Source organism: Pristiophorus japonicus, chromosome 8 (assembly GCF_044704955.1).
Source record: "Pristiophorus japonicus isolate sPriJap1 chromosome 8, sPriJap1.hap1, whole genome shotgun sequence".
Taxonomy (NCBI): Eukaryota; Metazoa; Chordata; class Chondrichthyes; family Pristiophoridae; genus Pristiophorus; species Pristiophorus japonicus.
Window position 1 is genome coordinate 37,052,757 of NC_091984.1, and position 144,179 is coordinate 37,196,935.

The following is a 144,179-nucleotide window of genomic DNA, read 5'->3' on the forward strand; positions in this document are numbered from 1 at the left end:
TGGATTAGCTCGGTGTGGGGACGGAGAGAGAGGGCGGGATTGGATTAGCTCGGTGTGGGGACGGAGAGAGAGGGCGGGACCGGATTAGCTCGGTGTGGGGACGGAGAGAGACGGCGGGATTGGATTAGCTCGGTGTGGGGACAGAGAGAGGGCGGGACCGGATTAGCTTGGTGTGGGGACGGAGAGAGAGCGGGATTGGATTAGCTCGGTGTGGGGACAGAGAGAGGGCGGGATTGGATTAGCTCGGTGTGGGGACGGAGAGAGGGTGGGATTGGATTAGCTCGGTGTGGGGACGGAGAGAGGGCAGGATTGGATTAGCTCGGTGTGGGGACAGAGAGAGGGCGGGATTGGATTAGCTCGGTGTGGGGATGGAGAGAGGGCGGGACCGGATTAGCTCGGTGTGGGGACAGAGAGAGGGCGGGATTGGATTAGCTTGGTGTGGGGACGGAGAGAGAGTGGGATTGGATTAGCTCGGTGTGGGGACAGAGAGAGGGCGGGATTGGATTAGCTCGGTGTGGGGACGGAGAGAGGGCGGGATTGGATTAGCTCAGTGTGGGGACAGAGAGAGGGCGGGATTGGATTAGCTCGGTGTGGGGACAGAGAGAGGGCGGGATTGGATTAGCTCGGTGTGGGGACGGAGAGAGGGCGGGATTGGATTAGCTCAGTGTGGGGACAGAGAGAGGGCGGGATTGGATTAGCTCGGTGTGGGGACAGAGAGAGGGCGGGATTGGATTAGCTCGGTGTGGGGACGGAGAGAGGGCGGGACCGGATTAGCTCGGTGTGGGGATGGAGAGAGGGCGGGACCGGATTAGCTCGGTGTGGGGACAGAGAGAGGGCGGGATTGGATTAGCTCGGTGTTGGGACAGAGAGAGGGCGGGATTGGATTAGCTCGGTGTGGGGACGGAGAGAGGGCGGGATTGGATTAGCTCAGTGTGGGGACGGAGAGAGGGCGGGATTGGATTAGCTCGGTGTGGGGACAGAGAGAGGGCGGGATTGGATTAGCTCGGTGTGGGGACGGAGAGAGGGCGGGATTGGATTAGCTCGGTGTGGGTACGTAGAGAGGGCGGGATTGGATTAGCTCGGTGTGGGGACGGAGAGAGGGCGGGATTGGATTAGCTCGGTGTGGGGACAGAGAGAGGGCGGGATTGGATTAGCTCGGTGTGGGGACGGAGAGAGGGCGGGACCGGATTCGCTCGGTGTGGGGACGGAGAGAGAGTGGGATTGGATTAGCTCGGTGTGGGGACGGAGAGAGGGCGGGATTGGATTAGCTCGGTGTGGGGATGGAGAGAGGGCGGGATTGGATTAGCTCGGTGTGGGGACGGAGAGAGGGCGGGACCGGATTCGCTCGGTGTGGGGACGGAGAGAGAGAGCGGGATTGGATTAGCTCGGTGTGGGGACGGAGAGAGGGCGGGACCGGATTCGCTCGGTGTGGGGACGGAGAGAGAGTGGGATTGGATTAGCTCGGTGTGGGGACGGAGAGAGGGCGGGATTGGATTAGCTCGGTGTGGGGATGGAGAGAGGGCGGGATTGGATTAGCTCGGTGTGGGGACGGAGAGAGGGCGGGACCGGATTCGCTCGGTGTGGGGACGGAGAGAGAGAGCGGGATTGGATTAGCTCAGTGTGGGGACAGAGAGAGGGCGGGATTGGATTAGCTCAGTGTGGGGACAGAGAGAGGGCGGGATTGGATTAGCTCGGTGTGGGGACGGAGAGAGGGCGGGATTGGATTAGCTCGGTGTGGGGACGGAGAGAGGGCGGGACCAGATTCGCTCGGTGTGGGGACGGAGAGAGGGCGGGATTGGATTAGCTCGGTGTGGGGACGGAGAGAGGGCGGGATTGGATTAGCTCGGTGTGGGGACGGAGAGAGGGCGGGACCGGATTCGCTCGGTGTGGGGACGGAGAGAGAGAGCGGGATTGGATTAGCTCGGTGTGGGGACGGAGAGAGAGGATAGAGTCCAAACCCCAGAGTTGATCGGAAGCTTCCCGGACGTCGAAAAGTGTCTGAAAATGATAGCTGAGTCAGTCATACCCAGTGGGTAAGTGAAGTCTTGGCGGCAGAATGGTCCGGTAAGTTGGAAGATAGGTTTGAGTGGAGATCCAGTGCTCACTGATGGTTGGGGATGGGCGGTGTGCTCAGGTAGCTGACCTTGCAGCATGGGATTGCACTTAGGGGTAAAAAGTAAAGAAATGCACCCACTTTTAGGTCCAGAGGAACTTAAACAGTGGAAGGGCGGAGATTTGGGGTGAAAGAGTGTAGGATGGAACGGATGGCCAGGGATAAAGTTGTTCAGCAGAGGAGCTCCCGAGGGAGCTGCCATCCCGGGAGCCATCTTGGATGAGGATACTGCCAGCAAGAGCAGTCATTGACGACGAGGTCCAACACCGCCTTCAGTGCGCCAGCGCAGCCTTCGGTCGCCTGAGGAAAAGAGTGTTTGAAGACCAGGACTTCAAATCTGGCACCAAGCTTATGGTCTACAGGGCAATAGTGATACCCATCCTCCTATATGGCTCAGAGAGTTGGAGTATATACAACAGACACCTCAAAACACTGGAGAAGTACGACCAGTGCTGCCTCCGCAAGATCCTGCAAATCCACTGGGAGGATAGACGCACTAACGTTAGTGTTCTCGCTCAGGCCAGCATCGAAGCATTGACCACACTTGATCAGCTCTGTTGGGCGAGCCACATCGTCCGCATGCCCGACATGAGACTCCCAAAGCAAACGCTCTATTCGGAACTTCGAGCAAGCAAACCCCAGGTGGGTGGGCAGAGGAAACGCTTCAAGAACACCCTCAAAGACTCCTTGATAAAGTGCAACATTCCCACCGACACCTGGGAATCCCTGGCCCACGACCGCCCAAAGTGGAGGAAGAGCATCCGGGACGGCGCTGAGCACCTCGAGTCGCATCGCCGAGAGCAAGTGGAAACCAAACGTAGACAGCGGAAGGAGCGTGCATCAACCCAGGCTCCCCACCCACCCTTTCCTTCAATCACTGGCTGCCCCACCTCTGACAGAGACTGTAGGTCCCACATTGGACTCTTTAGTCACCTGAGAACTCGCTTACAGAGTGGAAGCAAGTCATTCTCGACTTCGAGGGACTGCTTATGATGATGATGGGAATAGCAAGGCCACGAGAGATGACAAGGTCAAGAGGATGTCAATGAACTTGTGTTGGGGAGTTCACATGGAGGGATAGATTAAAGGAGGATAGGAGGGTAGTGAATTCGGAGGAGAGAGAGCATGATGAATTGAGATGGAGGTTGAAATCACCGAGGATGAGAAGTCGTTCGGTGCAAAGGCTGAGCGAAAAAAGCAGTGAAGATATCTCGGTAATAACATTTTTGATCATACTTGGGTAACAGCAATATAACTCATAAAACCAGTTTCACAGTACAGGAGACCATTCAGCCCATCGTATCTGTACCAGTTCTTGTTCGAGCAATCCAAAACGAATCCCTTTACCCTGCTCTCTCTCCCAGTTGCCCTATATCTTCCACTGCCTGAAATATTTATTGATTTTTCTCTTAAAAGATGCAGTGGTCTCTACCTCAACCATTCCCTGGGCAGAGCATTGCATATTCCAGCAATTCACTCCTCTCTCTAAATTCATAGCCCCTCATGCTGACTCCATAATCAGAGGAAATAGTCTTTCCCAAGTCACCCTATCAGAACTCTTCATAACTTTAAAAAACTCTTAAATCTCCTCGTAGCCTTCTCTGCTCTAGTGAAAACAGTACCAGTGTCTCTAGTTTCTTATACCAATAGTTTGCCATTCCTGGTGAATCTGCACTGAACACAGTCTCGAATAAGGAGGTGCCCAAAGCTGCACACGGTACTCAAACTGTGCCATAACCAATGTTTATACAATTGATTTTTTTTGAACTTGTACTCTATGTCCCTATTTATAGAATCCAAAATGCTATTGGCATTTCTTTATGACACTTGCATTTTCATGGAATTAGTTATTTGAACCCTTGAATCCCTCTTCATCCACACTCATCAGCATCTTTCCATTGAGCGTAGACTCCCAGTCCTTTTTCCTCCTAAAATTGTTACACACAATTAATTACACACACATCTACATTAAATTGTCACCTGTCTGTCCATTCTGTAGGTGTCTTCCTGAAGTATTTTACAGTCCTCCTCACTGTTTGCCAAACTCCTTGCTTTTGTGTCATGAGCAAATTTCAAAATTGTGTTTCCTAAACCTGTCCAGATCATCTATCTATATATACACCAAGCGGCAACTCCTGGAGTACAGCACTTCCAACCTTTCTCCAATCTAAGCGACACCCATTAACCCTAACTCTTTGTTTCTTGTCCATCAACCACCTTTCTGTCCATGCTGCTACATTTCCTCTTGTACCATACGTCAGCATCTCCAGGAATAGGTGGGAGACAAATTCTCTTTTAAAATACTGAGTCTGATTACAGGACCATTTTTATGGTTTTCAATGCACAATGTTTCATCTGAACCTTTCAGCATATTGGTCTCGGATTATTTTAACAATGTGGAGGTTGTTGATTGGCACAACCTCCGTTGCTGCATTGATTAGGCGGTGTTTGGATCAAAGCATTTTGCAGGCTTGGCCTTTTCTCATCCTATTGATGGATGTTTCCCAAGCAGGGAGTGCGCATTTGTAGGATAAATCTAATTGAAACGTTTAGATAGGTTTTGTCAGGTCAGGCTTGATTAATCGATCACAAGTGAAGCACGAGCAGGTGGTATCGCCTTAACATTATTCGTCTCCAAAAAAAAGTTATTTTCTGAATGTTCCTATAATAAACTAAGAATTTGGAGGATTAGTCCAACTTTTAAAATATATATAACCCTAATTTGTTCTGTGCATCATTGGGTGACCACAGTGCTCATATTTATGTCTTGTACATTCCTGTATTCCTATCATATAGTTACGGTGACATTCACCTTTATTGTGAAAGAGGGGGGGCTGTGGCCATCTTCAGCCTGACTGTAATTCTGTGATGTAACTTTCTTCACAGGCGGTGTTGAATCAGAAGTTTATCGACTGTTTTGTTCTCATCTTTCTTGATTCACAGTCTGCAAAGACGGTAAGATGTCAAAAGAGCCTCAAAAGAGAATCTCAAAATGTGAGAGAGATCCATGTGCGATATAGATAGGATGATATGTCGCTTGTATAAGACTGCGTCTCACCGGAGCGGACTTATGTAACTAATGCCATAAGAGTATTTTTCCTCTATACATAGGGGAAGGTGAGTGACAACAATATATAAAGAGAAGTAGGAAATGAGTGTGTGGCAGTGCACCAACGCAAAATGTTGGTGTTACAATGAACAGTGCCATCTATTGGTGGCATGTAACTTTGACCCAGTAATCACAGAGTAAGTGATCTTAATGATGCTGTTGGGGAGGGGCGAACAGAGCAGGAGCACTTTCATACAGAAGATCTGGAGGAAAGAGTCAATATTTCCCTGAACTATTCTTGCATTTCTGTTTGTGACATTGCCAGTTGATGAAAGGAGGCATGGATCAACGGCCATGTCACCAAATCAGAGGCCGGATCATCCTGAAGCCACACTTATCCTAGTGGCAGCTAAGAGCAACATGGGTGGAAGTATCTGAGAAGGATGCCCTTTTGCATCATTGTGCATTATGGAGACCGAGGGAACTGGCAAGAAAAAAAAGTGCATTTTATAAAGCAGATACACCGTTTTGAGTACTGTTGAGGGGGATGACTCATCAGGGGAGGGCAGCAGCAGCCAAGTTCATGGCACCGTGGCTGGCTCTGCTGCACAGGAGGGCAGGAAAAAGAGTGGGAGAGCAATAGTGATAGGGGATTCGATTGTAAGGGGAATAGATAGGCGTTTCTGCGGCCGCAACCGAGACTCCAGGATGGTATGTTGTCTCCCTGGTGCAAGGGTCAAGGATGTCTCGGAGCGGGTGCAGGACATTCTGAAAAGGGAGGGTGAACAGCCAGTTGTCGTGGTGCACATTGGTACCAACGATATAGGTTTAAAAAAAAAGGGATGAGGACTTACGAGACGAATTAAAGGAGCTAGGAGCTAAATTAAAACATAGGACCTCAAAAGTAGTAATCTCAGGATTGCGACCAGTGCCACGTCCTAGTCAGAGTAGGAATCGCAGGATAGCTCAGATGAATACGTGGCTTGAGCAGTGGTGCAGCAGGGAGGGATTCAAATTCCTGGGGCATTGGAACCGGTTCTGGGGGAGGTGGGACCAGTACAAACCGGACAGTCTGCACCGAGACAGAGGGAAACAAAAAGGAGACAAAACCAAAAGACAGAAAGGAGATGAGTAAAAGTGGAGGGCAGAGAAACCCAAGGCAAAAAACAAAAAGGGCCACTGAATGTAACGGAGCTGCAGGAGGGGTCAAAACGAGAAATCATGGTTTAAAAACTAGCATTAAAACACTCTACCTAAACGCATGCAACATTCGAAATAAAGTAAATGAGTTGATGGCACAAATCATTACAAATGGGTATGATTTGGTGGCCATTACAGAAACGTGGTTGCAGGGTGGCCAAGACTGGGAATTAAACATACAGGGGTATCTGACGATTCGGAAAGATAGACAAGAAGGGAAAGGAGGTGGGGTAGCTCTGTTAATAAAGGATGATATCAGGGCAGTTGTGAGAGACGATATTGACTCTAATGAACAAAATGTTGAATCATTGTGGGTGGAGATTAGAGATAGTAAGGGGAAAAAGTCACTGATGGGCCTAGTTTATAGGCCCCCAAATAATAACTTCACGGTGGGGCGGGCAATAATCAAGAGAATAATGGAGGCATGTGAAAAAGGAATGGCAGTAATCATGGGGGATTTTAACCTACATATCGATTGGTCAAATCAAATCGCACGGGGTAGCCTGGAGGAGGAATTCATAGAATGCATACGGGATTGTTTCTTAGAACAGTATGTTACAGAACCTACAAGGGAGCAAACTATCTTAAATCTGGTCCTGTGTAATGACAGGAATAATAAACGATCTCCGAGTAAAAGATCCTCTCGGAATGAGTGATCACAGTATGGTTGAATTTGTAATACAGATTGAGGATGAGGAAGTAGTGTCTCAAACGAGCGTACTATGCTTAAACAAAGGGGACTACAGTGGGATGAGGGCAGAGTTGGCTAAAGTAGACTGGAAACACAGACTAAACGGTGGTACAATTGAGGACAGTGGAGGACTTTTAAGGAGCTCTTTCATAATGCTCAACAAAAATATATTCCAGTGAAAAAGAAGGGCGGTAACAGAAGGGATAACCAGCCGTGGATAACCAAGGAAATAAAGGAGAGTATCAAATTAAAAACCAATGCGTATAAAGTGGCCAAGGTTAGTGGGAAACTAGAAGATTGGGAAAATTTTAAACGACAGCAAAGAATGACTAAGAAACCAATAAAGAAAGGAAAGATAGATTACGAAGGTAAACTTGCGCAAAACATACAAACGGATAGTAAAAGCTTTTACAGATATATAAAACAGAAAAGAGTGACTAAAGTAAATATTGGTCCCTTAGAAGATGAGAAGGGGGATTTAATAATGAGAAATGTGGAAATGGCTGAGACCTTAAACAATTATTTTGCTTCGGTCTTCACAGTGGAAGACACAAAAACCATGCCAAAAATTGCTGGTCACAGGAATGTGCGAAGGGAGGACCTTGAGATAATCACTATCACTAGGGGGGTAGTGCTGGACAGGCTAATGGGACTCAAGGTAGACAAGTCCCCTGGTCCTGATGAAATGCATCCCAGGGTATTAAAAGAGATGGTGGAAGTTATAGCAGATGCATTCGTTATAATCTACCAAAATTCTCTGGACTCTGGGGAGGTACCAGCGGATTGGAAAGCAGCTAATGTAACGCCTCTGTTTAAAAAAGGGGGCAGACAAAAGGCAGGTAACTATAGGCCGGTTAGTTTAACATCTGGAGTGGGGAAATTGCTTGAAACTATCATTAAGGAAGAAATAGCGGGACATCTCGATAGGAATAGTGCAATCAAGCAGACGTAGCATGGATTCATGAAGGGGAAATCATGTTTAACTAATTTACTGGAATTCTTTGAGGATATAATGAGCATGGTGGATAGAGGTGTACCGATGGATGTGGTGTATTTAGATTTCCAAAAGGCATTCGATAAGGTGCCACACAAAAGGTTACTGCAGAAGATAGAGGTACGCGGAGTCAGTGGAAATGTATTAGCATGAATAGAGAATTGGCTGGCTAACAGAAATCAGAGAGTCGGGATAAATGGGTCCTTTTCAGGTTGGAAATCGGTGGTTAGTGATGTGCCACAGGGATCGGTGCTGGGACAACTGTGTACAATATACATAGATGACCTGGAAGAGGGGACAGAGTGTAGTATAACAAAATTTGCAGATGACACAAAGATTAGTGGGAAAGCGGGTTGTGTAGAGGACACAGAGAGGCTGCAAAGAGATTTAGATAGGTTAAGCGAATGGGCTAAGGTTTGGCAGATGGAATACAATGTCGGAAAGTGTGAGGTCATCCACCTTGGGGGAAAAAAACAGTAAAAGGGAATATTATTTGAATGGGGAGAAATTACAACATGCTGTGGTGCAGAGGGACCTGGGGGTCCTTGTGCATGAATCCCAAAAAGTTAGTTTTCAGGTGCAGCAGGTAATCAGGAAGGCGAATGGAATGTTGGCCTTCATTGCGAGAGGGATGGAGTACAAAAACAGGGAGGTCCTTCTGCAACTGTATAGGGTATTGGTGAGGCCGCACCTGGAGTACTGCGTGCAGTTTTGGTCACCTTACTTAAGGAAGGATATATTAGCTTTGGAGGGGGTACAGAGACGATTCACTAGGTTGATTCCGGAGATGAGGGGCTTACCTTATGATGATAGATTGAGTAGACAGGTCTTTACTCATTGGAGTTCAGAAGGATGAGGGGTGATCTTATAGAAACATTTAAAATAATGAAAGGGATAGACAAGATAGAGGCAGAGAGATTGTTTCCACTGGTCGGGGAGACTAGAACTAGGGGGCACAGCCTCAAAATACGGGGGAGCCAATTTAAAACCGAGTTGAGAAGGAATTTCTTCTCCCAGAGGGTTGTGAATCTGTGGAATTCTCTGCCCAAGGAAGCAGTTGAAGCTAGCTCCTTGAATGTATTCAAGTCACAGATAGATAGATTTTTAGCCAATAAGGGAATTAAGGATTATGGGGAGCAGGCGGGTAAGTGGAGCTGAGTCCACGGCCAGATCAGCCATGATCTTGTTGAATGGCGGAGCAGGCTCTAGGGGCTAGATGGCCTACTCCTGTTCCTAATTCTTATGTTCTTATGTTAACTAAAAATGTACACTTTACTTATAATGTGACTATGCATTTCCGCCAATCTATTACAATGTTAGAAGCTGCTTTTTCTTTTTCAGAATCTAAAGGTTGTATTCCGAGAACCACTTCCTGCACAGCCACAGAATAGTGACAGCCCCTTACCTCAGCTTGTATCCATGTACTATCACCTGGAGTCTGTCATCAACACTGCATGCTTCAACCTGTGGACTGGTATGCTACAGTGACAGGCATCAAACCCACCTGCATTGATTTTTGGATTAATCTACGTTATTATACAGTGCTGACTTTTACATTCACATTGTTACTCCTCAATTGTTCGAGGCAAGAAACTGTGGTGCAGTATGTTCCACATGGTGAGAAGTATTGACTTTAATATGATTCATTCTTTTCATCCCTGTACATTCACTCAGTTTGAACGCAGAAGATGGTGGGACATCCTTCAAGGGTTCTACAGGCGCCTTCCAAAAGTCAGACAGTGCGTCTTTATTAGATGTTTCGGTTTATTAATTTATTTTTTATTTACTGAATTTACAGCTTATTATACTAATTAATATATGTCGTCACATTTTTTTCTGGATTTCTTTTAAACCTTTTTTTTTACCCCCTTCCTTTCTTCATCGTGGTTATTTCATCCATGTATGATGCCAACCCAGGAAGGTGGAACAACTGTCTACAGACTTAACAGAAGTGTTGCTCAGCTTGTAACCTAACAGCCCTGTGGCTATAGGGCAAGATACGTGAAAGCTCTTTCCGTCCCCTCTTTTCTTCCCTCCCTCATCAGTGTTGAACTGACAAAACTTATCACGGTGTTGTGGATAGATTTGAGTAACTAGGCCCAGCAGGAATGGGAATCTGAGACTGTCAGGTTGTAAAGCAAGTGTCTCGGTTGTTAAATCTGAAACTGCTAATGATTTAGTTTTGTTAGGTGTCTGCATTATCTCAAAACTTACATGCCGTGTGGAAAACAATTGAATATAATTTTCTGTGAGATTCACAGGTATCATAATCTTCAAAATTCAGGTTTGTTCTCACCTTAAAAAAAATAAAATAAAAAACAGAATCCTAATTTCTGCATTGCATTCACTTTGTGTGTTCCTGCACTAGTGACACATTTCCATACATGGCCTGGTAGAGGTGTTGCTTTGAGCATGGCTTCCTGACCACTCCTACAGTGAAATAAAAGTGGTCGTGCACTTAGGACCGAATGCTCGGAATTCATAAGAAGTACCTTTTGGTTTTAAAGCACATTCCTTCGTAGAATGTCAACAGTCGACCACAGACTTAGTTGCAGTTGCACAATATCTCTTTGCTTAGGGATGATTAATTGTGAATGAGTGAATATATTTGATGTATATTATGTACATAGTGAAAATGGCTGGATTATCATTGTAAAATAATAAAGTTCTATTAATCATTTTCTGTGCAAACCAAGTGTTTCTCTGCACCATCTGAACATTTTCTGGTCCACAGACCAGTGAGTTTTTATTCAATTTCATTTTTAATTCTTCTATCAATATTTTCATCTTTTCTTCCTCATCTTCGTGACTCGAAGTTTTTGGATGGTTCAGAAAAATAGGCAGAATTGCAGAATATAATCCCCCCCCCCCCCCCAAAATCCAGGAAAATCTTTTTAATAAAAACAGAATTTGACTTATTTACCGATGGTTTTAATTCTGAAAACATGGAATCGCAGAATATGATTCCAAAACACTGGTAAAAATCATGGAATCAGTGTAGTAGAATTTGATTGATTCAGTCGATGTTCAACACTGGCCCTGGTGATATTTGTAAATGTTGATGGTTAATCTGGGAAAGTTGTAACATTTAATGTCTCATACTATCAAAGGTCAGTTGAAGCTGCAAAATAGGATACAAACTCTATCATTTTTCGGCAGCTATTCGATTCTCCATCCTCCCATTCTTGTCATTGGAGCTTTACTAGAGTCACTAATAAAAAACAGAATGAAGTAGTAACAATAGGAGCAGGAGTAGGCCATTTGGTCCCTCGAGCCTGCTCCGCCATTTAATAAGATCATGGCTGATCTAAACTTGGGCTCAGCTCCACTTCCTTGCCTGCTATCCATAATCCTTAACTCCCATATTGTTCAAAAATCTGTCTATCTCCACCTTAAATATGTTCAATCACCCAGCCTCCACAGCGCTCTGGGGCAGAGAATCCCACAGATTTATGACCCTCTAAGAAATTTCTCCTCATCTTAGTTCGAAATGGGTGACCCTTTGTTCTTAAACTATATCCCCTAGTTTTAGTTTTCCCTATGAGTGGAAACATCCTCTCTGCATCTACCTTGTCGAGCCCCCTCAGTATCTTATATGTTTCAATAAGATCACCTCTCATTCTTCTAAACTCCAATGAGTATAGGCCCAACCTGCTTAACCTTTCTTCATAAGTCAATCTCCTCATCTCCAGAATCAACCGAGTGAACCTTCTCTGAACTGCCTCCAATTCAAGTAAATCCCTCCTTAAATATGGAGACCAAAACTGTATGCAGTACTCTCGGTGTGGCCTCACCAATACGCTGTGCAGTTGTAGCAGGACTTTTCTGCTTTTATACTCCATCCCCCTTGCAATAAAGGCCAACATTCCATTTGCCTTCCTGATTACTTGCTGTACCTGAATACTAACTTTTTGTGTTTCATGCACAAGATCCCCCAGGTCGCTCTGTACTGCAGAATTTTGTAATCTCCATTTAAATAATTTGTTTTTTTTATTTTTCTTGCCAAAGTGTATAACCTCACACTTTCCAACATTATACTCCATTTGCCACATGTTTGCCCACTCATTTAGCCTGTCTATATCCCTTTGCAGATTCTTTGCATCCTCCACAGAACTTGCTTTCCCACCTATCTTTGTATCATCAGCAAACTTGGCTACATAAGATATAAGAAATAGGAGTAGGAGTAGGCTACCTGATCCCTCGAGCCTGCTCTGCCATTTAATTGATCTGATCATGGACCCAGTTCCACTTTCCTGCCCGCTTCCCATAACACTTTATTCCCTTATCGCTCAAAATTCTGGCCATCTCCGCCTTAAATATATTCAATGACCCAGCCTCCACAGCTCTCTGGGGCAGAGAATTCCACAAATTTACAACCGTTTGAGAGAAGAAATTCCTCCTCATCTCAGTTTTAAATGGGCGGTCCCCTTTTTCTGAGACTATGTCCCTTAGTTTTAGTTTCCCCTATGAGTCGAAATATCCTCTCTGCATCCACCTTGTCGAGACCCCACATTATCTTATATGTTTCGATAAGATCGCCTCTCATTCTTCTGAACTCCAATGTGTATCGACCCAACCTACTCAACCTATCTTCATAAGTCTCAACCCCCTCATCTCCGAGATCAACCTAGTAAACCTTCTCTCTACAGCCTCTAATGCAAGTATATCCTTCCTTAAATATGGAGACCAAAACTGTACGGAGAACTCTAGGTGTGGCCTCACCAATATCCTGTACAGTTGTAGCAGGACTTCTCTGCTTCTATAATCTATCCCTCTTGCAATAAAGGACAACATTCTATTTGTCTTCCTGATAACTTGCTGTACCTGCATACTAACTTTTTGTGTTTCATACACAAGGATCCCCAGGTCCCTCTGTACTTAGAATACTTTGCAATTTTTCGCCATTTAAATTATAATTTGCTTTTCTATTTTTTCTGCCAAAGTGGATAACCTCACATTTTCCCACATTATACTCCATCTGCCAAATTTTTGCCCACTCACTTAGCCTGTCTATATCTCTGCAGATTTTTTGTGTCCTCCTCATAATTTGCTTTCCCACCCATCTTTGTATCAACAACAAACTTGGCTACATTACACTCGGTCCCTTCATCCAAGTCATTAATATAGATTGTAAATAGTTGAAGACCCAGCACCGATCCCTGTGACACCCCAGTAGTCACTGTTTGCCAACCGTAAAATGACCCATTTATCCCAACTCTGTTTTCAGTTAGTTAGCCAATCCTCTATCCATGCTAATAAATTACCCCCAACCCCGTGAACTTTTATCTTGTGCAGTAACCTTTTATGTGGCATCTTATCGAATGCCTTCTGGAAATCCAAATACACCACATCCACTGGTTCCCCCTTATCCACCCTGGTTGTTACATCCTCAAAGAATTCCAGCAAATTTGTCAAACATGATTTCCCTTTCATGAAACCATGCTGACTCTGCTTGATTGAATTATGCTTTTCCAAATGTCCCACTACTGCTTCCTTAATAATGGACTCCAGCATTTTCCCAACGACAAATGTTAGGCTAACTGGTTTATAGTTTCATGCTTTTTGTCTGCCTCCTTTTTAAAATAGGGACATTACATTTGCGATTTTCCAATCCACTGGGACCGCCCCAGAATCTAGGGAATTTTGGTAATTACAACCAATGCATCCACTATCTCTGCAGCCACTTCTTCTCAAACCTGAGGATGCAAGCCATCAGGTTCAGGGGACTTGTCTGCCTTTAGTTCCATTATTTTACTGAGTACTACTTCATTAGTGATTGTATTAAATTCCTCCCTCCCGAAAGCCCTTGATTATCCATTATTGGGATGTTTTTAGTGTCTTCTACCATGAAGACCAATACAAAATATGTGTTCAAAGCCTCTGCCATTTCCCGGTTCCCCATTATTAATTCCCCAGTCTAATCCTCTAAGGGACCAAAGTTTACTTTAGCTAATCTCTTCCTTTTTATATACCTGTAGAAGCTCTTACTATCTGTTTTTATATATTTCTTACGAGTTTACTCTCATAATCCAATTTCTCTCTCTCATTTTTTCAGTCGCCCTTTGCTGGTTTTTAAAATTGTACCAATCCTCTGACCTCCCACTAATCCTGGCAGCATTGTATGCCATTGTTTTCAATTTAAAATACCATCCTTTACTTTCTTAGTTAGCCACGGATGGTTCTCCCTTCTCTTAAAGTCTTTCCTTCTCACTGGAATATATTTTTGTTGACAGTTATGAAATATCTCCTTAAATGTCTGCCACTGCCAATCAACCGTCTTACACTTTAATCTATTTGCCGACTCCACTTTAGCCAACTCTGCATTCATACCTTTGTAATCGCCTTGATTTAAGATCAGGACACTGGTTTGAGACCCAACTTTCTCACCCTCCAACTGAATTTATAATTCAACCATGCTATGATCACTCTTTCCTACACTCTATGAACTCTTCCTCAAGGCTACCTTGGCCAATTTAATTTATCCAATCAATATGAAGATTAGAATCGCCCATGATTATTGCCATACCTTTCTTACAAGCCTCCATTATTTCTTGATTTATACTCTGTCCTAGTGTAGCTACTGTTAGGGGACCAATAGACTATGCCCACCAGTGACTTCTTTCCCTTATTATTTCTTATCTCCACCCAAACTGATTCTACATCTTGATTTTCTGAGCCAATATAATTTCTCACTACTGCACTGATCTCATCCTTTATTAACAGAGCTACCCTGCCTCCTTTTCCTTTCTGTCTATCTTTCTGAATTGTCAAATACCCCGGATATTCAGTTCCCAGCCTTGGTCACCTTGCAACCATGTCTCTATAATGGCTATCAGATCATACTCATTTATATTTATTTGTGCTGCCAATTCACCTATCTTGTTACGAATGCTGTGTGCATTCAGATGAAGAGCTTTTAATTTTGTCTTTTTACCACTTTTCCCTGCTTTGACCCTACTTTCTGATAAACTCTTATTTTTATACATTCTGTCCCTTCCTGTCACAACCTGATTATCATTTCCCCCATCGCTATCCTGCTCTATTGACTTCTCCTTTCTCTTTGACTTTTTAAATTTCCACTTACCTGAACCCTCTGTACAGCCCTAATTATTTGATTCGCCAGGACACTAGTCCCAGCAGGGTTCAAGTGAAGCCCGTCCCAACAGAACAGCTCCCTCTTACCCCAGTACTGGTGCCAGTGCACCAGGAATCAAAACCCATTTCTCCCACACCAGTCTTCGAGCCACGCATTCATCGCTCTGATCTTATTTACCCTATGCAAATTTGCTCGTGGCTCAGGCAGTAATCTAGAGATTATTACCTTTGTGGTTCTGCTTTTTAACCTAGCTGCTCATACTCCCTCAGCAGAACCTCTTTCTTCTACCTGTGTCATTGATACCGATGTGAATCACGACAACTGGATCTTCCCCCTCCCATTCCAGGTTCCTCTTCAGCCCTGAGGCGATGTTGTTAACCCTAGCACGGGCAGGCAACACGGCCTTCGGGACTCACGCTCTCGGCTGCAGAGAACAGTATCCCCCTAACTATACTGTCCCCTACCACTACTACATTTATTTTTTTTTTTTACTCCCCCCCCACTTGAATGGCCCCCTGTACCACAGTGCTGTAGGCAGCTTGCTCATCCTCCTTGCAGTCCTTGCTCTCGTCCACACAGGGAGCAAGAACCTCATATAAAACAATCGACAAAACATCACAATCTGCAGTGGTTAATGCAATACATCAGAATAGTGGCAGGAGTGGGCCCTACTGCCCCTCGAGCCTGCTCTGCCATTCAATAAGATCATGGTTGATCTTCGATCTCAACTCCACTTTCCTGCCCAATCGCCATATCCCTTTATTCCCCTAAAGTCCAAAAATCTATCAATCTCAGCCTAGTATGTACTCAATGATTCAGCATCCATAGCCCTTTGGGGTAGAGAAGTCCAGAGATTCACAACCCTCTGAGTGAAGAAATTCCTCTACTCTCCGTCTTAAATGGCCCATCCCTTATCCTGAGACCATAGGCTAGAACCTCCACTTTGGGCAATATTTCCAGTGTGGGCGGTAACAAAGGGTTTTCAGATCGCCGGCTTCTCGCCCATTCTCAAAGCACCTGGTCTCCATTTTTGAAAATGGCATTGCCGCGAGCGATATGAAATGGGCGTTGGCGTTAAATTTTTTTGACCTTCTGCCATAAAGTGTCACCGCCCTTAGCCACGGCATGGCAACACTCGATTCTCGCGATTTGGGAAGTCAAGGGTCATCATGACATGCGCAGAAGAAGAGACAGAGAGCGAGGGAGCTCAGAGGCACTGGAAACGTATGTGTGCTTGTCTGGCTGTTTGGGGGACATGAGGGAGATTCACCAGTAGCAAGAACATAGTTGGCACTGAGTTTTTGTCCAACAAATAAGATATAACATGGAAGGGATGGAGGAGGCCCTGGAACTGGTAGCCAGGAACACTGGTGGCAGAGGGCTCCCAGTGGTCCCAGAGCGCGGCACTGCACCCCAAGGTGCCGCATCCCCACTGCTAACCACACAAGAGTCAGCAGCAACATCTTGCTTCTGGCTCTGAGCTCGTTCCCACCTCGGGATTGTCCTCTTCCGTATCCGTCCAAGCAGCGTTTCGGCCGTCACCTCCCACCTTCCCCCCCCCCCAATGAAGCATCGCCTGAGGAGCTCCTCGGCCAAGTGACTTGGAGTCAGGAGGAAAGGGATAGAGGTGGGGAGAAAAATCGGGGTGGAGGGGGAAGGGTTGATTTGTACAGAAATAATGATGATTTCAGACTAATGTTTGGTTTAAATGTTTTTTATTTAACAAAACCTTGTAGCTCATTGGCTCAGATAGCTGCACCGTTACACGTTGGTAATTCCTTAACATGAAAGGGTATAATTACACTTAACTTCAATCAACTTAAATTTTAACTGTCATCAAGGGGATACCCACCATTGATGTATGACCTGCACAGCCAACAGTGTGTTAGCCTTGTAAATAACACTAATGTTCTTTCAGGCAAAGTGATCATTGATGAGCTCCTGATGTAAGGCTCTTGCAGCTATCATGCCACTACGGGCCCTTTCATGCAGACTACAGGGGGCGGGGCATGCCTCAGTGTCAGCCTGATTGTCTGGGCCGATGTCAGTGTCCGCCTCCTCGCCCTCCTCTTCCTCTCTCTGGTGAGGTGGACTGTCAGACTCATCAGGCAATTCTTGTCCCCTCCTGATAGCCAAGTTGTGCAACATGGAGCACACCACCACGAATTGAGCTACCTGCTCGGGGTGATATTGGAGCTTACCTCCTGAGTGGTTGGGGCATCTAAAGCGCTGCTTCAGCACTCCAATGGTTTTCTCCACGATATTGCGAGTTACTCTGTGGCTCTCATTGTATCGCCTCTCGGCTTCGGTGTGGGTGTCTCACAGGGGGGGCGGGTGGGGGGGTCATCAAGCAGGTGGCGAGGCCATATCCTTTGTCACCAAGCATCCAGCATTGACCTTGTGTCAGATTGTTAAAACAAGTCAGATACAGTGCTCTCACGCAGGATGTGAGCATCATGGATGCTGCCTGGAAATTGAGCATTCACTGCCAGTATAATTTGCTGGTGGTCGACAACCAGTTGGACATTCAGGGAGTGGAATACCTTGCAATGCCTGAAAACCTCTGCATCCTGAAAAAGTGCCCGCATTGGGATGTGTGTACAGTCTATTGCTCCCTGCACCTTGGGGAAGTTTGCAATTCTGGAGAATCCTAGAGCCCTCTCACTCTGTGCCTCCCTGGTCATAGGGAAGCTGATCCAAGTCCCTCCTATGTGCGTACAGGGCTTCAGTGACTTGTCTAATGCAGTGATATGTGGCATGCTGAGAAAGTCTGCAAATGCCTCCAGCTGTGCCCTGAACCTGAGGCATAGAACGACAGTGCCGTGGTGACGTTGACCTCGACGGACAGTGCAGTACTGATGGTGCTGACAGGCTGCAGATCTGCCCTTATCAGCTGGTATACCTCAGTGATAACCTCTTTGTGGAAGCGCAGTCTCTGAAGGCAGGTGGTGTCCGGCAAGTCGAGGTAAGACTGCTTCTCCTTGTACTTGCGGGGAGTGTAACGCCTGGTCCTCCTCATCAGCCTGTCACGTCTTACATTGGGCACATAATGCAGTGGAGCGTACCTTTGGCAATCTCGAGTCTGCTGCGTGTAATTGGTCACCAAGAGAGGGTGAGAAAGGACAGGTCCCATTGCAGTAGCTCTCTGTTTTCCACCGATCGGTCACAAACAATGAATGTCCCAACGAAGACACCTATTCAATTCCAATCGGTCACAGTATGATCAAGATGTTTGTACAGATGTTCACATTAACTCCAGCAACCTTCAGAGTACATCCGAACTCCCGAGGTTGAAGCACAGCAGCCTTTTAAAGGCATGTGATGTAGAACATGGCGTCTAAAACGCTGTGATTAGTTCCGGTTAGTTTCACTTTTTCTGGGCGGTGTTTTGAGCGAGCAATATTGTGGCCGATATGTGTGCGAGGTGGTGAAAGTGACGCTGGGCGATATGGCCACTAGTTTTGGTAAATATGCTCTTTACGACAAAAGAATTGATCTCGCCCATTCTAATGATTCCGCTCCAAAAAATTGGGCGGGTGGTATTTTTTCCCGGCGTTAAGCACATGGGGAAAGTAATGCTTGGCGATAGGTTTCCTAACGATACATGTCAATTTCCATTTTGTGCCAAAATGGGCGTTATATGTCATTTCAGCAGTAAAATGGGCGTTAAGTGGGTGTTAAGCATGCAATAAAGTGGAGGTTCTAGCCCCATGTCCTTTGGTTCTAGACTCTCCAACCCAGGGAAACAAACTCTCAGCATTTACCCTTTCAATCCCCCTCAGAATCTTATGTTTCAATGAGATCACCTCTCATTCTTCTGAACTCCAGAGTGTATATGCCCTTTCTACTCCATTTCTCATCATAGGACAACCCTCTCATCCCAGGAATCAATCAAGTGAAGTTTTGTTGCACCGCCTCCAAGGCAAGTATATCCTTCCGCAGATAGAGACCAAAACTGTGCACAGTACTCCAGGCGTCGTCACGCCAAAGCCCTGTATAATTTAGCAAGACGTCCTTACTTTACTGGGCCATAATGTTATATTGACTATCTTCTGCAATTCCCCACTTGGTGAGACGTTACTTCAGGGGACCAGGTAAGGTAAACCAAATCTACACTGCGCCTCCTAACAGCTGGTTTAAGAGCAAGATTGGCAGAGGAGTGGTCCAAATTCATCGACCCACCTTCAACAATGATATATGTATGCAAGGGTTAACTTCAATGAAGAGAAAAACAAATTGTAAAATAACAGTTGGGATGATAATTTTCATGAAGAATTAGCCTCTACTTGTAACCATTCATGATGAGTGGTTTTCCCTGTGTGGTCTTGTGCTGAGGGATTTGTTTGGAGAAATTAATTTAAGAACAGTTTTGTCTATAGATGCAGGAAGCTAACTTCCTCCCAGAAGGACCTACACAGGATGAATACCCTATTCATTTTAAAGCAGAGCTTTCCTCAGTTAATAGAGAACAGCTCAACATAGATGAAGGAATTGAGTGTAATATCTCCAAGTTTGCAAATAACACTAAACTGGGTGGCGGCGTGAGCTGTGAGGAGGACGCTAAGAGGCTGCACGGTGACTTGGACATGTTAGGTGAGCGGGCAAACGCATGGCAGATGCAGTATTATGTGGATAAATGTGAGGTTATCCACTTTGATGGCAAAAACACGAAGGCAGAATATTATCTGAATGGCAGCAGATTAGGAAAGAGGGAGGTGCAACGAGACCTGGGTGTCATGGTTCATCAGTCATTGAAAGTTGGCATGCAGGTACAGCAAGCAGTGAAGAAGGCAAATGGTATGTTGGCCTTCATAGCTAGGGAATTTGAGTATAGGAACAGGGAGGTCTTACTGCAGTTGTACATGGTGAGGCCTCACCTGGAATATTGTGTTCAGTTTTGGTCTCCTAATCTGAGGAAGGACGTTCTTGCTATTGAGGGAGTGCAGCGAAGGTTCACCAGACTGATTCCCGGGATGGCGGGACTGACATATGAGGAGAGACTGGATCAACTGGGCCTTTATACACTGGAGTTTAGAAGGATGAGAGGGGATCTCATAGAAACTTATAAGATTCTGATGGGACTGTACAGATTAGATGCAGGAAGAATGTTCCCGATGATGGGGAAGTCCAGAACCAGGGGACACAGTCTTGGGATAAAGGGTAGGCCATTTAGGACTGAGATGAGGAGAAACTTCTTCACTCAGAGAGTTGTTAACCAGTGGAATTCCCTACCGCAGAGAGTTGTTGATGCCAGTTCATTGGATATATTCAAGAGTGAGTTAGATATGACCCTTATGGCTAAAGGGATCAAGGGGTATGGAGAGAAAGCAGGAAAGGGGTACTGAGGGAATGATCAGCCATGATATTATTGAATGGTGATGCAAGCTCGAAGGGCTGAATGGCCTACTCCTGCATCTATTTTTTATGTTTCTATCTTTCTACCTAAGCAGCAGTTTCCTCCACTTACGGAAGAGGCTTTTAATAACAAAGAAATTCTACACAGGTATGCTTTGGGACTGATCAATGATATGAAAAGATTGATAGCCATTTTCCATTTTTTTTCTTTTGTTCGAATGAAGTCAATATTCTAGTCGTATGGCTGGAACTCAAGGAAGCCTCTCGGTTATATGAGCCGTCAGATTGAGCGTTATCAACTAATGACACATTGCCAACCAGAGCCACTGTAAATGAAGCAGTCACTGAAATTTATCTCAAACTCAATAGCTTATCCAACCATGTACTATGAGATTACCATATACTCATTTCAAAGAAAAAACTCCAGAGCAGGCAGCAGGGTCAATATTCAAAGAGTGCGCAAAGAACATTTACTGTTTGCAAAACTGATATGAAACAGAAGTAGTTTGAAACTTCATGTTAATGGTCAAGGGAACTCGAAGGTGCACCCAGTTATACTGTGCACTTTATGTACATCGCACCAGATAAGTGATAGAATCTGTGAACTAAAGTCCCATTCTGTTAATGAATCTCAAATGAAAACTTTTTTCAACTTTTCTGATTCTCGCAGGCCAAATGTAATGTCCCCACGACCATGCTAGCTAACATAAGTTAGCTCAAATGCACAAACCCGAGACCCTCCTTGTCTATACAATAATTAGTCTGGTACAATTCTTCTACGGGCTATCTACATAGTTCAATCTTTGAGAAGAATCGACTCTTAATAGGTGTTGAACACATTCTTTAGCATTTAAGAAATATAGAATGGTTGCAGCACATATTCCACTCCTGAGGCATATACTAGGTAGTAAAAGATTTATTTTATGGCTTCATGGCGATTGTAGCCATAATTTTATCAGTTATCTAATGCTACATACATACTTTACAGTACAACTTGATGCACATTCTTGTTCCCTTGTTTTATTTGCATTACATGTTTGATAGGAGACACAAGCCTAGTTAGTTCCTTTAGGATGCATAGTATCATTCTGTCCTGTGTTAAATGGGAATATTGACAGCAGAATAGCTAGTGTGTTAGGGTTCATAAAAGGTTGGAATGTTAGGCATCTCACTTGAAGTTGTAGGATCATAATCTTATTCTCTGATCTTAACCTGGTTATCCATTTGAACTTATGCCATTTTATGATCTTCAGTTTCTTGTGCTTAAAACAATCATACTCCTGGCCTTAGTTTTAAAACATGGTGTTAAGTATGGAAGAACTCCACAAGACTGAGTATTGTGAGCTAAAACTGATGTGACCTTAGTCTCTTTAATACAACTCCAGAGTGCCTAAGCAGCATGGCAGACAATCTTCTATATTCCCTTGCATGAATGCGCAAATCGAAACGGAAGCTTTGGCATTAATTTTTGGGGTGAAGAAGTTCCACAAATACTTGTACAGTCGTAAGTTTACCATTGTTATGGACCGTAAGCCCCTGACAGCAATCCTCCATCCAAAGTCCCCAGTTTCAACCTTAGCTGCAGCCCAAATGCAGAGATGGGCTTTTGTCAGCATATACGTAGAGAATTGAGTACAGATGATCAGCTGATCACAGTAATGCTGATGCTATGTCCAGGTTGTCATCCCCATCACAAGTTACACCCAATAGGGAAGAAGTGTTCTATTTTTCATACATTGATGGGCCCGCGACCACCGCTCCCCACCCCCACACTGGACCCGCGGAGACATTCGGCCCTGGATTGCAGCGGGTCCTTTTGGCCTGGAAATCTTCTTCCCTTGCTCCAAAAAGAGTTCCCTGTGGAAAAAAAAAGAGATATTTTATTGTGTATTTAATTGCCTTGCTCCTGTCCACTTGTGCACTGTGCTGATTCCTTAAGTTAACGTCTGATTTTTTTTTTGTGGGGCTTTTGGGCAGTGTGCGCTGCACTGAAAAAAATCCTGGATGGCCAAAATCGGTTAAGTCCACAACAACAGCACCGGATCCCATTTTGACTCGGGTTGGCACCAAAAATTTTTAAACTGCCGCACACGGTCGGCGCTGGCGTCGAAACGTTGGCAAAAGTTGGAAAGTGAATTTTGGATGCCAAAAAAATGGCGCACAATCATGGTGAAAATAGGGGCCATAGAGTAAATCATTAGTCAATGTAAAACATGTCAATTGGTACGCAAGAAACCACCACTAGTACCATTGCAGCCATGGAAATGGCCTACCAGGGTGTGGCAAAGGTTACATATCGATTTTGCTGAGCTAGAAGGATAGCAATTGTTCATTGTGATTGATAGCCAGTCGAAGTGGGTAGAGGTGTTTCCAATGCGGAAAGTAACAACAAGTAAAACACTAGACAATTTATGAAGATTATTTTCTTCATATGACCTCCAAGAAGAAATTGTGTCTGATAATGGACTGCAATTTTGTTCAGAAGAATTTGCACAATTCATGAGCAGAAATGTTGTGGAACATACCAAGGCTCCATCATATGGTGCAGCAGAGCATAAAGTACAAATTGTAAAACATGCTCTCATTAAACAAATGATGGATCCAAATTCAAAGAAACGACAGTTGTCATTGGATCATAAATTAGCTAATTTTCTAATTACTTATCGTAATACTCCTCATAAAACTACTGGTAGAACACCCGCAGAGTTGTTTCTCAAATGACAGCCATGAACCAGATTATCTTTGTTAAAGCCAAACTTGACAGTCAGTGGAAGAGAAACAATTAAGACAAAGAGAATCATGATAGAGGTAGAGTAAGAGATAGAAGTGTGAAATTTAATCAGAAGGTGAGAGTGAAGAACCATCACCATAAATGGTTAAAAGAAAGAGTGGTGGAGATATGTGGTCTTTGCACATATTTGGTCAAGATGTTTGATCATGAACAGGTTAGGTTTGTTCAGTTTGATCAAATTTTACCTACAGATGTGGAAGGAGTTGAAAATTGGAATGATTCGATTATTTCTGACTCATCAGATAGTTTTGTTACAAGTAGAGTACCAGTAGCAAATCCTACATCAGATGTATAAGAAACAAGTCCAAGAGAAAGTCAGAATTTAAGTTTGAGTCCGAGTCAGGCAGACAAACAGTCTGAAGTTGTAGAGAGTCAAAATGTAAATCAAGGGTTGCCCTTGGAGGAAAGCTCTCCTCAGGCTCAGCCTAGAATGAATCTAATTTCAACACCATGTTTGGAAAGTTCTGTTCGAGAGCAAAGATATCCTCTTCGAAACAGAAAAACCAGTGGTTAAGTTTGATTTGTAAATATTGCAAAATAAGTCCATATCTTTTGTTATGTATAACCATGCAAGTTATGTCTGATAATTATTTTGTTATAATTATTTCTTCATTAGGAGGGAGAAGTGTAATATATAGCTTCATCTAGTGGACTACTGTGGTAATGCAGCCATTGCTGTAAATACAATAAAAGCATCAGGTGATAGGTCACCTGGCAAGTTCCTGAGTTGAAGCCATCTTGTAAGTGTGTGTTGTGATGTCATAGAGAATATATCACTAAGTCACATGGCCGATTTAACTGCCCACCCGCCCAGTTTGCACTGGTTCAAATTGCCCCTCAAGCTGAACTGGACATTCTTGAAAAAAGGATATTGCAAAAAAATTGTTAAGAAATGTGAACAGCAGGAGTGCTATCAAAAACTATCAGGAACTCTACCAGTCACAGCAACCCAATTACTAGCTGAAAGTCTTACTATCTATAATGACTATGTTTCCCATTATCTAACCAATTAATAATTTAATTTGCAACTTCCTCCTGGATCCCCAACACTTTCATTTTAGCTATAAATCCCCAGTGAGAAACATTATTAAATTCTTTCTGATATTCAAGTATTAATGTATTGCACCACCACACTCATTACTTACAGTTGTATCATCAGTGAAATCCAAGAGGTTTGATAGATATTATGTCTTTAGATGCTCTAATAATGACTCCACGAGGCAATGTGTTGTTCTTGAACTGTAGTGACCTTAGTCCATTTAATATAACTCCAGAGTGAGGATCACACCTGGTGGCCTGCCTTTTATACTAGGCCAGGCACACCTGTGCAGGTAACCTACAAGTCTCCCACTGCAGTGCTCTCTGGTGGCACACCTTAGTGACCATACAGCTGGTGTACAAGTTTCCCATAGTAGTGCCCTCTGGTGGCGCATTATATGTAATAGTACAAGCAGTAAACATGTAGGATACATGACAGATAGGACCTGTCTTTCGTAAACTAGTGTTGTGGATTACCCATCTTTTTTTGTGCTTGATGTTCAGCATTTTTAAAAAACGTTAGAAATGTCAGGCATATGTTTATGTTTTAAAGTTATATTTTTTGCTCAAAAGTGGGGGTATTGATAGTGGGGACTGGCACAATTGTCACCCTGAGCAGCCTTAAGAACTACCACGGTCAGATATAGAATAACTAAGATGTAGAATAAAACTCCCTCTACACAGCCCTAATAATGTGCTTTGACCAATTATATGTTGTGGTATTGTGCTGACTTGGAACTGCTTGTGACTACCCAAACATAATTCTTGTCGAACCCAAAGAGTTAGCAGATCAAGAACATTTTGAATCCTGTTGCTCCAGGTTGGATTTAAATGCAAGTTTGGAAGTTAATGGATAGTCTTCTCATTCACAGCCCCCATCCAGGTCTGTCTGATTTGTTTTAAATTGGAATCACATTAAACTGCCTTCTACTGTTCCAATACAAACTCTATTCAAAATGTTTTGCAAAATTTCAGTGGTCATTGTCTCCTTCCTCCCAGTTTCTACCTAATACATAACTTAGTTGAATTTCTTCTGCACCTGGTATTTTCTGAGTGTCTAAGTCCCCAGTTTTTGGTGACAGTTTTATGGATGACCACTATTCCTATCTCCCTTACCCATAAGGGAACAATCTTTTATTTGTTACTTCAAATGAAACTTTTCCCTAAATTCCACTATACTTTCCATGTCGAGTTGTCTCCATTATATCGGGATTACAATTCTAGCGTCTCGTATTTTTGTTGTACAATATCTCATTTTTTAATTTTCCCTGTTACCGGCAATTATTTTAAAACATTTTCCCATACTTATTCTTACCTCTATGTACCAACTTAGCTCTATATTGTGCTAGTATCTCTCACCACCTCGCAACTCTCTCCAGTTTCTCTCTGATCTCCCCTTTTGACCTCTCCATGCCCATCTTGTCCATGACACCCACTTCCTGCTCCCTTGACCCTATTCCCTTCTTCTTAGGCAGTTCCCCAGAGTCGAGGATGACTTGATTCCACACTAATATGAGTTCTAAGGTGACTGATGAGACCAATGCGGGATCTACAGACTCTGTCACAGATGGGGCAGATGGTGGTTGGAGGGACGGGTGGGTGGGTTGCTTGATTTGTTGTACGCTCCTTCCGCTGTCTGTACTTGGCTTCCACGTGCTCTTGGTGAAGAGACTCGAAGAGTTCGGCGCCTTCTCGGATGCTTCTCCTCCACTTTGAGCGGCCTTGAGCCAAGGATTCCCAAGAGTCGGTGGGGATACTGCAATTTTTCAAGGAGGCTTTGAGGATGTCCTTGAAGCATTTTCTCTGCCCTCCTGGGGCTCGCCTGTCGTGACGTAGCTCGGAGTAGAGTGCTTAATTCGGGAGACTATTATCGGGCATGCGGACTACGTGGCCCGCCCATCGAAGCTGATCGAGCGTGGTCAATGCTTCGATGCTGGGGATGTTGGCCTGAGAGAGAACACTGACGTTGGTGTGCCTATCCAGCCAATGAATTTGCAGGATTTTGCGGAGGCAGTGTTGGTGGTACTACACAGTGCTTTGAGGTGCCTACTGTACATAATCCATGTCTCTGAAGCATATAGCAGGGCGGGTATCACTACTGCTCTGTAGACCATGAGCTTGGTGCTGGGTATGAGATCCTGGTCTTCGAACACTCTTTTCCTCAGGTGGCTGAAGGCGGTGTTGGACTTTGTCATCAATGTCTGTCCTTGCTGATAGTAGGCTCCCAAGGTGTGGGGTCCACATTGTCCAAGGTCTCATCATGGAATTTTGATAATCGGGGAGCAGTACTGTGTGGCGGGGGCAGGTTGATAGAGAACCTTTGTCTTACTGATGTTTAATGTAAGGCCCAGACTCTCGTACGCTTCAGGTGTCAATGATAGTTTGGAGTTTGGACTCCGAGTGTGCACAAACGTAAGTGTCATCTGCATATTGTAATTCAATGGCAGAGGTTGGAACAACCTCAGATCCGGACTGTAGGCGTCGGAGGTTGAACAATTTCCCGCTGATCCTGTAGATTAACTCCACTCCAGCGGGGAGCTTGTTAAAGGTGAGATGAAGCATTACAGCTTCGAAGATTGAGAAGCGCGTTGTTGCAATGGCACAGCCTTGCTTGACCCCGCTCTGCACTTGTATTGGATCTGTGGTGGGTCCGTTGGTGAGAATCACTGTTCACATGTCGTCGTGAAACAGGCGGAGGATGGTGACAAATTTTTGAGGATAGCCAAATTTGAGAAGGACACTCGATAATCCCTCATGGTTGAGAGTCGAAGGCCTTTGTGAGGTCAAAGAAGGCCATGTACAGTGGTTAATGCTGCTCCCTACACGTTTCTTGGATTTGTCACGCAGTGGAGATCATGTCCGTTGTGCCCCTTAGTGGGCGGAATCTGCATTGCGACTCTGGGAGGAGCTCTTCAGCCACTGGGAGAAGACGATTGAGGAGGATTCTTGTAATGATTTTCCCTGCGGCAGACCTTATTCCCACTGCTGGCCACCCAACTTCCTTTTCCAGCTCCCAAGTTAGCTGACATTGTTAACGGTTCTCTCTTCACAGGTACTGTCCCCCTCTCCTTCAAATTTCCGTCAACATCCCTCTCCTCAAAAAACCAACCCTTGAACCTGCTTGCAAGCTACCAATCTCCGCCCTCCCTTTCCTCTCCAAAATCCTTGAACGGGTTGTCGCCTCCCAAATCTGTGCCCATCTTTCCCAGAACTCCATATTTAATCCCGTCAATCTGGTTTCTGTCCCTGCCATAGTAACAAAACAGCTCTCATCAAAGTCACAAATTACATCCTTTGAGACTCTGACTGTCATGTATTCAACTATCATTGTAACCCATGTATAAGCTGACCTAAGTTGTACACCTTGAGAACATTGACCACAAGGAGTAAACTTGTGGGAGACACTCCTAACCTGGTATAAAAGGGGAAGCTCCACCCACCTTCATCACTTGAGGTCTTGGCAATAAAGGTAACTGGTCACAGAGTGACCTTCTCTCAAGTATGGGCCTCGTGTGCATTTATACTGTATAGCAAGGACATATTGGCGACGAGAAACTGGGACTTAAACCAAGCAAGCATGGCCACTAGCAGCACAGAAGAGAGGTACTGTGTTGATGTTGATTGGGATGACTTTATTGAGAGACTACAGCAAAGTTTTGTCACTAAGGAATGGTTGGGACAGGATTCGGCCGACAAACGCAGGGCTCATCTCTTGACGGTTTGTGGTTCCAGAACGTACTCCCTGATGAAGGACCTTCTAGCGCCAGAGAAGCCAGCGGACAAGATGTTCGAAGAGCTCAGCAAGTTGATCGGGGAACACCTTAAACCGGCGAGCAGCATGCACATGACGAGACACCGGTTTTACACACACCGGCGGCGAGAAGGGCAAAGCGTTCCAGACTTCGTGGCAGGTCTCCGGCGACTGGCGAGCCTATGTAAGTTCCCAGATGCATGCAGAGTGGAGATGCTGCGAGCCTTTTTTATTGAGGGCATCAGGCAATCTGGGGTTTTCAGGAAACTGATTGAGACCAAAGACTTGACCTTGGAAGCGGCGGCTCTGATAGCCCAGACATTTATCTCAGGGGAGGAAGAGACCAGAATGATATATGACAAAAATCTTGGCTCAAATGCGGCAAACGACCTGGGAGTCAACATTGTTAACGCGGCACACAGTTCTCTAGGCAGACAAGGGCAATCGGACATGCTCCAGCATGTAGTCGAACCCAAAGGGGGAATTCAACAGAGACGATGGCTAGCTGAACGGCGTTTCATGCCATCGCAATGGACAATGCGGCCAGTAATGGGGCCATCAACACCTGTTAATGGTGTGCTTAAGGACAGTAACAGAGACAGTCAGATTCGATCGACTGGTAATGGACCTTTTGTTTCCAACAATGGGGCCTCCAGTTCATGCTGGAGGTGTGGAGGCAAACACCCAGCCAGAGCTTGCAGGTATCAGCAATATACCTGCAGAAACAGCAATGTCAGCAGTCACTTGGTGCATATGTGCAGGAAGCCTGCAGCCAGATTGATGTACGAGGAGGACGGGCCCGATGTAAGCCCTACAAGGCCAAATGAATACTGGGGGAAATCGCTGGAAGCTGAAGTTCAGCGAGTTCATGTGGAGTACATATACAGTTCATATACCAGGACGCCACCGATAATGATGAAAATGCTCCTCAATGGCATCCCAGTATTAATGGATCTAGACACAGGGGGCCAGCCAGTCCCTGATGAGTATCAAACAGTTCGAAAGGTTGTGGGTGTCCAAGGCCAGGAGGCCAAAATTATTGCCGATTGACGCACAGCTACGGACATATACAAAGGAGATAATTACGGTGCTAGGCAGTGCCACGGTAGTCGTGACCCACAAAGATTCGGAGAACAGGTTGTCACTCTGGATTGTCCCAGGGGACGGTCCCGCATTACTGGGGAGGAGTTGGCTTGCTGTCCTGAACTGGAAATGGGCAGTTGTCAATGCAATTTCTTCTGTAGAGTGAGTATCATGCTCACAGATCCTGGACAAATTTGACTCATTATTTCAACCCAGTATCGGCACTTTCATGGGGGCCAAGGTAGTGATTCACATAAACCCGGACGCCAGGCCAGTACACCACAAGGCCAGAGCGGTGCCGTACGTGATGCGGGAAAAGATAGAATGCGAATTGGACTGCCTGCTGAGGGAAGGCATCATCTCGCCAGTCGAATTCAGTGACTGGGTGAGCCTGATCATGCTGGTGCTCAAGGCGGATGGGTCGGTCAGGATATGTGGCGATTACAAGGCCACCATCAATCAGGTGTCACTCCAAGACCAGTACCCGCTACCGAGAGTGGAGAACCTCTTTGCGACGCTATCCGGTGGCAAACTTTTTTCAAAATTGGACCTAACCTCAGCTTACATGACCCAGGAGCTGGCGAGTGAATCGAAGAAGCTGACCACCATCACGACACACAAGGGGTTGTTTGAGTATAACAGATGTCCGTTCGGGATTTGTTCATCTGCCACGATCTTCCAGCGAAATATGGAAAGCCTCCTCAAGTCGATTCCAAGGACGGTGGTTTTTCAAGACGACATCCTCATCACGGGTCGCAATTGGATCTGGGGGGGTGGGGGACAGCCAGGAAAAGGCTTTTGATAGAGCACACAATTTGTTATGCTCTAACAAAGTGTTAAGTTTCTTACACGGGTCATATAACGTTGTTTTAGTGTGCGATGCATCGTCCCATGGGGTTGGTTGTGTGTTGCAGCATGTGAATGCCAATGGTCAGTTACAGCCGTTAGCTTATGCCTCCAGAAGTCTGTCCCAGGCAGAAAGGGGCTATGGGATAGTAGAAAAGGAAGCGCTAGCATGTGTATATGCAGTAAAAAAAATGCTCCAGTATCTGGAAACAGATCACAAACCCCTAACGTACATTTTGGCCGACAACAAGGCCATAAATGCGAATGCGTGGGCCCGCATACAGAGGTAGGCACTCATGTTAGCCGCCAATGACTGTGCAATTCGGCACAGACCGGGCACTGAAAGCTGCACCGATGCACTCAGCAGGCTCCCACTAGCCACCACTGAGGGGGCAACTGAGCATGCTGCTGAGATGGTCATGGCTGTTGAAGCTTTCGAAAGTGAAGGCTCACCTGTGACAGCCTGTCAGATTAAAGTCTGGACAAATAAAGATCCGCTGCTGTCTTTTTAGTTAAGAAATGTGTCCTGAATGGGGACTGGGCAGCCATATACGGGGCATGCCCTGAGGAATTTAAACCGTTTTATAGGCGCTAGGATGAACTCTCGATTGAGGCCGATTGCCTACTGTGGGGAAACCGAGTAGTCATGCCCCAGATGGGCAGAGAGGTGTTTATCAGAGAACTTCACAATGAGCACCCGGGCATTGTCATGATGAAGCCAATTGCCAGGTCACACGTTTGGTGGCCAGGGATAGATGCAGACCTGGAACTTTGTGTTTGCAGGTGCAACACGTGTGCCCAGCTGGGCAACACACCCAGGGAAGCCTCCCTTAGCCCTTGGTCCTGGCCTGCCAAGCCATGGTCAGGCATCCATGTGGACTACACAAGTCCTTTCATGGGAAAAATATTTTTGGTTGTAGTAAACTCCTACTCCAAATGGATTGAGTGTGCCATTTTAAATTCAAGCACATCCTCTGCCACGGTAGAAAGTCTACGGGCAATGTCCGCCGCCATGGTCTACCGGATGTCTTGGTCAGCAACAATGGCCCGTGTTTCACAAGCACTGAATTCCAGGACTTCATGGCAGGCAATGGAATTAACCATGTCAGAACGGCACCGTTCAAGCCGGCCTCAAACGGCCAGGCGGAACGAGCAGTGCAGATAATCAAACAGGGGATGCTCAGATTCTAAGGGGGTTCCCTGCAAAGCCGCTTATCATGCCTCCTGTTGGCCAAGAGATCCCGACCACACTCGCTCACAGGGGACCCACCCGCAGAGCTGCTAATGAAAAGGACGCTCAAGACCAGGTTATCCCTTATACACCCTACTATGAAAGAAATTGTTGAGAGCAGGCGTCAGTCACAATGTGACTACCATGACAGGAATGCGAGGGCGCGATGTATTGATGTCAATTACCCTGTTTTTGTCCTTAATTACGCTGCAGGGCCCAAATGGCTTGCAGGCACTGTGACTGCCAAAGAGGGAAATAGGGTTTTGGTAGTTAAACTTACCAATGGACGAATCTGCCACAAACACCTGGATCAAACAAAAAAGAGGTTCAGCAACCCCATAGAGGAAGCAGAGGAAGAACACGACGTAGAGTTTACTCCACCATAGGTGACCGAACACCGGAACCAAATGGAGGAGAGCCCAGTCACTGTGGGCAGTCCGGACAGGCCTGAGGCACCGCAAACAGCAGACACTCAGGCCAGCGCCCAACAACCGGAGCCCCAACTCAGGCGCTCTACAAGGGAGCGTAAACCATCAGAGAGACTTAACCTGTGATCCCAATAAGACTTTGGGGGGGAGGTGATGTCATGTATTCAACTATCATTGTAACCCGTGTATAAGCTGACCTAAGTTGTACACCTTGAGAACATTGTCCACAAGGGGTGAACTTGTGGGAGACACTCCTAACCTGAACTTTCAGGTATAAAAGGAGAAGCTCCACCCACCTTCATCACTTGAGGTCTGGGTAATAAAGGTAACTGGTCACAGAGTGACCACCTCTCAAGTATGGGCCTCGTGTTCATTTATACTGTATAGCAAGGACATATCACTGACAAAGGTAAATTATCCCTCCTCGTCCTTCTCGACCTGTCTGCTGCCTTTGACACAGTTGACCACTCCAACCTCCTCCAACGCCTCTCCACCACCATCCAACCGGGTGGACTGCACTCGTCTGGTTCCATTCTTTTCTATCTAATCATAGCCAGAAAATCACCTGCAGTGGCTTCTCTTCCCGCCCCCACATCATTACCTCTGGTGTCCCCCAAGCATATATCCTTGACCCCCTCCTATTTCTCATCTATATGCTGCCCCTTGGCGACATCATCCGAAAACACAGCATCAATTTCCATATGTACACTGACAACACCCAGCTCTACCTCACCACCATTTCTCTCGACCCCTCCATGGTCTCTAAATTGTCAGACTGCTTGTCTGACATCCAATACTGGATGAGCAGAAATTTTCACCAATTAAATATTGGGAAGACTGAAGTCATTGTCTTTGGTCCCTGCCACAAGCTGCCAACTCCATCCCTCTCCCTAGCAGCTATCTGAGGCTGAACCAGACTGTTCACAACCTAGGTATCATATTTGAACCTGAAATGAGCTTCCAGCCACATATCCATGGCATAACGTAAACCGCCTATTTCCACCTCCGTAATGTTGCCCGTCTCCGCCCCTGCCTCAGCTCATCTGCTGCTGAAACCCTCATCCATACCTTTGTTACGTCTGGACTTGACTACTCCAACACACTCCTGGATGACCTCCCACATTCTACCCTACATAAACTTGAGGTCATCCAAAACTCGGCAGTCCGTGTCCTAACTCGCACCAAGTCCCGCTCACCCATCACCCCTGTGCTCGCTGACCTACATTGGCTCCCGGTTAAGCAACGCCTCGATTTCAAAATTCTCATCCTTGTTTACAAATCTCTCCAGGGCCTCGTCCCTCCCTTTCTCCGTAACCTCCTTCAGCCTCACAACCCCACGAGTTGTCTGCGCTCCTCAAATTCTGCCCTCTTGAACATCTCTGATTATAACTGCTCAGCCATCGGTGGTCGTGCCTTCAGCTGCCTGAGCCCTAAGCTCTGGGACTCCCTCCCTAAACCTCTCTGCCTCTCTACCTCTCTTTCCTCCTTTAAGACGCTCCTTAATACCTACCTCTTTGACCAAGCTTTTGGTCATCTGCCATAATTTCTTCTTGTGTGGCTCGGTGTCAAATTTGGTTTTTTGTCTTGAAGTGCCTTGGGACATTTAACTACGTTAAAGGCGCTATATATATATAAAAGTTGTTGTTGTTGATTTCAGCCTCTGGTGCATCCTACCCTCCATTCGCCTCATCACTGGTGGCCATGCCTTCAGCCATCTAGGTCCCATGCTCTGGAATTCCCTCACTAAAGACCCTCCTTAGAACCCACCTCTTTTACCCCTTATACCTAGGCATCTGTGAAGCACTGCAAGATTTTTTTTTGACATATATGCAAGATGATGTTGTTCCTGGCATATAAAGATAACAGTCAAGACTCAAGGTATGACCTTTAATACAAAGTAGAAGTGGTGGAGAGGAATGATTGCCTGACTAAAATGGCAGTGCAAGTGATATTTCTTGAAGGGACATCAATCTAATTATTGTTTTAAATGCAAGTTGTTGTTGTATCCTATTCCAATTTTATCATTTACAACTTCTCAGCGTATCCTTCAAATATCTAATTTTTCCCTGCCCGATTTCCGCCCTCCCAATATTTTTATTTCCAAGTGTTTCTGCCCACGTTCTCTTCTGATTTCCTTAAAATCAGATCACTAGAAACCTGCTACTTTCATTTTATGCCCCTTGCTACAGGCTCCACTGTTGGCCCAGAAATCCCGGGCTCCCGGGTCTGTATGGAGTGTGTACGGACCTGGGAAGGCATTGCAAAAGCCGGTTTGCAGCGCACAATGCGCATGCGCTGAAATCCGGCTTTTCCGATCTGTCAAGCTCCAAGCTCCAAGCTTGACAGATCCTCCGCATCTCGGGAGCCAGGACATTTGCAAGGGCAAGATTGCGGTATTTACCCATATCTTGCCCAGCAAATATCCTTAAAACTCTTGCACCTGATAAAAGCAGGCGCATAGCCTACTTTTACAGGTGTAAGAGTTTTAAAACACACTAAAATATAATAAACTAAAATTTTAAAAACACATTTTATCGCTAAAAACCCTGTCCACTCCGGTAAGTTTATTTTAAACCATAATTTTAAAATCTTTTTTTTAAATTGGAATTATTTTTTTCTGACATTTATTAATTTTAATTATGTGTTTTTTATTTTTTATTATGGTGTTTAGTGTGTTTTTTTTTTCTCATTAATAGCAATGAGAACTCAGATACGGAGTTCCCATTGCTATTAATGAGAATGCTGTGGAATACTGTACCTGATTGGTTGTACAGTCACACGTGACTGCACCTTCTGCACGGGAACCTCGAGGACGGGAGCACGATTCGCAGTGTGGGAAGAGAAGGCCTGCTCACCGCAATCGCTGGCACCTCCGGGACCACCAGGTACTTTCGCAAAATTTCTCCGGTCGGAGACGCTCGTCTGAAAGAAGCCTCCGACCGAAATTTGAGGGACAAAATAACTGTCATTGATACTCAAGTGTGACCCAAAACTCAAAAATCACTGTCTCGCACTCTTCAATAAATACCAGTTAAAAGATGGCCTTATTCTCCCCAAAGTCTTTACATTGCGCAGTGTGCTGCACTATCTCCCTGAATTTACTTCTCCCTGTTCAAAAGACTTGCATCATTATACCGCTTAATTACTGGATGATTAAAATCAGGCATAATCAGTACTCTTCCTTTCTCCGATACTCTTTTTAAACTTGAATAATTCCATCGCAATTTCCCCTCCTTGCCCTGCTGATCCATAATGATTGATTACAAATTATTAACTTCTTTCCCTTGATATCACACGTTTCCACCCAAATTGACAAGTCAGCTTCCCCTCATGTGTTGCTGAATTGTCCCTTTTGATTAGTGTCAGGTCCTGTTAGTAACATTACCTTTCCTAATGTATTTTTTCTGTCTCTTATGAACCCCACTGTATAAAACTCATTCATCCTCAGGCTTTAACTATATTTTTGATAAGCCAATTATAGTTACTTTCTTTAATGTACAACCTTCAATCATATCTTCATTAGGACCTTGCACAAGGGTGAAAGGTAATAGCAGGATCAGGGAGAGAGATGGCAGAGAGCAGCAGGATCACACATCTAGTTTTACCAAATCCTATTATTAGTGTGTTCTGTATGTTATCTGAGTTTACCTGCCACCGGAGGGCGTGACTGTCGGAGTCCTAATGGTCACTGGCGGATACGTGCAAGCCGTGTATATAATGTTGGCAACTATGTTGAATCCTCACTTTGACAATAAATAAACTGGAGTAAGGTCATGCCTGAACAAGCTCACCGTACTTAGTCTCATGGAGTTATTCGATACTTAACAATTGGCGACGAGTTAAAAATATGAACTTTCACGCAACCATGTCAGTTGGAATTTTGGAGAGATTTGTGGAAGGGGAAGACTGAATGCCTCGACCAGTACTTCGTAGCTAACGGATTGGAAGGAACCGACAACGCAATTAAGCGCAAGGCGGTTCTCCTCACCGTTTGTGGGTCAAAAAATTATGGCCTTATCAAGAATCTACTCTCACCGACTCGACCAACGGGTAAGACTTACGATGAATTGTGTATTGCTGGTTTGGAACCACTTTAAACCGAAGGAAAGCATCATCATGGCGAGGTATCATTTCTATACACACAATCGCTCCGAGGGCCAGAACGTGGCGGAATTTGTCGTTGACCTAAGACGTCTCGCTGGGCCGTGCGGGACTGTTCCATGCTTGGCATTGGCCACGAGGTCATCCTTTGAAAGCTACTGGCTGCTGAATCTCTAGACCTGAGCAGGGCCATCACGATCGCCCAGGCATGCATGTCCATGGACGAAAACTCGAAACAGATATCTTCCCAGCATCGAAATTCACCGGCAAATACTGTGCATAAAATAATATCATCGGCAGGCAGAGCTGCACAAGGCTGGGCCTATCGTCTGCGTTTGTATGACCTGTAACTGCTCAAAGTCCACCATTGGGAGTGAATCAAATCTCGCCTTAGCATTGCGGGGGCTATCATCGGGCCCATCAATGCTGATTCAAGCAATACGTGTGCAAAGGCTGTGCAACAATGGGGCAAATGTGTCCACAGCCGAGCAAGCGTGCTGCGACACACCACGTGGCTGAGGATGATCGATCCAGCGTGGATTAAGCAGCACAGGCAACTCAACCCAAGGTACAGGATGAAGAAGTGTATGGGGTACATTCTTTTACCCAAAGTCCTCCGATAATGCTGGAAGTTAAATTAAATAGGGTTCCAGTATCCATGGAATTGGACACGGGTGCGAGTCCGTCAATAATGAGCCAGAGGGCTTTCGAAAAGCTGTGGGACACTAAGGCAAAAAAGACCCAAACTGAGCCCAATCAATGTGAAGCTGCGTACCTGGACCAAAGAGCTCATACCAGTCATTGGCAGTGCGGCAGTAAAGGTATTGTATGATGGAGCTGTGCATGATTTATCGTTGTGGATCATTCCAGGCAATAGTCCAATGCTATTCAGCAGGAGTTGGCTTGAGAAAATTAAATGAAACTGGAAAGATATTAAAGCCTTATCATCAGTGGATGACGCTTCGTGTGCTCAAGTGCTGAGCAAGTTTCCCTCGTTGTTCGAACCAGGCATCGGCAGCTTCACGGGAATCAAGGTGCAGATCCACCTAGGCCCGGATGCAAGACCCGTCCATCACAAGGCTCGGCGGTTCCGTACATGATGAGGGAGAAGGTCGAGATCGAACTGGACAGACTTCAACGAGAAGAAATCATATCACCAGTCGAGTTCAGTGAATGGGCCAGTCCAATTGTCCCAGTGTTGAAAAGTGATGGCACAGTCAGGATCTGCGACGACTACACGGTAATGATCAACCTGTGATGTATTTGCAGCCATGCTCCGTACCATGCATTGTACCATGTAATTACATGTAATAGCCAACAGATGGGGAAAGCCCGGGAGGCACACATTACTGCACCTCGTGCTGCCTCCCTATATAATGCAGGCTGCCCCTGCAGTGCTCACTTTTGGAGTTTACATTAAACCTAAAGGTCACAAGGTGATCAGTTTCAGCATGGGCCACGTGTGATTTATTATAGTGATAAGCATACGTATCACAACCGAGTCTCAATACAGGATCAGTACCCGTTACCCAAGGCTGACGACCTGTTTGCAACGCTAGCTGGGGGAAGTCGTTCACCAAATTGGACCTGACCTCCGCTTACATGACACAGGAGCTGGTTGAATCTAAAAAAACTGACGTGCATCAACACGCACAAAGGACTGTTTATATACCACAGATGCCCTTTCGGAATTTTCTCGGTGGCAGCCATATTTCAGAGAAACATGGAGAGTTTGCTGAAGTCCGTCCCGAGAACCGTGGTGTTCCAAGATGACATCCTGATCACCGGTCGTCACAACCCTGAACACCTGCACAACCTGGAAGAGGTTCTATGTCGTCTGGACAGAGTGGGACTCAAGCTAAAATGCTCCAAGTGCTTTTTCATGGCACCAGAAGTCGAATTCCTGGGGAGAAAGATTGCAGCAGATAGCATCAGGCCTACGGACTCGAAGACAGAGGCCATCAAGAATGCATCCAGACCTTAGAGTGTGACGGAGCTGCATTCGTTCCTGGGTCTTCTCAACTATTTCGGTAACTTTCTACCTAGTTTGAGCACATTGCTAGAGCCCCTTGCACATATTGCTTAGAAAGGATAACAACTGGGTTTGGGGCAAATCTCAAGACAGCCTTTGAAAAGACCAGGAAACTGCTATGTTCCAATAAATTACTGGTACACTCTGACCAATGTAAGCGGTTAGTGCTTGCCTGTGATGTCTAATCATATATGTGCTCCAGCAAGCCAATGTATCAGGCAAACTCTAACTAGTTGCATATGCGTCCAGAAGTCTGTCTAAGACTGAAGGAGCCTATAGTATGGTAGAGAAAGAGGCTTTAGCATGCGTACATGGGGTTAGGAAAATGCAGCAATACCTGTTTGGGTATCGGTTTGAGTTTGAAACAGACCACAAGCCGCTCATTTAATTGTTTTCTGAGAGCAAAGGTATAAACACTAATGCCTCGTCCCGCATCCAAAGATGGGCACTGACATTATCCGCTTATGATTATGTCATCCGCCATAGACCAGGTACTGAAAACTGTGCTGTTGCGCTTAGCCGGCTACCATTGCTCACAACCGGGGTGGAAATGTCGCAGCCCGCAGACTTGCTGCTGGTCATGGATGCCTTCGAGAGCGAGGGGTCACCCATCACGGTTCGCCAAATTAGGACCTGGACCAGCCAGGATCCTGTACTGTCAAGCGTAAAAAGGTGTCCCCTAAATAGAAATTGGTCTGCCATTCCCAGGGAAATGCAGGATGAAATTAAACCTTATAGCTGCCGCAAAGATGTCTGTTTGGGGTAATCATGTTGTTATGCCAAAAAAAGGCAGGGAAACTTTTGTGCAAGATTTACACAGTATATCCACCCAGGCATTGGCATGATGAAGGCCATTGCCAGGTCTAACGTTTGGTGGCCCGGCATTGACTCGGACTTGGAGTCACGCGTGCATCAGTGCAACACTTGCATGTGGGTGGGGTGGTTTGACCCATCCACCTCCATGGCACGAACCTGGTATTGCAGTACTTCCAGGAACGGTGCAGTGGCTCTAGGCCTTTTGGCTAAGAGCATTGGCGCAGAGTGATCCTTGATGTGTGCAAGGTGACCTCTGGCGTTTGTGATCTGACAAAGAATTGGAAAGATTGGCTACGAAAAATTAAAAGGAAAAAAAAAAATCAGTGCAACACTTGCATGCAACTGAGTAACGTGTGGAGGCTCCGCTGAGTCTGTGGTCATGGCCATCCAAACCGTGGTCAAGGATCCACATAGACTTTGCCGGCCTCTTTCTCGGCAAAATGTTTTTAGTGGTAGTGGACGCTTACTCCAAATGGATTGAATGCGTAATCATGTCATCCATCACATCCACATCCACTATTGAAAGCTTCCGGACCATGTTCACCACCCATGGCCTGCCCGACGTCTTTGTCAGCGACAACGGAACTTGTTTCACCAGTTTGGAGTTCCACAAGTTTATGACCCGTAATGGCATCAAGCATGTCAGATCTGCCCCTTTCAAACCCTCGTCTAACCTTCAAGTGGAGCGGGCTGTCCAAACCATTAAGCAGGGCCTAAAACGCGTGACTCACGGCTCCCTACAGACTAACTTATCCCACATTCTGCTTAGTTACCGGACGAGACCCCACTCCTCACTGGGGTCCCTCCTGCCGAGCTGTTAATGAAGAGAGGCCTCAAAACCAGGCTCTCCCTTGTACACCTGGATCTCAATGATCACGCCGAAACCAGAAGGCAACGGCAGCAATGGTACCATGATTGTGCGGCCGTATCACGTGACATCGCTGTTCATGACCCTGTGTTTGTCCTGAATTATGGTCATGATCCAAAGTGGGTTGCTGGCACGGTTTTGGCCAAGGAGAGAGAACAGGGTGTTTGTAGTCAAACTGTTAAATGGCCAAACAGGCAAGAGGCACATCGACCAAACCAAACTGTGATTCACAGACAACCCAGAACAAATTGAAGATGACATCATCATCGACCAACCAACACACATCCAACATCCAACCATCAGTTGACCCTTGTGTCATTCACGAAGACGAACCTACTATCCCCGACAGTCCTATCAGACCGTCTGCTCCGCAATGCAGCAATGGTCCTACTAATGCAGATCAACCAGGGAGCGGAAGGCCCCGGACTGTCTCAACTTGTAAATACAACCTGTACCAAGGACTTTGGGAGGAATAATGTTATGTATGTTAACTGGGTTTTACCTGCCACCGGAGGGCGCGACTGTCGGAGTCCTAATGGTCACTGGCAGACACGTGCAAGCTGTGTATATAATGTTGGCAGCCATGTTGAATCCTCACTTTGAGAATAAATAAACTGGAGTAAAGTCATGCCTGAACTAGCTCACTGTACTTAGCCTCGTGGAGTTAGTCGATACTTAACATAGAGGTACTGATTTTTATTTGATTCTACATTCTGACGCAACTGCTACTTACACATTTTAATAAAGATTTAGTTTTGCAGGACATGGCAAGTGAGATGAGAGACTTCAGCCCCAATACTGATCTGTGATGTTCCTAGCACAGGTACAAGCCAGCGGAAGCCATGAAAATGTGGCAGCAAGGCCATTACATGGCTTCCACCTGGCATAGCTGTAAGAACAATAGGCTCCAAAGCAGAGGCACCAAAGGAAGTTGGCAGTAGGCCTTGTGCCTGGCCCCTCTTGCCTCTCCCTCAGATCAGGGGAATCCGAGAGAGGCAGGTAACCAGGTCAAGAAAGCTCAAAGGCAACTTATCTCTTTTCCTCCCCAGTAATGGGTACAGCTACTTGCCAAAGGGAGGAGGGTAGACTTGCGGTTTGGGGGACGAACTTACAGGGTAGGGGTACACCTAAAGGGGACCGACCTATGCCCTATGCCTGGGGGATGTCGAGCTAATGCAGATGACCCTGAAGCCAGGTGGGTCAAGTTCATATCAGACAGACCACACTTCGGATGAGCTCTGCTTAAACTGGGTCCGAGTAGTGGTGGGGGGAGTGCTCCTTTATATTCTTCTTTCGTAGAGGCACTTTTACATGAAAGTGCTGCTGAGGGTAAATGCACAATACTCCTACAACCACTCTTTCACATAAAGGACCGGACGTATCAACTGACAGCATTGGAAACCCAGAGTGTTCTGGGTTTTGTGAGCTGCCGTTGAATTAGATGCCCCCTGTGCTCAGTTGCCAGTCTCGTGGATTTAGTTCTGTGCATCCGTGTGCCTGACAGCAACCTATCAATTCCTACACCTGCTCTTTGTGGGTTTCACGGATTTTTTTTCCCACTAAATTGTTGTGAAATTAATAAGAATGTCTCTCTTTGTGTTTTTCCTGTTACTTGCACTTGGTTCTTGCCATGATATTCCTGCATCAGGATGCAGATGTGCAATCATGGACATTGCAGACACATTTCTCTCCCAGCACTACAATTAAATAAAAAAACAACTTTAAGATCTGTAGTTCCGGCAGCAATGTCATGATCGGATCAAAAGGAAGGATAAAAATAGTCAATTTGAGGTTGGACCCACCTGATATATTTAAATTGCCCTTGCCTGGTGTGCTATATGAGTGTGGAGCATTCCTGAGTGTGTTGTTGATAAACTGTCACTTGTTCAGTAACTGTAGGCTGGCACAGAGCAGTGTTTAGCCTAGACTGCTCCATCTTACCTGCTGAAAAGGGATTTGTGACAGTAAGGGTCTAGATTGCCAGGATAAGGTAAATACTGTTTAATTTTGTTAAATTTATTCATTTTGTGTTCATCAAAGGATGGAACATCATTGTTAGAACACTTTTCCATTTTTGAAGCCCTGTCACCATTCAGCACTCCCTTAGCAACAGCTAATTGCAGCTGCCATGTATACTGCCTGAATAACATGCTTTAACCCTAACAGAAGAGGAGTAACTCCGACTAGACCAGTGTAGCATTTCCATTTCTCACAGCAGCCAACTTACTTGAGTAAAACTGATGACTGCTAGAAAATGCCCAAACATATTTCACTTCTAATCTTCACAACTGGCAAACAGTGTCCGTGCAGGCTTGATTTGAACTCTGCTTGCGGAGTTGAACCAATGGTGTAATGACCCACTGTATCAACAATATACACAGTCACCAACGCATCTATCTACCATGAACTTAGCGCTTCTTCATTGTTGGTGCCGCCACCCTTGGGTACGAAGGACATACACTATGATCAACAACAAGACGACCAACGCAGTTATATAAAATATCCCAACCCTCGCATCCAAAAAATGGATGGCAAGCCAAAGAATTAGATATTAGCAGAGGTGATTAAGACCTCCCACTGATTACTTTTTAAAGTGTATATGGTGTTTACTTTTTTAAATAATGTAACAATCCCTCGATGCATTGCATAATAGTTTTCAGGAGCAGTCCATTAGCTTCAATATCTTCTAAACTCAGATGGGAAATTAGCCTGTTTATAACAGATATGTTACAGCAGGAAAAACAAATGCTTTAAGAAAAAGTCATTCCACTAAACAGAAATATTTTCTCATCAGACAAATGACTAAAACTTGGACTTGAACGTAATGGTGTTTATTTTGCAACTCGGCTCGTGGAACGAGTGATAAGTAAGCCAACTGGATTGAAAAGTATCTTGGCAATGGTAAGGCGAAGGCGGTGATGAGAAGGAAAGATCTCTGCCTGGATGACAGTAAGCAACAGCATGACACACTGATCTGTGCTGGCTCCCCACTGTTCACATGATTCATAAATAAACTGGAGGAGTGTACTTACGTCAAATGTGGTGATGATTTCAAGCTAAGTGGCTAGGTAATAAACCTATGGTAGATAAACAGCATTCAGAGACCCAGCCCAATTAAGCATATGGGCCCAGGAAGTATAGATGGATTTTAATGCAGATAATACATAGTTGAACATGAATCAGCATAATGTATGCATAATGAAGGGATATTATTTTGAAAAAACTAGCTGTAGAGACACCTGGGATTGAGCTCCCACTGAGCTATCCATGGGAACTGATTTTCTTTTCATCCTGCAATTAAGACGGGGAAGGAAATGAAACATTCAGAAAGTTTAGAATTGCCATGAAGTTGTTCTCAACAAAGCTAATCAAATACTGGGATACTGCTTGGTGGCAGTTGCCACAAGTTATTCTAAACTTGTACAGGTGAGTGGCTATGTTGATGAAGTCAGATTTGGAACTGTCAGGTACCATACTTACAAAAAGTCATTGATAAATCGACAGGAATGATTCTGGGATTTAGGGAATTTAAGTTATGAAGCGAGATCTGCTGAACTGCCTTTGTTTCTATTAAAGTAAAGGGGGGGAAGACACGATTCCACGGCTTTTAAAAATGTCGAGAGGTGTCAATGATGCAGATAGAAGCAGGTTATTTCAATAAAACTAGAAGATACAGGATTTTAAAAACTAACTCGCCTCAAGTGAGACTAGGGATTAGAAGAAATGTCTTGTTCATTCAGTAGTGGCAATGTGGAACAGACTACCAGCAATAGCAGCTGAGGCTGAGAGGATGAATTCCTTTTTAAAAAGAGTTGGTAAGTCACTGGTGGGGAATGTGTCACGATGATTCACAGAGGTATAGACTTACACTACACTGTGCTGTTAGGGTGGGGTGGAGAACAGCAGGCCAGCATTGAATGGGGCAGATGAGGATGAATGAATGCTCTCGAATTTTGTTTGATTTTCCTTAGGGACGAAGGAATCTTTTGCTGAGGAGATTAAGTGAATGAGCTGGGTTGTACATGATCTGAGTTTGATGGATCAAACTGCATTTTTTAGTTCCACACTTTCTTGTATTCTAACCTGTTTTCAAGCTCGAAGATTGCTGTATGAATGATTGCTCAAATGACCCTCCTGTTGCCAGCCGTATGTTCAGACTATATCAGAATTTGATTTCACAGAAATTAAACTGTTATTTGCTGCTCAAGCAGAAGGTTCTGTAGTTTACTCTTCATCTCCATTATCAACATGCAGCTAGGCCAGTCGCTTTACTTGCTGTCCTGGTTGGTCTCATAGGTCCTCAACCAGCCAAGACCTCCTACCGTGTTGCCTATTTTAATTAAAAAAAAGGAAAAGATTAAATCCACATTTTAATAAATAATGGTTGCCTAGCCTGCTACTGCGAAACAGAGCTCTCTTACCACTGGAGCTCCTTGTTTGTTGTTTTAGTGTATTAATCTGATGCGTTGAAAGAATTGCTCTGATCTTATCATGAACAAGCAAGCCAGAAAAGGAGCCTTTTTAATGGATTACATAGGATATATGGCACAGAAACAGGCCATTCGGCCAAACCAGTCCATGCCGGTGTTTATGCTCCACTCGAGCCTCCTCCCATCTTTCCTCCTATAAATCTATCAGCATAACCCTCTATTCCCTTCTCCCTCATATGCTTGTCTAGCCTTAAATGCAACTATACTAGTTGCTTCAACCACTCCCTGTAGTAGCGAGTTCCACATTCTCACCACTCTTTGGGTAAAGAGGTTTCTTCTGAATTCCCTATTGGATTTCTTGGTGACTATCTTTTATTGATGGCCTCTAGTTATGCTCTTTCACACAAGTGGAAACATTCTCTCTGTATCCACTCTATCAAAACCTTTCATAATTTTAAAGACCTCTATTAGGTCACCCCTCTGTCTTCTCTTTTCAAGAGAAATTATGCTCCACCTGTTCATCCTTTCCTGTTACAGGTGCAACGGCCCGAATACGGAACTCCGAAAACTGGAATTGTCTGAAAACCAGACATTTTTGAGGCAAAATCCAAAATCCAGCACGGATTTGGTCGAGGATTCAGATTTCAGACAAGAAAATCAAGTCTGAAATCTGGAATCCTCGACCGAATCCGTGCCGGATTTCGGGTTTTGCCAGATTTCGGACCTCGCCGCTCAAAACTCGGCACTGATTTGGTCAAGGATTCTGGATTTCAGATGAATGATTTTCTTGTCTGAAATCCGGAAAAACCCAAAAACTGGCACGGATTCGGTCCCAAAAATTCCAGATTTTGGACGATGTACCTGGTATGTATACTCTTGCATTTCTGGTATCATCCTTGTAAATCCTCTCTGCACCCTCTCCAGTGCCTCTATATCCTTTTTATAATATGACAACCAGAACTGTACTCAGTACTCGAAGTGTGGTCTAACCAAGGTTCGATACAGGTTTAGCATAACTTCTCGAATGGAACTTATAAACTTTCCAGTTAAATTGTTTCAGAACCAGCCTACAGGAGTTTTTTTTCTTATATGGACACACCACTATGCATTGCCCAGCTCCTTGCAAATTCCTCAAATAGCTGCAAACTGTTGATGTGTTGTAAAAAATTGACAGTTCTTTCTTACTTGCCCAGTGAATGTAGCAGCCAACAGGTTAAATTCTAGATTTTCCTGCAAACAAAGTTTGGGCCTTTTCTCCTTTGTCTACACTGGGTTTGAATGTACAAAGCAACATAGTTGCTTGCATTTTATTATTCTTTTTCTGTTCATGCTCCAGTTTCATAAACCCAGCGATGCTAATAAGACTGAAAAACTTAATGGACATTTAAAAAAAATATAATTAGATGCGAATGCAACGGGCTCTATTTGTTAAGTCATTACTTTTGGTGATGTGTGACTCACACATCATAACTCAAACATATAAATAGTAAAAGGAAGGGTGGGGCCATAAAAGGTGAGCGGCCCTGGGAGCAGCGTGCTGGCATAGCACTCCAGGGATCAGCGCGAGCTGGTGCAGGAGGGCGACGGCATTGAAGAGGGCAACTGGATAACCCAGGTCAGTGATTGGAGTGTGGCAGGAGCGGCGAGAGATTATAGAGCGACGTGATCGGGGCCCAGGATAGGCATGAGATTTGGGGCCCCAGAAGAAGCATGGACCCAGGGGCAGCATAGGCCAGCCCACACTGCGATATGTGTGCGCACTAGGTCCGTACAGCAGAGCTGGTTTCCAGTCGTCTTGGTTAATCCTTGCCACTGGACCAAGACCTAGCTCTGTCAAGCCCGTGTGGTGGCTGGTGTGCAACGGCCATCACACGTTAAAAAAATCCACGCACAGGCATCTTCCACCCTTCAACATGCAGTTCAGGACCTGGAATATTAGGTCCTTCATTGAAACACCCGTGAACTCATCAAACTCATTCCTTTTTACCACGGAAGCAAGTCATCTTCGATTTGAGGGATCGCCTAAGAAGAAGAAGGGGCCAATTAGGGACCAAAAAGGAAATCTTATTGAGGCGGAGGGCATAGCTAAAACTGAGTTGAGAAGGAATTTCTTCTCCCAGAGGGTTGTGAATCTGTGGAATTCTCTGCCCAAGGAAGCAGTTGAGGCTAGCTCATTGAATGTATTCAAGTCACAGATAGATAGATTTTTAACCAATAAGGGAATTAAGGGTTATGGGGAGCGGGCGGGTAAGTGGAGCTGAGTCCACGGCCAGATCAGCCATGATCTTGTTGAATGGCGGAGCAGGCTCGAGGGGCTAGATGGCCTGCTCCTGTTCCTAATTCTTATGTTCTTATGTTCTTATAGCTCAGGTACTGAATAAGTACTTTGCACCTGTCTTCACTGAAGAAGAGAATGCTGCTAATGTCACAGTAAAGGAGGAGGCAGTAGAGAAATTGGATAGGATAAAAATAGATAAAGAGGAAGTACTAAAAAAATGGTTGGTAGCCCTCAAAGTAAAAGATGTCACCCGGTCCAGATGGGATGCATCCTTGGTTGCTGAGGGAAGCAAAGGTGGAAATTGCAGAATCTCGGGCCACAAGCTTCCAATGTTCCTTAGATGTGGAAGTGGTGCCAGAGGACTAGAAGGTTGCAAAAGTTACACCACTGTTCAAAAAAGGGGGGAAGGATAAACCCAGCAATTACAGGACAATCATTCTATGTTGGTGGTGGGGAAACTTTTCGAGACATTGGGCTCAATTTTGGCCAGGAGTTGCTCCGTTTTTTTTTGAGTAACCTGCTTTTTCTGGCGTAACTTAAAAATCCCCAGTTTCCCCAATCAATTTGCACCAGCGTAACTCACTTAGTTACGTTTTTGTTAGGTTAGGTTTTTTTTTCTCAAAAGGGGGCGTTACCAGCCACCTACGCCAGTTCTGCCCATTTAGGCAACTTTGGCCAGCTAATAGTTACTCCATTTCTACTTAGGCCAACGTATGTGATCACTTCAGAAAACCTTTGCGGAGAGTTAAAGAAATCGGTGCAGGCAGGTATATCTGAGGCCATTCGGATGGGGATAGGGGCGGGAAGGGAAGCAGAGAGGACCTGCATCTAAACCATCCAAGCCTTACCCTTAGCAATGTTTGCACAAAAAGTACTAACAATTCAATAAGAAATAAAAAATTGAAGTCCTGCCTTCATCTTCAAACTTGGCCCGGGAAGGCAGGGGGCTGGTGCGGGAGGCCACTCGGCCTGGGCTAGGGGTGGGCAGGAGATCTGATGGAAATCACCGGCAGGCAGGAACACTATCAGATCTCCTGCCTGCTCCTAGCCCTGACTGAGTGGCCTCCCAGTGCAATACATCTCTTAGAAATCACCAGCAGGCAGGAGCACTAAGAGATCGATTGTGCACTGGGAGGCCACTTGGCCAGGGTTAGGGGCGGGCAGGAGAACTGATCGTGCTCCTGCCTGCCGATGACTTCTATCAGTTCTCCTGCCTGCCCTTAGCCCAACAAAGGAGGCAGAATAAATGCAGAGAATTTTACCTAAAGGAGCCCAGCAACACAGGGAGGAAGAACATCACCACACTCTCAAACTGACCGAGAGATCTACATCAATTGGGACTGTTGTTGCAGACTCGCAGCGCTACTGCGCATGCGCGGACATCACGGCACATTTTCCAACGCAGAACGACTGGCCACACTGCACGACTGCAGTGAAGAGGCCAGACAGCGGCCAAAGTTCCAACATTTTTTTTCGGCGTATCTGGGAACCTACATAAGCAGCGCAACTCCGATAAGTGCGCCGAAAAACGGGCTCGGCCAAAATTGAGCCCATTAATCCATGACAAAATTAATTCGCACTTGGAAAAATATGGGTTCATAAATGAAAGCCAGCACAGATTTGTTAAAAGCAAATTGTGTTTGACTAACTTGATTTAAGTTATTTGATGAAGTAACAAAAAGGGTTGATGAGGGTAGTATGGTTTATGTTGTGTATATGGACTTTCAAAAGACATTTGATAAAGTACCACATAATAGACTTCTTAGCAAAATTGAAAGCCATTGAGATTGAAGAGGCAATGGCTACATGGATATGAAATTGGCTAAGGGACAGAGAGCGGAGTGTCGAGGTGAACAATTGTTTTTCAGACTGGAGGGAAGTGTGCAGTGGTGCCCCCCAGGGGTTGGTGTTGGGACCACTGCTCTTTTTGATATATATTAATTACCTGGAGTTGAGTATACAGAGCATAATTTCAAAGTTTGCAGAAGACACGAAACCCGGAAATGTAGATTACAGTGAGGAGGATAGTAACAGACATCAGGAGGACATAGATTGAGGAAGGACATTCTTGCTATTGAGGGAGTGCAGCGAAGGTTCACCAGACTGATTCCCGGGATGGCGGGACTGACCTATCAAGAAAGACTGGATCAACTGGGCTTGTATTCACTGGAGTTCAGAAGAATGAGAGGGGACCTCATAGAAACATTAAAAATTCTGACGGGGTTAGACAGGTTAGATGCAGGAAGAATGTTCCCAATGTTGGGGAAGTCCAGAACCAGAGGTCACAGTCTAAGGATAAGGGGTAAGCCATTTAGGACCGAGATGCGGAGGAACTTCTTCACCCAGAGAGTGGTGAACCTGTGGAATTCTCTACCACAGAAAGTTGTTGAGGCCAATTCACTAAATATATTCAAAAAGGAGTTAGATGAGGTCCTTACTACTAGGGGGATCAAGGGGTATGGCGAGAAAGCAGGAATGGGGTACTGAAGTTGAATGTTCAGCCATGAACTCATTGAATGGCGGTGCAGGCTAGAAGGGCCGAATGGCCTGCTCCTGCACCTATTTTCTATGTTTCTATGTTTCTATGTTGACAAAATGGGCAGACACATGGCAGTTGAAATTTAACACAGAGAAGTGTGGTGATTCATTTTGGTAGGAAGAATTAATGAGAGGCAATATAAACAAAATGATCTAATTTTAAAGTGGGTGCTGGAACAGCGAGACAGGGGGTGTACATACACCAGTCTTTGAAGGTGGCAGGACCAATTGAGAAGGTTGTTAAAAAGGCGTACGGGTTCCTTGTCTTTATAAATAGAGGCAGAGGGTACAAAAGCAAGGAAGTTATGCAATACTTTTATAAAACACTGCTTGGACCTCCAGTGGAGTATTGTGGCCAATTCTAGGCCTCACACTTTAAGAAGAATGTCAAGGCCTTAGAGAGGGTGCCGAGAAGATTTACTAGAATGGGGCCAGTGATGAAAGACTTCAGTTGCCTGGAGAAACTGGGGTTGTTCTCCTTCGAGCAGAGACAATTAAGAGATTTGAAAGAGCTGCTCAAAATCTTGATAGAGTAAATAAGGAGAAATAGTTTCCAGTGGTAGAACGGTCGGTAACCAGAGGAGAGAGTTAAGATGAGGTCACATGTGGAAACATAGTTTTATGCAGCGAGTTGTTATGATCTGGAATGCACTGTCTAAAAGGGTGGTGGGAGCAGCTTCAATAATAATTTTCAATTGGGAATTGGATAAATACTTGAAAAGGGAAAAAATTGTTGGGCTATGTGGAACGAGCAGGGGAGTGGGACTAATTGGATAGCTCTTTCAAAGAGCTGGCACAGGCACGATGTCCTGAATTTCCCCCTTCTGTACTGTATAATTCTATGATTCTATGATTGCTAACATACAGTTTTAAACCTCCGTACTGTGCCTGTCATGTCCAAAAATGACACATGTGAAGACAATACAATTTTCTAAGTAACCCACCTTTTGGAGTATACTCGCAGCCTATATAACCTTGATATCCCAATTTTTCCAGCAGGTTGAATATGTAGCTGTAGCTGATCTCTCCAGGACTATCTGGTTCATTCCGGTTGGGAACTTGTGCGATTTGGACATGACCTGATGGTAGAAGACGCAACACATCAGAGCAGCAGTATATCCTTCAGGGATCTTAATCAAACAGCGTGTAAAGTAAGACTTGGGATTAAAAGCACAATTGTCTTTGACAGGAGATCTCTGCATGGAATTCACTGATAGCCATCTATGTCATCGTGCTTGTTGAACTGAATTTTATTTTTAATGAGAAAACACAATTATGTTTCTGGGAATGACAGTCATCATCAAAGGCAGTCCCTTGGAATCGAGGAAGACTTGCTTCCACTCTACAGTGAGTTCTCAGGTGACTGTACAGTCCAATATGAAAACCACAGTCTCTGTCACAGGTGATCCAGACAGTGGTTGAAGGAAAGGGTGGGTGGGGAGTCTGGTTTGCCACACGCTCCTTCCGCTGCCTGCGCTTGATTTCAGCATGCTCTCGGTGACGAGACTCGAGGAGATCAGCGCCCTCCCGGATGCACTTCCTCCACTTAGGGCATGTCATGTATTTAACTGTCATTGTAACCCATATATAAACTGACCTAAGTTGTACACAGTGAGAACATTGACCACTAGGTGATGAACTTGTGGGAGACACTCCTAACCTAGACTTTCAGGTATAAAAGGGGAAGCTCCACCCACCTTCATCACTTCAGTGCTGGAATAAAGATTACTGGTCACAGAGTGACCTTCTCTCAAGTATGGGCCTCGTGTGCATTTATACTGTATAGTAAGGACATATTATTGGCGACGAGGAACTGGGATTTAAACCACGTGAGCATGGCCATTAGCAGCACAGACGAGAGGTACTGTGTTGGTGATGATTGGGATGATTTTATTGAGAGACTACAGCAAAGATTTGTCACTAAGGAATGGCTGGGACAGGATTCGGCCGACAAATGCAGGGCTCATCTCCTGACGGTTTGTGGATCCAGGACATACTCCCTGATGAAGGACCTTCTCGCGCCAGAGAAGCCGGTGGACAAGACTTTTGAAGAGCTCAGTAAGTTGATTGGGGAATACTTTAAACCGGCGAGCAGCATGCACATGGCGAGACACCAGTTTTACACGCACCGGCGGCAAGAAGGGCAAAGCGTTCCAGACTTCGTGGCAGACCTCCGGACTCTGGCGGGCCTATGTAAGTTCCCAGATGCATGCAGAGCGGAGATGCTGCGAGACTGTTTTTATTGAGGGCATCGGGTTTTCAGGAAACTGATTGAGACCAAAGACTTGACCCTGGAAACGACGGCTTTGATGGCCCAGACATTTATCTCGGGGCAGGAAGAGACCAGAATGATGTTTGACAAAAATCTTGGTTTAAATGCAGCAAATGGACAGGGAGTCAACATTGTTAACGCGGCACACAGTTCTCCAGGCAGACTGGGGCAATCGGACATGCCCGAGCATGTAGTCGAACCCAAAGGGGGAATTCAACAAAGACAACGGCTAGCTGAATGGCGATTCATGCCATCGCAAGGGACGATGGGGCCAGTAATGGGGCTATCAACACCTGTTAATGGTGCGCTTAAGGACAGTTACAGAGACAGAGACGATCGACTGGTAATGGACCTTTTGTTTCCAACAACGGCTCATGTTGGAGGTGTGGAGGCAAACACACAGCCAGAGCTTGCAGGTTTTAGCAATATACCTGCAGAAACTGCAATGTCAGCGGTCACTTGGCGCGTATGTGCAGGAAGCCTGCAGCCAGGTTGATGTACGAGGAGGACGGGGACGATGTAAGCCCTACGAAGCCAAATGGACACTGGGGGAAATCGCTGGAAGCTGAAGTTCAGCGAGCTCATGTGGAGCACATATACAGTTCATACACCAGGACGCCACCGATAATGATGAAAGTGTTCCTCAATGGCATCCCAGTATCAATGGAGCTAGACACAGGGGCCAGCCAGTCCCTGATGAGTATCAAACAGTTCGACAAGTTGTCGGCGTCCAAGGCTAGGAGGCCAAAATTATTGCCAATTGACGCACAGCTACAGACATATACAAAGGAGATCATTCCGGTGCTAGGCAGCGCCACGGTAGTTGTGACCCACAAAGATTCGGAGAACAGGTTGCTACTCTGGATTGTCCCGGGGGGCTGTCCCGCACTGCTGGGGAGGAGTTGGCTTGCTGTCATGTACTGGAAATGGGGCGATGTCAATGCAATTTCTTCTGTGGAGCGAATATCATGCTCGCAGGTCCTGGACAAATTTGACTCACTATTTCAGCCTGGCATTGGCACTTTCATGGGGACCAAGGTAGTGATTCACATAAACCCGGACGCCAGGCCAGTACACCACAAGGCCAGAGCGGTGCCGTACGTGATGCGGGAAGAGATCGAAGACGAATTAGACCGCCTGCTGAGGGAAGGCATCATCTCGCTTGTCGAATTCAGTGATTGGGCGCGCCCGATTGCTCAAGGTGAATCGTTTCGGTCAGGATTTGTGGTGATTACAAGGCCACCATCAATCGGGTGTCACTCCAAGACCAGTACCCGCTACCGAGAGCGGAGGACCTCTTTGCGACGCTATCTGGTGGCAAACTTTTTTCAAAATTGGACCTGACCTCAGCTTACATGACCCAGGAGCTGGCGAGTGAGTCGAAGAAGCTGACCACCATCACGACACACAAGGGGTTGTTTGAGTACAACAGATGTCCGTTTGGGATTCGCTCGGCCACTGAGAGCTTTCAACGAAATATGGAAAGCCTCCTCAAGTTGATTCCAATGACGGTAGTTTTTCAAGACGACATCCTCATCACGGGTTGTGATACAGAAGAACACTTCCGCAACCTGGAGGAGGTGCTACGCAGACTGGTAGGTCTGCGACTGAAAAAGGCGAAATTCGTCTTCCTAGCTCCAGAGGTAGAATTCCTGGGGATGAGGGTAGCAGCAGACGGGATCAGCCCTACTGCATCCAAGACAGAAGCGATCCAGAGAGCACCCAGACCCCGTAACACGACGGAGCTGCGTTCATTTCTGGGGCTCCTGAACTATTTTGGTAACTTTCTTCCCAAATTGAGCACGCTGTTCGAGCCGCTACATGTGCTCCTACCCAAAGGTCGTGAATGGGTCTGGGGGGACAGCCAGGAAAGGGCTTTTGATAGAGCATGAAATTTGTTATGCTCCAACAATCTGTTAACGCTATATGACCCATGTAAGAAACTTGCTTTAACGTGCAACGCGTCGTTCTATGGGGTCGGGTGTGTGTTGCAGACTGTTAATGCCAAAGGTCAGTTACAGCTGGTAGCTTATGCCGCCAGACGTCTGTCCCAGGCAGAATGGGGCTACGAGATGGTAGAAAAGGAAGCGCTTGCATGTGTATATGCTGTAAAAAAAAGTGCACCAGTAACTGTTTGACAGGAAATTTGAGCTGGAGACAGATCACAAACCCCTAACGTCCTTTTTGGCTGACAACAAGGCCATAAATGCAAATGCGTCGGCCCGCATACAGAGGTGGGCACTCACGTTAGCCGCCTATGACTATACCATTTGGCACAGACCGGGCACTGAAAACTGCGCCGATGCACTTAGCAGGCTCCCACTAGCCACCACCGAGGGGACAACCGAGCATGCTGCTGAGATGGTCATGGCTGTTGATGCTTTCGAAAGCGAAGGCTCACCTGTGACAGCCCGTCAGATTAAGGTCTGAACAAATAGAGACCCGCTACTGTCTTTAGTCAAGAAATGTGTCCTGAATGGGGACTGGACAGCCACGTACGGGGCATGCCCTGAGGAATTCAAACCATTTCACAGGCGCAAGGATGAACTCTCGATTCAGGCCGATTGCCTACTGTGAGGAAACCAAGTAGTCATGCCCCAGATGGGCAGAGAGATGTTCATCAGAGACTCCACAATGAGCACAGCTGGGCATTGTCATGATGAAGGCAATTGCCAGGTCACACGTTTGGTGGGCAGGGATTGATGCAGACCTGGAACTTTGTATTCGCAGGTGCAACACGTGTGCCCAGCTGGGCAATGCGCCCAGGGAAGCACCCTTAGCCCCTGGTCCTGGCCCGCCAAGCCATGGTCACGCATCCATGTGAACTATGCAGGTCCTTTCATGGGAAAAATGTTTTTGGTTATAGTAGACGCCTACTCCAAATGGATCGAGTGTGACATTCTCAATTCAAGCATATTCTATGCCACGGTAGAAAGTCTACGGGCAATGATCGCCATCCGTGGTCTACCGGAGGTCTTGGTCAGCGACAATGGCCCGTGCTTTACAAGCATTGAATTCCAGGACTTCATGGCAGGAAATGGTATCAACCATGTCAGAACGGCACCATTCAAGCCGGCCTCAAACGGCCAGGCGGAATGAGCAGTGCAGATAATCAAACAGGGGATGCTCAGAATCCAATAGGGTTCCCTACAAAGCCGCTTATCACGCCTCCTGTTGGCCTATAGATCCCGACCACACTCGCTCACGGGTCCCACCCGCAGAGCTGCTAATGAAAAGGACGCTCAAAACAAGGTTATCCCTTATACACCCCACCATGAAAGAAATTGTTGAGTGCAGGCACCAGTCACTTTGGCCCCAAGTTTCGTGCCGTGGCGAAAACGGCGCACCTCCGAGCTGGGCGCCTGTTTTTCGCGCCGAAAACTGCGCCTAAAAAAAAATCCGATATTCTCGAGCTCCTTGGAGCTCGATGTCTGCTTGGCGCGGCGCGCTCTTCGCAGCAGGGGGCGGAGCCTAACACTTGCGCCGATTTTCTAAGCAGCAGGGGGCGGGTACAATTTAAATTAGCCTTCGTGGTGCCGGCAACCCTGCGCGTGCGCGTTGGAGCGTGCGCGCACGCACGCGCAGTCTCTCACCAACATTGGCACTCGGCCATTTTTTAAAATACTGCAGAAAAAGTGAAGATTTGTTTCTTGGACCCCTGCAAAGGCTTTAATTTTTAATTTTTTTTGATATTTCTGTGTGTGAGGGAGTGCTTTTAGCAGCACTGCTGAATAAATCACCTGCTGAAATCAGTGAGTTCAGCTTTTCGCTGCTAAACTTGCAGAATCGGTGCTGCATTGGTGCATGCAAATTAAGGACTGTGTGTTTGGAGAAATAAGAGTGCCAATTCAACTTTGCAATAATACGTGGTGTTGACAACGCAGCACCCATTCTGCAAATTTAAATATAAAACTGTCGCTGTGGCTGCCTCTCCCTGTCCAAATGGCCTCAGTCCCCCTCACAGCTCGAAGGCTGCTGCTGTATCTTCGGCTGCCGGCCAGCCACTGACGCCGCTGATATCCTATGGCCGAATGGCCTCACGTCCGTCCGCTGCTGATTCTTTGGCTGCCGGCCAGCCACTGACGCCGCCCCTAAAGCGTGGCCGAATGGCCTCAAGCACCTTAATGAGCTGCGTGTGTCCTGCGTTGATTCTTCGGCTGCCGGCCAGCCACTGACGCCGCTGATATCTCATGGCCGAATGGCCTCGGGTCCGTCCGGTGCTGCTTCTTCGCGGCCAGCCAGGAAGAGAATGAAGGCCTGCCTCAAGCACTGCAGTTCAGCTCGAAGCTTGCTGCCGCTGCCGCTGCCGTTGAGACACTGACGCCACACCGCTGCCTGTCTCCAACATGAAAGGCCTGCCTGAAGCATTTTCACACAGGTAGGAACATGGTTTATTTAATCTTTTCTTTGCTTATAAATTTTTATTCAGGTTGGATTTATTTGTGTAATATTTGTATAAGTATAACTAAGGATTGATTGTAGAATTTAATGACTTCTCTTTCCCCCCCCCATTCCCTACGCCTAATTTGTAACCTACGCCTGATTTTCTAAAGTGTAGACAAGGTTTTTTCGAGCGTACAAAAATCTTCACTTACTCCATTCTAAGTTAGTTTGGAGTAAGTTTTCACTCACGAAACTTTGAAATCAGGTGAAAGTGGCCGGACACGCACCCTTTTGAAAAAAAAATTCTGTTCCAAAGTGAAACTGTTCTACCTGACTAGAACTGGAGCAAACTAAATGTGGAGAATTCCGATTTCTAAGATACTCCGTTCTATACCAGTTGCTCCTAAAAATCAGGAGCAAATCATGTGGAAACTTGGGGCCAATGTGACTACCATGACGGGAATGCGAGGGCGCGATGTATTGATGTCAATGACCCTGTCTTTGTCCTCAACTACACTGCAGGGCCCAAATGGCTCGCAGGCACTATGATTGCCAAAGAGGGGAATAGGATTCTGGTAGTTAAACTTACCAATGGACAAATCTGCCGCAAACACATGGATCAAACAAAAAGGAGGTTCAGCAACCCCACAAAAGAAGCAGAGGAAGAACACGATGTAGAGTTCACTTCTCCACAGGTGACTGAACACCAGAACCAAGTGGAGGAGAGCCCAGTCACTGTGGGCAGTCCGGACAGGCCTGAGGCACCGCAAACTGCAGACACTCAGGCCAGCGTCCAACAACCGGAGCCCCAACTCGGGCGCTCTACAAGGGAGCGTAAACCACCAGAGGGACTTAATCTGTGATCCCAATAAGACTTTGGGGGGAGGTGATGTCATGTATTCAACTGTCATTGTAACCCATGTATAAACTGACCTAAGTTGTACACCGTGAGAACATTGAGCACTAGGTGGTGAACCTGGACTTTCAGGTATAAAAGGGTAAGCTCCACCCACCTTCATCACTTCAGTGCTGGAATAAAAGGTTACTGGTCACAGAGTGGCCTGCTCTCAAGTATGGGCCTCGTGTGCATTTATACTGTAAAGTAAGGACATATTAGGGCAGTCTTTGGCCAGGGACTCCCAGGTGTCAGTGGGGATGTTGCACTTTATCAGGGAGGCTTTGAGGTGTTGTAATGTTTCCGCTGCCCACCTTTGGCTTGTTTGCCGTGGACGAGTTCAGAGTAGAGCGCTTGCTTTGGGAGTCTTGTGTCTGGCATGCGAACTATGTGGCCTGCCCAGCGGAGTTGATCAATTGAGCTCAGTGCTTCAATGCTGGGGATGTTGGCCTGGACGAGGTCGCTAATGTTGATGCCCGAGGGGATTTGTAGGATCTTGCAGAGACATCGTTGGTGGTATTTCTCCAGCGACTTGAAGTGTCTATTGTAAATGGTCCATGTCTCTGAGCCATACAGGAGGGCGGAGATTACTATGGCCCTGTAGACCATGAATTTGGTGACAGTTTTGAGGGCCTGTTCTTCAAACACTCTTTTCCTCAGGCGGCCAAAGGCTGCACTGGAGGCGGTGTTGGATCTCATCATCAATGCCTGCATTTGTTGATTTAAGGCTCCCGAGATAAGGGAAGTGGTCCACGTTGTCCTTGGATCTTGCTGTCTGGGGGGCAGTGCTGTGCGGTGAGGACAGGCTGGTGGAGGACCTTTGTCTTACTGATGTTTAGTGAAAGGCCTATGCTTTCGGTACGCCTCAGTAAATACGTCGACTATGCCCTGGAGTTCAGTCTCTGTGTGTGTACAGACGCAGGCATCGTCCGCGTATTGTAACTCGAAAACAGAGGTTGGGATGGTCTTGGACCTGGCCTGGAGATGGAGAAGGCTGAACAGCTTCCCACTGGTTCTGTAGTTTTGTTCCATTCCAGCGGGGAACTTATCAACTGTGAGGTGGAGCATGGCAGCGAAGAAGATTGAGATGAGGGCAATGACGCAGCCTTGCTTGATCCCGGTCAGGATGTGGATTGGGTCTGTGATAGATCAGTTGATAAGGATCACGGCCTGCATGTCATCGTGGAGCAGGACAGAGGATGGTGACGTACTTTTGAGGGCATCCGAAACGGAGGAGGATGCTCCATAGACCCTCATGGTTGACAGTGTCAAAGGTCTTTGTAAGGTTGAAGAAGGCCATGTATAAGGGCTGGCGCTGCTCCCTGCATTTTTCTTGCAGCTGTCGCTCTGCAAAAATCATGTCCGTTGTGCCCCAGTGGGGATGAAATCCGCACTGTGACTCCGGGAGGAGCTCCTCGGCCACGGCGAGAAGACGGTTGAGGAGGACTCTTTCCCAGTGGCTGATAGCAAGGAGATTCCCCTGTAGTTGCCGCAGTCGGAGTTGTCCCCTTTTTGAAAGATGGTTATGATCACTGCATCTCTAAGATCTCCCGGCATGCTCTCCTCCCTTCAGATGAGAGAGATGAGGTCATGTATTTGTGCCAGCAATGCCTCTCCGCTATACTTCAGTGCCTCAGCAGGGATTCCATCCGCTCCCGTAGTCGTCTTGTTTTTTAGCTGTCAAATGGCTTTTTCTACCTCGTGCAGTGATGAGGTCTCACTGAGGTGGTGGCGGGTAGCATGCTGCTGTATGGAGTAGAGAACACTCGAGTCAAAGGCAGAGTCTCGATTGAGGAGATCTTCCAAGTGCTCCTTCCAGCGGGCCCTGACTGCCTCGATGTCCTTGATGAGTGTTTCTTGGCCAGGAATGGGGTGGGGCCTTTGGACAGTAGGTGGCCTTGACTGCGATGAAGAATCCTCGCACATTATGGCTGTCGACCAGCTGCTGTATCTCCTGTGCTTTCTCCATCCATCACCTGTTCTTTGTTCAACCTTAGCCTTGAGCCGTTTGTAATGCTGCTTTGCTGCTCCCGAATTGGGTTGTTGTTTAAGCCTCAGAAATGCCCTGCGCTTGCAATCTATTAGCTCTTGAATTTCCTGATCATTCTCATCAAACCAGTCCTGGTGTTTCCTGGTTGAGTGACCGAGTGTCTCTTTGCAGGCATTGGTTATGGAGGCCTGGAGGGGCAGACCAAGCGCTGTGGGCATTCTGCTGCTCGGGGTCATCAAGGCACGCCAGGTTAGCTGTGAGGTGCTGACTGTAAAGGGCTCTCTTAGCTGGGTCTTTAAGTGCCCCGGCATTGACTTTTTTGCGACACTGCTTCTGCTGTCCCCTCCGCTTTGGGGCTATGTTGATGTCAATGATGGATCGGATTAGGCAGTGGTCTGTCCAGCAGTCGTCAGCTCCTGTCATGGCGCGGGTGATGCGCACATCCTTGCGATCCCTAGCTCGATATTGATGGTGGCTGGTTCATTCAATGTAATATCTCATCAGCCTCGGCAAAACTTAAGCATCCTTTGTAAATTAACGGATTTTAATGATGTACCATTCTCAAACATTATAGCAATGCAATGCCCTTTCTGTCAATCAGCACCATTGAGCTTCACAATTCCACTCCGGGTGCTCCTTGGTGTGATCGAATCCTTGGGGAATTAAACTACCCAATACAACAATCGGCTGAACTTCAAAGCAGGGATAGGTCATTCTCTGTACTGGACAAATGAACACACAGCAGTTCTACTTCTACATTCCATGCACAGCCTTGTTGTATATGCCTGAGGACTCCACTTACATTCTGTACCTTGATTATGAAACTTAAGTCTAGTGAATAATGAAGATTGCCGCTTTAAAAATTCTTGGCATGTTTTTATCCTCAAGGAAATTGTAATCCTTTAAAGTTTAATTTTAATTCTAATTTCAGAAATTGCGTAGTGGAGCCACTCCAATTGGCTTCCTATTATTTAACATTCTTTTGCACAGGCAGCAACCTCTTCAAATGACAAAGAACATTTATCCCTGGCTCCTGAAGGCTAGAATACACAGATGACACAGTGAATACTTTTCCCCTTTTGGGCACTTTCACGCCTGCCCATTGTCAGTCAGTAGCACTCTCACCTCCAGGTCATTGCAGGAGTCCAGCACATAATGTAGACTGACATTCCAGTGCGGTACTGAGGGAGCGCTACACTCTGAGGTGCCATCCTTTGGATGAGATGTTAAACCGAGACCACCTAACCATTCAGGTGGAATTTAAAGAATTTTGAAGAAGAGCAGGGAGTTTTTCCGATGTTCTGCCTAACAGTCCTCCCTCAAACACCACAAACAAAATTTATCTCATTGGTAGAATTTGTTGTCGACAAAATATCTGCTGCGTTTGTCCAACAACTGATTGCATTTTGTGGCATATGTGAAACGCTTTGAGCTGCTTCTAAAATGTGATTGTGCACTATATAAATGCAATTCTTATTTTCTTTTTCATTCAGCTAGATTTTCCATCCATTGACTATGAATGGTGAAAAGATTTAAGTTCTTTGAATGCCGTCTCTACAGCACTACAACACAGAAGACACGTAGTACCCACTCTCCAAGCAACACAAATCTAATGCAGTACACAGGGACATTGTTATCCAGTTCTGACGAAAGGTCATCGACCTGAAACGTTAACTCTGTTTCTCTCTCCACAGATGTTGCCTGACCTGCTGAGCATTTCCAGCATTTTCTGTTTTTATTTCAGATTTCCAGAATCCGCAGTGTTTTGCTTTTGTAACATTGTTATCCACGCTCCACAACATGCATGTTGACCCTGTCACTATACTTTTCCATTGCTGTTTCTGGGACCTTGCTGTGCACAAATTGGCTTCTGTGTTTGCGTACATTATGACCACACATCAAGAATAGTTAATTGGCTGTGAAGCACTTCAGAAAATCCTAGTCACGTGAAAGCACTTGATCAATGCATGTTCTTTCTTAGTTTTATCCGATGTTTCCTTTTTATGCTTCAGTTGAGTTTTAGTCCATTCATCCATTGCATCCTGTCCATTCATACAGCACTTATTCATGTAAATAAGTGGCCCCCCCCAACCTGCGAGAGAACAGCTCCACAGGTCGGGCTATAAAAGAGCTGGAACGGCGGGCCCTGGGACATTGTGGCCCCTCGACCTGCGAGAGAACAGCTCCACAGGTCGGGCTATTAAAGAGTTGGAGCGGCGGACCACTTCAACCTCCAGCGCGAGCTGCTCCAAGTATGCGACAATTTTGAGATGGGCGACGTCATCAAAATCCTGGTCGCCGTTTTGGAGTATGGGCAGGAGCACCGGCAGGGCCCAAGTACAGAGGAGTGGGAAGGCCAGGGCGGATGAGCGGCAAGTGTTTGTGGCAAGATGCGGAGAATGTTTATGTCGGAGGAGCGGCGAGAGATCGTGGCAGAGGTGCGATAAATGAGGATACGGGGCCCAGAAGAGCCGAGGGCCCAGGGACAGCTTGGGTCAGCCCACACTGCGATATGTGTGCGCACTGGGTCTGTGCAGAAGAGCAGGTCTCCAGTCATCTTAGTTAATCCTTGCCATTGGACCAAGACCTAGTTCTGTCAAGCCCGTGTGGTGGCTGATGTGCAATGGTCACCACACGTTAAAAAAAAATCACGCACAGGCATCTTCCACCCATTCAATTGGAGTTCAGGACTGGAACATCGGGTCCTTCATCAAAACACCTGTGAACTCGTGGAAGCAAGTCATCCTCGTTCGAGGGACCGCTTATGATGATGATGATGATAATGATACAATGACATTTCAAACAGCTCCTTTCCATGACATGGGAAACCAGTGGGTACACTCCCTATAAAACATAAACATGTACACTGAAAGAAAGTACTTGCCTATCAGAGGGAAGTAGTTGGTGATATTCTGAGTGAGATTTCCATCCATTATCTGCCAGTGAAACAAGTCCTGCATCCGAACACACTTCAGTTACTATAGAAACAGCAAGACACAGTCTGCACAGAAACCTTCTATACGTTACCTCAATATGAGGCATTAAATATGTACAGAACAATCTAGTTTTACAAATACAATGTCTCATCACAAAACAAAAATACAGAACGAGACTGAGGATCACACCCCACTCAGTCTCGAAGGTAACTACATAGAATTGTACAGCACAGAAAGAGGCCATTCAGCCCAACAGCTCTATACTGGTGTTTATGCTCCAAACAAGCTTCCTCCCACCTGACTTCATCTCACCTCTATCAACATAACCTTCTATCCCTTTCTCCCTCGTGTACTTATTTAGCTTCTCCTTAAATCCCTCAACTACTCCGTGTTCCACATTCTAACCACTCTGGGTAAAGACGTTTCTCCTGAATTCCTTATTAGATTTAGAAACATAGAAAATAGGTGCAGGAGTAGGCCATTCGGCCCTTCAAGCCTGCACCACCATTCAATAAGATCATGGCTGATCATTCACCTCAGTACCCCTTTCCTGTTTTCTCTCCATTTCCCTTGATCCCTTTAGCCATAAGGACCATATCTAACTTCCTCTTGAATATATCCAATGAACTGGCATCAACAATTCTCTGCGGTAGTGAATTCCACAGGTTAACAACTCTTTGAGTGAAGAAGTTTCTCCTCATCTTGGTCCTAAATGGCCTAAGTTTCTCCTCATCTTGGTCCCAACATCGGGAACATTCTTCCTGCATCTAACCTGTCCCGTCCCGTCAGAATTTTATATGTTTCTATGAGATCCCCTCTCATTCTTCTAAACTCCAGTGAATACAGGCGCAGTCGATCCAGTCTCTCCTCATATGTCAGTCCTGCCATCCCGGGAATCAGTCTGGTGAACCTTCGTTGCACTCCCTCAATAGCAAGAATGTCCTTCCTTAGATTAGGAGACCAAAACTGAACACAATATTCCAGGTGAGGCATGGAATAGACTCACTTCCTATGGAGTGGAGGGTAGCCAACGTAACCCCACTTTTTAAAAAAGGAGGGAGAGAGAAAACAGGGAATTATTCACCGGTCAGCCTGACATCGGTAGTGGGTAAAATGATGGAATCAATTATTAAGGATGTCATAGCAGCGCATTTGGAAAGAGGTGACATGATAGGTCCAAGTTAGCACGGATTTGTGAAAAGGAAATCATGCTTGACAAATCTTCTGGAATTTTTTGAGGATGTTTCCAGTAGAATGGACAAGGGAGAACCAGTTGATGTGGTGTATTTGGACTTTCAGAAGGCTTTTGACAAGGTCCCACACAAGAAATTAATGTGCAAAGTTAAAGCACATGGGATTGGGGGTAGTGTTCTGATGTGGATTGAGAACTGGTTGGCAGACAGGAAGCAAAGAGTAGGAGTAAATGGGTACTTTTCAGAATGGCAGGCAGTGATTAGTGGGGTATCGCAAGGTTCTGTGCTGGGGCCTCAGCTGTTTACACTGTACATTAATGATTTAGACGAGGGGATTAAATGTAGTATCTCCAAATTTGCGGATGACACTAAGTTGGGTAGCAGTGTGAGCTGCGAGGAGGATGCTATGAGGCTGCGGAGTGACTTGGATAGGTTAGGTGAGTGGGCAAATGCATGGCAGATGAAGTATAATGTGGATAAATGTGAGATTATCCACTTTGGTGGTAAAAACAGAGAGACAGACTATTATCTGAATGGTGACAGATTAGGAAAAGGGGAGGTGCAACGAGACCTGGGTGTCATGGTACATCAGTCACTGAAGGTTGGCATGCAGGTACAGCAGGCGGTTAAGAAAGCAAATGGCATGTTGGCTTTCATAGCGAGGGGATATGAGTACAGGCGCAGGGAGATGTTACTACAGTTGTACAGGGCCTTGGTGAGGCCACACGTGCAGTATTGTGTACAGTTTTGGTCTCCTAACTTGAGGAAGGACATTCTTGCTATTGAGGGAATGCAGCAAAGGTTCACCAGACTGATTCCCGGGATGACGGGACTGACATATCAAGAAAGATTAGATCGACTGGGCTTGTATTCACTGGAGTTCAGAAGAATGAGAGGGGATCTCATAGAAACGTTTAAAATTCTGATGGGTTTAGACAGGTTAGATGCAGGAAGAATGTTCCCAATGTTGAAGTCCAGAACCAGGGGTCACAGTCTAAGGATAAGGGGTAAGCCATTTAGGACCGAGATGAGGAGAAACTTCTTCACCCAGAGAGTGGTGAACCTGTGGAATTCTCTACCACAGAAAGGTGTTGAGGCCAATTTACTAAATATATTCAAAAAGGAGTTAGATGTAGTCCTTACTACTAGGGGAATCAAGGGGTATGGTGAGAAAGCAGGAATAGGGTACTGAAGTTGCATGTTCAGCCATGAACTCATTGAATGGTGGTGCAGGCTCAAAGGGCCGAATGGCCTACTCCTGCACCTATTTTCTATGTTTCCAGGACTGTTGGAAAATGATCACCAATGCATCCACTATTTCTAGGGCCACTTCCTTAAGTACTCTGGGATGCAGACTATCAGGCCCTAGGGATTTATCGGCCTTCAATTCCATCAATTTCCCTAACACAATTTCCTGACTGATAAGAATTTCCCTCAGTTCCTCTTTCTCGCTAGACCCTCGGTCCCCTAGTATTTTTGGAAGGTTATATGTATCTTCCTTCATGAAGACAGAACCAAAATATTTGTTCAATTGGTCTGCCATTTCTTTGTTCCCCGTTATAAATTTACCTGATTCTGACTGCAACCATCCTGCAGTAAGGTCAGGATGGTTATTAGTAACCATCCTGACCTTACTGCAACAGTGATGGAGTGTTATCACTCAAAGAACACAAATCCCACTAAAAGAGGTCTGTGCACCAATAATAAATACCATGGAGAAATGTTCTGCCGCACCGTGACACCAGCGATACTTCACACAGAACAGGCAGCGTGTTGGAAAGTCGTAGGCATACTGCCCGCAATGTTTCCTTTTTGTCCATGCACAGAACATTGCAGGCAGTGAACTGACGCTTTTCTGATAAGCTGCTTACTGTGTGAGGCCGACCAGTGTCATGAGGTCTCTTGCCCTATAACTGTAGAAATGACTGCTGGTGATAACAGCACATGAATGCTCAACACATTGGCACACCATTCCTCTGTTCATTATTTTAACAGGGCATTAACTCATTCATATTGCCAACAGTAATTTGCAACCTAAAGTTTTCAAAGTAAATCTTTACGCATGTTTTGTACAGAATAACTGGAGCGATGAGAAGGGAACCTTAGCTGATGATCACAAACCGGGAGAGTGAATCCTTCACTAGTCTACTGCTGATTAGGTTCGTTGTCATCTCTTCCACCCACTGTTATTAATAATTTATAATAACTAAAGCAGCATTAATATTAATAAATAAATTAACTGTGAGCTAGTGTGATGGCCGCGGCAAATGTGCTTAGTCCTGTGGCGGACATGTCCAGCCAGGATCATACGTTTAGTTGATGTGGAATGACGCCCTCACTGAAGGATTAGATTTCTGATAGGATAACTACAAGTTCAGTAGAAATTTACCTGCAGTGGATTGCCAAGAAATATTTCTGTCCAAATTACAAACCAGCAGTTGGTCATGGGAACAGTATTAATATTCTGAGCGTACATGAAGACGCAGGCTGCTGCACCTCATCAAAAGAGATTTGATTACTGATTCATCAGGCTTGCTGTTCCTCCTCCCCCTCCCTGTCATTACCAAACTCTTGCATGTCCCAAATTACTCGTGGCTCAGGAAGTTGGGGACTTGTTTTCCATTTACAATATCACTCACCAGCTGGAGTTTCAGGTTTGGCCTGTCCACCTGCTGCAGAATCTTCGCAGCTGAAATAAAGAGCACACCCTCTATTAAACTACATACTGAGGATATGCAAGGGGAACTGCTGCTTACCAGCAGAGCTCCATCATGTTATGATTAATTATATGTGCTCTTTAAAGGCTGGATTAAAATAGATATTCCATCGGGACTTAGCACAGCAGAAGACTACTGCATTCTCTGTGTCTGAGGTGCTGTACCATGGTGTAATTGTGAACTTAGGATGGAGAGAGCCGGGCTGGTATGTACATCATAAGTGTTGTCTGCTGTTTTCAATCACTCAATAATTAATATAATCTCCAAGAGAGGCTTTTATTTTCGCAAAATAAATAATTATAGTATCATACAGCCCAGAAGGAGGCCATTTGGCCCATCTTGCCTGTGCCGGCTCTTTAGTGGAGCTATCCAATTAGTCCCACTCTCCTCTTTACCCATAGCCCTGTAAATTTTTCCTTTTCAATTATGTGCGCAATTCTCATTTGAAAGTTACTACTGAATCTACTTCCACCATCCTTTTCCAGATCATAACAACTCGCTGCGTAAAAAATTCTTGTCCTCTTCCCCCCCCCCCCCTGGTTCTTTTGGCAATTATCTCTGTGTCCTCTGGTTATTGGCCTTCCTGCCAGCAGAAACAGTTTCTCCCTATCTACTCTTATCAAAACACATCCTAATTTTGAACACCTTTATTAAATCTCCCTTTAACCTTCTCTGCTCTCAGGAGAATAATCCCAGCTTCTCCAGTCTCCCCACCTAACTGAAATCCCTCGCCCCTGGTGCCATTCTGGTAAATCCTCTCTGCACCCTCTCTAAATAAGTAATTGTAACTGATAGAAAGTACTGTGCAAGGGCGTGCACGCAATGTCATAGGACTTTAAGGGGCCGATTTTCATCAAGGCCTCCACCCACCCAAGTGCTGCCGAGGTACCAGACAGTACTTTGGGCGGGATATTCAGGAAGAAGGTCCCTCGAAGGTCGGCAAATGGAAGATGTACGCCACCAATCTGAGAGGCAGCGGGCGGGAGGTCGCATTCTCGGCGGCAGAGGCACTTGCCGCCCAAGTGCCGCCGAGGATGGAGTCGGGCCCACGGAGGGTCGAAGACCTGAAAAAAAAAATCACCAGTTTAAAAAATACAAAACCTATCCGAAGACATTCAGGCGACCCCCCCATGCAGGTAAGGTAAGTCGCCGTTGAAAAAAAGATTTAAAAATGTTCACTTACCTTTTTTTCCGGTTCTTCAGACTTACCGTCGGGGACAGACCAGCCTGCAGCCAGCGGTCCCCACCCCTGTTCTGGCACCGACCCCCGCCCACAGGAATCTGGGAGCTCGGTGGGCGGGAGCTCAGTTACGCCACTCGGCTGTCCGCTGACGTCAGCGGGCGGTTACCGGCGGCTCTCCCCTCCAGCCCGCCCCGAAAGTGGCACTGGGCGGATCTTCACGAGGAATGTCGGTGGGAATGGGCGGCAGTCGGTGGCAGCGGGCGGTTGCCCCCAAGAGTTAAGAATGCAGCTTTCAAAAATAATCCACAGTAAATAAAGCACTGAGCTCAGTCCACGTGGTTATAGACACCAGGTAAACATCATTTCCCAAAGGGCATCATCTCAAAACATGGTCTACTGCTGAGAAATTAAAATGTTGTTTTGGCGCTGAAAAGATTTGAATTATCAGACCATTTGATATCGGTGCCTTTGAATTAAGAGTAAATTGCATTAAAAACTAGATTAACATTCCTAGATAGCAATTTAAAAAAATAATTATATTGTGATGGAATTTACAATTGTATAATGTTAGTTTATGTTCACCATTTAACTGTATATTTTTACCTCAAGTCCTTCTATCAACTATGTACTGTTTGTGTACTGCACGAGAGGCTGATGACATTTACTCTTACTGAACGCAGTGTTAACTTCGTATATCAGTTTGCCTTGACTGTATTAAACAAACCCATGTAAATGCTTCCTGTCTCAGATATTACAACTATGCTAGTTGATATAGAGTAGATTTTTCCAGATATACCTACACTGTAGATAAATAGATCCTATAGAGACCATCTTTCACACTCAAAACCTGACAGATGGAATTCTTCCAGCTTCGGGCAGATTTAAATGAGCCCTTTGTAAACAGTCCTTACAGCACCATAATGATGCATCAAATATAAAGATGGGCTCTGTTTGACTATGTTATTCATTACCGCATCTGTGTGTGCATCTGACTCCTCATTCTGCGTGTCTGTCAAAGCACACTGTGCAGACGTTCTTTGCCACAATACCAACCACATCAAAAAACTTATGGGCCCAGATTTTGCGGTGAGTATGGTGGTGTACTCTCTGAGTACGGCGATATATCTCCTTTGAAATCCATTGCAGGTTTTGGAATTCCACATGTGCCTGCAGTCTGTCAATATACGCGTTGACAGGCCATCTGCACGGCCCACGAGAAAGTAATTGCTGGTGCAGAGTCGGGCTATTTGCCCACCAACTGCCCACCAATAGAGTACTGAAATGTTAGGCCTGTTTGCATCAGCGTAAACACCCTCGCTCCAAGCACTGGCACCTGCTCGACGATGTCATTGTCCAAGCCAGGGATCGCAAGGTTGTGCGCATCACCCACGCCATGGCAGAACATAACATGTAAGAACATAAGAACATAAGAATTAGGAACAGGAATAGGCCATCTAGCCCCTCAAGCCTGCTCCGCCATTCAAAAAGATCATGGCTGATCTGGCCGTGGACTCAGCTCCACTTACCTGCCCGCTCCCCATAACCCTTAATTCCCTTATTGGTTAAAAATCTATCTATCTGTGATTTGAATACATTCATTGAGCTAGCCTCAACTGCTTCCTTGGGCAGAGAATTCCACAGATTCACAACCCTCTGGGAGAAGAAATTCCTTCTCAACTCGGTTTTAAATTGGCTCCCCCGTATTTTGAGGCTGTGCTCCCTAGTTCTAGTCTCCCCGACCAGTGGAAACAACCTCTCTGCCTCTATCTTGTCTATCCCTTTCATTATTTTAAATGTTTCTATAAGATCACCCCTAATCCTTCTGAACTCCAATGAGTAAAGACCCAGTCTACTCAATTCACCATCATAAGGTAACCCCCTCATCTCCAGAATCAGCCGAGTGAATCGTCTCTGTACCCCCTCCAAAGCTAGTATATCCTTCCTTAAGTAAGGTGACCAAAACTGCCGACAGCTGTTGGACGGACCACCGCCTAATTAGATCCATCATCGACATTAACATAGCCCCAAGGCGGAGGGGCAGCAGAAGCAGTGCTGCAAAAAAGTCAATGCCGGAGCACTTAAGGACCCAGCTAAGAGAGCCCTATACAGTCAGCGCCTCACAGCTAACCTGGTGTGTCTTGACGATCCAAGACGCAGAATGCCCACAGCGCTTGGTCTGCCCTCCAGGCCTCCATAATATGTGCCTGCAGAGAGATGCTCGGTTACTCAACCAGGAAACACCAGGACTGGTTTGATGAGAATGATCAGGAGGTACAAGAGCGAATAGATCGCAAGCGCAGGGCCTTTCTGAGCCTTAAACAACAACCCAACGCGGGAGCAGCAAAGCAGCAATACAGACGGCTCAAGGCTGAGGTCCAACAAAAAACCCGGGACCTAAAGAACAGGTGGTGGATGGAGAAAGCACAGGAGATACAGCAGCTGGCCGACAACCATAATGTGCAAAGATTCTTCATCGCAGTCAAGGCCACCTACGGTCCAAACACCCAAGGCCCACCTCACTGCTGGCCAAGAACGGGGAAACACTCATCAAGGACACCGAGGCAGTCAGGACCTGCTGGAAGGAGCACTTCGAAGATCTCCTCAATCAAAACTCTGCCTTTGACTCGAGTGTTCTCGACTCCATCCCGCAGCATGCTACCCGCCAGCACCTCAGTGAGACCCCAACACTGCACGAGGTAGAAAAAGCCATAAGACAGCTTAAAAACAACAAGGCTACGGGTGCGAACGGAATCCCTGCTGAGGCATTGAAGTATGGCAGAGAGGCACTGCTGGCGTGAATACACAACCTCGACTCTCTCATCTGGAGGGAGGAGAGCATGCCGGGGATCTCAGAGATGCAGTAATCGTGACTGTTGTGGCCTTACACACTACAGCAAATCAACACGAGGCACATACTGGAGACAAGGTCACTCTGTGACCTGTACCTTTATTTACAGGACCAAGAAATGATGACCCTGCGTGGGACCTCCCTTTGGATGACCAGGTGAGGAGTGTCTCCCACAAGTTCACCCCTTGAGGTCAAGGTGTGCATTTCTCAGGTGTATACAGTGTACAGTGTTGTTACATAAAGGTTACAATTATGTGAGGTTACAAACATGACAGTAACCATCTTTAAAAAGGGGGACAGATCCGACTGCGGCAATTAGAGTAATCTCCCTGCTATCAGCTGGGAAAGTCGTCGCTCCAGTCCTCCTCAACCGTCTTCTCACCGTGGCTGAGGAGCTCCTCCCGGAGTCACAGTGCAGATTTCGTACCCTACGGGGCACAACGGACGTGATTTTTGCAGTGCGACAACTACAGGAAAAATGCAGGGAACAACACCAGCCCTTATACATGGCCTTCTTCGACCTTACAAAGGCCTTTGACACTGTCAACCGTGAGGGTTTATGGAGCGTCCTCCTTTTTTTCAGATGCCCCCAAAAGTTCGTCACCATCCTCCGCCTGCTCCACGACAACATGCAGGCTGTGATCCTTACCAACGGATCCATCACAGACTCAATCCACGTCCGGACCAGAGTCAAACAGGGCTGCGTCATCGCCCCAATCCTCTTCTCAATCTTTCTCGCCGCCATGCTCCACCTCACAGTCAACAAGCTCCCCGCTGGAGTGGGACTAAACTACAGAACCAGTGGGAACCTGTTCAACCTGCGATGTTTCCAGGTCAGATCCAAGACCACCCCAACCTCTGACGTCGAGCTACAGTACGCAGACGGCGCCTGTGTCTGCGCACATACAGAGGCTGAACACCAGGACATAGTCGACGTATTTACTGAGGCGTACAAAAGCATGGGCCTTACGCTAAACATCCGTAAGACAAAGGTCCTCCACCAGCCTGTCCTCGCCGCACAGCACTGCCCCCCAGTCATCAAGATCCACGGTGCGGCCCTGGACACCGTGGACCACTTCCCATATCTCGGAAGCCTCCTATCAACAAGAGCAGGCATCGACGACGAGATCCAACACCGCCTCCAGTGCACCAGTGCAGCCTTCGGCCGCCTGAGGAAAAGAGTGTTTGAGGACCAGGCCCTCCAAACTGCCACCAAGCTCATGGTCTACAGGGCTGTAGTAATATCTGCCCTCCTGTATGGCTCAGAGACATGGACCATGTAGAGTAGACACCTCAAGTTGCTGGAGAAATATCCCCACCGATGTCTCCGCAAGATCCCACAAATCCCCTGGGAAGACAGGCGCACCAACATCAGCGTCCTCATTCAGGCTAACATCCCCAGCATTGAAGCACTGACCACACTCGATCAGCTCCGTTGGGCAGGGCACATAGTTCGCATGCCAGACACGAGACTCCCAAAGCAAGTGCTCTACTTGGAGCTCCTTCACGGCAAACGAGCCAAAGGTGGGTAGCGGAAACACTACAAGGACACCCTCAAAGCCTCCCTGATAAAGTGCGACATCCCCACTGACACCTGGGAGTCCCTGGCCCAAGACCATCCTAAGTGGAGGAAGTGCATCTGAGAGGGCGTTGAGCACCTCGAGTCTCAACGCCGAGAGCATGTAGAAATCAAGCGCAGGCAGCGGAAAGAGCGTGCGGCAAACCAGTTCCACCCACCCCTTCCCTCTGTGACTATCTGTCCCACCTGTTACAGAGTCTGTGGCTCTCGTATTGGACTATTCAGCCACCAAAGAACTTACTTCAGGAGTGGGAGCAAGTCTTCCTCGATTCCGCGGGACTGCCTATGAATGAATGGATGAAGTGGATACCTCAGGCATGTTTTAAACATTTTAATCTCAGAAATCATATAGTTTTAACTGTATCAAATGAGTTTTTCTTGTTTCTGCAAAAATTGGAGTTTTAATGATGTCGAAAAAACTATTTAGTTGTTGAATCTAATTAGGAACAAAATTCCAATCCTGTACATTGTAATTCACTCTGATTACGGGATTCCCTTCTCTAATATGTCAAATCTAATTCTGTTTTCTGATTGAAAGACCAGGCCCATGTGATCCCTGGTGCACTTCTGCACTGCCTGCGTCCCTGGAATCCATGGGCCATGACGTAGCATCAGGCGGCAAGTTTTTGCAGGAGAGCAACCATCAGGTAGGTGCATATTCATTTTGTAGCTCACCGACGTACTCCGTAGGTATGCCACCAACCGCAATTGTTGGCCCATTTTGTACTTCCGGATCTCCCATGGTGTTGCTCTCATTAGGTAGATTGACACATTAACGCCTAAATTCATTAATGCCCCAAACTGGGTGTGATTCAGGCAGCGCACATTGAACCAGAACGGAGAGGCTCGAGAACCGTCCTATATTCGTCCTCCGGCCTCGTCATTATAATTCAGATCAGCTGCCTGTAACAATCAGATTCTCAGACGCAGCTCACCTGTCTGGGCCTAATCAATGTTGGCCGATGGGGAGGCCCACAGGTTAGTCCAGGAGTGGGGACATGTGGGTGAGGAAAGGCTGACAGTTATTTTGTAGCGACAGGAGGAACACTCCCGTTCTGTCTTTACTTTGTACAATCCTTAGATTTTTGTGATAAGTTATCGTTAAATGGAAAAACCTGCAGCCATTTGGGAAATGGAGAAGTAGAGTTAGGAGTATTTCTGCAGTGCAGGCCAAGGAGCTGGGAGACACATAAACTGGGGATCTACAGTGCTGCCACTGGAGGGATGGTGTAATTACAGCATGACAAATTTACATGAGCAGTTTCCATCATAAATATGGACATAGGAATCGTGGAGAAGAAGTGCACACAGACATAAGATTTTTAAATATATTAATAGGTAGTTTATGGATTTCCTAATGAATTTCTTTTCCACTAATAAGTAGCCTTCAAGTATATGAACTAAAGGGAAAAAAAGAGCCAGAGGTGATTACATCACATTTGTGTCTCCACCCAAACTGCTCGTCACCTGAGTAAATTTAAACCCAAAATGTGCACAACAAGCTTCCACAAACAGCAATGTGATAACGGCCAGATAATCTATTTCAGTGATATTGATTGAGGGATAAATATTGTCCCAGGCCACTGGGGTGAACTCCTCTACTTTTCTTCTGCTTTTACACCTTTTTTTTAAATAACCTGGCTGCCTGCCTGGGGTATTTTACAGAGCCCCAGTGTAGCCGGCTACAGATCAAGATTCACTCTTACCTTGGTGCGGAGTATTCAGGAAGTAACGGGGATCTGTGATTCGAGTATTAATAGGTTCAATCAAACCCAGCATACCCTCCTGAATAAAAGAAAAACAGCTTTGTGTTAAGTTCAGGTGCTACGGTTCAGAAACAAATATAAAAGAGAATTCTGTGATTTTTTGGGGGGACAGTGAAGGGTGGGTGAATACAGTACCAGCAAGCCCTCCTTTCCACCAAGGGGCCAGTACAGCACAGCCCGTAATGTAAGGGGCTGCTATGGTAGGGGAAAGCCTCTGTACTTCAGGTACAACAGTGTGGGGAAGAACAAAAGAGAAAACGACAAGAGCAGATTCAAAGATCAAAAATTCTGAGTTAGGGGCACCAGCTACCTACATCAATAGTGGCAGGTATGTTACCAGTGTCAAACTTCACCAGCTACAGCACCAACCCCAGGCCAATTGCTTTTACCATTAACTACAATCTTGCAGGGACTGGGTCTTAAATTTGCACTTAATCCCACTAACTGCAGAGGGTGGATGTGCTTTGGATTAAAGACACCTTTTCAAAACTGATTTCTAGTGAAGGGGAGAGAGGCGGAGGGTCCACTTAAAATCATTCTGCACTATAGCTATCACCACGCTCCACATGAATCCTTAGTCGTTGACTTTCTACTGTTTTGTTAGTCTGCTACCTTTGAGAGGATGTCTGCCGCATACTTCAGATTTCCAATATATGTGGCCTCCATTGCCTTGGTAACAGATGTTCTGTCGAGGCCCACTGGAATACGTCCTGCCATCAAATGGATCCTTAAACAGAAAGAATTTCAGTGCTGCTTAAAAAATATTCCCATTGGTATAACGCACTGGGCTCAATTTTTCCCAATGCCGTTTTTTTTACGTATTGCCAGAATTACGCCCGTTTTTCTTGGGCCCAACGACTCCAAAAAAAAAGTAGCAAGTTTCCCCGTTCTATTTTGTGAAATTAGTGCCGCGCAGCCTGTCCTGTAGCCTTGGGGGGTGGAGCCTAACGTCTGCACCGAAAAAACGATGCTGCCCTATCTGCACAATGCGCGAAAAACAGGACGTTTTTGATGTGATTCCTATGGGCGCGCATGGCCAGTACAACTCTCGGTCTGCGTTCGGCCATTTTTAAAGAGCCAGTTGTGTGTGAGAACTTTAATTCTCATTGGAAAAATCAGAGATGCAACGGGGCTCAAGGATCAAGAATTTCTTACAGAATGAAATGGAGTCACTAGTTACTGTGATTAAGGGCAGATAGCATGAGCTGGACACCAGCAGAGGTCACATAAAAGTTCCACCATAAGGAATGAAGAAACGCTGGAACCAACTTGCAGAAGATTACTGTGCAATGGTGACCACCCCCAAGGTCTGGAGGCCAGTGTAAAAAGTGGCAGGACCTTGGTCAAGTAGTTAGTGTTAGTAATATTTTCATGTATTCAATGGAATTGCAATTGTAAATGTGACCATCTGTGTATGTCCCACCCAGCAGAAAGACACCCTCTCTAAAAAGTTATATTTTCATCTTTGCAGAGGAAGGTGGCACACAACAAAAGGGAAAGAATTCGAACAGGAGGAGGCCCAGCAAATCTGCACCCACTTGGAATATTTGGAAGAGAGGGTCGCTGCTTTGATGGGTCCTGCCTGGAGAAAAGCAACCACCACTGCACAAGCTGGGCCCACACTCGAGGGACAGGGTAAGTCCTGCAAATTCCACAGTCTGGCTTTGCTAAATGTTTAGTACTGCGTGGGCTAGTTCATGGGGATGTCTCCGTCACCTACTCTTCGGTTGATGCAGTATGGTATCATTCATCGTGGTCCTTCAAATCAGCCCGCTGCCTGTGCTGTGTGAACCTACACATGCCACCCACCCTGCGCCCTCCTCTGCTGCTAACCATTTGTCTGTGTTCTGTTATATTTTGCAGAACTTGAGGCCAACCCTGATGATGCAGAAGAACATTCAGACGTGGACGAGCCTGAAGAGGAGAACATCTTCCAATCCCACCTTCCAGACCAAGAGCATGAGGGGGGAGGGGATGGATGATGCCCCCACTGTTGTACTCACTCTGCAGGAGGTGCAGGTGCCGCCCATTGAGGTGCCAGCTCCTTCCCGGAGTGGTTTGAGTGTTGGTGGGACATTCCATGGTTTCCCACCGTCCGAGGCTGCGGGTCCCAGTGAGGTGCAGCGAGGCACACCTAGGGTGAAGAGGGGAAGGAGAGCTCGACAGCACTCTCAAGGTGCAGGATCCAACAGATGTGGTTCAGGTGATGGCATGAGTGCGGAGACCATTGACCTTACCCGATCACTCCTGGACATGATCAGTGGGGTGGGTGATGAGGTATCGGAACTGTCGGGAGAGGTAACAACACTCTCACGAGAAATGGAAACACTGCCGGTGAACATGAGGGAGGGAATGTTGGAGTTAGCTGCTGCAATAAGGGAAACACGCCCAGACCCCGCGCCCATTGATAGAATCAACTGCCACTCCCACTCCAGTCCCCAGACCAGCCTCTGAAGAGGCCCAAGCCGGGCCCTCACATTACCACCTGCCCATGCCCCCATCAAGAAGTGCGCATTGCCTGAGATGTTCGAAAGAATAAGCTTGATACCAACCCGAGAAACACTGCGCCACGGCAGCAGGTGGTCTTAGAATAAGGTGCAGGAGAGATGGGTTCAGCCTTTCTTTGCTGCTGTTGTTGTTGTTGTTATTGTTGTTACTGTTGTAACTGTTCTCAAATTAATTTTTTTTGGTAAGTATTGTAAAGTTACAAGTTTAAAAGTTTGGAAGTGATCTTAAAGTTTGTAAGTGATCTTAACTGAAAACTTTAAAACTTGATACAAGAATGCTTTTATTAAAGTTAAGTACAAACAAATGTTTGTTAATCTTTTGAATAAAATATATTTTAAATTATAACTGAATCATTTACATTATTTGTTCGATTATTAACTCAACTTTTTGAACTAAACAAGGATCATTTGTTCCATTAACACAACACAACATTACGGAACAGGCCCAAACAGTAAACATGTCCATTTGGAATAGTTGCCGCTGAGCCTTCAGGCAGCAAAGCCTGCCCTCCTCCACCGTCCGGGTTCAGGTAGTTGCATGGTTTCCTCGTCCTCGTCCTCGTCCTCCTCCTCGTCCTCCTCCTCCTCATCATCTGCATTTTCCTCCCCCTCAGGTGGGTCTTCTACAACCAGCTGCTGCTGTCTCATGATGGCTAAGTTATGCCGCATGCAGCACACAACAGTGAACTGACCAACAATCTCAGGGGAGTGTAGGAAATAGCCTCCGGAATGGTCCAGTCATTGGAAGCGCTGTTTCAAGATGCCAAACATCCTTTCTATTATGCCGTGCATCGCAATGTGCGGCATGTTGTATTCCCGCTCAGCTTCCATCCGGGTTATGCGGAGGGGCATCATGAGCCAGCTGGCGAGGCCATACCTTTTGTCTCCCAGCAGCCAGCTCTGCCCTTCTGGTTGCTGCTGAAACATGGCAGATATAACGCTTTTATGTAGGATGAACGCATCATGGATGCTCTCAGGGTACCGTGCATCGATGACATGATCCGATGCATGTCGTCACACACGAGCAGCACATTAATGGAGTGGAAGCCTTTTCTGTTCTTGTACATCTCGGAATCCTCCAAAGGTGCTCGCAAGGCGATGTGGATACAATCAATGCAGCACTATACCTTTGGGAAGCCAGCAATCCTGGAGAAGCCCACAGCCCTTTCACACATTGCCTGGGAGGTCATGGGGAACTTTATGTAATCATTCCTCCAGGCATATAGTGCAGCAGTCAGTTGCCGAATGCAGATATGTATTGCATGTTGAGAAATGGTGCACACATCCCCAGTTGTAGCTTGGAACGATCCAGATACATAGAATGAACGTGCAGCTGTAACCTTCACTTCAACTGACAAAGCAGTCCTCCTGACGCTTCTAGGCTGCAGGTCTGCTTTTACTAACTCACAGATCTCGGTTACAACTGCTTTGTGGAAACGCAGCCTTCTAACACAGTCTGCATCACTCAGATGCAGGTATGAACCCCTGTCTCAATTGGGCCCAAGTTTCCACATGATTTGTGCCTGATTTTTAGGAGCAACTGGTGGAGAACGGACTATCTTAGAAATCGCAATTCTCCACATTTTTTTTCTGCAGTTCTAGTCAGGTAGAACAGTTCTACTTTGGAACAGAATTTTTTCTTCAAAAGGGGGCGTGTCCGGCCACTGACGCCTGATTTCAAAGTTTCCACAGTGAAAACGTACTCCAAACTAAGTTAGAATGGAGCAAGTGAAGATTTTTGTAGAACTGAAAAAACCTTGTCTACACATTAAAAAATCAGGTGCAGGTTACAAATTAGGCATCCAGAACGAGCTGGTGGTGGGGGGGGGGGGAGGGAAGTTATTAAATTCTACAATAAATCATTATTTATACTTCTACAAATATTATACAAATAAATCCAACCTGAATAAACATTTATAAGCAAAGAAAAGATTAAATAAACCATCTTCTACCTGTGTGAAAGTGCTTCAGGCACGGAGAATGCTGCAGTCAGCCTGAGGCGCCTGTTCTTCCCGCGGGGGGGGGGAGGAGGAGGAGGCGCCCGTTCTTCCTGTGGGGGGGGGGGGGAGGAGGCGCCCGTTCTTCCTGTGGGGGGGGGGGGAGGAGGCGCCCGTTCTTCCTGTGGGGGGGGGGGGGGGGGTGGAGGCGCCCGTTCTTCCCGCGGGGCGGGGGAGGAGGAGGAGGCGCCCGTTCTTTTCCGCGGGGGGGGGGAGGAGGAGGAGGCGCCCGTTCTTCCTGTGGGGGGGTGGGGGGGTGGAGGCGCCCGTTCTTCCCGCGGGGGGGGGGGGGAGGAGGCGCCCGTTCTTTCCCGTGGGGGGGGGGGGGAGGAGGCGCCCGTTCTTTCCCGTGGGGGGGGGGGGAGGAGGAGGAGGCGCCCGTTCTTTTCCGCGGGGGGGGGGGGGAGGAGGCGCCCGTTCTTTCCCGTGGGGGGGGGGGGGAGGAGGCGCCCGTTCTTTCCCGTGGGGGGGGGGGGAGGAGGAGGAGGCGCCCGTTCTTTTCCGCGGGGGGGGGGAGGAGGAGGAGGCGCCCGTTCTTCCTGTGGGGGGGTGGGGGGGTGGAGGCGCCCGTTCTTCCCGCGGGGGGGGGGGGAGGAGGCGCCCGTTCTTCCCGCGGGGGGGGGGGGAGGAGACGCCCGTTCTTCCCGCGGGGGGGGGGGAGGAGGCGCCCGTTCTTTCCCGTGGGGGGGGGGGGAGGAGGCGCCCGTTCTTTCCCGTGGGGGGGGGGGGGAGGAGGCGCCCGTTCTTCCCGTGGGGGGGGGGGGAGGAGGCGCCCGTTCTTTCCCGTGGGGGGGGGGGAGGAGGCGCCCGTTCTTTCCCGTGGGGGGGGGGGAGGAGGCGCCCGTTCTTTCCCGTGGGGGGGGGGGGAGGAGGCGCCCGTTCTTTCCCGTGGGGGGGGGGGAGGAGGCGCCCGTTCTTTCCCGTGGGGGGGGGGGAGGAGGCGCCCGTTCTTTCCCGTGGGGGGGGGGGGAGGAGGCGCCCGTTCTTCCCGTGGGGGGAGGGGGAGGGGAGGCGCCCGTTCTTCCCGCGGTGGGGGGAGGAGGCGCCCGTTCTTCCCACGGGGGAGGGGGGGAGGAGACAGTGAGAAGGCTGCAAGTGCTGATGTGCTGATGGCAATGTGCTTTTATTAAAAAATGTTCAAAAATTAAACAGCTACAAAGAACTACAAAAATGGCCGAGTGCCAATGTTTTTTTCACACTGAGCATGCGCGAACGCTCCAACGCGCACGCGCAGCGTTGCCGGCAGGAAAAAAACTAATTTAAATAGTACCCGCCCCCTCCAACTTACAAAATCGGCGCGAGTGTAGGCTTCGCCCCCCTGGGCGCCGCGCCAGGCAAACAAGGAGCTGCAGAACGCTCCAGAATCGCAAGTTTTTTTTCCGACGCCGTTTTAGGCGCGAAAAATGGGCGCCCAGCTCGGAGGGGCAGCCGTTTTTTATCGTGTGGAAACTTGGGCCCAATATACCTGACATATGTAAGGCCTCCTGCTCATCACCCTACGTGCTCTGAGGTTCCTCATGCGATGACGTTGAATCAATTGTCTCCTCCACAGCACCATCACGCAGAAGGCTTGCACAAGGTATGGCATTGTCAGTATTGTCCCCATAATTAAATTGTTCCTTTGCAAGAAGCTCAAAACGGCAGGCCGGACAAGGTTCTTTGTTCTCTCTCCCCAAAGTCGATGCCTTAGTATGGACCACACCCAGGTCTGAGCAGGCACAATGATCATGATCCTCCGCCCCCGGGGCTTCATTTGATGTGTAGTGTAAGCTTCTCATCTTCTCATGCCTTCCGTTTGCCTTCCACAGCCCCCCACCCCCCCTTCCCCCCCGGGCTTCTTTTCAAGCCAAGCCCCAAGCCCGTGTTCGGGCGAGGGACTGATTCTGCCAGCTGATGCTCCGACCTTCCAGCCCGGTTTGGAGACATTCAGTGGTGGCGTGTCAGTTTAAAAAAAATGAAAACTTAAAGAATTCCATTAAACTTCCATTTCCTGTGTTTTAAGTTTGAAAAAATTAAGCTTGATGATGCATATTTCATCATCATAGGCAGTCCCTTGGAATCGAGGAAGACTTGCTTCCACTCCCAAAGTGAGTTCTTTGATGGCTGAACAGTCCGATAAGAGAACCACAGACCCTGTCACAGGTGGGACAGACATTTGTCAGGGGAAGGGGTCGGTAGGACTGGTTTGCCGTGCGCTCCTTCCGCTGCCTGCGCTTGGCCTCTTCATGCTCTTTGCATCGAGACTCAAAGAGCTCAACGCCCTCCCGGATGGACTTTCTCCACCTTGGGCGGTCTGCGGCCAGGGTCTCCCAGGTGTCAGTGGTGATGTCGCACTTTACCAGGGAGGCTTTGTGGGTGCCCTTTTATCGTTTCCGCTGTCCTACTTTGGCTCGTTTACCATAAAGGAGCTCCGCATAAAGCATTTGCTTAGGGAGTCTCGTATCTGGCATGCGAATCATGTGGCCTGCCCAGCGAAGCTGATCAAGTGTGGTCAGTGCTTCAATACTGGGGATGTTAGCCTGGTCGAAGACACTGATGTCGGTCCACCTGTCCTCCCAGGAGATTTGCAGGATCTTGCGGAGACATCGTTGGTGATATATCTCCAGCGACTTGAGGTGCCTTCTATATATCGTCCATGCCTCAGACCCATACAGGAGGGCGGGTATTACTGCAGCCCTGTAAACCATGAGTTGAGTTTGGTGATAGATTTGAGGGCCTGGTCTTCAAACACTCTTTTCCGCAGACGGCCGAAGGCTGCGCTGGCGCACTGGAGGTGATGCTGAATCTCCGCATCAATGTCTGCCTTTGTTGATAGGAGGCTCCTGAGATATGGGAAATGGTCCACGTTGTCCAGGGCCGCGCCGTGGATCTTGATGATTGGAGGGCAGTGCTGTGCGGCGATGACAGGCTGGTGAAGGACCTTTGTCTTACGGATGTTAAGCGTAAGGCCCATGCTTTCACATGCATATTTAATGTGTTCTTGACTCCCTCCAAAACTTTGCATAAAAACAATGGTGTCTTTATGCGCCAATTTTTTAATGTGCGTTGGTTTTTCTTAAGTGCCCAGAAGGTTTTTCGGGAGTAGTCACATATGCCATCCTAGGAGAAATTTAAATTGGCCAAACTTCTATATTTGTGAAAAACTGCCGCAGACATCAGGTTAGGCCCCCATACCGCAAAAAAAACCTAACCTAAAAAAATCGCAACTAACTGAGTTATGCTGGCGCACAAAGATTGGGGGAACTTGGATTTTTCAATTTAGGCCAAAAAAACGGCGCAAATCACGGGAAAATTGAGCCCATTATCACTTCAAAATGTACTTTTTAAGACTGTTTTTTAGTGAATTCTCAGGGTAAGGACGTTGCTGGCAAGGCCTGCATTCACTGCCCATTCCCCTAGATGCCGTGCTTTAATACAGCTGAGTGGCTTGTTAGGCCACTTTCATAGGGTGTGGGACTGGAGTCACATATAGGCCCGACCGAGTAAGGACAGCAGGTTTCCTTCACTAAAGGACACCAGTGAACAGTTGGGTTTTTACAACGATCCAATTGCTTCATAGTCACTTTAAAAAAATGATACCAGCTGTTTATTTCCGGATTTGATTTTAAACAGAATTGAAATTCTCACATCACTATTTTGGGATTTGAACTCACATTCCCTGGATTATTAGTGCAGGCCAGTGGATTACTAGAAACATAGGAATTGGTAGATGAAAAAAAGACCAAGGTTCATCTATTTTGCCTTCTACCATCCTGGCTTTCGCACGATACAACGATAATGGAGTTGTTGACTAACCATTGCAATCAATCTCCATCAACTGATCTACAATAGACCAGACATGAGGCAAAGATAAACCCAGTGGTGGGGAACTTTGGGGGCCATAGGTCCAAAGTCAGCTGTTCCGCAAGGGCATACTACACTTATCACATGTCATGTCTCAAATTACTCATACCGTATCCCAACTTTTTATTTTCTGAAAGAAATCTATCTAATTCGCATTTGAATTAATAAATACTATCTGCTTTCACCATATCCTTCGGGAGTCTGCTCCATAGATTTACCACTTGCTCACAAAAATATTGTTTTCGCAGATTAGTTTTGAATGAACCCCCTTCAAGTGCAGGCCGCGCCCTCTAGTTCCTGTTCTGGCCAAGATGAGACAGCTTGTCATGGTCTACACCATCTAAAAAGAAAAAAGACTTGCATTTCTATAGTGCCTTTCATGACCACCGGACGTCCCAAAGTGCTTTACAGCCAATGAAGTGCTTTTTGAAGGGTAGTCACTGTTGCAATGTAGGAAACTCCCATAAACAGCAATGTGATAATGACCAGATAATCTGTTTTTGTGATGTTGATTGAGGGATAAATATTGGCCAGGACAGCGGGGATAACTCCCCTGCTCTTCTTCGAAATGCTGCTGTGTGCCGGACGGTGTTGGCTGGGGTTGAGTAGAGAATCCTACTGAACTATTAATCATCGTTCACACATGGAGCTTGTGACTGAGCCTGCACTCTGGGTTTTACAGGCAATGAGAGATAAAGGGGTTTACAATAACTACTCAAACTGTAGAACTTTTTTGGAGCTACTTGTCTGGTGTGTTACTGCTCTGGTCACAGGTCAAGAGTAATTCAGTTCCAGGTTTATTTTCAGGATTCCTTACATAATAGATACTCAGCTAGGCCTCGCTGTGTGGGAGGGAAGTAAAGGGATTCACTTTTCTGCAAGAAGAGGAGGTGAGATAACAGAGGCTGATGTGACCTATCATACATATCAAAAACATAAACAAGCACAGCCACTTTTATAGTTCCATTCTCATAATTGGCTGATTCCCATTACAACCAGGATGTCTGTGGATCCACAATTCATCTCTCTCTCTCTCTCCCCAACCCTGCTCCAGTGTCTCTCTCTCTCTCTCTCTCTCTCTCTCCCTCCAGCCCTGCTCCAGTCTCTCTCTCTCTCTCTCTCTCCCCAGCCCTGTTCTAGTCTTTCTCTCTCTCCCCGGCCCTGCTCCAGTCTCTCTCTCTCCCCAGCCCTGCTCTAGTCTCTCTCTCTCTCTCCACCTCCCCAGCCCTGCTCCAGTGTCTCTCTCTCTCCCCAGCCCTGCTCCAGTCTCTCTCTCTCCCCAGCCCTGTTCCAGTCTCTCTCTCTCCCCAGCCCTGTTCCAGTCTCTCTCTCTCTCTCTCTCTCTCTCTCCAGCCTGTAAAGTCCTGTCCCTGCAGTACAGATTCACACGAGGCACATACTGAAGTCAAGGTGACTCAGGACCTGCACCTTTATTACACAGCTCTCGAATGCCACACTTGCCTGAGACCTGTCCTTATATACCTGTCTGGGACAGGTATCCAGTGTCTCCTGCAAGCGCACCCCTGGTGTTAAGGTAAGCTAGTGGTTACAGGTCATCTCTAGTTACAGTCATGTAAGATACAGTTATGTACAGTAGTGTGAGATACATGACATCACCCTCCCCAAAGGTCTTATTGTCTTTATAGGTTCAGTCTCTCAGGTGGTCTACGCTCTCGCATGGAGCGTCTTAGTTGTGGTTCAATTGTTTGCCTTGGTGCCTGTTTTTCTTTCGGTGTGATTGCTGGTATCTCGCCTGGGCTGTCTGTTTCGTTAATATGATTGTTGGTGTCTCGCCTGGGCTGTCTGTTGGGATTGCCCTTTCCTCAGGTTGTTCCCTCTGTCTGTCCACCAGGTGTGGTGTGAGTTCCACATTGTAGTCTGCTTCTGGTTCAGCAGTGTTGTTGGTAAATCTACTTTTGACTTGGTCTACATACCTCCGGCAGGTTTGGCCATTGTTCATTTGTACCACCAGTAGCCTGTTTCCTTTCTTTCCCGTTACTGTCCCCGCAAGTCATTTGGGACCCCTGCCATAGTTTAGCACAAACACTTTGTCCCCTATCTCATTCCACCTCCCCCTTGAATTTCGGTCATGGTACTCTTAGCTTACGGCGCTTTGCCTCAACAATTTCATGCATGCCTGGGAGGATTAATGAGAGCCTTGTCTTTAAGGTCCGTTTCATCAATAGTTGCGCGGGGGGAACTCCAGTCAATGAATGCGGACGAGATCTGTATGCCAGCAGCAGTCGCGACAGGCGGCCCTGCAGTGTAGGACCTTGGATTTTGAGCATGCCTTGTTTAATGATCTGCACTGCTCGTTCCGCCTGGCCTTTGGAGGCCGGCTTGAACGGTGCCGTCCTAACGTGATTTATGCCGTGGTCACTCATAAAATCGTGAAATTCTGTGCTGGTGAAGCACGGACCATTATCACTGACCAATATGTCAGGAATGCCGTGCGTTGCGAACATGGTTCCAAGGCTCTCCACAGTGGTGGAGGTGGCGCTCGAGTTTAAAATGGTGCACTCGATCCACTTTGAAAATGCATCTACAACTACGAGGAACATTTTGCCCATGAATGGGCCCGCATAGTCTACGTGCACCCGCGACCACGGTTTGGTGGGTGGTGGGCCAGGGCCAGGGGCTCAGGGGGGCCTCCCTGGGGGCATTACTGAGTTGGGCACAAATGGTGCACCTTCGGACGCAGAGCTCCAGGTCCGCGTCAATACCAGGCCACCAGACGTGGGATCTGGCTAAGGCTTTCATGAGAACGATTCCCGGGTGCTCGCGGTGGAGCTCCCGGACAAATGCCTCTCTGCCTCGCAGAGGCATAACTACTCGGCTGCCCCACATCAGGCAGTCTGCTTGTAGTGACAGCTCATGCATGCGCCTATGGAAAGGTTTGATCTCCTCGGGACAGGCATCGCGAGCCTCTGCCCAGTCACCAGTTAAGACACATCTTTTTATTATGGATAAAGTGGGGTTGCTGGCCGTCCAGGCTCTGATTTGGCGAGCCGTCATGGGCGAACCTGTGGACTCAAAGGCATTGATTGCCATGATTATCTCTCAGTCCTGTTCATCAGACCCTTCCGTGGTCACCAGTGGTAGCCTGCTAAGCGCGTCGGCACAGTTGTCTGTGCCTGGTCTGTGCCTTATGGTGTAATCGTAACAGGCCAGCATGAGTGCCCACCGTTGAATGCGCGCCGAGGCGTTGGCGTTTATTGCCTTGCTCTCTGATAGAAGGGAATGAGGGGCTTGTGGTCGGTTTCTAACGCGAACTTGGCCCTGAAAAGGTATTGGTGCATCTTTTTGACACCGTACACGCACATGAGCACCTCCTTCTCCACCATTCCGTACCCGTGCTCCGCCCGCGAAAGTGACCTGGAGGCATAGGCTGTGGGTTGTAATTTACCCGCACTATTGACATGTTGTAAAACGCACCCGACCCCATACGCTGACGCATCACATGTAAGAACTAGCTTTTTACCTGGATCAAAGAAAGTCAAAACACTGTTGTAACACAGAAGGTTGCGTGCCTTATTGAAGGCGTGTTCCTGGGCGTCCCCCCAAAACCAATCGCACCCCTTTCTGAGTAGCACGTGGAGAGGCTCCAGCAGCGTGCTTAAGTTCTGCATAAAGTTCCTAAAGTAATTGAGTAGCCTGAGAAAGGCGCGCAGTTCTGGGTGCCAGGCGAATTGCTTCTGTTTTGGACTCTGTTGGGCGGATTCCATCAGCGGCAATCCTTCTGCCCAAAAATGCAACCTCGAGCGCGAGAAACAGACACTTGGATTTCTTAACTTTTAGGCCTACCCAATCCAATCGACTTAGTACTTCCTCCAAATTGCGGAGATGGGGGTCGGTGTTCTTGCCCGTGATAAGTATGTCGTCTTGAAATACAATCGTCCCCGGGATGGACTTGAGCAGACTCTCCCTGTTGCGCTGGAATATAGCAGCTGCCGATAGAGACAAGATAGAGGCAGAGAGGTTGTTTCCACTGGTTGGGGAGACTAGAACTAGGGGGCACAGCCTCAAAATACGGGGGAGCCAATTTAAAACCGAGTTGAGAAGGAATTTCTTCTCCCAGAGGGTTGGGAATCTGTGGAATTCTCTGCCCAGGGAAGCAGTTGAGGCTAGCTCATTGAATGTATTCAAATCACAGATAGATAAATTTTTAACCAATAAGGGAATTAAGGGTTATGGGGAGCGGGCAGGTAGGTGGAGCTGAGTCCACGGCCAGATCAGCCATGATCTTTTTGAATGGCGGAGCAGGCTCGAGGGGCTAGATGGCCTACTCCCGTTCCTAATTCTTATGTTCTTATGTTATGTTCTTATGACCTGATGCCGAATGGGCATCGATTGTACATGAAAAGGCCTCGATGTGTGATGATGGTGGTGAGTAGCTTGGACTCGTTGGTCAATTCTTGCGTCATGTACGCAGATGTGAGATCAAGTTTTGAGAAAAGTTTTCCTCCAGCCAATGTGGCAAATAAGTCCTCCGCTCTGAGCAGCGGGTATTGGTCCTGTAGGGAGACTCTGTTTATGGTAGATTTGTAGTACCCACAGATTCGTACGGATCCATCAGGCTTTATGACTGGAATGATGGGACTTGCCCAATCGCTAAATTCCACGGGTGATATAATGCCTTCCCGCAGAAGCCTGTCCAGTTCATGTTCAATCTTTTCCCTCATCACACAGGCACAGCTCTGGCCTTGTGATGGACTGGTCTAGCATCCTGTGTGATGTAGATTTTGACTTTAGCCCCTTTGAAGGTGCCCACAACTGGCTGAAAGAGATGTTCAAATCGACTTAGAACTGTTGAGCAGGAGGTCCGTTCCTCTGACGACATGGCGTGAACATCATCCCATTTCCAGTTTAGTTTTGCCAGCCAGCTTCTTCCCAGCAGTGCTGGGAGATCTCCGGGGACAATCCACAGGGGAAGTCGGTTCACCGTCCCTTTGTGTGTGACTGAGAGCATGGCGCTGCCAAGGACTGGGACGATTTCTTTGGTATAGGTCCTTAGTTTGGTGTTGACCCTTGTGAGCTTTGCTCTGTCTCTTTTATACGGCCACAGCTGTTCAAATTGTTGAGCGCTCATGAGAGATTGACTCGCTCCCGTATCCAGCTCCATGTGACGGGTATTCCGTTGAGTAGGAGGCGTCTTGTTGTAAGAGCAGTGGCCATTGATCGTGTTGACCCGCTGTACCTCGATGTCCCAGGTACTGTCCCCACCGTCTTCTGGTCCATTTTCCGACCCTTCCGATTCGTATACCAGCTGAACTGCCGTTTTTCTGCACATGCGGGCCAGATGCCCTGTATAGTCGCAGTTTCTGCAAACAGCATGCTGAAATCGACACCCCCTTGATGAGTGCCTTCCCCCACATCGCCAGCACAGACCGCTTCCATTGTTTCCAAAGGATGAGCTGCGTCTGGCTGATCTCTCTTGAGCTTCTCTCAGTTTGTAGTTGATTGCTCGCATTGTGGGTTGATGAGGTGTGAACGGCTGTTCATGTGGCCCTTGATGGCTTCTGGCGCCACTGCCTGCTGTTGAGGGCCTGCTCTCCTGCCTTTGTCTGTGCGTGGGGATAGCGGCTTGTTTCACACTGTGAACCCCTTGTTCCGATGTTTCGTTAGTTGTCGTACCCGCAGTGTAGATCAACCTCGTTTCTTCTTCTCCTGCCAAGAATGTGCTGCTGCCTCTAGGGTCAAGTTCTAGGTCTCTATGAGCTTTTGGAATATGCCTGCGTGGCCTATTCCTTCAATAACAAAGTCTCTCAGTACTTCTCTCCTTAGTTCATCGGAGAACTCACATAAGCTAGCCAACCTCCGAAGTTCCGCCACGAAGTCGGGTATGCTCTGGCCCACACAGCGTCTGTAGTTGTAGAACCTGTGTCTGGCCATGTGTAGGCTGCTCGCTGGCTTCGGTGGTCTCTTACCAGTGTGCTCAACTCTTCAAACGACTTGCTTGCTGGTTTCTCGGGTGCCAACAGGTCCTTCATTAAGGTGTATGTTTTTGAGCCACAGCTGGTAAAGAGATGGGCTCTTCTCTTGTCTGCCTTATCGTTGCCTAACCAGTCTTTGGTTATGAAGCTTTGCTGGAGTTTTCTTTCTATAAAGTCCTCCCAATTGTCTCCCGCATTGTATTTTTCATCTGAGCCGTTGTTCGCCATTCTGTGGATTCTGTAATCCCGTAACTCGTCGCCACTGTAAAGTCCTGTCCCTGCAGTACAGATTCACACGAGGCACATACTGAAGTCGAGGTCACTCAGGACCTGCACCTTTATTACACAGCTCTCGAATGCCACACTTGCCTGAGACCTGTCCTTATATACCTGTCTGGGACAGGTGTCCAGTTTCTCCTGCAAAGGTGTTAAGGTAAGCTAGTGGTTACAGGTCATCCCTAGTTACAGTCATGTATAATATGGTACGATACAGTTATGTACAGTAGTGTGAGATACATGACACAGCCCTGCTCCAGTCTCTCTCTCTCTCTCCTTCTCCAGCCCTGCTCCAGTCTCTCTCTCTCTCTCTCTCTCTCCCTGCCCCTGCTCCAATCTCTCTCTCTCTCTCCCTCCCTCCCTCCAGCCCTGCTCCAGTCTCTCTCTCTCTCTCTCTCTCTCTCTCTCTCTCTCCAGCCCTGTTCCAGTCTCTCTCTCTCTCTCTCTCTCCAGCCCTGCTCCAGTCTCTCTCTCTCTCTCTCCCTGCCCCTGCTCCAATCTCTCTCTCTCTCTCCCTCCCTCCCTCCAGCCCTGCTCCAGTCTCTCTCTCTCTCTCCAGCCCTGCTCCAGTCAATCGCTCTCTCTCTCTCTCTCTCACTCTTTCTCTCTCCCTCCAGCCCTGCTCCAGTCTTTCTCTCTCTCTCTCCCCAGCCCTGCTCCAGTGTCTCTCTCTCTCTCTCTCCCCAGCCCTGCTTCAGTCTCTCTCTCTCTCTCTCTCTCTCTCCCTGGCCCTGCTCCAGTCTCTCTCTCTCCCCGGCCCTGCTCCAGTCTGTCTCTCTCTCTCTCTCTGTCTCTCTCTCTGTCTCTCTCTCTGTCTCTCTCTCTCTGTCTCTCTCTCTCTGTCTCTCTCTCTCTGTCTCTCTCTCTCTGTCTCTCTCTCTCTGTCTCTCTCTCTCTCTCTCGCGCTCTCTCTCTCGCGCTCTCGCTCTCCCCAGCCCTGCTCCAGTCGCTCTCTCTCTCTCTCTCTCTCTCTCTGTCCGGCCCTGCTCCAGTCTCTCTCTCTCTCTCTCTCTCTCTCTCTCTCCCCGGCCCTGCTCCAGTCTCTCTCTCTCTCTCTCTCCCCAGCCCTGCTCCAGTCTCTCGCTCTCTCTCTCTCTCTCTCTCTCCCCGGCCCTGCTCCAGTCTCTCGCTCTCTCTCTCTCTCCCTCCCCGGCCCTGCTCCAGTCTCTCTCTCCCCCGGCCCTATTCCAGTCTCTCTCTCTCTTTCTTTCTCTCTCGCTCGCTCTCTCTCTCTCTCTCTCCCTCCCCGGCCCTGCTCCAGACTCTCTCTCTCTCTCTCTCTCTCTCTCTCCCCCTGGCCCTGCTCCAGTCTCTCTCTCTCTCTCTCTCTCTCCCCGGCCCTGCTCCAGTCTCTCTCCCTCCAGCCCTGTTCTAGTCTTTCTCTCTTGCCCGGGCCCTGCTGTTTTAATCCCTTCTGGAGGCATGAGTTGCCAAAGTGTATATTAAAAATAGTATATGAAATATACTTACCGTTTGCAGCCCACGTTTTTAGCATATTGCACTGCTAGATCCAGCCCTGATCGGAATTCAGTCTGTTGCATCGGAAGTGCTCCAAGCCCAAGTTCTCCTCTTTCTTTATTTCCTGGAAATGAAAAGAGCAACACAGAAAAATCAGTGAGAAGTTCGAGCAAGCTGGATGGTGGAAGGACAGCCGAGATATCCACAGGGCAGCGGGGAGGTTACAGAGTAACACCCATGACATGCAATTGATAGGCCGAGCCCTCCTTGAGGACCTTGATCTCCTGGTCATCCTGAACAGTGCAGACCAGCGTATGTCATCTTGGACCCTCATAGTTCAACCACTGAGTATATCTTCCTCGTTACAAACAAAGAAAATGACTTTTATGCAATGAAAATTGATTCTGATGATATTTGCAAAACTGATGACAAACTGGACAGAGCACTAATCGGTTCACTACTCAAGTATTTAGGGTTGGATCTAATCATATCAGGAGTTAACTATCGCTCCTCCACATTTTCTCCAGCCTAATAATTAATTGTGTTGGACATGTAACGTGTTATGTATGTAAACACTACCAAAGTGTAAGACTTGCCACCAGGGGGCGCACCTGTGGGAGACCCAAGGATTACCTGCACACCCTGAGCAAGCAGGTATAAAAGGCAGACTACCATGCTGCCTCCTCACTCTGGAGTTACAATAAAGAGACCAAGGTCACAACAGTTTGAGCTTAAGATATACAGTCTTGTGGAGTTATTCTAAACATAACAATTGGCGACGATATTCTTGAGAGATTTGTTGAGGGTGATGATTGGGAAGCCTTCGTTTAGCGTCATGACCAGCACTTCATGGCCAACAAACTGGAAATGGAAGAAACCGCAGTCAAGCGCAGGACGATTTTCCTCACCGTTTACAGGTCCACGATATATAGCCTCATCAAAAATCTGCTAGCACCGACTAAACCAATGGAGAAGACATTGGTTCGGGAACACCTCAAGCCGAAGGAGAGCATCTTGATGGCCAGGTATCGCTTTTATATGCACCACCACTCCAAGGGCCAGGACATGGCGAGCTATGTCGCCGACCTAAGATGCCTTGTGGTATTTGCTGGATTTTTGGGAGGAGTGTTGCAGGACTTTTTCGTGCTTGGAATCGGCCACGGGGTCATTCTTCGCAAACTGCTGTCTGCCGAATCACTAGATCTGGGCAAGGCCATCACGATAGCCCAGGCTTTTATGTCCACAAACGATAACACTAAACAGATATCATTGCAGCATTGGAACTCACCGGCAAGTACTGTGCATAAAATAACACCTTCAGCAGGCAGGACTGTACATGGCAGGGCCTACACGCCCGCAGAGGCCAGATCTAGGATGACTCAGAGTCCGCCGTGGGGCATGAATGTGAACCATTAGCACCTTGTTGGTGCTGTGGGGGTAATCATTGAGCCCATCAATGTCAGTTCAAGCACTACGTGTGCAAGGGCTGTGGGCACCTCCAGTGAGTGTGCAGACATGCTGCGACTCACCACGTGGCAGAGTCGGCAAAAGATGACTGATCCGGCGTGGATCACGCTGAACGAGTAAGAGAGGCAACTCAACCCGAGGCTGAAGAGGAAGTGTATGGGGTACACACCTTCACCACCAAAAGCCCTCTGATAATGTTAAAAGTCAAATTAAACGGCATTCCAGTTTCCATGAAATTGGACACGGGGGCGAGTCAGTCAATTATGAGCCAGAAGGCTTTTGAGAAACTGAGGGGTAACAAGGCATAAAAGCCAAAACTAAGCCCGATTCACACCAAGCTGCGCACTTACACCAAAGAGCTCATACCAGTCATTGGCAGTGCGGCAGTGTAGGTATCGTACGATGGAGCTGTGCATGATTTAACCACTATGGATTGTACCAGGCGATGGCCCAACGCTGTTCGGCAGAGGCTGACTAGGAAAGATCCGATGGAACTGGGACAACATCAAAGCACTGTCTTCGGAGGATGGTGCCTCATGCGCCCAAGTGCTAAAGAAATTCCCGTCATTATTCGAGCCAGGCATCGGCAACTTCACAGGCGCCAAAGTGAAGATTCATCTAATCCCTGATGTACAACCTGTTCATCACAAGGCCCGAGCAGTTCCATACATGATGCGAGAGAAAGTCGAGATCGAGCTGGACAGACTTCAAAGAGAGGGGATAATATCGCCAGTCGAGTTCAACGAGTGGGCCAGTCCAATTGTTCCATTGTTGAAGAGCGACGGGACGGTCAGAATCTGCGGGGACTACAAGGTAACGATCAACCGAGTCTCGTTACAGGACCAGTACCCACTACCCAAGACCTGTTTGCAACACTAGCAGGGGGGAAGTCATTCACCAAGCTAGGTCTAACCTCTGCTTTATGACACAGGAGCTGGCTGAACCTTCGGAAAAATTGACGTGCATCAACACACACAGAGGACTGTTCATATACCACAGATGCCCCTTTGGGATTTGTTCGGCAGTGGCCATCTTCCAGAGGAACATGGAGAGTCTGTTGAAATCGGTTCCGCGCACCGTGGTGTTCCAAGATGAAATCTTGATCACTGGCCGCAACACCACCGAACACTTGCGCAACCTGGAAGAGGTTCTCAAGCGGCTGGACAGAGTGGGATTCAGGTTGAAACGCTTCAAGTGTGTTTTCCTGGCGCTAGAGGTCGAATTTCTGGGGAGAAAGATTGCGGCAGACGGCTTCAGACCCATGGACTCCAAGACAGAGGCCATCAAGAATGCACCCAGACCACAGAATGTGACGGAGCTGCGTTCGTTCCTGGGACTCCTCAACTATTTTGGTAACTTCCTACCGGGGTTAAGCACTTTGCTGGAACTATTGCAATGCAAGGGTGACGACTGGGTTTGGGGTAAAGCTCAAGAGACAGCCTTTAACAAGGCCAGAAACCTGCTATGTTCTAACAAGTTACTTGTATTGTATGACCTGTGTAAACGTTTAGTACTAGCTTGTGATGCATCTTCGTACGGGGTCGGTTGTGTGTTACAGCAAGCCAATGTGTCAGGCAAACTGCAACCGGTTGCATATGCAGCCAGAAGCTTATCGAAGGCTGAAAGAGTCTACAGTATGGTTGAAAAAGAAGCATTAACATGCATATATGGGGTTAAGAAAATGCACCAATACCTATTTGGGCTGCGATTCGAGCTCGAAACCGACCACATGCCTCATTTTGTTGTTTTCAGAAAGCAAAGGTATTAACACCAATGCTTCGTCCCGCATCCAAAGATGGGCACTAACGTTATCTGCGTATGATTATGTAATCCGCCACAGACCAGGCACTGAGAACTGTGCGGATGCCCTCAGTCGTCCACCATTGCCCACCCGGTACGGGGTGGAAATGGCACAACTCGCAGACTTGCTCCTTGTAATGGATGCTTTTGAGAGTGAGGAGTCACCCGTCACGGCTCGCCAGATCAGGACCAGGACTAGCCAGGACCCAGACTAGCCAGGACCCGGTGCTATTACTAGTAAAAAGCTGCGTCCTCAATGAGCTGGTCAGCGATCCCAGGGAAATTGCAAGATGAAATTAAGCCATTTCACCGACGCAAGGATGAAATGTCCATCTAATTGAACTGCTTCCTATGGGGGAATAGTGTAATTTTTGCCACAAAAAGGCAGGGAAACGTTCATACGCGATCTTCACAGTACCCACCCAGGCGTAGTCATGATGAAGGCTATCGCCAGGTTGCACGTTTGGTGGCCCGGCATTGACTCGGAATTGGAGTCATGCGTACACCAATGTAACACTTGCTCACAGTTGAACAATGCACCAAGTGAGGCCCCACTGAGTCTGTGGTCATGGCCCTCCAAACCGTGGTCAAGGGTCCACGTAGATTTTGCTGGCCCCTTTCTAGGAAAGATGTTCCTAGTAGCAGTGGATGCTTACTCTGAATGGATTGAATGTATAATAATGTTGTCATGTACGGCCACAGTCACCATTGAAAGCCTCTGGGCCATGTTCGCCACCCATGGTTTGCCTGACGCCCTTGTTAGTGACAATGGACCATGCTTCACCAGCTTGGAATTCAACGAGTTCATGACCCGCAATGGCATCAAGCATGTCAGGTCTACGCCATTTAAGCCCGCATCCAATGGTCAAGCGGAACGGGCAATCCAAACTATCAAGCAGAGCTTGAAACACGTGATGGACGGTTCCCTGCAGACCCGGTTATCTTGGCTCAGCTACTGCACGTTACCCCACTCGCTTACCGGGGTTCCCCCTGCAGAATTGCTAATGAAGAGAGCACTCAAAACCAGGCTCTCTTTAGTCCACCTGGATCTCAATGATCACGTGGAAACCCGGCGTCACTGGCATAACGTGTACCACAATCGCGCGGCTGTATCGCGTGACATTGAGGTCAATGACCCTGTGTTTGTTCTTAATTTTGGTCATGGTCCCAAATGGGTTGCTGGCACTGTGTTAACCAGGGAGGGGAATAGAGTGTTTGTTGTCAAACTTTTGAACGGACAAATGTGCAGAAAGCACTTGGCTCAGACCCAAACTGCGGTTCACTGGCAACCAAGAACAGTTTGAAGAGGACATTATCATCAATGATCCACTCACACACACCCAACCAGCAATCGACCTCGTGGTCAACCACGAGGATGAACCCACCACGCCTGACAGTCCGATCAGACCAGCCACACTGCAGTGCAGCAATGATCCAACCGACTCACTCATGCCAGGACTTCAACTCAGGCGATCAACCCGGGAACGCAGAGCCTCAGATCGCCTCAACTTGTAAATAACGTGTACATAAGACTTTGGGCGGGGGGGGGGAATGATATTATGTATGTAAACACTACCAATGTGTAAGACTTGCCACCAGGGGGCGCACCTGTGGGAGACCCAAGGGTCACCTGCACACCCTGGGCAAACAGGTATAAAAGGCAGACTACCATGCTGCCTCCTCACTTTGGAGTTACAATAAAGAGACCAAGGTCACAACAGTTTGAGCTTAAGATATACAGTCTTGTGGAGTTATTCTAAACATAACATAACGTAGATTTGATATTAATTCAGTATATCTATTTACCTGGCGGGGTATTAATCAGTATGATCTCCACTCCATTCTTCTCTAAAGCTTTCTTTAAGTCGGTTGCGTCAGTCCCGTATGGCCATGCCACCTCCACTGCTTTGAATCCAGCCTGGGCAGCTGCCTCCACCCGACAGGGCAGAGAATCTATCTCTGGGAAAAGCCAGGAAAGGTTGGCAGCGAAGTGCAGAGGACACGACATTGGTACTGCAAACCAAGTGTGAGAAAATGTCTCAGAGAAAAGCATTGAAATGTCCAAACGTGAGATCTCATCCTCTAAAGGTCATAGAAGCACAGATAGAGCTGCCAGAATTGCTTTGTGCGATGCTATTACCACATGGCTATTACATATATTAAAGGATATGACTGAGTTACTGCGAGGCAGCATTGCCACATACAAGTCGTACTCAGCTTTAATGGACAATTCCATGTTAATTTAAACACCAGGTAGCAGGTACGATGAAGATGATGCTATATTTCAGGTGTCCAATTAAGCAAATTTAACGGAGACATAAAGGGCCCAAGTTTCCACGTGATTTGCGCCTGATTTTTAGGAGCAACTGGTGGAGAACGGACTATCTTAGAAATCGCAATTCTCCACATTTTTTTTTCTGCAGTTCTAGTCAGGTAGAACAGTTCCACTTTGGAACAGAATTTTTTCTTCAAAAGGGGGCGTGTCCGGCCACTGATGCCTGATTTGAAAGTTTCCACAGTGAAAACGTACTCCAAACTAACTTAGAATGGAGCAAGTGAAGATTTTTGTAGAACTGAAAAAACCTGTTCTACACATTAAAAAAATCAGGCGCAGATTACAAATTAGGCGTCCAGAACGAGGTGGGGGGAGGAGGGAAGTCATTAAATTCTACAATAAATCCTTATTTATACTTATACAAATATTATACAAATAAATCCAAATAAAATTTATAAGCAAAGAAAAGATTAAATAAACCATCTTCCTACCTGTGTGAAAGTGCTTCAGGCAGAGAGAATGCTGCAGCAAGCCTCACAAAACGAGGCAACCGTTCCCGAACGCGGGGGGGGGGGGGGGGGGAAGGAAGCCGTTCCAGACGGCCGGCTGGCGGGTGGGAGGGGACCGACCGACCGACCGAACGCGGGGGGTGGGGGGGGGGGGGAAGGGAGGAAGCCGTTCCAGACGGCGGGGAGGGACCGAACGCAGGGGGGGGGGGGGGTTGGGGGGGAGCCGTTCCGGGCGGGCCCGACCGACCGACCGAACGCAGCGGGGGGGGGGGGGGGTGGGGGGTGGGGGGTGGAGGAAGCCGTTCCAGACCGCGGGAGGGAGGGAGGGAGGGAAGGAGACAGAAGACTGCAGGAAGCCTCAGAAATTGAGGAGCCATTTCCCAACGGCAAAAGAGGGAGGTCGTCGGGAAATGGCTGCCTCAACTTTCTGAGGCTTCCTGCAGCCTTCTCAGTGCTGATGTGCTGATGGCACTGTGCTTTTATTAAAAAATGTTCAAAAACTAAACAGCTACAAAGAACTACAAAAATGGCCGAGTGCCAATGTTTCCTTCACACTGCGCGTGCGCGAACGCTCCAACGCGCATGCGCAGCGTTGCCGGCAGGAAAAAAACTAATTTAAATAGTACCCGCCCCCTCCCACTTACAAAATCGGCGCGAGTGTAGGCTCCGCCCCCCTGGGCGCCGCGCCAAACAGACAAGGAGCTGCAGGGCGCTCCAGAATCGCGAGTTTCTTTTCCGGCGCCGTTTTAGGCGCGAAAAACGAGCGCCCAGCTCGGAGGGGCGCCCGTTTTTTATTGTGTGGAAACTTGGGCCCAAAATCTTCATTAGAGAAGAAAACACACGTGTTCTCTTGCTTACTATTGAGAAATTTCACCCTTTCCCTCCAAACTTTCATTAATTAGGAAATATATAAATGCTTGGCTACTGCTTTAAACTGTGTATGAAGAAATGATTGTTATTGCTATTTGAATGGGTCATTAAACAAAAAATGTTCCCTAATTTTTCTGCAAAATATGAATTAATTTGAGAATTCAATTATGGAACTTTATTATCCTTCAATGTCATCATTGGCAGTCCCGTGAAACGAGGATGACTTGCTTCCACGCTGAAAAGGGATGAGTTCACAGGTGTTTCAATGAAGGACCTAATATTCCAGATCCCGAACTACATGTTGAAGGGTGGAAGATGCCGGCGCGTGGATTTTTTTTAAACGTGTGGTGACCGTTGCACACCAGTCACCATACGGGCGTGACAGAGCTAGGTCTTGGTCCAGTGGCAAGGATAAACCAAGACGACTGGAGACCAGCTCTGCTGCACGGACCTAGTGCACACACATATCGCAGTGTGGGCTGGCCCGTGCTGCCCCTGGGCTCCGAACTCTCGCCTCTCCTGGGCCCCGATCACATCCCTCTACAAACTCTTCTTCGCCCCGACCTCGTCACTTCAATGTAATGCCACAGGAGGTGATCCAAGCTATGTGTGATCCTTTGTGTTGATGTGTTGACCAACGATGTCTCCGCAAAATCCTGCAAATCCGCTGGGAGGACAGGTGCACCAACATCAGTGTCCTCGCCCAGGCTAACATCCCCAACATTGAAGCACTGACCGCACTCGATCAGCTCCGCTGGGCAGGCCACTTAGTTCGCGTGCCAGACACGAGACTCCCTAAGCAATTGCTCTACGCGGAGCTCCTTCATGGCAAACGAGCCAAAGGTGGGCAGCGGAAACGTTACAAGGACACCCTCAAAGCCTCCCTGGTGAAATGCAACATCACCACTGACACCTGGGAGTCCCTGGCCGAAGACCGCCCTAGGTGGAGAAAGTGCATCCGGGAGGGCGCTGAGCTCTTCGAATCTCAACGCTGCGAGCATGAAGAGGTCAGGCGCAGGCAGCGGAAGGAGCGTGTGGTAAATCAGTCCCACCCTCCCCTTCCCCCGACGAATATCTGTCCTACCTGTGACAGGGTCTGTGGCTCTCATGTTGGACAGTTCAGCCACCAAAGGACTGACTTTAGGAGTGGAAGCAAGTCTTCCTCGATTCTGAGGGACTGCCTATGATGAGAATGATGATCATTCCAAACTATCAACTGTGATTAGCTTGGGCACTTATTTTAAAAGGCAAAAATAATTTAAAATTTCCCAAGTAATTGCCAGAAGGTAAATCATCATCTCCACAAATATTGTCCATTGCGTAACTTTTGCACAGGCTTTAGCTTCATGTCCATTTGTAGTGAAGATTAATGCATCATGGAAATACCTGTCAGATATTTCTTAATACCATGTAGATTTATTGTTAAACTCATACTGGCAAAAATTCATCCCAACTAATTTAAAAGTATTTACAAATGTGAATTGGATTCACTAGAAGGAATCTTCACAGGGGTCAGTCTCAAACTGAAGTGGTACGTCACGCAGAGTAGCACTCAATACTGTCCCTGTGTCCCTACCAGTCCGAACATCACAGAGCTCTACGAACATCTGCCAATTGTGTCGAAGTAAGTGACTGGTGATCACTGATCAGTGTTGTCAAAGGTCAGATGTCTTGTTGCACAGTACATTGGTCCCCAAAATTGGGCCTCACTGCACCCATTTTATGCTCGTAAAGCGTGTGCAACAGGCACCAATTTCTACCTCACCACATCACCTGCCAGTGTGTGAGAGAAAATTGCAGCAAATCACCCGGCTAACAGCATGCAGATATAATTACCTATTACTGTTGCAGAGAGAAAGTGTGAGACCAAACACATCATAACTAACCCAGCACTGCCACAGAGTGAGATTGGGCGATAATGAATTCTACAATCATTATCTTTTATAGTTAATTATTAAACTTTATTCCATCAATGAGGATTAAAATTTCAGAGTTCTGGAACTTGGCAGTTGATTTATTATTGATATTTTTGTTCTCCCTATTGCATATAAATTGATTTAAATGAATAAACTCCATACTGGTTTTAAATTAAGTAATTCTAGTAAAAGACCTTGGGGCCAATCATCTTGTTACATAAAATAGAACCTGCTTGGGTTTCCATAACAACAAAGCACTTTAAAAAAAAGCTGGAGGTATTGGAAGATGCACAGAAAGAGTAACTACTGAAGATATTTACAAATAGATGAAAAACACATATTTAGAAAATAAGTATGTGTAAATCACTGTTTAAATTCACCAATCTGATTGTAAGGACTCCATCAAAGTGCCATTGTGGGAGGGGGTAAAATCAATGGAAGCTTTATTCATATGTTTGCTGGGAAGTATAGAGGGCTATTTTGAATAGATCAACAGAAGGTGACACTGGACTAAACTGAGAGCACACACAATCAGGACGCCTCCAAACTGAAATTCAGGAAACAATCTATCACTTAGATTACATTTGTAAGAGTGGAGGCAAGAACATACATGAGTGATAAATCACCCAATCAGGGTTGGGCGGAGGGATTTGAGGTGGGATCCAGATCTGCCGGATCGCCAACTCTTTCCAACAAGATTGTGACCGGGCATTAGGGTGTAGGTGCTCCCTTCCCCTCGCCCTGACATCACTGTAAGAGACAGAACTGGTGGGATGACACCCCAACCAGAAATCGCACCCATACCACCTATCCTGCGGCAGTGTAAGTGGGGCACACAATGCTGAGTCCCAAAGACTAAAAATCGCAGATCGATTGATTGCCATTAGGAAATCGGAAAGAATGATTTCTTCTGTCTTTGGCCACAATGGACCAGAAGGTTGCAGGTATTCCTAGCTGCGCCCCTGTGGGAGGACATCCTGTAGTACCATGAATGTTGCAGGCACTTCTCCCATGTTGGTAAGTGACAACAACAACTTGCATATATATAGCGCCTTTAATGCAGTAAAACTGATATATTACGGCAGGTGGCCAAAAGCTTGGTCAGAGAGGCAGGTTTTAAGGAGTCCCTTAAAGGAAGAGTGAGAGGTAGAGAGGCGGAGAGGTTTACGGAGGGAATTCAAGAGCTTAGGGCTTCGGCAGCTGAGGGCACGGCCGCCAATAGTAGAGCGATAAAAATTGGGGATTCGCAAGAGACTAGAATTGGAGGAACACAGAGATCTCGGAGGGTTGCAGGGCTGTAGGTTACACAGATAGGGAGGGTGGAGGTTACAAAGATAGGGAGGTAGGAGGCTACACAGATAGGGAGGGAGGAGGTTATATAGATAGGGAGGGAGGAGGTTACACAGATGGGGAGGGAGGAAGCTGCACAGATAGATACGGAGGAGGTTATACAGATAGGGAGGGGGGAGGTGACACAGATAGGGAGGGAGGAGGTTACACAGATAGATAGGGAGGAGGTTACACAGGTAGGGATGGAGGAGGTTACACAGATAGGGATGGAGGAGGTTACACAGATAGGGAGGGGGGAGGTGACACAGATAGGGAGGGGGGAGGTTACACAGATAGATAGGGAGGAGGTTACACAGATAGGGAGGGAGAAAGTTACACAGATAGGGAGGTAGGAGGTTACACTGATAGATAGGGGGGAGGTTATACAGATAGGAGGGGAGGAGGTTACAAAGATAGGGAGGGTGGAGGTTACACAGATAGGGAGGGGGGAGGTGACACAGATAGGGAGGGGGGAGGTGACACAGATAGGGAGGGAGGAGGTTACACAGATAGGGATGGAGGAGGTTACACAGATAGGGAGGGAGGAGGTGACACAGATAGGGAGGGAGGAGGTTACACAGATAGGGAGGGAGGAGGTGACACAGATAGGGAGGGAGGAGGTTACACAGATAGGGAGGGAGGAGGTGACACAGATAGGGAGGGAGGAGGTGACACAGATAGGGAGGGAGGAGGTGACACAGATAGGGAGGGAGGAGGTGACACAGATAGGGAGGGGGGAGGTTACACAGATAGGGAGGGAGGAAGTTACACATATAGGGAGGGGGAGGTGACACAGATAGGGCGGGGGGAGGTTACACAGATAGGGAGGGGGGAGGTTACACAGATAGGGAGGGGGGAGGTTACACAGATAGGGAGGGGGGAGGTGTCACAGATAGGGAGGGGGGAGGTTACAGATAGGGAGGGGGGAGGTTACACAGATAGCGAGGGAGGGAGGTGACACAGATAGGGAGGGGGGAGGTTACACAGATAGGGAGGGGGGAGGTTACACAGGTAGGGAGGGGGAGGTTACAGATAGGGAGGGGGGAGGTTACAGATAGGGAGGGGGGAGGTTACAGATAGGGAGGGGGGAAGGTTACAGATAGGGAGGGGGGAAGGTTACAGATAGGGAGGGGGGAAGGTTACAGATAGGGAGGGGGGAAGGTTACAGATAGGGAGGGGGGAAGGTTACAGATAGGGAGGGGGGAAGGTTACAGATAGGGAGGGGGGAGGTTACAGATAGGGAGGGAGGAGGTTACAGATAGGGAGGGGGGAGGTTACAGATAGGGAGGGGGGAGGTTACAGATAGGGAGGGGGGAGGTTACAGATAGGGAGGGGGGAGGTTACAGATAGGGAGGGGGGAGGTTACAGATAGGGAGGGGGGAGGTTACAGATAGGGAGGGGGGAAGGTTACAGATAGGGAGGGGGGAAGGTTACAGATAGGGAGGGGGGAAGGTTACAGATAGGGAGGGGGGAAGGTTACAGATAGGGAGGGGGGAAGGTTACAGATAGGGAGGGGGGAAGGTTACAGATAGGGAGGGGGGAGGTTAAAGATAGGGAGGGAGGAGGTTACAGATAGGGAGGGGGGAGGTTACAGATAGGGAGGGGGGAGGTTACAGATAGGGAGGGGGGAGGTTACAGATAGGGAGGGGGGAGGTTACAGATAGGGAGGGGGGAGGTTACAGATAGGGAGGGGGGAGGTTACAGATAGGGAGGGGGGAGGTTACAGATAGGGAGGGGGGAGGTTACAGATAGGGAGGGGGGAGGTTACAGATAGGGAGGGGGGAGGTTACAGATAGGGAGGGGGGAGGTTACAGATAGGGAGGGAGGAGGTTACAGATAGGGAGGGAGGAGGTTACAGATAGGGAGGGAGGAGGTTACAGATAGGGAGGGAGGAGGTTACAGATAGGTTATGAAGCAGCAACAGACCTGTGAGGGAGAGAAGTAAAAATAAATCAAAGTGTGATGTCACAGGAAAGCAGGGAAGTGATTGTTGGTCAGTATTTCTCTCTTTTTCTTGGGCACTGTTTTGAATTAAGAGCTGGGATTAAGAACTGAAGATTCAAAACTTGAAAGCTTAATTAATTAAATAAAATACAAGAGATAGCAGGCCAGGCGATGTGTTGCAGCTGTAACATGTGGGAGCTGGTGGACACCAGTGTGAACCACGTGGATACCAAAGACAGAGGTAGGACAAAGAAAGAGGTATTGCTGAGGGAGTATGATGAGCAGCTAGGGGCTAAATTAAAAAGCAGAACCACAAAGGTAATAATCTCTTGATGAAATTTGCATAGGGTAAATAAGATTAGAGAAATAAACGCATGGATTAAAGACTGGTGAGGGAGAAATGGGTTTCAATTCATGGGGCATTGGCACCAGTACTGGGGTAAGAGGGAGCTGTTCCGTCGGCACAGACTTCACTTGAACCAGGCTAGGACCAGTGAATCAAATAACTAGGGCTCTAGATAGGGTTTTAAACTAAATAGTGGGTGGAAATTTAAAAAGTCAAATAGAAAGGAGAAGGCAATAGAGCAGGGTAGCACTGGGGGAAATGATAACCAGAACGTGGCAGGATGGGCCAGAACATATACACAGCGCATCAGAAAGTGGGGTCAGAGTAGGGAAAAATGGTAAAAAGACAAAATTAAAAGCTCTTTATCTGAATGCACACAGCATTCGTAACAAGATAGATGAGTTAACGGCACAAATATATATAAATGGGTATGATCTGATAGCCATTACAGAGACATGGTTGCAAGGTGACTCAAGGCCCGAAACTGAATATTCAGGGTATTGCCATTCGGAAGAATAGGCAGAAAGGAACAGGAGCTCTGTTAATAAAGGATGAGATCAGTGCAGTAGTGGGAAATGATATTGGCTCAGAAGATCAAGATGTAGAATCAGTTTGGGTGGAGATAAGAAATAATAAGGGAAAGAAGTCACTGGTGGGCATAGTCTATTGGCCCCCCTAACAGTAGCTACACTGTAGGACAGAGTATAAATCAAGAGATAATGGAGGCTTATAAGAAAGGTACGGCTATAATCATAGGTGATTTTAATCTTCATATTGATTGGACAAATCAAATTAGCAAAGGTAGCGCTGAGGAAGAGTTCATAGAGTGTATGCGGGATGGTTTCTTGGAACATTACATTGTGGAACCAACAAGGAGTAGGCTATTTTAGGTATGGTAATCTGTAATGAGACGGGATTAATTAATGATCTCATAGTAAAGGATCCTCTAGGGAAGAGTGATCATAGCATGGTAGAATTTCAAATTCAGTTTGAGGGTGAGAAAGCTAGGTCTCAAACTAGAATCCTGAACTTAAATAAAGGCAATTACAAAGGTATGAAGGCAGAGTTGGTTAAAGTGGACTGGGAAAAATAGATTAAAGGGTAAGATTGTAGAAAAGCAGTGGCAAATATTTCAGGAGATATTTCATAACTCTCAACAAAGATATATTCCAGTGAGAAAGAAAGACTCTAAGAGAAGGATGAACCATCCGTGGCTAAAGGATGGTATCAAATTGAAAACAAAGACATACAATGTTGCAAAGAATAGTGGAAAGCCAGAGAATTGGGAATTTATTAGAAACCTGTAAAGGACGACTGAAAAAATGAGAGAGAGAATATAGATTATGAGAGTAAACTAGCAAGAAATATAAAAACACAGTAAATGCTTCTACACGTATATAAAAAGGAAGAGAATAGCTAAAGTAAATGTTGGTCCCTTAAAGGATGAGACTGGGGGATTAATAATGGGGAACAGGGAAATGACAGAGTCTTTGAACAAATATTTTGTATCGGTGTTCATGGTAGAAGACACTAAAAGCATTCCACAAATTGATAATCAAGGGGCTATTGTGGGGGAGGGGGGGCAGGGGACCTAAAAACAATCTCTATCACGAGAGAAAAAGTACTAGGCAAACTAATAGGACTAAAGGTGGACAAGTCGCCTGGACCTGATGGCCTGCATGCTAGTGTCTTAAAAGAAGTGGCTGCAGAGATAGTGGATGCATTGGTTGTAATCTACCAAAATTCCCTGGATTCTGGAGAGGTCCCAGCGTACTGGAAAACCACAAATGTAACGCCCCTATTTAAGAAAAGAGGGAGACAGAAAGCAGGAAACATTCATAGAATCATAGACGCTTACAGCACGGAAGGAGGCCATTTCGGCCCATCATGTCTGTGCCAGCCAACAAGAGGCTATCCAGCCTAATCCCACTTCCCAGCTCTAGTAACCCTGCAAGGCACTTCAAGTGCACATCAAAGTACTTTTTAAATGTGATGAGGATTTCTGCCTCTACCACCCTTTCAGTCAGTGAGATCCAGACCCTCACAACCCACTGCATGAAGAAATTTCCCCTCAAATCCCCTCTAAACCTTCTACCAGTTACTTTAAATTTATGCTCCCTGGTTGTTGACCCCTCTGCTGGGGAAATAGACCCTTTGTATCCACTATATCTAGGCCCCTCATAATTTTATACACCTCAATGAGGTCTCCCTTCAGCCTCCTCTGTTCCAAGGAAAACAAACCCAGCCTATCCAATCTGTCCTCATAGCTAATATTCTCCACTCCTGGCAACATCCTCGTAAATCTCCTCTGTACCCTCTCCAGTGCAATCACGTCCTTCCTGCATACAGTACTCCAGCTGTGGCCTAACCAGTGTTTTATACAGTTCAAGCATAACCTCCCCTGCTTTTATATTCTATGCCTTGGCTAATAAAAGGCAAGCATTCCGTAACCACCTTATCTACCTGGCTTGCTACCTTCAGGGATCTGTGGACATGCACTCCAAGGTCCCTTTGTTCCTCTGCACTTCTCAGTGTCCTACCATTTAATGTGTATTCCCTTGCCATGTTAGCCCTCCCCAAATGCATTACCTCACACATCTCCGGATGAAATTCCATTTGTCACTGTTCTGCCCACCTGACCAGTTGATTGACACCTTCCTGCAGTTCACAGGACGATAGACCAGTTAGCCTAACATCTATCATTGGGAAAATGCTGGAGTCCATTACTAAGGAAGTAGTAGCAGGATATTTGGAAAATCATAATAGAAAATCATAACACAGTCAGCACGGTTTTATGAAAGGGAAATCATGTTTGACAAATTTTCTGAAGTTCTTTGAGGATGTAACGAACAGGGTGGCTAAGTATGGGACCAGTAGATGTCGTGTATTTGGATTTCCAGAAGGCATTCGATAAGGTGCCACATAAAAGGTTACTGCACAAGATAAGAGCTCACGGGGTTGGGGGTAATCGATTAGCGTGGATAGAGGATTGGCTTACTAACAGAAAACTGAGAGTCGGGATAGCTGGGTCATTTTCAGGTTGGCAAACTGTAACTAGTGGGGTGCCACAGGGATCAGTGCTGGGGCCTCAACTATTTACAATCTATATTAATAACTTGGATGAAGGGACCGAGTGTAATATAGCCAAATTTGCTGATAGTACAAAGATGGGTGGGAAAGCAAGTTGTGAGGAGGATGCAAAGAATCTGCAATGCAATATAAATAGGTTAAATGTGTGGGCAAAAATTTGGCAGATGGAGTATAATGTGGGAAAATGTGAGGTTATTCACTTTGGTAGGAAAAAAAAGCAAATTATTATTTAAATGGGGATCTGGGTGTCCTTTACATGAAACTCAAAAAGTTAGCATGCAGGTACAGTAAATAATTAGGAAGGCAATTGGAATGTTGGCCATTATTGTAAGGGGTTTGGAGTAAAAAAGTAAGAAAGTCCTGCTAAAACTGTACAGGACATTGGTGAGACCACACCTACAGTACTGCGTACAGTTTTGGTCTTTTTTAAGGAGGGATATATTTGCATTGAAGGCAGTTCAGAGAAGGTTCACGAGGTTGATTCCTGAGATGAAGGGGTTGTCATATGAAGAATGGTTGAGCAGTTTGGGCCTGTAGTCACTGGAGTTTAGAAGACTGAGAGGTGATTTTATTGAAACGTATAAGATTCTGAGAGGGCTGGACTGGGTGGATGCAGAGAGAATGTTTTCACTCATGGGGGAGTCTAGAAATCGGGGCATCGTCTCAGAATAATGGGTCACCCATTTAAAATGGAAATGAGGAAAGTTTTCTTCTCTCAGAGGGTCGTGAATCTTTGGAATTCTCTACCTCAGAGAGCAGTGGAGGCTGGATTATTGAATATATTTAAGATGGAGAGAGTCAGATTTTTGATGGATAAGGGAATCAAGGGTTATGGAGAGCGGGCAGGGAAGTGGAATTGAGGCCAGGATCAGATCAGCCATGATCTTATTGAATGATGGAGTTGGCTCGAGAGGCCAGATGGCCTACTCCAGCTCCTATTTCTTATCTTATGTTATGTTGTAGTGAGGGGCGAGGCCATGCAGGAATTTGAGCACAAGGATGAGAATATTAAAATCGAGGCATTGCTGGACCGGGAGCACATCATCTGTCAGTGCTGGGACCGACTAGCAGGTATGATCCTACCTGCTGCAATTCAAGCAGTGCAGTGGCTTGTCAAATTTTCAGGGCAAAAGTTTATATCATGCAGGGACTATCGGCCATGGAAAACTTCTAGTTAACCAGCAGTTCTGCATACCAGGTCTCTCGGATCCCAATGGATCTTACATGACATTACTCACAGATAGGCGGGAATACCGTTGTGATGTTTATAGCTGCTAAGATAGAGCTTGGTTTGTCTTTTTGTGGCTGCTGCTCGGGTACGTCCTGTGATGAAGTAGTTTAAGTAGGCAGACGGTGAAGTGTATTCGAGGCCAATTGCTGGAAGAAGTTTCTATAAATTGAAAGTTGTGTGTAAATTCCTGCTCCTAACTATGGAGAAAGACCATGTTAATAAGATTAGAAAAGCCAGCAGGAACTGAGTGGCTTGCTGACATAAAAAGAAACTCTAGTACTTTTCTACTGAATTCTGAAGTATGACAGGTGCATGTTTTGTACCCAGTGTCAGATGGATACTGTAAGTGAGTTATTAATGACATCAGTTACACACTGTAATGCATAATATATTGTTCAGATGGAGCTGGGACCTTTAAAGTCACAAAGTATAATTGTTAATAAACAGAAACTGAGGTCGATCAGATTCATTGTTTGATCAGATCAGAAGGTGCTTTGGCAGTTTCAGGCTGCTGTTAGAAGCACACAGTCGACTGTTTTGTATCTGTAACAAAGTGTGACTTTGCAGTTTAACCTCTGAGCACATTGGATGCACCATTTTTAAACATTAGAAAATAGATGCACAGAGATTTCTGCGTGATCTGCAATCTTCCCAAATTGCCCCTGAACTATAGCAATATGGGTAAAAGTCGAACACATTAAAGTCCTTTCTCAATATCCAATGTATTCTCCACATTACAAAAAAAATACTGTGGATACTGAAATCTGAAATAAAAACAGAAAATGCTGGAAATACTCAGCAGGTCAGGCTGCATCTGTGGAGAGAGAAAGTGAGATAACGTTTTGGGTCAATGACCCTTCGTCAGAACTGGAAAAAGTTGGAGATGTAATAGAATCATCAACAGCTGCCGTGGGAGAGAGAAAAAAACAGAAAAAAAGAAAAATAGGGGCAGAGTTATGGTTTGAAATTGTTGCACTCAATGTTGAGTCCAGAGGCTGTAAAGCACTGATGATTCTACCATCTCCATTTACACCCTATCTAGACTCATCTTTTGTTTCTTAACTTGCCCCATTACCATCTCCTTTTGCCTTGCACCATCATCCCTTTTGTCTCTTAATCTCTTCTGCCTTCCACCCTATCACAGACCTTCCCCTACACTTGCTTAAAAACCTGTTACATCGCTAACTTTTTCCAGTGCTAACAAAGGGTCATCGACCTGAAACGTTAACCACTGTTTCTCTTTCCACAGATATATTCAAGAGGGAATTAGATATGGCCCTTACGGCTAAAGGGATCATGGAGAGAAAGCGGGAAAGGGGTACTGAGGTGAATGATCAGCCATGATCTTATCGAATGGTGGTGCAGGCTTGAAGGGCCGAATGGCCTACTCCTGCACCTATTTTCTATGTTTCTATGCTGCCTGACCTAAGATTTACAGCATTTTCTGTTTTTATTATTGTATTTTCCACATTAGTTCTGTTTAAGTAGGATTTTGCCTGCATTCTTGATCCCCTGCCCACTTCAATCTGGCTCAATGCAGCTATTACATATCCTGTATCAGTTTCTCCTTCCTCACTCGTACGGTTACCATTGGCTCACTGAGAGGCCGCGTCTTCCGTCTTCTTTACCATTTACTCATGCCATCCCTTGGCAGCATTATTCGCAAGCCACGGGCAGCGTGTATATTTATACTAACAATGTGCATTTATTCAGCGCCTTTAACATAGTAAAACCTCCTGAGGTACTTTGCAGGAGCTTTTTCAGTCAAACTTTGACACCGAGCCACATAAGGCGATATTACATAGGATATACAGCACAGAAACAGGCCATTCGGCCCATCCAGTCCATGCTGGTGTTTATGCTCCACTCGAGCCTCCTCCCGTCTTTCCTCATCTAACTCTATCAACATAACCCTCTATTCCCATTTCCCTCATATGCTTGTCTAGCCTCCCATTAAATGCATCGATACTATTTGCTTCAACCACTCCCTGTGGGAGCGAGTTCCACATTCTCACCACTCTTTGGGTAAAGAAGTTTCTTCTGAATTGACTATTTGATTTCTTGGTGACGATCTTACATTGATGGCCTCTAGTTATGCTCTTCCCCACATGTGGAAACATTCTCTCTGTATCTACTCTATCAAAACCTTTCATAATTTTAAAGATCTCTATTAGGTCACCCCTCAGCTTCTTTTTTCAAGAGAAATGAGACCCAGCCTGCAGATGACCAAAAGCTTGGTCAAAGAGGTAGGTTTTAAGTAGCATCCTAAAAGAGGAGACAGACGCTGAGAGGTTTAGGGAGGGAATTCCAGAGCTTTTGGCCTAAGAAGCTGAAGGCACAGCCACCGATGGTGAAGAAAACTGGAGATTTGAAAGAGGACAGAATTGGAGGAGTGCATAGACCTCAGAGGGTTATAGGGCTGGAGGAGATTGCAGAAATAGGGAGGGGTGAAGCCATACCCAGCAATACCCAACTCTACCTCTCCACTATTCTAAGGCTATTGCTGTAAACTTTAACTGTCTGTGACACCAATCCTGGATAAAACAACATTTCCTTCAGCTTAATGTTAGAAAAAAACAAGGCCTTCCATCTTCTCTCCACCCAGAAGTTACCTGGCCCTGGCTACATCAAACTCTTTGAGTGCCCACCAAGACTAAATCTGGTGATGCACAATCTGAGCTGAGCTTTTTACTCCACATCTGGCCCGTCAACAAGACGGCGTTCTTCCATTTCTAGACCACTACATGTGAAAGCCCCGTTATTCTATGTGTACACTCAGTTATTAGCACGTGTTCCTCTGCTTGAGAAGATGGTGAGTTCAAGTCCCACGCCCCAGCTTGACCACATAGTCTAGGCTGACACTTCAATAAAGTACCGAGGGAGCCATTTATATCCTTATTCCACCCTATCGGAACAATCTCATCCACCCCAGCCTGCAAACTGTGTTCCTTTGGCATCGGTTTAACGCTAGTTCCCCATTCCCTCACTCCGTAGCCAGAGGTTACAACGCAGCATCTCGGGAATTCTCTTCCAAAACCAATCTGCTTCACAACACCTCCCTCTGCCTTCAAAAGCCAACTGAAAACCATCCTCTTTCACCATGCCGTTGATCCATCCCCCACCCTCCTTGCTTCATGCCCAACTCTCTTGCAGTGCTCAGACACTTACTTTACATTACAAGTGCTTTATAATTGCAACTCGTTGCTATTTTGTTGTTCAGTGAAATCCCAAACTCACTGCAACAAAAATAGTTTTCACCAATCGCCTATTTATCTGTTGAATCCAGTGCCATACACTGAAATTTTCCCTTCCAGCTACCTCAGAAATTCATTATCAGGGAACGAGCGAGTCCCCAGAACTGTCAGAATAGAATTCCAAGAGCCACGAAATATTTTTAAAAAGTAAACTAATGTCAATTGGTATACTGCATAAAGTGCTACAAAATGTATCCATATAACAACCAATTCTTACAATCTTTTCTGTCAAACCTGCACATTTGCAATTTGTAAAGTAGGCCTTGATTCCCAGCAGCCTAAATTTGAACACGACCCCAATCACAGCACTCTGTGAACAGGATAGCATGAAAATAAGGCTGCAGGAAATACTGAGGCCTACAGTAGATTCTAACATGCAGAATACATTTAGCCACAGACATAGTTTGTTAAAAGACAGCTCCTATAAAACAAAAATATTTTGGAGGGAAATTTTTATCTTAAAAATACCTTTTTAAAAGTGTAATATTAAATCATTCCACCTAAACTGCTGCTCATTCACCTTCCATTGACTGCACACACTGACCCAACAAAATGATACGCTCCATAGCACCGCTCAGTGGCTTGTACTGAACTTGTTTTTCCCTGTCAGCAGTTCCAGTCACAGGCAAAGCCATGTGTCCTGTCATAAACTACATCAGTTATACACAGTATGGGTTATAACACAACTATCAGGTTAACTTCTTCTTAGTGCATGAAATCAGAGTTCATTTTTACTCCCATTTACTTTATTGGGAGGTCGGTGTATTGTTGTGCTTTCTGTGATTATATAAACGAGCGCACAACTGAAAAGCTAATCTGCACACACCTGTAGTAAGGTTGCTGAGCCACTTGTTAACTTACAGAGCTCAAACCTGCAAAGAATGAGGTAATAGAAAGTGCAGGGGACCCACCCCGTCCAGGGGACCCTGCGTTAGCAAAACCTGTGTTGAAAGAATTACCTGCAGGGCTGTCCTTTCTTCTTTTCAAATGGCTTATCACCAACTAAAAACGCTCGCAAAGTCAGAGGTGGGACTGCTCCACACGTGGGCCCGTGCCGCCCTGAGGCCTGAGCCAAATGCGGCTGCAGGCCTCATCTAAATATCGCCAGCGAACCGTGGGCGCTAAACTGGCACCCCGCTGCAGCTTGCCGGTCAGGGAAGGTGGGAAATCGGCCATCTTGCACTCGGAGCCGGCCGGCTGATTAGGTTGCAGGGAGAGGGGGGGGCCTCAAACACACCGGCAGCAGAACAGAGTTTTTTTCCTGAACCCACAATGATAGAAATTAAACATTTCTTCTATTGTGTATGGAGAAAGAGTCAGACTGAACACTGTGAGCTCAAAGTAAAGTGTGACCTTTGTCTTTTATTGCAGGTCTCCAGAGTGCTTCTCCAACCTGTGAAGCCTCCTTAAATACCTGTGCTCCCAAGGGATTATGGGATCCGTTGGACTCCGGGGAATGAGCCTTCTGGTGGCTGTATAGAGTAAATACAAGTCCACACATATAACAAGATCCCCACGCCCCACGCCCACAAAGTCTATAGTGTAACTATTTACAATGTGAGTCGATCTGGGGCCCTTCTTGCCCTGGTTGATCGTCTCGGTGTGAAAGCTGGTATTGTTGAATCATTTGTTGGGCCCTCGCTGGGCTGCTGTGCAGCTGGCCTTGCTGGGCTGCCTGGTGTGTTGGGCCCTGCTGGGCTGCTGTGGATGATGGGTTCTGCTTCATGGTCAACCGTGGTGTCGGTTGTCACTGGTGTGTATGTTAGGAGATCAAAAAAGGTAGGGTCCAAGGTGGGTTGCTCAGGATAGTCCGTGAATCTGAGTTTGATTTGGTCCAAGTGTTTCCGGTGAATGAGTCCATTTGAAAGTTTGACCCGAAACACTCTGCTCCCCTTTTTGGCCACGACAGAGCCAGGAAGCCACTTGGGACCTTGTCCATCATTTAATACAAATACAGGATCATTGACTTCAATCTCACGTGACACATTTGCACTATCATGGTATGCACTTTGTTGAAGCCGCCTGCTCTCTACCTGTTCATGTAGATCAGGGTAAACTAACGAGAACCTTGTCTTAAGTGCTCTTTTCATGAGCAGTTCAGCAGGTGGGATCCCAGTGAGTGAGTGGGGTCTTGTGCGGTAGCTAAGCAGGACTCGGGATAGGCGAGTTTGCAGTGAGCCTTCAGTTACCCTCTTCAAGCCTTGCTTGATGGTTTGCACTGCTCTCTCTGCCTGACCATTGGACGCTGGTTTAAACGTGCCAGATGTGACATGTTTGATGCCGTTACGGGTCATGAATTCTTTGAACTCAGTACTGGTAAAACATGGCCCGTTGTCGCTCACCAGGACATCGGGTAAGCCGTGTGTGGCAAACATGGCCTGCAGGCTTTCAGTGGTGGCAGCGGATGTGCTAGCCGACATTATCTCACATTCAATCCACTTGGAGTATGCGTCTACAACCACAAGGAGCACTTTACCCAAGAACGGGCCTGCATAGTCAACGTGTACCCTAGACCACGATTTGGAGGGCCAAGACCATAAACTTAGCGGCACCTCCCTGGGTACATTGCTTAACTGCGAGCATGTATTACATCTGTGAACGCAGGACTCTAAGTCCGCATCGATACCGGGCCACCACACGTGGGATCTGGCTATCACTTTCATCATTACGATGCCTGGGTGGGTACTGTGGAGGTCACTGATGAAGGTGTCTCTGCCCTTCTTGGGGACCACTACCCGCAGAAGGCAGTCTGCCTGTATAGACATTTCATCTTTGCGCCACTGGAACGGCTTTATCGCTTCCTCCATTTCCACTGGGACACTGGACCAGCTCCCATGAAGCACACAGCTTTTGACTAGAGATAATAAGGGGTCCTGGCTTGTCCAAGTTTTGATCTGCCGGGCAGTGACGGGTGATTGCTCACTCTCAAATGCTTCCGTAACCATGGCTAGATCTGCGGGCTGCGCCATTTCCACCCCCGTGGTGGGCAATGGCAGCCTACTGAGAGCATCGGTGCAGTTTTCTGTGCCTGGCCTGTGGCGGATGGCGTAGTTGTATGCCGACAACATGAGCGCCCATCTCTGGATGCGGGCCGATGCGTTGGTATTTATCCCTTTACTCTCAGAAGGCTTATGGTCAGTTTCCAATTCGAATTTTAGCCAACAGGTGTTGATGCATTTTCTTTACCCCATAGACACACACTAACGCTTCTTTTTCAATCATGCTGTAGGCTCTCTCAGCCTTAGATAGACTCCTGGATGCATAAGCAACCAGTTGCAGGTTCTCGAAATCATTAGTTTGTTGCAATACACACCCGACGCCATATGACGATGCATCACATGCTAGTACCAAACGCTTACATGGATCATACAACACCAGCAATTTGTTTGAGCATAACAATTTTCTCGCTTTTGCAAAGGCATTTTCTTGGCTTTTGCCCCAAACCCATTTGCCCCCTTTTCGTAGTAAGACATGTCGTGGTTCTAGCAGTGTGCTGAGAAGTTACCTAAGTAGTTCAAGAGTCCCAGAAATGACCGCAACTCTGTCACGTTCTGTGGCCTCGGTGCGTTCTCGATTGCCTCCGTCTTTGCGTTGGTGGGCCTGATGCCGTCCGCCGCAATTCTTCTTCCCAGGAACTCCACTTCAGGCACCAGGAAAATGCAATTCGAGCGTTTTAACCTGAGCCCCACGTGGTTGAGTTGACTAAGAACCACCTCCAGGTTCTGCAGATGCTTGATTGTGTTCCGTCCTGTGACCAAAATGTCGTCCTGGAAGACCACAGTGTGCGGGACCAACCTCAGTAAACTTTCCATATTTCTCTGGAATATCGCCGCCCCTGATTGGATTCCAAACGGGCGTCTGTTATAAACAAAAAGACCTTTGTGCATGTTGATGCAGGTGAGGGCCTTCGATGATTCCTCTAGTTCCTGCGTCATGTAGGCTGAAGTCAGATCCAGCTTCGTGAACGTCTTTCCTCCAGCCAACATTGCAAAGAGGTCGTCGGCTTTTGGTAGTGGGTATTGGTCCTGCAAGGAGAAACGATTGATATTTACTTTGTAATCGCCACAGATTCTGATGGTGCCGTCTCCCTTGAGGACTGGGACAATAGGACTGGCCCACTCGCTGAACTCGATCGGTGAAATGATGCCCTCTTGTTGCAGCCGGTCTAGCTCAATCTCTACCCTTTCTCTCATCATGTACGGTACTGCTCTCGCCTTGTGATGGATGAGTCGCGCCCCCGGAATTAGGTGGATCTACACTTTTGCTCCTTGGAATTTCCCGATGCCTGGTTCGAACAATGAAGGAAATTTGTTTAAGACCTGGGCACACGAAGTGTCATCAGCGGGCGATAGCGCTCGGACGTCGTTCCAGTTCCAGCATATCTTTCCCAGCCAGCTCCTGCCGAACAGCGTGGGACCATCGCCCGGTACCACCCAGAGTGGTAGCTTGTGCACCGCTCCATCGTAGGAGACCTTTACGGTAGCACTGCCGATTACAGGTATCGGTTCTTTCGTGTAAGTTCTTAGTCTCGTGCGAACTGGAGTTAAGACTGGCCTTGAGGCCTTGTTGCACCACAACCTTTCGAAAGCCTTTTTGCCCATGATGGACTGGCCCGCGCCCGTGTCCAGCTCCATCGACACCGAGAGTCCATTTAGTTCAACATTCAGCATTATCGTGGAGAATTCGTGGTGAATGTGTACACCCCATGTACCTCTGCCTCCTCTATCTGAGGCTCTGGTTCGTAGTGATCCTCCATGGAACTGTCCTCCTCTGCACCGTGGTGGTTTGCAGGTTTAACAGGCTTAGCAGCTCGCCTGCACACTCGTTGGAGGTGTCCCATTGTTCCACAGCCCTTGCAAATGCATCCTTTGAATCGGCATGAATGGAAATGCTGATCACCCCCGCGGCGCCAACAAGGTGTTAATGGCCTTGCATTCATCACCCTTGATGGTGGACTCTGAGACATCTGCAGACATATAGCTGCAGGTATGTGTGGCCTGCCCTGTACGTTACGATTCGAAAACAACATCACTTTGTTTACAGTACTTGTAGCAGCACTTGTGTGCTGAGAGATTTGCTTAGTATTGTCACTGGTGGCAATGAACGCCTGGGCTATCGCTATGGCCTTACTCAAGGTTGGAGTCTCTACAGTTAAAAGTTTGCGAAGTCTGGTTTCATGGCCAATGCCAAGTATGAAAAAGTCTTTGAGCACGTGCTCCAAATGTCCTTCAAATTCGCAATGTCTTGCAAGGCGTCTCAGCTCGGCGACATAACTCACCACTTACTGGTCTTCAGACCTTTTGTAGGTGTAGAACCGGTACCTCGCCATCAGAACGCTTTCCTTCGGGTTCAAATGCTCTCAGTGTGCATAAATCGAAGTACGATTTCTATGTGGGTTGCGCTGGAGTGAGCAGATTCTTCATGAGGTCATACGTTGGTGCCCCACAGACGGTGAGGAGAATCACTCTATGCTTCATAACACTCTCTCCCCCCATCTAGCTTTTTTTGTTAAAGGCTGATCTTGAGGAATGCAGGGAGAAATTCTTCAATTGCCCCTCAGCACAGTCTTAACCGCGAAACTCAGTGCCAATATGTTATAACCTGCTTACTACAAGAGTGCTTTAACCAGTGTGAGAAAAAATGAATCCGTCTGCAGTAACATAACCCACAAAATCACTGCATCTTAACACAATTAGCATTTGCACTTGCTGTAACACATAGAGGACATGATTATGTAAAAGGGTAAAATTGGTTATGTTATTGCATGTAATAATCCGGCTAGATTCTGCACTTAGGCCTAGAAATTCCAGAGCGCTGGAAACCTGCCAGTGGCAACGCGGGCCGCAGTAAACGGCCGTTGAAATTAATAGCGCTGGCAGGACTGGTATATTGGTGTTGCTTGCTAATTAACATTAGCACAGTGATTAACTCACTGTGAAAGGCTGGTTTTCGGGCGGTAGTCTCAGCAAGATGCCCAATGTAACATGGCCATAGCGTCATTGCAGCAAGAACAGCCTTCTCTTAAAGCAAGGCTCTCATTTTAGAAAGCAGTGCTGTCCCTTAAAGGGGAACTGCCTTCTAAAATGAAAAAATTAAAAATCATTTATAAATAACCGTTTTTGGTTCTTAACTGCCTTCCGTACCTAACAAAATGGAAAAAGTGCTTCAGCACTAACACAAATGGCTCAGCAAGTCAGGGAAGGGCACCCAGGGACACGCGGCACTCTAGCTTTCTGCAGGGGATCAACACTGCAAGAGAGATCCTCTACCCACAGGGGCCAGCAGGCCCTCCAGAAAGAAGAATGTGGGAACAGATCATTAAGGCCGTCACTGCCAGCAGTGTCGCCCCCATGGCCTGGCTCCAGTGCCCAAAAAAGCTTCATGGCCTCAGACCAGTGGTCAAGATCAGTAAATGTATCTTCAAAAGGTGTCTCTTACCAACTATACCACTAGCCTCGCACACTGCTCAATGCACAACCTCCCCACCCCCCACAGTCACTCATCTACCAATAATCTACACCAAACACAAGGCACACCTCTCATTCCTGGCTTCACCTCACCCTCTTGGAGCAGACGGTGCTGGTCATTCTTGGCAGAAGCTTGGCTGAGCCCTTGGCCAGTGGTGGGGCTGAAAGAATACAAGATACTGATATCCTCATATGTTATCCTCCTTCTCGCATGCACCTTTTGCTTTCCCATCCTCCCCTCATCACAGCTCCACCCTTGTGCCTTCTTCATTTCACACACCTAATAAATGCAGCCTGCCCAGCCAGTGGGAGGTGGAGGTAGGCACTGAAAGTCAGCAGCGCTGGGGTAGCACTGCGTGACATCAGTAGGATAGGCAAAGGCACAATATTGTCACTAAGGGAATGCATATGGCTGATGAGTTGATTTCTTGATGTCATAATTGGATAGATAGATGTATATAGTTGGATTGGAAAGTTTGCTTTGTGCTGGCTTTTAGTTCAGCATTGTGGCCAAGAGGACTCTGTGATGGTCAGTAACAGTGGGAAGTTACGGTGTGGACAAGTGTTGAAAGGGAATTGGGATTGTGGTCACTGGTACCACAGGCGGATGATTCTATCCTGGATATCCCGGCCAGAAATGGGCTGCCTGGGTTGCATCCTTCCTTCTGCGTCTTTGTCTCCTGATTCCTCATAGAAACATAGAAACATAGAAAATAGGTGCAGGAGTAGGCCATTCGGCCCTTCTAGCCTGCACCGCCATTCAATGAGTTCATGGCTGAACATGCAACTTCAGTATCCCATTCCTGCTTTTTCGCCATACCCCTTGATCCCCCTAGTAGTAAGGACTTCATCTAACTCCTTTTTGAATATATTTAGTGAATTAGCCTCAACAACTTTCTGTGGTGGAGAATTCCACAGGTTCACCACTCTCTGGGTGAAGAAGTTTCTCCTCATCTTGGTCCTAAATGGCTTACCCCTTATCCTTAGACTGTGACCCCTGGTTCTGGACTTCCCCAACATTGGGAACATTCTTCCTGCATCTAACCTGTTTAAACTCATCAGAATTTTAAAGGTTTCTATGAGATCCCCTCTCATTCTTCTGAACTCCAGTGAATACAAGCCCAGTTGATCCAGTCTTTCTGGATAGGTCAGTCCCGCCATCCCAGGAATCAGTCTGCTGAACCTTCGCTGCACTCCCTCAATAGCAAGAATGTCCTTCCTCAGGTTAGGAGACCAAAACTGTACACAATACTCCAGGTGTGGCCTCACCAAGGCCCTGTACAACTGTAGCAACACCGCCCTGCCCCTGTACTCAAATCCCCTCGCTATGAAGGCCAACATGCCATTTGCTTTCTTAACCGCCTGCTGTACCTGCATGCCAACCTTCAATGACTGATGTACCATGACACCCAGGTCTCGTTGCACCTCCCCTTTTCCTAATCTGTCTCTCTGTTTTTACCACCAAAGTGGATAACCTCACATTTATCCACATTATACTTCATCTGCCATGCATTTGCCCACTCACCTAACCTATCCAAGTCGCTCTGCAGCCTCATAGCATCCTCCTCGCAGCTCACACTGCCACCCAACTTAGTGTCATCCGCAAATTTGGAGATACTACATTTAATCCCCTCGTCTAAATCATTAATGTACAGTGTAAATAGCTGGGGCCCCAGCACAGAACCTTGCGGTACCCCACTAGTCACTGCCTGCCATTCTGAAAAGTCCCCATTTACTCCTACTCTTTGCTTCCTGTCTGACAACCAGTTCTCAATCCATGTCAGCACACTACCCCTAATCCCATGTGCTTTAACTTTGCACATTAATCTCTGCACCTTCATCTTCTGCACCTTCATCTTCTGCGTCTTTCTCTTTTGTGTCTTCCTCTTCACTCTGTGAGCTGATGCTGTAAATCTGAAATAAAAGCAGAAAATGCTGGAAATACTCAGCAGGTCATGCAGCATCTCGACCCATAGAAACATAGAAACATAGAAAATAGGTACAGGAGTAGGCCATTCGGCCCTTCGAGCCTGCACCGCCATTCAATGAGTTCATGGCTGAACCCGAGACATTAACTCAGTTTCTCCACCAATGTTGCCTGACCTGCTGAGTAGTTCCAGCATTTTCTGTCTTCTCAGAGGCCTGGGAGTTTCCATTAACTGCTTGTTTGCAAGTCATTGAGCTGGTTCAAGGGCACTAAAAGGTATGTTTTAAAACCTTTTGAATGTAATTCTTTTTTAATTTACTAAGAAACTGACTGCTGTACCCCAATATAAACTAGGAAATGATCATTTGCATTCATTTAAAATGGGGTTACTCACAGATGGTGGATTTCACACTGTGTTTAAAAAAGATTATTTTATTGTGATAAATCCATTTTCAGCTATATTAACCAAACTGCACCTTGTTACCAATGTTAAATATATCAAGGAATATTTATAAAAGCAATTTAAAAAAAAATCATGTTTTAAAATGCTGCCCGATTGTGCTGGTTCATGGCAGATTTTGTGTTCAGCAATATCCAAAATGAGTTTGAACGGAAACTTGAGGGAAAAAAACTTCTCAAAACGAGTGCAATTTTGGGCGCAATTTGCGTCCGTTTGGCAGATTGCGCCCAAAGCGGAAACTTTACCCCAAAATAATTATCACAACACAAAAATAGAAAATATGAAAAAGCCCCGAACTGTGAGATACAAAAGTAACATTTACAACAGAACTCAATATTACCATCATCATAGGCAGTCCCTCGGAATCGAGGAAGACTTGCTTCCACGCCTAAAGTGAGTTCTTTTGGTGGCTGAACAGTCCAATACAAGAGCCACAGACCCTGTTACAGGTGGGACAGACATTCATCGAGAGAAGGGGTGGATGGGACTGGTTTGCCGTGTGCTCCTTCCGCTGCCTGCGCTTAACCTCGTCATGCTCTCGGCGTTGAGATTCGAGGAGCTCAACGCTCTCCCGGATGTACTTTCTCCACCTAGGGCGGTCTTCGGCCAGGGTCTCCCAGGTGTCGGTGGGGATGTCGCACTTTACCAGGGAGGCTTTGAGGGTGGCCTTGTAACGTTTCTGCTGCCCACCTTTGGCTCGTTTGCTATGAAAGAGCTCCGCAAAGAGCATTTGCTTAGGGAGTCTCGTGTCTGGCATGTGAACTATGTGGCCTGCCCAGTGAAGCTGATCGAGTGTGGTCAGTGCTTCAATACTGGGGATGTTAGCCTGGACGAGGACACTGATGTTGGTGCGCCTGTCCTTCCAGGGAATTTACAACAGAACTCAATATTATGCAGTGTGAAAACAGAACGTAAGAATTAGGAGCAGGAGTAGGCCATAAGGCACCCCGAGCCTGCTCCGCCATTCAATAAGATCACGGCTGATCTTCGACCTCAACACCACTTTCCTGTTCTATCCCCATATCCCTTGATTCCTCTAGAAACGCATGCCTGAAAAACAAAACACAGCTCTGTCAGTCTGGGCAAGATTCTGAAAACAAGACGAGGTGAAGGAGCCGGAGCAGGACACCACCAAGGTTGAAGAAAGTAAAAGAAGGAGAGATTGAAGTGAACTAAAAAGAAAAAGAAAGAAAGACTTGCATTTATATAGAGCCTTGCACACCACCGGACATCTCAAAGCGCTTCACAGCCAATGAAGTACTTTTGGAGTGTAGTCACTGTTGTAATGTGGGAAACATGGCAGCCAACTTGCACACAACAAACAGCAATGTGATAATGACCAGATAAACTGTTTTTGTTATGTTGATTGAGGGATAAATATTGGTTAGGACATCAGGGATAACTCCCCTGCTCTTCTTCAAAATAATGCCATGGGATCTTTTACATCCACCTGAGAGGGCAGACGGGGCCTCGGTTTAATGTCTCATCAGAAAGATGGCACATCCAACAGTGCAGCAGTTCCTCAGCACCGCACTGGAGTGTCAGCCTAGATTTATGTGCTCAAGTTCCTGGAGTGGGACTTGAACCCACAACCTTCTGACTCAACCTTCTGCTACCCACTGAGCCACAGCTGACATTCGAAGGTCAGTAGCAGGAACACCATTTTTGGACAGTATTTGTAGAAAAGTGTTGGAGGGATATTGGAAGGAGGACGAGCCAGCGAGAGGAAAAAAACTGGAATGAAAACAGAAAATGCTGTAAAACACTCACCAGTTCAGGCAACATAGGTGGGAACAGAAAAAAAGGTAATGTTTCGGGTCGATGACATTTCATCAAAAAGAAACTGGAGATTTCTGACAGAAACATAGAATGAAGGCAGAAAACATAAAATGGAGATGAAAATGAACAGAATTGAGATTTGAGAAGATGCCAAGAATATTGCAGAAGTGTAGGTTAAGATGAGATGAATTGATGGATGTGGGTGTTGAGGTGCAGATCAGCCATGATCTAATGAAATGGTAGAGCTGGCTCGAGGGACTTAATAGCTTACTCCTGTTTTGCTGTTGCTAAGTATGGCTGTGTGTGTCTTAGAGGCCATAGTTGTAAAGTCCTGTCCCCTCAGTACAGATTCACACGAGGCATGTAGTGAAGTCAAGGTCACTCTGGACCTGCACCTTTATTTCACAGCTCTGGAATGCTGCACTTGCCTGAGACTTGTCCTTATATACCTGTCTCTTGCAAGTGCACCCCTGGTGGTAAGGTATGCTGGTGGTTACAGGTCATATCTTATTACAATCATGTATAGCATGTTAGGATACAGTTATATATAATAATGTAAGATACATGACATCACCCTCCCCCAAGGTCTTATTGTCTTTATAAGTTCAGTCTCTCAGGTGGTCTACGCTCTCGCGTGTAGCGTCTGAGTTGTGGTTCAGTTGTTTGCCTTGGTGTCTGTTTTTCTTTGGGTGTGGTTGCTGGTATCTCGCCTGGGCTGTCTGTTTCGATTGGTGTGATTGTTGTTGACTCGCCTGGGCTGTCTGTTGGGATTGCCCTTTCCTCAGGTTGTTCCCTCTGTCTGTCCACCAGGTGTGGTGCGAGTTCCACATTGTAGTCTGCCTCTGGTTCCACAGTGTTGTTGGTAAATCTGCTTTTGACTTGGTCTACATGCCTCCAGCAGGTTTTGCCATTGTCCATTTGTTCTACCAGTAGCCTGTTTCCTTCCTTGCCCGTTACTGTCCCTGCAAACCATTTGGGACCCCTGCCATAGTTTAGTACAAACACTTTGTCCACTGTCTCATTCCATCTCCCCCTCGAATTTCTGTCATGGTACTCAGTCAGCTTATGGCACTTTGCCTCAACGATTTTGTGCATGTCTGGGAGGATTAATGAGAGCCTTGTTTTAAAGTCCTTTTCATCAACAGTTGCGCGGGGGGGATCCCAGTCAGTGAGTGCAGATGAGATCTGTATGCCAGCAGCAGTTGCGACAGGCGACCCTGCAGCGTGGGACCTTGGATTTTAAGCATGCCTTGTTTAATGATTTGCACTGTTCTCTCCGCCTGGCCGTTGGAGGCCGGCTTGAACGGTGCCGTCTTGACGTGATTTATGCCATGATCAATTATAAAGTCTTGGAATTCTGCGCTAGTGAAGCACGGACCATTATCACTGACCAATATGTCAGGAATGCCGTGCGTTGCGAACATGGTTCCAAGGCTCTCCACCGTTGAATTCGCGCCGAGGCATTGGCGTTTATTGCCTTACTCTTGGATAGGAGGGACGCGAGGGGCTTGTGGTCGATTTCTAACGCGAACTTGGCCCCGAAAAGATATTGGTGCATCTTTTTGACACTGTACACGCACACGAGCACCTCCTTCGCTACCATTCCGTACCCGCGCTCCGCCCGCGAAAGTGACCTGGAGGCATAAGCTATGGGTTGTAATTTGCCTGCACTATTGACATGTTGCAAAACGCACCCGACCCCATACGCTGACGCATCGCATGTGAGAACTAACTTTTTACCTGGATCAAAGAAAGTCAAAACACTGTTGGAACACAGAAGGTTGCGTGCCTTATTGAAGGCGCGTTCCTGGGCGTCCCCCCAAAACCAATCGCACCCCTTCCTGAGTAGCACGTGGAGAGACTCTAGCAGCGTGCTTAAGTTCTGCATAAAATTCCCAAAGTAATTGAGTAGTCCGAGAAAGGCGCGCAGTTCTGAGACATTCCGAGGTCTGGGTGCCAGGCGAATTGCTTCTGTTTTGGACTCTGTTGGGCGGATTCCATCAGCGGCAATCCTTCTGCCCAAAAATTCAACCTCGGGTGCGAGAAACAGACACTTGGATTTCTTGACTCGAAGGCCTACCCGATCCAACCGCTTTAGTACTTCCTCCAAATTACGGAGATGGGTGTCGGTGTCCCTGCCCGTGATAAGTATGTCGTCTTGAAATACAACCGTCCCCGGGACGGACTTGAGCAGACTCTCCATGTTGTGCTGGAATATGGCAGATGGTGGAGGTGGAGGTGGTGCTCGGGTTTAAAATGGTGCATTCAATCCACTTTGAAAATGCATTTACAACTACGAGGAACATTTTGCCCATGAATGGGCCCGCATAGTCTACGTGTACCCACGACCACGGTTTGGTAGGCCAGGGCCAGGGGCTCAGTGGAGCCTCCCTGGGGGCATTGCTGAGTTGGGCACAAATGGTGCACCTTCGGACGCAGAGCTCCAGGTCCGCGTCAATACCAGGCCACCAGACGTGGGATCTGGCTATGGCCTTCATGAGAACGATCCCCGGGTGCCTGCGGTGGAGCTCCCGGACAAATGCCTCTCTGCCTCGCAGAGGCCTGACTGCTCGGCTGCCCTACATCAGGCAGTCTGCTTGTAGTGATAGCTCATGCATGCGCCTGTGAAAGGGTTTTAATTCCTTGGTGCAGGCATCGCGAGCCTCTGCCCAGTCACCGGTTAGGACAAAATCTTTTTACTAAAGATAACGTGGGGTCGCTGGCCGTCAAGGCTCTGATTTGGCGAGCCATCATGGGCGAACCTGTGGACTCAATGGCATTGATTGCCATGACTATCTCACAGTCCTGTTCGTCAGACCCTTCCGTGGTCGCCAGGGGTAGCCTGCTGAGCTCGTCGGCACAGTTGTCTGTGCCTGGTCTGTGCCGTATGGTATAGTCGTAGGACGCCAGCATGAGTGCCCACCGTTGAATTCGCGCCGAGGCGTTGGCGTTTATTGCCTTACTCTCGGATAGGAGGGACGCGAGGGGCTTGTGGTCGGTTTCTAACGTGAACTTGGCCCCGAAAAGGTATTGGTGCATCTTTTTGACACTGTACACGCACACGAGCACCTCCTTCTCTACCATTCCGTACCCGCGCTCCGCCCGCAAAAGTGACCTAGAGGCATAAGCTATGGGTTGTAATTTGCCCGCACTATTGACATGTTGCAAAACGCACCCGACCCCATATGCTGACGCATCGCATGTGAGAACTAACTTTTTACCTGGGTCAAAACACTGTCGGAACGTAGAAGGTTGCGTGCCTTATTGAAGGCGCGTTCCTGGGCGTCCCCCCAAAACCAATCGCACCCCTTCCTGAGTAGCACGTGGAGAGACTCCAGCAGCGTGCTTAAGTTCTGCATAAAATTCCCAAAGTAATTGAGTAGTCCGAGAAAGGCGCGCAGTTCTGAGACATTCCGGGGCCTGGGTGCCAGGCAAATTGCTTCTGTTTTGGACTCTGTTGGGCGGATTCCATCAGCGGCAATCCTTCTGCCCAAAAATTCAACCTCGGGTGCGAGAAACAGACACTTGGATTTCTTGACTCGTAGGCCTACCCGATCCAACCGCTTTAGTACTTCCTCCAAATTACGGAGATGGGTGTCGGTGTCCCTGCCCGTGATAAGTATGTCGTCTTGAAATACAACCGTCCCCGGGATGGACTTGAGCAGACTCTCCATGTTGCGCTGGAATATGGCAGATGCCGACCTGATGCCGAATGGGCATCGATTGTACATGAAAAAGCCTCGATGTGTGTTGATGGTGGTGAGTAAGTAGCTTGGATTCCTCGGTCAATTCTTGTGTCATATACGCAGATGTGAGGTCTAATTTTGAGAAAAGTTTACCTCCAGCCAATGTGGCAAATAAGTCCTCCACTCTGGGCAGCGGGTATTGGTCCTGTAGGGAGACTCTGTTTATGGTAGATTTGTAGTCCCCACAGATTCTTACGGATCCATCAGGCTTCATGACTGGGACGATGGGACTTACCCAGTCGCTAAATTCCACAGGTGATATAATGCGTCACAGATTGTCATTGCGAGTCGGGAGTCCAGCGAGGCCATAATTGCCCACACACAGAGGCTGATGGTCTCTAGAAGCGACAGTGGAGTCCTGGAGGGTGTGGCGTGTGCCCTTGATCACACCGCAGACTTGGGCGCATCAGAGGCACAAGCTTTGCTTCAGCTTGGCCAGGTGATGCAGTTCATATCTGCATCCATACTCTCTGCGTTTCCCATTGTCCAACGGGGAAGTGACGGTGCCAAAGCAGGACAGCAAGTTGTGGGGACACATCGTGCTCTGGTTGCTAAGGCCCAACCCCGTTGGAGAGTGAGCGGCTCCAGGAAAATGGGAAGTGGTGTCATTCCTCAGGATGACAGCACTCTGGATCCCACCACTCAACCATGCACCATAAACAGTTGACACCCCATCTACTTGTGACTGGTAATGCCGAGGAAGAGGCACCCCAGTCAAAAGCCGGGTCTTCCAAACCAGGAGCTGATTCAGTGCGTCCTCAGACGTGGTCTGCATTGTCTGACCCCCCCAAACACAGCAGCCCTCTAGCAGCCTTGCTGTAAGCCCTGAGGCCTCATTGAGGAGGAGCAGCAGGCGTGGGAGGGGGTTGAAGGGAAGGGGGGGAAAGTCTCTCCAAGATGCAATAATGGCCACAAAATCATCATGGAGCTGTGACATTTTGTCCACTGCAGGATGCAGTGATTATTTTCCATTCATTTTGTGCACTGCAGGCTGCAGTTAATATTTTATGTTAATTTTGTGCACTGCAAGATGCAGTTATTCGGCTCCGAATATCTTGTGAATTGCAGGAAGCAGTCATGTGCCCATAAGTGGTGGACCGTTGTATTATGAAGGGCTCTGTGGGAGAGCAAGGGGAAATTGAGAGTGTTACATTTTGGTAAAAATTGTTCATTCATCTTTGACGTTGGTGTCTTGTGTCTCATTTACATAATCATTTGTATATTAGGCAGCATGGTGGCATAGAATGGTGAGGCAAAGCTCACACCTCCCGTTCGGCGTTCAAGCAAACCAGTCAATTACGAGCTGTCGACGTAAGGTTCTTGCAGTGGCCATATCTCCACGCTGCCCCCCCCTGTGGTCATGGTGCTTGCAGTATGGCTTCCTCACCAGGGCTCCTCTTCCTCTTCTGCCTCCTCCTCCTGCTCCTGAGGTGGTCCTGCAATCTCCACTGGCAATGGCTGTCCTCTCATGATGGCTAAGTTGTGTAGCATTCAGCACACGACAATCAACTCAGAGACCTGTTGAGGGGAGTATTGAAGGCTGCCTCCAGAGTAGTCCAGGCATCGGAAGCATTGCTTCAGCACGCCAATTGTCTATTCAACGATGTTGCGGGTGGCTGCATAGCTGTCATTATAGCGTTGCTCGACTTTTGTGATGACTGGGGGGCAGTGTTGTGCGGTGAGGACAGGCTGGTGGAGGACCTTTGTCTTACTGATGTTTAGCGTAAGGCCCATGCTTTTGTACGCCTCAGTAAATACGTCGACTATGTCCTGGAGTTCAGCCTCTGTGTGTGCGCAGACGCAGGCGCCGTCCGCGTACTGTAGCTCGACGACAGAGGTTGGGCTGGTCTTGGATCTGGCCTGGAGACAGCGAAGGTGGAACAGCTTCCCACTGGTTCTGTAGCTTAGTTCCACTCCAGCGGGGAGCTCTTCGACTGTGAGGTGGAGCATGACAGCGAGGAAGATTGAGAAGAGGGTTGTGGCGATGACACAGCCCTGCTTGACCCCGGTCCGGACGTGGATTGGGTCTGTGATGGATCCGTTGGTAAGGATCACGGCCTGCATGTCATCGTGGAGCAGGTGGAGGATGTAGACGTACTTTTGGGGGCATCCGAAAAGGAGGAGGATGCTCCATAGACCCTCGTGATTGACAGTCTCAAAGGCCTTTGTAAGGTCGAAGAAGGCCATGTATAAGGGTGGACCACTTCCTTTATCTCGGGAGCCTCCTATCAACAAGAGCAGGCATTGACAACGAGATTCAACACCGCCTCCAGTGCGCCAGTGCAGCCTTCGGCCGCCTGAGGAAAAGAGTGTTTGAAGACCAGGCCCTTAAAACTGTCACTAAGCTCATGGTCTAAGGGCTGTAGCAATACCTGCCCTTCTGTATGGCTCAGAAACATGGACCATGTACAACAGACACCTCAAGTCGCTGGAGAAATACCACCAACGATGTCTCCGCAAGATCCTACAAATCCCCTGGGAGGACAGACACACCAATGTGAGCATCGCCGACCAAGCCAACATCCCCAGCATTGAAGCACTGACCACATTTGATCATCTCTGTTGGGCAGGCCACATAGTTCGCATGCCAGACACAAGACTCCTAAAGCAAGCGCTCTACTCGGAACTCCTTCACGGCAAACAAGCCAAAGGTGGGCAGCGGAAACGTTACAAGGACATCCTCAAAGCCTCCCTGATAAAGTGCAATGTCCCCACTGACACCTGGGAGTTCCTGGCCAAAGACCGCCCTAAGTGGAGGAAGTGCATCCAAGAGGGCGCTGAGCACCTCGAGTCTCGTCACCGAGAGCATGCAGAAATCAAACGCAGGTAGCGGAAAGAGCGTGCTGCAAACCAGTCCCACCCACCCTTTCCCTCAATGACTATCTGTCCCACCTATGACAGAAACTGTTGTTCTCGTATTGGACTGTACAGCCACCTAAGAACTCATGCTAAGAGTGGAAGCAAGTCTTCCTCGATGCCGAGATACTGCCGATGATGATGATGCTTGGCTTCAGTGACGGGGTTCCGGGGGGGCGGGGGGGTCAGGAGCCAGGTGGCCAGGCCACATTCTTTGTCCCCGATCAGCCAGCTCTGACCTTGCTTTTGTCGCTGAAACATTTCTGAGACACTGCTCTCATGCAAGATGAAAGCATCATGTGTGCTCCCTGGAAAGCGGGCATTGACTGTGAGGATGCGCTGAGTGTGGTCGCAGACTAGCTGAACCTTTAGGGAGTGGTATTCCTTTCGATTTTAGAAGACCTCTGCATTCTGTGTTGGTGCTCGCAGAGTGACATGCGTACAGTCAATGGCACCCTGAATCTTGGGGAAGCCTACAAATCATCCAAACCCTATAGTCCTCTCATTCTGGCTATCCCTGCTCACTGAGAACTTTATGAAGTCCATCCTGCGCACGTACAGTGCCCTTGTCACCAGGCGAATGCAGCAATGTATGGCGTGCTGTGAGATGCAGCATATGTCCCATGCTGCTGCCTGGAAGGAGCCGGAAGCATAGAAGGCCAGTGCCACAGACACCTTCACCTCGACGGGCAGCGCAGTCCTGCTGTCGCTGGTAGGCTGTAGGTCTACCTGTAGGAGCTGGCATATCTCTGTCAGCACTTCTTTTCAGAAGCTCAGCCTTCAAACGCACTGCGCATCAGAAATGTGTAGGTATGAGCGATATTCCCTGTAAACCCATTGAGGATAAGGCCTCCTCCTCAAACTTCTGCGACCTCTTCGATTCTGTTGCAAACCGTGGACAATAAGCCTTCCATCTTTAAGCTTCCTGCCAATAGCAACCAGCATGATTTGCTGCCTAACTAGCAATGCCCCCGTTGAAATCTCTTACTGACCTTGAAAACAAAGGGTTAACTCACATAAAAATGCCGCTTTAAAGTGTCCACTAATGCAGCTTTCTGTGCACTACCACGGCAGTCACTGACAACTGCGACCTAAAATTCTCCAGTCTCCCTTTAAATATGGTGCCAAATATGCCTGTTGCACCCTGGAACCTCCTGATTTTTTTAGTCGGGTCCTGGGGTGAACACCAAATCAGGCGTTAGGCCTGAAAGTTCCATCTTGGGTGCTAGCATAGCCTTGCACGATGATTGACGTCAACCTGACGGTCAGAACGGAGGGCAGGGTGGTAAGTTTTTGTGCCGCCGCGAAACCTCCGGCCGGGCGCTAAATCATGGGCGTCCCATTTGACTCCCAGAAACACCTTTTTGTGCCACGCCAAGGCACGAATTGGGCCGCAAATTAGCAGGAAATCCAGCCCAAGGAACCTTTAGCTCCTGTCTCTCCCCCAGACTTCAGCATGTTCACAGATTTAAAGAATGTCGAGCGATGGTGTAAAGCCAGCCTTGTGGCAGTAGCAGGACATTTGGAAAAGCAAAATTCGGTCAGGCAGAGTCAGCATGGATTTATGAAGGGGAAGTCATGTTTGACAAATTTGCTGGAATTCTTTGAAGATGTAACGAACAGGGTGGATAAAGGTGAACCAGTGGATGTGGTGTATTTGGACTTCCAGAAGGTATTTGATAAGATGCCACATAAAAGGTTACTGTATAAAATAAAAGTTCATGGGGTTGGGGGTAATATATTAGCATGGAAAGAGGATTGACTAACAAACAGAAAACAGAGAGTCAGGATAAATGGTTCATTCTCTGGTTGGCAATCAGTAACTTGTGGGGTGCCGCAGGGATCAGTGCTGGGACCCCAACTATTTACAATCTATCTTAATGACGGAAGCAGGGACTGAGTGTAACGTAGCCAAGTTTGCTGACGATACAAAGTTGGGAGGAAAAGCAATATGTGAGGAGGACACAAAAAATCTGCAAAAGGACATAGACAGGCTAAGTGAGTGGGCAAAAATTTGGCAGATGGAGTAAAATGTTGGAAAGTGTGAGGTCATGCACTGTGGCAGAAAAAAATCAAAGAGCAAGTTATTATTTAAATGGAGAAAGATTGCAAAGTGCTGCAGTTCAGCAGGACCTGGGGGTACTTGTGCATGAAACACAAAAGGATAGTATGAAGATACAGCAAGTGATCAGGAAGGCCAATGGAATTTTGGCCTTTATTGCAAAGGGGATGGAGTATAAAAGCAGGGAAGTCTTGCTACAGCTATACAGGGTATTGGTGAGGCCACACCTGGAATACTACATGCAGTTTTGGTTTCCATATTTACAAAAGGATATAATTGCTCTGGAGGCAGTTCAGAGAAGGTTAGAAACATAGAAACATAGAAAATAGATGCAGGAGTAGGCCATTTGGCCCTTCAAGCCTGCACCGCCATTCAATGAGTTCATGGCTGAACATGCAACTTCAGTACCCCATTCCTGCTTTCTCGCCATACCCCTTGATCCCCTTAGTAGTAAGGACTACATCTAACTCCTTTTTGAATATATTTAGTGAATTGGCCTCAACAACTTTCTGTGGGAGAGAATTCCACAGGTTCACCACTCTCTGGGTGAAGAAGTTTCTCCTCATCTCGGTCCTAAATGGCTTACCCCTTATCCTTAGACTGTGACCCCTGGTTTTGGACTTCCCCAACATTAGGAATATTCTTCCTGCATCTAACCTGTCTAAACCCATCAGAATTTTAAATGTTTCTATGAGATCCCCTCTCATTCTTCTGAACTCCAGTGAATACAAGCCCAGTTGATCCAATCTTTCTTTCTATGTCAGTCCCGCCATCCCGGGAATCAGTCTGGTGAACCTTCGCTGCACTCCCTCAATAGCAAGAATGTCCTTCCTCAAGTTAGGAGACCAAAACTGTACACAATACTCCAGGTGAGGCCTCACCAAGGCCCTGTACAACTGCAGTAACACCTCCCTGCCCCTGTACTCAAATCCCCTCGCTATGAAGGCCAACATGCCATTTGCTTTCTTAACCGCCTGCTGTACCTGCATGCCAACCTTCAATGACTGATGTACCATGACACCCAGGTCTCATTGCACCTCACCTTTTCTTAATCTGTCACTATTCAGCTAATAGTCTGTCTCTCTGTTTTTACCACCAAAGTGGATAACCTCACATTTATCCACATTATACTTCATCTGCCATGCATTTGCCCACTCACCTAACCTATCCAAGTCGCTCTGCAGCCTCACAGCATCCTCCTCGCAGCTCACACTGCCACCCAACTTAGTGTCATCCGCAAATTTGGAGATACTACATTTAATCCCCTCGTCTAAATCATTAATGTACAATGTAAACAGCTGGGGCCCCAGCACAGAACCTTGCGGTACCCCACTAGTCACTGCCTGCCATTCTGAAAAGTACCCATTTACTCCTACTCTTTGCTTCCTGTCTGACAACCAGTTCTCAATCCACGTCAGCACACTCCCCCCAATCCCATGTGCTTTAACTTTGCACATTAATCTCTTGTGTGGGACCTTGTCGAAAGCCTTCTGAAAGTCCAAATGCACCACATCAACTGGTTCTCCCTTGTCCACTCTACTGGAAACATCCTCAAAAAATTCCAGAAGATTTGTCAAGCATGATTTTCCTTTCACAAATCCATGCTGACTTGGACCTATCATGTCACCTCTTTCCAAATGCGCTGCTATGACACCCTTAATAATTGATTCCATCATTTTACCCACTACCGATGTCAGGCTGACCGGTATATAATTCCCTGTTTTCTCTCTCCCTCCTTTTTTAAAAAGTGGGGTTACATTGGCTACCCTCCACTCCATAGGAACTGATCCAGAGTCTATGGAATGTTGGAAAATGACTGTCAATACATCCGCTATTTTCAAGGCCACCTCCTTAAGTACTCTGGGATGCAGTCGATCAGGCCCTGGGGATTTATCGGCCTTCAATCCCATCAATTTCCCCAACACAATTTCCCGACTAATAAGGATTTCCCTCAGTTCCTCCTTCTTACTAGACCCTCTGACCCCTTTTATATCCGGAAGGTTGTTTGTGTCCTCCATAGTGAATACCGAACCAAAGTCCTTGTTCAATTGGTCTGCCATTTCTTTGTTCCCCGTTATGACTTCCCCTGATTCTGACTGCAGAGGATCTACATTTGTCTTTACTAACCTTTTTCTCTTTACATATCTATAGAAACTTTTGCAGTCCGTCTTAATGTTCCCTGCAAGCTTCTTCTCGTACTCTATTTTTCATGCCCTAATCAAATCCTTTGTCCTCCTCTGCTGAGTTCTAAATTTCTCCCAGTCCCCAGATTCACTGCGATTTCTGGCCAATTTGTATGCCACTTCCTTGGCTTTAATACTATCCCTGATTTCCCTTGATAGCCACGGTTGAGCCACCTTCCCTTTTTTATTTTTACGCCAGACAGGGATGTACAATTGTTGTAGTTCATCCATGCAGTCTCTAAATGTCTGCCATTGCCCATCCACAGTCAACCCCTTAAGTGTCATTTGCCAATCTATCCTAGCCAATTCACACCTCATACCTTCAAAGTTACCCTTCTTTAAGTTCTGGACCATGGTCTCTGAATTAACTGTTTCATTCTCCGTCCTAATGTAGAATTCCACCATATTATGGTCACTCTTTCCCAAGGGGCCTCGCACAACGAGATTGCTAATTAATCCTCTCTCATTACACAACACCCAGTCGAAGATGGCCTCCCCCCTAGTTGGTTCCTCGACATATTGGTCTAGAAAGTTCACTAGGTTGATTCCGGGGATGAGGGGGTTGACTTATGTGGAACGGTTGAGTAGGTTGGGTCTCTACTTATTGGAATTCAGAAGAATGAGAGGTGATCTTATCGAAACGTATAAGATTATGAGGGGGCTTGACAAGGTGGATGCAGAGAAGATGTTTCCACTGATGGAGGAGACTAGAACTAGAGGGCATGATCTTAGAAAAAGGGGCCACCCATTTAAAACTGAGATGAGGAGAAATTTCTTCTCTCAGACAATTGTAAATCTGTAGAATTTGCTGTCTCAGAGAGCTGTGAAAGCTGTGACAGTGAATAAATGTAAGACAGAAATAGACAGTTTCTTAAATGATAAGGGGTTATGGGGAGCGGGCGGGGAAGTGGAGCTGAGTCCATGATCAGATCAGCCATGATCTTATTGAATGGCAGAGCAGGCTCGAGGGGCCGTATGGCCTACTCCTGTTCCTATTTCTTATGTTCTTATGTTTATGTTCTTAAATATAAAGAAAGCTAACCATGTGCTGTTCACTGCTGAGCAACTGAATATTCTTATACTATTATCTGTGGAAGGGACAAAACACTGCAGAGGCTGAATGTTAACCCTCTCTCCACAGATGCTTCTGAGTGTTTCCAGTGTTTTCTGTTTTCATAATTATTAAGGATCTGTCTTCAGAACAAATGGGATCAACAAAATGCCCTGGAGTGAGGATTAACAGCAGTTTGCACATTGATTGAGAATCAACATGTCGAGGAGTTTGAGGTTGACAGTCTAGAGAGAAAGCGGTTAAGCAGGACCGCATCAAGTCATATTAAATATTAAATGGCGTAGATAAGGCTAACTTAAATGATCACCTCAAAGTCCAGAAAGTAGAAGCGGGTGACATGAATGGAAATGAATGAAAAGTACATTTAAAATAAAGATCAGGAAGGCCTTAGGACTTAAAAGATGTTAAATATTTGGGGCAATTGTACAGAGAGGCCTAATAGACACAAAGAAATAATTACAAATACGATGTATGGGAATTCAAAATGTTCTTTAAAAGAAGGCACTGAAATATAGATTATTGTGCTTATCTCATGTGCACTGGGAAATCTCCTCACTCGATCAGAAAGGGTTGGGAGAGCCTGGGAGTATAAGCAACCCCCTGCTCGACACCTCCTTCACCTTTTCCTACCATTGCCCAGCAAGCCTTGCTGTAGCTTGGGAACATGCCTGGATATATGCCGTGCGCACAAACAAACCTGACTTTGGTAGCAGATTACTGCGGCGCTCTGTGCATAATTGAAGCGGTGGTGGGATGGGGGAGTTTGCAGGTTGAACAGTCGATGAGCCTTATTGAGCTTGTCAGTCAACTGCTCCACAGGGACCAGAACTGCCAAAAAGTGTTGCTGGAATTTTCAAAGAATGTTGATTGTATGTAGGGATTGTGTGTTTATCAGCTATCAGCACCAATGGGACAGAGGATTTGAAAAAGCTCCCTTTGATGCTTCCAATGTTGCATCTAGGGGAAAAAAAAAACTTCAGTAAAGCTGAACTAAGCACTACTTCCTCTGGGGAAAGAACGTGGAATTATTTTACCTGGAATTTCAGAATTTCATGTGTTAAAGCATTAGTGTAATCCGTAAATGTGTTGAAGCTGGAATCTCAATGACCCAGCTCCATTTGGGTAGTTTAATAAAACATCAATGAAACTCGAACAGTAACCCTTCGAGGACTGCAGTCGGCCCTTACTTCATTTGCACTCCAACCTGCCTCCTGCACTGAACCTGTTAGAAATTCCAGTCCTCAATGACCTGTCTTACTGGTCCAAAATAGTACATCAACCCTTCCTCTAGGTTAACTTCCTGCTGTGGCAGGTTAAAGAGGAACCTCATGTCTCTGCTCACCTTTGCCAGCCTCGATCGGTCTGCTTTGCTGCTATCCTTTAATATCTTTTGCTGTGTCAGCAATGTATATCCAGGAATCGTAGAAAAATTCTGGGGTGAAAGGCGAAAAATATGTAACAGAGCAAAATGTGCTCTTTAATGTGAGAGGGAAGATTGGCTGGGTTTACACATTGCTGATGTTAGCTCAAGACTCCTAAAGAGGGTGCTGTTTTACTTTATTAATATCCGCAATGAGTAAATGCCAATAGTGAGTTCTTAATAAGAACATAAGAAATAGGAACAGGAATAGGCCATACGGCCCCTTGAGCCTGCTCCGACATTCAATAAGATCATGGCTGATCTGATCATGGACTCAGCTCCATTTCCCCACCTGCTCGCCATAACCCCTTATCGTTTAAAAAACTGTCTATTTCTGTCTTAAATTTATTCAATGTCCCAGCTTCCACAGCTCTCTGAGGCAGCGAATTCCACAGATTTACAACCCTCTTCCACCATCACCAGCACTGCGGTGAAATCTACCATCAACATATTTGTTGTCCCTTGAATTGGAAACACCTTTGCTGAGGAATATGTGAAATGTCTGAAAAGATTAACATATATATGGATAAAAATACTACCACATAAACAGCAAAACAGGAGTTAAAGGTGAATAATCTGAAATAATTTAATTTTTGATTATCTTCTGATGTCTTTAACCTATTGTTAAGTAACAAGGGAGATTTGTGTGGTGACAATGTCACCATCCTCAGATTCTCTCATTGTAAATGGGTTATTAGATTTATAGAAGTCACTATCATGTAATATGGTGACACAGTGCTGCCAGTATTGTGCTATGGAGTGGGACTGTGTCTCTTCTCGGAGCTCCAACACGGCAAGCAAGTCCCAGGTGGACAGAGGAAACGCTTCAAGGACACCCTCAAAGCCTCCTTGAAAAAGTGCAACATCTCCACCGACAACTGGGAATCCCTGGCCCAAGACTGCTCAAAGTGGAGGAGAAGCATCCGGGATGACGCCGAGCACTTCGAGTCTCTTCGCTGGGAGCAAGCGGAAGCCAAGCACAAACAGCGGAAGGAGCGCACGACAACACAAGCATCCCACCCACCCGTCCCTTCAACCACCATCTGCCCCACATATGACAGAGACTGCAGGTCTCACATTGGACTCATCAGTCGACTCCGAGGGACTGCCTAAGAAGAAGGAAAAGATGGAGTGGGCCTGTGACATGAGTCTCCATGTAGTAAGGCTGTAGTCTCAACTGTGCTATCTGGATGAGTTGGGGGGTGGAAGTGAGCTGCTTCCCAAAGGGGAAGAGAGAAGATCAAACAGATAGTCTTCCCAAGTTAATCTTGCACATTTCCAAGTGGCTGGCTATTGAGCGGAATAAGCAAGAATCTAGGTACATGTTATCTGCCTGAGGAGATGCTGTATGAAGGAAGTTGAAGAAAAGGGGAGAACATATAGAATAACGGGCCAAACTTCCTCCTGCCCCAATTCCAGATTGATAACTCAGTTGGCAAATGATTGACCCTGTCCGAGCATCCCAGGTTCAGTTCTGGCCTGTGATTGGTTTCTGGTCTCAGTTAGAGTGGTATTTGGCGGCAATTGGTCATAATACTCCTGGGCTAGAGAGGGTGAAAATCAGTCAAGGTTCCTATGCTAATTGCTGTCTAGTGATTCCTGCTGGTTTCCACGTGAGGACAGGATTGGGTTTGGTGAATAACATGCCTACATTTACTGTTTATGCTCCTATTTGGATAAGGTAAGGGAAGGGAAGGTGATAGCTGAAGAATGGCCATTCCGCAAGAGTCAGTGCCTTCACAGTGGAAGAGAGAAAACTATGAGAAAGAAAAAGAGAATAAAAATAGAATGACTTACCAAAAATAATTAAGTCCAACATCTACAGTACTATTAGATACTGTCACTTCGGTAATCAGAGGAAGCCTAACAGAGTCAATTTAGTCACCAGAACTCATACCAGACTGGCTCTACCATATCGCTATGGTGAAACTGTTCTAGAACCCTAAATTCCTCAGATTTGCTTAATCACAATCACCTATTACACTTCCTCCATGTTGAACACCACTTGAGAGTAGCAAGGGCACAGAAGGTACTCTGGGTGCGGGACTTCAATGTCCATCACCAAGAGTGGCTCGGTAGCATCAATACTGACCGAGCTGGGCGAGTCCAGAAGCACATAGCTGCCAAACTGAGCCTGCAGTAGGTGGTGAGAGAACCAACAAGAGGGAAAAACCTTCTTGACCTCGTCCTCACCAACCTACCTGTCGCAGATACATCTGCTCATGACAGTATTGGCAGGAGTGACCACTGCACAGCCCTTTTGGAGATGAAGTCCCATCTTCACACTGAGGACACTAAGCTAAATGGGATAGATTCATAGTTGCTGGGTCAAAATCCTGGAACTCCCTCCCTAACAGCACTGTGGGAGTACCTTCACCACAAATACTGTAGCGGTTCAAGACGGCGGCACCAACTTCTGCAGGGCAATTAAGGATGGGCAATAAATGCTGGCCTTGCCAGCGTGCCCACATCCTATGAACGAGTTAAAAAAAAAAAGAACAGATCTAGCAGCTCGAAACTGGGCATCCATGAGGCGGTGTGGGCCATCATCAGTAGCAGAATTCTATTTCATCACATGGCCCGGCATATCGCTCACTCTACCATCATCATCAAGCCAGGAGACCAACTCTGCTTCAATGAGGAATGCAGAAGAGCATGCCAGGAGTAGCACCAGGTGCACCTAAAAATGAGATGCCAACCTGGGGATGCTGCAACACAGGACTACATGCATGCTAAACAATGGAAGCTACATACTATAGACAGAGCTAAGCAATCCCACAACCAACAGATCAGATCAAAGCTCTGCAGTTCTGCTACACCCAGTCGTGAATGGTGGTGGACCATTAAACAACTGGCAGGAAGAGGAGGCTCCATGAATATTCCCATCCTCAAAGGCTATGGGCTCCAAAAACATCCCGGCTGCAGTGGTGAAGACCTGTGCTCCAGAACCAACAGCGCATCTAGCCAAGCTGTTCCAGTACAGCCACAACACTGGCATATGTCCGACAAGTGGGAAATTGCCCAGGTATGTCTTGTCCACAAAAAGCAGGACAAATCCAATCTGGCTAATTACCGCCCCATCAGTCTACTCTCAATCATCAGCAAAGTGATGGAAGGCGTCATCGACAGTGCTATCAAGTGGCATTTACTCTCCAATAACCTGCTCACTGAGGCTCAGTTTGAGTTCTTCCAGGACTACTTGTCTCCAGACCTACTTACAGCCTTGGTAGAAACATGGATAAAAGAGCTGAATTTCAGAAGTCAGGTAAAAATGACTGCCCTTGACATCAAGGTATCATTTAACCGAATGTGGCATCAAGGAGTCCTAGTAAAATTGAAGTCAATATGAATCAGGGTAAATCTCTCCACTGACTAGAGTCATACCTAGTGCAAAGGAAGGTGGTTGTGGTTGTTTGAGGCCAATCATCTCTATCCCAGGACATTGCTGCAAGGAGTTCCTCAGGGCAGTGTCCCAGGACCAACCATCTTCAGCTGCTTCATCAAAGACCATCCCTCCATCATAAGGTCAGAGGTGGGGATGTCCGCTGATGATTGCACAGTGTTCAGTTCCATTCACTGCTCTTCAGATAATGAAGCAGTCCGTGCCCGCATGTAGCAAGACCTGGACAACATTCAGGCTTGGGCTGATAAATGGCAAGTAATAATCACGCCACACAAGTGGCAGGCAATGACCATCCCCAACAAAAGAAAGTCTAACCACTTCCCCTTGACATTCAATGGCAATACAATCTTCGAATCCCAAACCATCAACATCCTGGGGGTCACCATTGACCAGAAACTTAACTGGACTAGCCACATAAATACTGTGGCTACAAGAGTAGGTCAGAGGCTGGGTATTCTGTGGCGAGTGTCTCACTTCCTGACTCCCCAAAGCCTTTCCACCATCTACAAGTCAGGAGTGTGACGGATACTCTCCACTTGTTTAGATGAGTGCAGTTCCAACAACATTCAAGAAGTTCAACACCATTCAGGACAAAGCAGCCTGCTTGATTGGCACCCCATCTACCACCTTAAACATTCACTCCCTCCACCACCAATGCACTGTATCTGCAGTGTGTACCATCTACAAGATGCACTGCAGCAACTTGTCACGGTTTCTCCAACAGCACATCTCAAACCCACGACCTTTACCACCTAGAAGGACAAGGGCAGCAGGCGCATGGGAACACCATCACCTCCAAGTCACACACCATCCTGACTTGGAAATATATTACTGTTCCTTCGTCGTCGTTGGGTCAAAATCCTGGAACTCCCTCCTTAACTTTGGGTGTACCTTCAGCACAAGGACTGCAGCGGTTAAAGAGGGAGGTTCACCACCACCTTCTCTCGGGCAATTAGAGATGGGCAATAATTACTGCCCTTGCCAGCGATGCCCACATCCCGTGAATGAATTAAAAAGAACAATGGGTTCACCTTGTGATTCATGTTACATACTAATACCATCTGGTGGTCCCAATTCCACACTAGTTCCCCCTCACAGTCCTGATGCTTACCTGAGCCAGCTTGTGATTCCTGCTCCTGGTTGCCCAGAGAGATGGTTGGAAAATATTATTTTTCATGGCTTATATTGATTGGTTTAAATATTTGATGTTATTGCCTGACTGAAGCAGGTAAATTTAAAAAAAATACTTCAGCATAAAATCCACTACCTTCTTCTAAATGACCTGTGACCCTTTATCTCAGTCCTCAAGAGTATCTGAACAATTATTTTAAATCCTGATGATCTGTCACCACCATTATTATAAAGAGAGTGCGATTATTGCTGATCTCAGGCCAGCAGCCTCTGATGGCAACAGCTACAGATTGGACTGGGATGGGGAGTGTCCAGCAGAACTCCTGCTTTGCTCAGCAATACACAGGGATCGTCCAGTTGCTTATTTCGATTAATTTTCATTCACAGAGAGAGTGAGCTGTAATAATGCTGATTGCTCACATGAGGACTTAGACTTCCAATAACACACGCAGCACAACAAATGGAGCCAGTGGCAGAATCCTCAGCTGGGGTTCACAGTTCCAACATCCATCATCATAGCCCTGAACCAACACACCAGGATTCCAGCCTTTATATTTTTCTAATATTTAATCGCCTGTGGTTAATTATATTGTCACTGGACAGATCTGCCCACATTTAAGAGTTCCTGCTGGAGAACCTCAGTACAATTCTTGCTACCTTTCTTATTGGTAGCTTCTGTTAATTAGAAAGCAGCTCGAGAGGTAAACTGTTTTGTGAGCATAATTGAGTTAGTTATTTTGGAATGCTGGAAGCAGATTAATTATAAAATGTCCCTCATCGTTAACACAAATATAGACAATCCAAAGTTTTTCACCCACTGCCTTTTTCTTCGTGGGGCCTGAAAGGACGAGCTGCCATTATCTATTTGTGCGATTGTCTGTCTGTGCATCCTCTTTGTGAAACGGTGAGCTGTCTATTTCTGTCCATCAACTGCCTCACTCTACAATAGTGTGTGTGTTATATAAACCTTCTCGGCTATCGGGGAGCCCAAGGCCAACAACGTTTATTAGAATTCAATTTCTACCAGAGCAGCACAGCTGTGTTGCACTTTCGATACACCAGCATGTGGTTCTATGGAGTGGACGGGGATTGTTTAGGTTTCTCACTCTGGTGCATTCCTGACCTCAGCTGTGCTACATGGAACATTTCTCTATGGCCATGAGGAAGAATTAGCTGATTCCACCAGACTGCTTTATATGTGCCAACTGGCCAAGTGTGCAGCATTAACAATGACTTGGGAGTAGGCTAACCATCCACTGCAGAATGAGTGAGGACTGGGTAGGTAACTTGCAAATGGAGAAAAGGAGGGGAGGAAGACTTGTTTTTTAAAGAGATTAAGATATCCTAAAAATATATTTAAAAAATCTTAGGGAGTGAAATTCGGCTGCTATGCGCCTCCCGTTAACAGCTGCAGGGGGTGGTAACAGGGTGCTAAGGCTTTCCCAACCAGGCGCGGCCAAATCACCGACACCCGTTAACTTCCCTGGTAGTTTTGCACTGGCGGTAGCTCTGACTCGCTGTCTTGCGCCCCGTGGATCGGGACAACATCCAGTGCAGAACCACCCCCCCCATACCACCCTGGATGTGACATTCATTCCCGCCCTCTGCAGCATCGCCAGGTATCAACAACGGAGCTGCAGGAGACATCACCTCGGCTGGCCACTTGGGGAGCGCTATTTAAAGGCAGTGGTGGTCAGGTAAGTCAAACTTTATTCTTCGCACCAGCCTGGTACCTGCTCATTGTTTTTGACGACGCATGGCTTGGAGTGCTTGGGCCTGTATTGGAAGTCGCACAGGTTACGTGGCCCCACAGAAGAGGAGGAATCTTGCAACCCAGCATTGCCCCTTCCCTTTAAGTGAGGGAAGGAGCCTGTGATGCTAGCAGCACTGCACTGAACATTCTTCAGCGCTCTGCCTCTCATCATTATCATAGGCAGTCCCTCGAAATGAGGATGACTTGCTTCCCACGCCAAAAAGGGATGAGTTCACAGGTGTTTCAATGAAGGATCTAATATTCCAGATCCAGAACTACATATTGGAGGGTGGAAGATGCCTGTGCTTGGATTTTTTTTAACGTGTGGTGGCCATTGCACACCAGACACCACACAGGCTTGACAGAGCTAGGTCTTGGTCCAGTGGCAAGGAGTACCCAAGACGACTGGAGACTTGCTGTGCTGCACGGACCTAATGCGCACACATATAGCAGTGTGGGCTGGCCCATACTGCCCCTGGGCCCTCGCCTCTTCTGGGCCCCAGACTCACGCCTCTCCTGGGTCCCGGTCACTTCCATCTACAAACTCTTGCCGCTCCTTCGCCCCTCCTGCTGTGCCTGCTCGCACTGCAATCAGCGACCTGACTTCCCAGACGTCACCCTCCTGCAGTGGTATGCTGCCGCACGTTGCTCCCTCCAATGGCCCCGGCCTGCTGATGGTCTTGCAGGCCGGAATCGCGACCATTTCCGGGCCGGGCCGCCGCATGCTGTTCCCTCTAATGCAGCCTTTCAATCACAGTAAATCCTCTTCAATTCACTAACGTGGCCTTTCGTACCTCTGCACCCCCTCTCACACACTTTAGCGCTCAAAGACAAGTGGTAGCACTTGATTTAGAGTTCCACTTCCCTCTTGAAGCACTAAAGCTGAAGTTCCCGGGATGTAAAAAGATTATCACCTGGCAATATTGTTCTCACTTCTCAAATGTTAGCACCCCAAATGGGGCACAATGGAATTTCTAGCCCTTAGTTTCTAGGAATATAGGTAAATAGACCATTTGGCATCACAAGCCCTGACCTTTTGTGGTTGATCTCAATCTCTTAAGAACATAAGAACATAAGAAATAGGAGCAAGAGTCGGCCATTTGGCCCCTCGAGCCTGCTCCGGCATTCAATAAGATCATGGCTGATCTGATCATTGACTCAGCTCCACCTTTCTGCCCGCTCCCCGTAACCCTTTATTCCCTTTTCTAGACCAATATGTTGAGGAACCAAATAGGGGGGAGGCCATCTTAGATTGGGTGTTGTGTAATGAGAGAGGATTAATTAGCAATCTCATTGTGCGAGGCCCCTTGGGGAAGAGTGACCATAATATGGTGGAATTCTGCATTAGGATGGAGAATGAAACAGTAAATTCAGAGACCATGGTCCAGAACTTAAAGAAGGGTAACTTTGAAGGTATGAGGCGTGAATTGGCTAGGATAGATTGGCGAATGATACTTAGGGGGTTGACTGTGGATGGGCAATGGCAGACATTTAGAGACCGCATGGATGAATTACAACAATTGTACATTCCTGTCTGGCGTAAAAATAAAAAAGGGAAGGTGGCTCAACCGTGGCTATCAAGGGAAATCAGGGATAGTATTAAAGCCAAGGAAGTGGCATACAAATTGGCCAGAAATAGCAGCGAACCTGGGGACTGGGAGAAATTTAGAACTCAGCAGAGGAGGACAAAGGGTTTGATTAGGGCAGGGAAAATGGAGTACGAGAAGAAGCTTGCAGGGAACATTAAGGCGGATTGCAAAAGTTTCTATAGATATGTAAAGAGAAAAAGGTTAGTAAAGACAAACGTAGGTCCCCTGCAGTCAGAATCAGGGGAAGTCATAACGGGGAACAAAGAAATGCCGGACCAATTGAACAAGTACTTTGGTTCGGTATTCACTAAGGAGGATACAAACAATCTTCCGGATATAAAAGGGGTCAGAGGGTCTAGTAAGGAGGGGGAACTGAGGGAAATCTTTATTAGTCGGGAAATTGTGTTGGGGAAATTGATGGGATTGAAGGCCGATAAATCTCCAGGGCCTGATGGACTGCATCCCAGAGTACTTAAGGAGGTGGCCTTGGAAATAGCGGATGCATTGACAGTCATTTTCCAACATTCCATTGACTCTGGATCAGTTCCTATGGAGTGGAGGGTAGCCAATGTAACCCCACTTTTTAAAAAAGGAGGGAGAGAGAAAACAGGGAATTATAGACCGGTCAGCCTGACCTCAGTAGTGGGTAAAATGATGGAATCAATTATTAAGGATGTCATAGCAGTGCATCTGGAAAATGGTAACATGATAGGTCCAAGTCAGCATGGATTTGTGAAAGGGAAATCATGCTTGACAAATCTTCTGGAATTTTTTGAGGATGTTTCCAGTAAAGTGGACAAAGGAGAACCAGTTGATGTGGTATATTTGGACTTTCAGAAGGCTTTCGACAAGGTCCCACACAAGAGATTGATGTGCAAAGTTAAAGCACATGAGATTGGGGGTAGTGTGCTGACGTGGATTGAGAACTGGTTGTCAGACAGGAAGCAAAGAGTAGGAGTAAACGGGTACTTTTCAGAATGGCAGGCAGTGACTAGTGGAGTGCCGCAAGGTTCTGTGCTGGGGCCCCAGCTGTTTACATTGTACATTAATGATTTAGACGAGGGGATTAAATGCAGTATCTCCAAATTTGCGGATGACACTAAGTTGGGTGGCAGTGTGAGCTGCGAGGAAGATGTTATTAGGCTGCAGAGTGACTTGGATAGGTTAGGTGAGTGGGCAAATGCATGGCAGATGAAGTATAATGTGGATAAATGTGAGGTTATCCACTTTGGTGGTAAAAACAGAGAGACAGACTATTATCTGAATGGTGACAGATTAGGAAAAGGGAAGGTGCAACGAGATCTGGGTGTCATGGTACATCAGTCATTGAAGGTTAGCATGCAGGTACAGCAGGCGGTTAAGAAAGCAAATGGCATGTTGGCCTTCATAGCGAGGGGATTTGAATACAGGGGCAGGGAGGTGTTGCTATAGTTGTACAGGGCCTTGGTGAGGCCACACCTGGAGTATTGTGTACAGTTTTGGTCTCCTAACTTGAGGAAGGACATTCTTGCTTTTGAGGGAGTGCAGCGAAGATTCACCAGACTGATTCCCGGGATGGCGGGACTGACCTATCAAGAAAGATTGGATCAACTGGGCTTGTATTCACTGGAGTTCAGAAGAATGAGAGGGGACCTCATGGAAACGTTTAAAATTCTGACGGGTTTAGACAGGTTAGATGCAGGAAGAATGTTCCCAATGTTGGGGAAGTCCAGAACCAGGGGTCACAGTCTGAGGATAAGGGGTAAGCCATTTAGGACCGAGATGAGGAGAAACTTCTTCACCCAGAGAGTGGTGAACCTGTGGAATTCTCTACCACAGAAAGTAGTTGAGGTCAATTCACTAAATATATTCAAAAGGGAGTTAGATGAAGTCCTTACTACTCGGGGGATCAAGGGTTATGGCGAGAAAGCAGGAAGGGGGTACTGAAGTTTCATGTTCAGCCATGAACTCATTGAATGGCGGTGCAGGCTAGAAGGGTTGAATGGCCTGCTCCTGCACCTATTTTCTATGTTTTTATGTTTCTATGTTATCGCTCAAAAATCTGTCTATCTCCGCTTTAAATATATTCAATGACCCAGCTTCCACAGCTCTTTGGGGCAGAAAATTCCACAGATTTACAACCCTCTGAGAGAAGAAATTCCTCCTCATCTCAGTTTTAAATGGATGATCCCTTATTCTGAGACCATGTCCCCTATGTGAAATATTCTCTCTGCATCCACCTTGTCGAGCTCCCTCATTATCTTATATATTTCAGTAAGATCACCTCTCATTCTTCTGAACTCCAATGTGTACGGGCCCAACCTACTCAGCCTATCTTCATAAGTCAACCCCCTCATCTCCGGAATCAACCTAGTGAACTTTCTCTGAACAGCCTCCAATGCAAGTACATCCTTCCTTAAATACAGAGACCAAAATTGTACGCAGTAGTCAAGATGTGACCGTACCAATACCCTGTACAGTTGTAGCAGGACTTCTCTGATTTATACTCTATTCCGCTTGCAAAAAGTCCAACATTCCATTTGCCTTCCTGATTACTTGCTGTGCCTGCATACAAACTTTTTGTGTTTCATGCACAAGGACCCCCAGGCCCCTCTGTGCTGCAGCACTTTGCAATTTTTCTCCATTTAAATTAGAATTTGCTTTTCTATTTTTTCTGCCAAAGTGGATAACCTCACATTTTCCCACATTATATTCCATCTGCCAAATTTTTGCCCACTCACAGCCTGTCTATATCCCTTTGCAGATTTTTTGTGTCCTCCTCACAATTTGCTTTCCCACCCATCTTTGTATCATCAGCAAACTTGGCTACATTACACTCGGTCCCTTCATCCAAGTTATTAATATAGATTGTAAATAGTTGAGGACCCAGCACCGATCCCTGTGGCATCCTACTAGTCACTGTTTGCCAACCGGAAAATGGTCCATTAATCCTGACTCTCTGTTTTCTGTTAATTAGCCAATCCTCTATCCATGCTAATATATTACCCCCAACCCCGTGAACTTTTATGTTGTGCAGTCAGCTCTTATGTGGCACCTTATCAAATGTCTTCTTGAAATCTAAATATACCACATCCACTGGTTCCCCCTTATCCACCCTGCTCGTTACATCCTCAAAGAACTCCAGCAAATTTGTCAAACATGATTTCCCTTTCATAAAACCATGCTGACTCTGATTGATTGAATTATGCTTTTCCAAATGTCCCGCTACTGCTTCCTTAATAATGGACTCCAGCATATTCCCAACGACAGATGTTAGGCTAACTGGTTTATAGATTCCTGCTTTTTGTCTGCCTTTTTAAAATCTTCTTGCCAATATGAACAGCCTATGTGCATTCCCTTTTATTGCTTGCATATCATGCCAAGCTGCTTTGATAGTTGTGTAGGACACACTGCCTGGCTATTCAATGGCTCTGTTGGTTAGCAGAAACATGGTATCTGGTTTCTAATTGTTTTTTTCCATCAGATATACTTCCCAGCTACTCAGCAGACATGGTTACCACAAACATGTAGGCCTAGAAATTTGGGGGTTTAGCGCCAGCCATTAAGGCCCGATTTACAAAAAAAATGGCGGCTGGTGCACTTCTGCCTGCTGCCGCCCGGACCTGCAGTGGCTGCCATTTTTCCGGTTGGGCAGCATCGCTGCCGATGGCTGCGCTCACTATCATTATGGAGATTATGCAGATTGTGACATCAATGAATGTGCAATGCTCACTTAATGCCCGATCTGCCACCTCCTACAAGCAGACCTGCAGTCTCAGAGCAGGGTGACCATGGCTCTCCCAGTGGCAGTCAAGG

At 46.9% G+C, this 144,179-nt stretch overlaps 2 protein-coding genes across 4 annotated transcripts in view; one reads left to right on the top strand and one right to left on the bottom strand.

Annotated features, from left to right (window-relative positions):
• The window catches only part of szt2 (SZT2 subunit of KICSTOR complex), a 259,721-nt gene extending 249,030 nt beyond the window's left edge, over window positions 1-10,691 (top strand). The window contains exons 72-73 of the mRNA XM_070886683.1: window positions 5,000-5,068; window positions 9,389-10,691. Of these exons, the coding sequence (XP_070742784.1) occupies window positions 5,000-5,068; window positions 9,389-9,535 (216 nt within the window). The 3' untranslated portion in view covers window positions 9,536-10,691. The remainder of the gene's footprint in view (window positions 1-4,999; window positions 5,069-9,388) is intronic.
• A 31,601-nt stretch (window positions 10,692-42,292) lies between these two features.
• Window positions 42,293-109,096, bottom strand: hyi (hydroxypyruvate isomerase). 3 transcript variants are annotated; one of them, XM_070886684.1, is made up of 9 exons: window positions 109,057-109,096; window positions 93,579-93,785; window positions 88,518-88,629; window positions 73,104-73,218; window positions 72,432-72,510; window positions 65,038-65,087; window positions 61,154-61,223; window positions 49,674-49,808; window positions 42,293-43,813 (listed from the first exon to the last, which is right to left on the bottom strand). In XM_070886684.1, the coding sequence occupies exons 1-9, from the start codon at window positions 109,061-109,063 to the stop codon at window positions 43,752-43,754; spliced, it is 837 nt and encodes a 278-aa protein (XP_070742785.1). In that variant the 5' UTR covers window positions 109,064-109,096; the 3' UTR covers window positions 42,293-43,751. The 3 variants fall into 3 exon arrangements, with proteins under 3 accessions (XP_070742785.1, XP_070742786.1, XP_070742787.1); XM_070886685.1 differs by having other exon boundaries at window positions 109,005-109,092; XM_070886686.1 differs by lacking the exon at window positions 109,057-109,096 and adding an exon at window positions 105,290-105,308.
• Window positions 109,097-144,179: the final 35,083 nt, after the last annotated feature.

Coding starts and splice junctions, on each gene's coding strand:
- hyi (XM_070886684.1), bottom strand. Junction 65,088..72,431: donor CCTGAATACTCCGCACCAAG/GTAAGAGTGAAT, acceptor TCTTTATTTCAG/CTGCGAAGATTCTGCAGCAG. Junction 61,224..65,037: donor CAAACCTGAAACTCCAGCTG/GTGAGTGATATT, acceptor GTTCGGATGCAG/GACTTGTTTCACTGGCAGAT.